The sequence below is a fragment of the Anopheles marshallii genome, chromosome 2, assembly GCF_943734725.1.
Source record: "Anopheles marshallii chromosome 2, idAnoMarsDA_429_01, whole genome shotgun sequence".
Lineage (NCBI taxonomy): Eukaryota > Metazoa > Arthropoda > Insecta > Diptera > Culicidae > Anopheles > Anopheles marshallii.
In genome coordinates this window covers 32,276,974-32,385,518 of record NC_071326.1, presented here as the reverse complement: position 1 = coordinate 32,385,518, position 108,545 = coordinate 32,276,974, and the positions used below count along the sequence as shown (strand labels likewise).

The 108,545-nt window shown below is 44.0% G+C and overlaps 6 protein-coding genes across 6 annotated transcripts; 4 read left to right on the top strand and 2 right to left on the bottom strand.

Annotated features, from left to right (window-relative positions):
• Positions 1 to 23,528: 23,528 nt before the first annotated feature.
• Positions 23,529 to 24,823, top strand: LOC128706795 (alpha-tocopherol transfer protein-like). Its single transcript, XM_053801736.1, has 7 exons — positions 23,529 to 23,619; positions 23,716 to 23,875; positions 23,954 to 24,035; positions 24,099 to 24,278; positions 24,343 to 24,453; positions 24,520 to 24,653; positions 24,724 to 24,823. Exons 1-7 carry the CDS (start codon positions 23,529 to 23,531, stop codon positions 24,821 to 24,823), a joined length of 858 nt encoding a protein of 285 aa, XP_053657711.1.
• A 1,211-nt stretch (positions 24,824 to 26,034) lies between these two features.
• Positions 26,035 to 33,669, top strand: LOC128719302 (endoribonuclease Dcr-1). Its single transcript, XM_053812927.1, has 9 exons — positions 26,035 to 26,708; positions 26,776 to 28,264; positions 28,326 to 28,634; positions 28,705 to 28,944; positions 29,017 to 30,445; positions 30,637 to 32,009; positions 32,082 to 33,245; positions 33,322 to 33,428; positions 33,495 to 33,669. The coding sequence occupies exons 1-9, from the start codon at positions 26,035 to 26,037 to the stop codon at positions 33,667 to 33,669; spliced, it is 6,960 nt and encodes a 2,319-aa protein (XP_053668902.1).
• Positions 33,670 to 36,262: 2,593 nt separating this feature from the next.
• LOC128708035 (leucine-rich melanocyte differentiation-associated protein-like) lies at positions 36,263 to 37,631 on the top strand. The gene is made up of 4 exons (XM_053802993.1): positions 36,263 to 36,400; positions 36,497 to 36,727; positions 37,037 to 37,176; positions 37,244 to 37,631. Exons 1-4 carry the CDS (start codon positions 36,263 to 36,265, stop codon positions 37,608 to 37,610), a joined length of 876 nt encoding a protein of 291 aa, XP_053658968.1. The 3' UTR covers positions 37,611 to 37,631.
• Positions 37,632 to 37,746: 115 nt separating this feature from the next.
• Positions 37,747 to 39,746, bottom strand: LOC128707314 (replication protein A 70 kDa DNA-binding subunit). Its single transcript, XM_053802265.1, has 3 exons — positions 39,711 to 39,746; positions 38,137 to 39,645; positions 37,747 to 38,055 (listed from the first exon to the last, which is right to left on the bottom strand). Exons 1-3 carry the CDS (start codon positions 39,744 to 39,746, stop codon positions 37,747 to 37,749), a joined length of 1,854 nt encoding a protein of 617 aa, XP_053658240.1.
• Positions 39,747 to 40,412: 666 nt separating this feature from the next.
• LOC128707868 (phosphoglycerate mutase 2-like) lies at positions 40,413 to 41,251 on the top strand. Its single transcript, XM_053802827.1, has 2 exons — positions 40,413 to 40,515; positions 40,587 to 41,251. Exons 1-2 carry the CDS (start codon positions 40,413 to 40,415, stop codon positions 41,249 to 41,251), a joined length of 768 nt encoding a protein of 255 aa, XP_053658802.1.
• An 18,328-nt stretch (positions 41,252 to 59,579) lies between these two features.
• LOC128707976 (heterogeneous nuclear ribonucleoprotein R) lies at positions 59,580 to 76,994 on the bottom strand. The gene is made up of 11 exons (XM_053802932.1): positions 76,875 to 76,994; positions 76,608 to 76,801; positions 76,414 to 76,541; positions 76,079 to 76,320; positions 68,577 to 68,712; positions 64,676 to 64,809; positions 64,481 to 64,609; positions 64,260 to 64,400; positions 64,048 to 64,154; positions 63,785 to 63,927; positions 59,580 to 59,977 (listed from the first exon to the last, which is right to left on the bottom strand). The coding sequence occupies exons 1-11, from the start codon at positions 76,992 to 76,994 to the stop codon at positions 59,580 to 59,582; spliced, it is 1,872 nt and encodes a 623-aa protein (XP_053658907.1).
• Positions 76,995 to 108,545: the final 31,551 nt, after the last annotated feature.

Here is a 108,545-nt window from a genome sequence, read left to right as displayed (position 1 = left end):
ACACTAGTATGTAACACCCTAGAATATCCATTCATCAATCAATATACTGTGTGTTGAAATCGTATCGATAACGGTAGTTAATTCCGTGTATGGATGATCCGCTGTTACTGCCAATGAAAGAAACGTATTGTATGTAATTTAAACTCATTTGCCGTATATTTTCGAAAATATAATGAAAATGGAAAAGCATCCATTACATGGAAGACGTATAAGTATTGCAAAATGAAAGGGTACTATAATAGTTCGCAAAACCCGTTCGAACTGTAACTGTAGCCACGTCCAATTGTTGTGCCACTACCCATTTATCAATCTGCAACAGGTAGGTTTCGCAATCCATCAATTGAGGTAGACAAATTCTATCCCTATAGTATTAAAGCAGCTGGGTGTGGGTTTTCCACGTACTGGAACAAACAGAGTGTCGATCCATACGTGTATTAGTGCTACAAACTTCAAACTAATGTGTGTTTTACGATATAATTTAAATTGCAACTAAAGTCGCTGCTGAAACTGATGTAATAGCGTTTCAATACTACGCCTAACCAAGAGTCTCAAACCACGACTAGACCATGTCCCAGATATACAAGAGAGCTAATTTATTTATTAATTGATTTATTTAGGTATCTGTTTAACTTTAAATTTCTTTATCTATTTGTAATTTTCAGTGCAATATTTAGTGCAATACGCAATACGCTGATTGATGACGCTGCGATGACGCCAACGAGCGCCTTCGTAGCTTGTTGATCGTCTGATCACTAGGAGGGAAAAGGAAGGCGATATTAAGAAAGATACAAAGGATTCGGATATGGGAGGATCAGTGATAAAAGAAGAGAGGACCGGAAGGAGCAAAGGTCGAATAGATCTGAGCAGCGATTGAAGTTGCACAGACAGACCATAAATGAGACGCTGTGGCTGGCGTTCAAGGAATCTTGAGGGAATATAGAGGTTCTGCGGCATCAAAAATGCCCAAATTAATAGGCCACTGATGAGCTATGAACAGTTTAAAGTCCTCCAAATTTGATGGACTTCTCGAACCGATAATTGTAATTGTTTTTTTTTTTCATGTTTGCCGAACAGCACGCACCATACTAATGGCAAAGTAATTTCCTGGAATAATACATTTTTCGAATAACTTCTTCCCGAATTACTGCAGCACAGCGTCAGTGTGTCAATTGTACTGTTTTAATTTCACATGAATAGCTGATAACTACCACAAACAACGTACTGCTTCTATATTTGTTTCTGCTTCTTATAAGCCTCTTTTTGAAAAGTCTTAATAGAGATATTATCTAAGCTCGATGTCAATTTAATTTCTCCCTATTGCTCGTCTTCGCTCACCGATCACTCGGCAGCAATTATCTTTATGGTTCGGAAAATTACCCGCCGCTAATGCGCACCGATAGGAGATTGTATCGTCGCAATTACATCGTTATGATAAATACCGGCGATAGTACAACGGTGGCCCTGTACGGTCACGCCATAGCTTTGGTGGTTCCATTTAAAAAGCTCCTACCACCGGCCGGTACGGGCACTTGACTTGGACTTAATTGGAAAAGCCAGCACCCATCGCTTGAAGATACTTTAAGTAGTACACTTTGAAAGACTGGTGAACATTAAACAAAATGGGACGCCCAAAAAAAAAAAAACTGTTCTTGCAGCCGAGTAAAGGTTCCGAGTGGCGGTCTACGATGGCGATAATCCTGCCAATTGTGGTGTCGTAATCTTTTCATCCTCGTAGCCAGCGTACGCTGTACTTTTGTTAAGATCAATAAACATTAAAAAAAAGCTCTGGAGCTCAGCAACGCAAAACTCCTTCCGGTGTCGCAAGGTCGGGTCGGATCCCTTACACCACCACCAACACGAAAAACGGTCACTTCGCACGTGGTTGGCTTACCTGTTCACAAATGCATGATGAGGTCCTACACTGCTGGGCGCAACTTTCATGCCGGTGCATGGTGGGTTTTTTTTTTGAAAAGTTTTAAAACACTTTAGCACCATCCATCTTTCATGACGCTTCTTATGCCCGGTGCCTGCCCGCGAGCGATGCAGTTCTAATTTCAGCGCTCGTTGATCCCCGTGGCCTGGCCCTCCCAACCGTGCGTTTGCCAGGCCGGAATGGCGGCCACGTGCCAGACGAACCGTATAAGCGAAAATAAATCCAATAAAATATTCAAAATTGTTCGCCATGATGAAGCTCGGGCTTTGGTTTCCGACTCGGTTTTTGGGGTTTTTCACCGAAAGCCCGGCCTAGCCACCCTCCCCCAGCTTGGAATAAATTTACCGTCCGTTATAACTAACACAAAGAAGTAAAAGGGAAAGAGAGAGCACAGAATGAAAAGGGGAAAAAAACGCAAATAAAACTACCAAAACTGTAACAAACACTCACACAGCGGCAATGCAACAGTGCGCACGGTGGCTTTGTTTGGTGCACAGAGTGGTGCCCTTTTTTTCTCGCTGTTGCCATATCCCTTGCGTTTCGTGGGGAATTCGTGTGTTTATTTGCAAATGCATTTCCCATGGGGTGGTCGAGCGTGGCGGTGACGGTGGTTTCAGTTTTTCCGACTCCCGTTCCGACCCCAGCTTGCATTCCACCCACCCCGCCTGCCCATACTTTATCTCATTTTCACGCTCCGGCTGCTCGCTGCTGGGTGACATTTTACTTTTATTTGTTTTTGATTCCACCGCCCCCCCCCCCCCCCCTCCTTTGGTCGTGTTTTCTTCATTTGCCAGCTGGTCGGTGCCGGTCCGTCTGCACAGCTCCGTCTCCACGGCTTCATACACCCCAGCCGGGGTTCGGGCCCAGCCCAGTGACAGCCGACCGGTGTTTGACCGAAAGGCCAAATATTGTTTTCAAATGGAAGTAACTTTCAATGTTTTTGTTATATTATTTGTTATTTTTCATTTATACTCTTCTGTGCCACCTTTTGTCGTCGGATATTGGGTCCCCGGGTGGTTGGGGCGATGCGTTATGTTTAATCATATTCATAACACACTGCACCGGCCAACATTCCAATGCGCAACACGAAGGGACGGGGAAACAGAGAGAGGAGGAGGGGACAAAATAGAGCCGTAAAACAAAAGGAAGATAAACAGAAAATAAAATTTAAAAAAAGAAACAAATACCTATTTCCACCGAAGGTATGATTGTGCAAGGTTGGCTGCAAAACTCGCGGACAGAGTGAGTGAGTTTGTTGCAGCAAAAATGTCAACTGCAAACAAACAAAAAAAACACACACACACACACAAGCATTCCATCCTCACCATCGACCGATATTTGCATGGCCGAGTTTCTACGCTCTGCCCTACGTTCGATTGTTTCGGTGCAGCTGGAGCGTTCATTAAAATGGTACCGGAGCTCTAAACGAATACACACGCCTATCACTGCCACCGGATCGATCGAGTGTGATTGAAGATACGGTACGTAATTGAATCGCAGTGAATCAATCTTGATTGCACCAGCATATTGCTTCGTTTCATTCGTAAATCTTTTATCTCGTGGTGCGTTTTTTGTCAAATTATTACCTTTCGAATTGGTGCAAAGTTACAAGTAGAACATAATTTTTCCATTCCGAGATAACTTTTTTGTTATGGTTTATCGGAAGTCTTAAGATGTCCTTATTCTCATTCTATTAATTTTTTTTGTTGAAGTTGTATTTCTTCAATAACTAACAAAACAGTTAGGTGAGTTGAACGCACTTTCGAAGTCGTCCAAAATGTCACCTATCTTGGGTCATCTTGGCTTCTACAACAACATTGATGTTGAGATAGGCGCTAGGGTGCTGGTTGCGTACCGGACTTTCTACAGTCTGTGGAAACTTCTCCACTCAAAACACCAATCGCGTCGAACGAAGCTGGAACTATTTAGAACTTATGCAGATCCAGTACTCTGAAACATGGGCTTTGTCCAAAACTGAAGAAGCCCTCTTTGCAGCGTTCGAGAGGAAGATGCTCAGAAGGATTTTTGACCTTGTATGTGTGAAAGGACAATGGAGGAGCCGTTACAAATGGAGCTATACGGAGAACTCACTATTGTACAGCGGATTAGGCTCGACAGGCTCCGGTGGGCTGGTCATGTGGACGTTCAAGCCCGTAAAGTATTTTAGGGTCGTCCACATAGACAGAGATGGAGTGATGGTGTTGATGCGTTCGTCAGTTAGGCCGTAATTATTTGATTGGCAGACGACGTGGCTCGACCGTTAGCGGTTTAGAGGACACCTTCGCCAAGACCGCTAAACGGTTGTAGCTCCTGATAAGAAAATAAGTAAAGCTTTATATCTTTTCAAGCTCTGTGCTGTTGTTCAATACAAGATATTCCGCAACAGCCTTGTAAGATATCCTCCTCGAACGCGAAATGTATGGGTAGCAACACGACAGGACCGGTCCAGAAATTCCATCCGGGCAAATCCCTCGTAGCAACGTAATAAAATTAGTCTAGTAAGCCAGAAATGGCAGGCATGACCTAGTAGTCTGTTACGCCAAGACGAAGAAGAAGGTAGGGTATTTATGATGCTGTTGTCAATCTTCCAATTATCTTTTAAATTTTGTAAAGTTGCTGAATGCTGAAGTTGTTGAATGCTATAAAAATTGTTCAGCATTACAAAAAGTCACAATAAACCCAATTTTGGAACATCCATAGTATAGCAAACCGAAAAGTTTACAACTCAAGACAGGCGCACCACACGTCGACTAGAGCACTATAAAGCCGAGGCTTCCACGCAGTTGTTAGAACACATACTGGTTTAATAGAATTTGAATTCGTTTGTATATACTAATTACACGGTAATTCTTAACCTATTTGCGCTGCGCGCTGCCCCGGTGCTAAAGTGCGATAGGAGCACCCAAATTGCCGACACAGCGGGAACCGATGAGCAAGCTTTGGGGTGCGAATTGCGTCCGATCGGCACCTGTATCGCTGATGCCGTGGGAACCGTTGCACAATACCAGAATCGCTGAACTCGCACCACAGGCAGCGTTTCTTAAATCTAACTGAACCGATAGGCTGTGGTTCTGTACGCAACACACAGTAAAATTGTACTCGTTTAAGACTATGACTAAGACTAAGCATGGTAAGTCAGACCATAGAAAGCATCATACGATTTGACAGAGGTTCTCAAAATTACTCAGAAACATATCGCATGCAAATCACTGCATCAAGATGCAATGTACTAACCGCGAAATTTCATAATTACAACAAACCCTTATGACTCATTTCCTAATTGAAGCGAAAGTAGGCGGTGAAATTCAGCTAAAATGCTCGGTTACATAACAATGTGTTCGGAAATCAAAATTTGCCAAACCAAACAGGGATGCCAGCAGCATCCCAAAACTGTGCCGCTAGCTTCAAATTCAAGCCTCAGCTGTGGCTCGATGATAGTACCGGCCCAAAGTAGATGCGGAATGGAGATATATAAGTTCCAGTACCTTCGTACCGCAAAACCCCATTGCGGCACCGGGCGTCTCCACCGTGCGCCTGGAGATCATCGTTTCGTGTCGATTCTTATGGAAGCTTTCGATTTTCTCACTCCAATAATTTCAAACACTTCTCAAACATCTCCCTTTTAGTGCCGAGTGCTCATTTTGCACCCATAACCATTCATACACACACACACATACACACCCATACATACATACATAACATTTGAATTCGAAACCGGGGCGAAGCAGTTCAAATGGAAAACGCAAAATGGCAAATGAATTTGTTGAATTTCCATGCATTAATTCATATTTATGGCGAAAAGTTTAATAGGATTTCCTTGCGCCTATGTCTTGCTGTACGCGCGCACCGTTGCCCCCCGCCCTGCCCGGATACTATCGCAACCGAACCTAAGGCGGTCGAGAATGAATTATGGACTGTTTTGCTCAAGTGCACGACGGGCACGGCACAATGCACCAGGCCACACAGCAGTGCTTCACTGTGTCTGGGCTGTGGTGTTAAAAAATGACTGCGGCGTGCAGTGCGAGGCGTGGTCTAGGGGAAAAGTGTTTTCCTACTGTGAGCTGAACTTATTAACAGCCGTTTTAATGCAAGCGTGATGAAAGGGACCAAACAATAAAATTCATCCAATAATCTACTATCAAATGTATCTTTGATCCACTAGGTTAAATGTTTCGCAAGTAACTTTGCTTTCATCCCTTTTGAAACGAACCCACACGACGCAAAATGGCACTCGGTAGCGGTAGTGGGAATAAAAGCACACTAAAAAGAGGATAACAAACACACAAAAAAACATACCCAATGTACCAGTAGTGGATGCGCTTTCCACACCGAGAGAGGATTTAGTAAAATCTGCTGGGAATTACTCGCTGTTTTTTTGTTTGTTTTTTTACTATCGTGCAGCTGCTACTTGCTTTGCGTAATAAAGCGATTATTAACAACCATCAACAGTCCCAGCAGTAGCCGCCAACAACCGTAAATTACAGCGAGCTTTAGCCGTTCACCATTTCCACTAATTGAATCGATTCCTGATGGTGTCTGACTGCTGCTGGTGCACCTTTGCCGGTGTGTCAGCTTTGTGTTAGTGTGTGTGTTGCACGGTGCGTGCTGCTGTTGCCATTCCTGATATTCCCTGCGGTGTAGTGAGCAGTGAAAATTTAATGTAATTAAATGAACGATCATTTCACTGAATTATGTAAAAAGCGCTCGTGATGAACTATTCAGTGGGGTTTGGCGTTTCGTTGATTTTTCCCATCGGTGTCTGGGATAAGTGATGGATGTGCAGAGATATGGCGATGTAAACTGATAAGTTAAATGTTAAAGTTTCTTACTCGATGACATTAACTGCTTTGATTGGAAACTTGACAGACGCGAACGGCCATTGGCAGGAATTATACTTTAAGCCAGTTTTTGTATGCGTTTTGACATTTCCAGGCTTATCCGCTTACAGCTCGCCATACAAATGGCAAGCCGTAGTTAAGCCTAGGAAAGAAGGATTAGATTGGTTTGAAAAAGATTATTTTAATAAACAAAATTTAAATATTATTTCTAATTAATTGAAATTCAAATAAAATTTCTACAACTGTCATCGATTTTTCTTCAAATAGTAGCTTCACAAAAATGATCCCTTGTGTCATTTTTTATGTCAAAATGCCACGTCCTTTACGAATCTGTACAGAATGGTACAGCCCGGTACCTGGATAATTTGGCAGATACAGGCTAAACGCTTAAGCTTTCTAACTTAGAGTATGATCTGCCCCATTATTAGAGTACCTCGGGAACTGCTTTTACTATGAATAAATTCTGTTACTTAAATTTTTTATTAGTAATAAGTAAGTTGCGTAAGTAGTAAGTAGTATACCATTCTCGTATAGCAGTAACTATACAGATCCCGCGTGCTTGATAATTTAGTATACGGTATATAAAGAACATACATATACATGTGTACATGTGTGCATGGGTACATGTACTGCAGTTTTTCCTTATACTATTTTAGTACCCGTTATTTAGTATTCCCCCATATACTAGGTTTGTGCTATTTTAGTATTTTGTCACCATCTAATTGCACGGCGAGACAATTGTCACCGTCTAATTGCACGGTAAATAATTCATAAACTAAATAACTAACTGTCAAACTGGTAAATAATAAACTAACTGTCAAACAAAATTCCCACGGCTACTTGTTATTTTACACTTTATGCATCGACCAAAAAGTATCCTATACAGGTCAAATCCTAATCTGAACTGGTAGACTAGATAGTTTATTTACTATTGAAGGTCATTGATGAATAGACTACTGGACACAGTGCACCGCTATATTATTATTAAGAATTTATTAACCATTTCAAACTACTAAACAATGGCAAACAGCACTAAAACCAATCATTAATGATAGATTAAATTGTGATCGGCATTTCCTAAGCTTCCCAGAAATAATTACGAACGAATTTTCCAAATTTTTACACGTCTCATTGTGCGGATAAAAAATCTCGCTAACACCAGCTACCTGTCGTAGTTGGAGAGCAAAGCAAACGAAAAATTTTAACTACCTTTTTAATCCTTCCATCCACTTAACCCACAGGCCACGCCGAAAATGAAACCGTTTCACCTGCCCCGATCGGTAAAGGATTTGTAAGATAAACAATAAAACTCACCCCACCCCATTCTACCGGAGTCACCGGAGAGCACTCAAACGGGGCCGTTCCAGAGGAAACCGTACGCCCCAAGTATGTCCTGGACCGGCGGCTAAGGATACAAATGTAAATAAAAACGTAATCTTCTATTCCGCTACACTTTTCGACCGGTGCGGCACTTGAAACCCTTGAAGCTTCACGTAGCTCCGATAGCTTTCTACCCTGCCTAAAGGACCGACGGTCAACGGCATTCCAGAGCGTTGAAGGCCGCGAAAGCTGCCGCACCCCTCGAGAAATCCTACCTTCCCCAAAAGCAACCGTTTGAGTATTTGCATTTCTCGAAACAGAAAGTTCCCGTAAAACGCACCGTGCTTGAGGGATAAGAAATATCGACGACCCCTTTTCATTCCACGTCGAGCGAAATCAATATTCTGATTCTGAGGTAAGTTGAGGCGAACAAAACCAAAGGAGAAGAAAAAACTTTCCCAACAAACGGTTCAGAACCGTTTAACCCCGCACACCGGCATTCAGTTGCCTGTTTCGCCCGTTCTCAAGGCTTCCCAACAAACTAACTTATGCAGCAGCAGATTTGCTTCAAATGGACCGCTTTTATCGATGCTAATTATTGACTAATGACTTTTCCCATGTTGACCAGGGTGGTGTGAGATGGGAGACGGCTATATCGATATCGCCCTTCCCGCCTGGCACAATCTGCTTAGTGCTCGCGATTTGGCTATGAATAATGAATTTGGACGCGATGCCCCTTTTTCAACACCATGAGTGAATTCTAATTCGGTCAAATTGCCTTGATGCCTATCTTCTACGATCGGCAGTAGACGTGCAGAGAGACAGAGAGAAAGAGCGATGAGAAAGTGTGCTGTGCATTGAACTTTGCTCCGGTAAAGCCTTTTGCGAAGTTTGAGAAGAGTGAAACCGGTTTGATCTTCCCCCCAATCACCGCTTGTTTGATCATCTGGCAAATTATTTTTAGCCTTCAGGAGGCACGGAAACGCTTGCCTGCGCTAATGCGTGTTGATGGAAAGGTTCTTGGTGGTTTCCCGAAGTGGCCCCAATGAGCTAGCACCTTACCCTAGTTAAGCTTGACCCTGCTGAAGTGCACTTTGAGGTTATAAACTGAAGTTTATTGGCAATCGTCTTTGGTACAGTAATTAATCCCGTGGTGTGCACTACGTTTGGGTCTAGGTTTAGAACTATCGCATAAGGAATATTTATAGCTTCCAGTAAGCTTATCCTTTTATGTTTGGATTATTTCTGCAGTACAGTTTATTTACAACAAATTCAACAGGCAGGCGGGAAATTCATTTGTCCCGTCTCGAAACAAGGATGACCGGTTGCTTCCTATCCAATTGAATTACACTGAGGTCATGGTCTATTAACGTGCACAGAATGTACTTCAAATATACCATGTCAAAGTTATACAGTGGGTTAAATAAGACTTATCATTTGTGCGTATATAAGTACATTTTTATCTATGCAACAACATATAGTGGAGCATTTTTATGCAGTAGTATATCCTTATCGTGCCCCGCTTCGTATTGTAGCCATTTTCATACCTCACCTCCACGTGTTTCGTTCGGTAATAGTAGCTCATAATACACAACACCATTCTGGTCCCACCACATACATAGCCAAATCTTTCCGCTATTATTTTTTGGCTAAGCTTTCGATGATGAGAAAAGATCAGAATATCAATACGGTGTTCGACGAGTTGGGTTATCCTAATATAGTCATTTACATCGCTAGGGTAAGCTACCCAAATTATGGCTCTGGCACCAATTATGGCAATGATTGGCTTTATGTTGCATCTGAAACAATAAGCTCATTCTTAAATTACGAAAACATTGTTATCATTACATATTAATATTTCTTACTAATTTCATTATTATAAGTTCTGAGTTGAACATGCTTACATTTGTAAAACAATTCACTTTTAATGTATGTCTTCAAAATGGCTGACAATTCTTAACGTTTTTTTTTAAATTAAAGCCAAAATTGGGCCAAAATTCGTAGAAGAACATCCTTTTTTCTAATTTTGCAGTTAGAACAGCTACTCACAAGTGAACAAATGGCGTATGACGTCTCTTGGTTTTAGTTCATACGGCTCTTCATTTTCTACTTTCAATGGCAAATGTTTTGCTGATATACTTTATGAGGTTTTTATTGCATTTGTGATAAACCAACATCTCTGGGAAGAGCTGTGAGACATTTCACACCTTTCGAAGGGATGTTTTTCGTGTTTCATAATTAAATAGCACCCTTTACCCCGGACAAGCCACTTCTGGTGGGTTGCTTTAGCTGGAACAGCTGCAATACGCCGAATTCCAGCAACTTTCTCCTTCATATTGAACTAACTGACCAACAAAAATAACTTATGCGATTCGAAAGTTGATATTTTTGAAAGTCATAGAAACTATGCAGTTGCCCCGTCATTGAAAGTAGAGAAAAATGTAAACTAAATGCCACAAACTTAGTTGTAGTCCTTAATTTTTTCATCATTCACTTATGTACATGCTTTGCCCAGACTATGCAAAGTTGCATTAATTGTTCACCAACGAACGGAAATAAAGTCATTGGCTAATTACTGTTCGTGTGAGCTAGGAGCTATCCTTAAAATGAGCCATTGCTACGAGAATGACCTCTGCTAACGTAAGTCACACACCAGCAACACACAACACAAAACGCTCACACACACACGCAAACACACACACATGTATAGAAACGATCGAGCGACTTTTCGGACCGATGTTAATCCGATCGATGGCGATCTCATCAAATGCTCATTATTGGCACTATCGACCGCAAGCGTTTAATTGCCTATTCTTACCCATTACTGTCCTGACAGATAATTACTATTGCCATAAATTAGCTTACCGTTTCGACCGGAAGCGGCCGGCCGCGTAAGCTCTTCGAAACGCAACGCCCCCATGACATTCGAGCACGCATCGGCTAGCACCGGGCGGCTTTAATCCCTTACCTTTCGCCCTCGATGGTGAACCGGGAACTACATATCGCACCATTCTCGGGAAAAGCGCATCACACCACACGAGACAGGGACGCGAACAGTCTTGCGGTGTGCAAATTAGCAGTGTCTAATACACCTACACGGGACCGTTTTCGAAACCAAACGCCCGGAGGTCAATGCCGGTGGTGTTCACCCACTTCATTTCGCGCTCCCCTCCCCGTTACCCCGCCCCACCAAGCGAAAGTCGTTAATTGAAACAGTTAATTTACAAAACAGACAGACAGACTCCACTGCATTTCGGGCTTTTGGGTTTTCCGGTGTTTGTTAGGCCACACGGACCAGACACCTGTCAGACCCGGTCTCCTAAAACAGGAACAAAAGCAACGGCGCAAAACAAAATGCCGCCAAACTTTGTCCCCCCCCCCCCCGTTGCAATGCGTTCTTTTGTTTATTTTTGTGTTGCTTTGCCGGTGTGTGGCCAGATAGAAACGGGCAGTGTGGTCAGCCCGAAAGGGAACGAGAGAGAGTGAGATTGCGTTTTTACGACTTTAACCATTGCGAAATACGCCAAATCACAGATGCTAAATAATGTTGCCGAGCGGGCGCACGAAGGTGAAACATATAAATTACTCTAGCGTAATCTGTATCACTGCGCCATCGCCATTTGCCGTGTGCCGGTGGTTTCGACTTCTTTTCACACTCCTGTCTCAGATCCGTTCGCTTTTGCTGTGTTTTAAGAAATGTTTTACATTTCCTTTTTTTCCCAGGTTTTTCGGTTCTTCCATACCGGACACACACCGGAGCAGGAGTTTCGGGGTCGGTTAAGTGTGGTCCGTCGTGGTCCAAACCGAACGGAACCGGGCTGGAGTGGTAGCATAATTTATGGTTTCTTCCCATCGTTGGCATGGCCGTGTGCACTGCACAGGACACTAGGTTGGGCATTGTGTCGGCCTCCCGGTGGACTGGCAGACAACCGGTAGCGTGCAAAGGAGCAGACACCAAAAAGAGTTCGCGATGTACGCGCTGCAGGTGTGGGAAAAATGTTTTTTTTGTTTTGTTTTAAAGCAAAATATCGTCGTGCTTCTGTGCACAGGGCACAGCACTGCACTCGGAAAACCGACACTGAAGTATGCCGGTAAGTAGGGGTTTCCGGGATGAGATTTTTTATTTCTTTGGTTTCCTATGCCTCGCCAATTGTGCATTACCTTTTGATGGAAATTTATTCCGTTTGTTTTACATTTCCACGCACATCACACTATAGGAGTGGAGGTCGTCAAAAGAAGGACAAAATCGGTTATAGTTGTATGTTAAGAGTTAGATCGAGAAAGATTTTGGCTTTTAAACAAAAAAAAAACACAAAAAGCAATCCTCCATTTTGCAAAGCGAATTTACGCATCATTAAACAGCTTGCTTTTCTTTTCATGGCATTTCCATGTGCTTTCGTCATACGTTAAAGTTACCTCGAGGCGCTTACCTGTTATCTGGAGGCGCCCAGTACTTGAAGAAATTGGACCTAATTTCGTAATTTTAAATATGAAAAGCTGATATTCATTTTTAGAAACCAGAAAAAAGATGTTCAAATTTTCAATCTTGAAATCAAGTGTCTTTCTAAACCAATTTATAGGTATTGCCTTTGTAAAATATTGCGAAACTACTCTACTTAAAACATCTGTCGCGACAAACGAAGCTGTGACTTTACAGAACTTATACAGATCCAGACACACCTCTGGTACATGGGCTGGTTATCCAAAGCTCACGAAAGCATCTAGGTCACGTACGAGAGGAAGATTCTCAGAAGGATGTTTGGTTACGATGACGAGTTCCACGAGCTGTATGGTGAACTCACTGTCGTACAGCGTATTAAACTGGCCAGGTTCCGGTGGGCTGGTCATGTCATGCGAATAACACCGGACAACACAGCCCATACAGTTCTTTTAGGTTGTCCACATGGACAGAGATGGAGTGATGACGTTGATGCACCCATCAGAAAGGCCGTAATAATTGATTGGCAGGCGACGGTGCTCGGCCGTGAGTGGTTCACAGTACTCCTGCAGCAGGGCAAGACCAAGAGGCGGTTGTATCACATAACAAGTAATAAGTAAAATACTGCGCAATTTATATATTGAATGTTGTAAAAACGACTCAATCAAAAAGACCAAAACAATCTTCTGCTCATTACCAGAACGAAGAAGGAAAAAAAAATCTTAGAAGACGGTCTGAGTGAAAATATATCTTTAATCGTCGTGACGGTCGAGTTTATAGCTTGGACTCACAAATATTAACACAAATGACAAAAGATAGTGAAAATATTTAATGAGTTTGGGCACTATTCTCAATAAACTAACCCTAAAAATATTCATTTTGACCATAGTTTGTTCCTCCTCGCCCCGTGGTGCATCAAACTTATTGTGTTTTGTGATGTTACGTTCGTATTGTTCTCCTTGTCAAGGTGAAAAAGTTCTTTTGTCCCTTCAGCAAATTCTGTGGCATTCAGATAAAGTTCTTTGGTTCAAAAGTAAATGTTATAAAATCTATTACTTTTAATAGTTAACAGAAAAATTCCGTTTTGAAATAAAGATGAAAATGTTGTCACATCCACTACAAAATGGACTATTATCAATATAGAGATTATCTAAACTAAAAGGAGAGATTAGCCAAAAGTTGAAAAAATAATTTATTTTATTTAAAGTACTTTGCACGGAATAATCCATGTTAATAACAACACTGCAAAGAAAAAAAAACAACTGTGACACATCAATGGGGAAAAGAAACCTCTCAATGCAACAGTAAAATCGCCCTTTCATTTAGAGAACAAGAACGATGGTGTGGCCGTTCGAATCACTCACCAACGACGAAGAAATCGGCTCCGTTGGATACTCTATGCAGTGCTCGGTGCCAAATGGAAGAGCATAAAATGGAATAAACTACTGACCACCGACCACCAACAGATGTGTGCTACTTCATTTGCCGACTGGCTCGTTTCAGTTCGAGCAAATCCAGCTGTTCCCAACGCTGCTTTGTTCGGTGCTGCAACACTTGATGCTGTGCGCTTTTAGCTTAGGAGTTTAGCACCAAACAAATTTCGCCATTACCGGGAGAACTCGAAGTACGCTTCCGCCCGGGTACGGCGATGGCAAAATGAGCTCGAAAGTAAACTTCACCAGTGGAGCGCATTTGAAACGATGCAATTTTCTTTGGCAGCGGCACCTATCCCACTGTGGTGCGTTTGGGAGGAAACCAACTTAACGATCTAGTTTGTTTGTTTTTATTGCATATCGTACGTTATGTGTGTGTGTGTGTGTGTGTCAATCCTCGCCGCCCCGTAACTTATCCTTACTACGTAAATGTTTCCACTTCAACAGCCATATCGTTCATGGACGTCTATTATCGACTGTGTACATTAAATTAGTACTCGATAGCAGGCAACATTTTGTCAACCCTTTAAAGACACCCACGTTTCGAACCTCTAATGCCAGCACCGATGGGATCACCGATAGCATAACGATTGTTTCGTTGCTCGAGGTCTCGTCAGCAGCTTTACCCCAACTGTCCTAATTAAGTTTATCATGCATAACCGAATAAATGTGCATAATCAATGGTTCGGCATTGTGGTTTGATTACGGTGCTGTGACTGATTTCGATCGATATCGCTTTCGCACGGTACCGGAACAATGCTCACACTTGTGCCGTGCTGCACCGCACCTTCCCCTAACGCCGACGCAGCTTAAAGATCGCAAGTTCGATTGGTTGCCACCAGAAGTACACGGTGGTGCAATAAATTGTGCGATTGTGGAGAAATTTAGAGCAATCGATAAACTCCATCAATCATGGTTAGGTAAATGGTTTCGGTATGGGTATGGGCAAACACGGTGCGGATTGCTTCCCTACCATCGACAAATATGAATTCTGCGGCGTTTCCGGCATTTGCACGCTGGTTTTAGCGGATCAAGCCGGGCCGAATCATCTTGAGATAATCGGGCCGCTTACCTTCCGAGCGTGTAACGCTTTCGTCGGTAGCTTTGTTCTTTACAGCACGGTGCATTCGAGCAACATCAATCATTTGCGCTCGGTGTAGCCGATAAGCATCGCGGGATACAATTATTCCGAACCGATAAAGCACAGGAATGTACGGGAATTACTTTAGATGGGCGTCTCACCCACTATGTTGCACGTTGTTACCAACCGATGTTGATCGATAGACTGACACTATAAAGTCAGGTATCATTAGTGTACTCAACCGAACATACAGTTTAACTTAAAAATATAACTTTACTATTACCTTATAACATTAAACAAACAAAAAATGTTACTATTTTCATATTCCGGTAAAAATGCAAGATAATAAATTTGTTCTTCGTAGTAATGTGCTTATTGAGTAAGAAAGAATGAGTGTGTTAAAGTTAACTACTGAGTGAGTCAATTTGATTCTCCATATCTCCACAATGTTTAAATTCGTTTGCGATTCAACAGATTGAAAATTAAATAACAAATGAGTTAAGTAACTCATAAATAAGTTATTTATCCGACAAGTTACAATTATTTGCCACAACAACCAACTCATTCACAGCGTCTTAGATTTTTAGGGGCAAAGGGACAACAAAAATATAAATAAGAAAAATTGAAAAAATTGCTTTTAATTGAAATTCTCGTTTTTTAATTTCTTTTTATTTTGCCATTATTTATTTTTCTAAAAGTAAATTTAATGCAATAGTAATTTTTAATAATTTGATTTTTAAAATTTGTCCGCAATTTTAATACATTCTACACTGTGTGCTACAATGATAGAGACCGTCGAGCATACCACTGTGACATTCTGCTGAGCACGGTAGCGTAACTAGCGATAAGCTGGACATATGATTATTTTGAAAAATTTGTACTTTATGATTTTCATGAACAGTTAACATATTAAATTGTAGAAAATCTAATTTTTTTAATGTCATCATTAATGTAATCATTAATGAGTCCAAAAGTTTTTTTTTTTTTTTTCGTTAGAACGGCCTGGCCGTATCGACTTATTTTACCACGTAGCCGGATAGTCAGTCCTTGCTACGGGGGATTGGCCCGGATGGGATTTTGGTCCGGTCCGTTCGTGTGAAGACCGGCTCCGCTACCATCACGCCACCGGGCCGCCTAGTCCAAAAGTTTAATATTACAAGAAATTTTAAGCTATAAACATAATTAAATACAATGGACGCTACCAGATTGAGTGCTACCAATACGTTAAAAAAGATTATTTTACAACCGTAAATAAACATCAGTTTATAATTTACATAGTTATAGTATATTTAACAAGAAAAAATATGAAAAATATTAAAAATTTTACCCCATAATTTTCCTTATAATGTACAGTTTATAAACTTGAGAAATATTCGGCGCAAAAGTTGCATATTTCTATAAAATGTTTGTTACTTAACTATCATTTAGCTATCACCATCAAAGAAATGAATGTTTGAAAACACTTAATGTTTGGAACTTTTACTAAAAAGAATATTTTTAAAATGGCATAAAAATGTTTTTATAAGTACCCTGCCAATAATGTAACCAATTTAATACATATCATTTGTTAAATGATGTTGGTCTTATAATATTAGAGCGTACACTGCAAAATGCAACGGAACGATGACACAAATGCTACACAATGCACGCGTGTTGTCGATAAAATGCGCTTCCTTCACCTTGGCATACGCGAATAGACCCGCAAAGGGCAATCGATTGTCTAGGCACCTTCCCCACACGCAAGAGCAAGCTTGGAAAGGAAGCTTACTCAATTGTTTTGCCAGATCGATCATTCCAAACGCTCTCCGATCGGCCTTTGCTGGCTGTTGCAGTTACAGGATGCAGTTACGCATCATGTCGGTCTGTAAAGCCATAAGATATTGTGTCGCCGCCAGAGATACTCGCGCTACTGGAGGTGTTTTAATTGCTGTTTGAAACCACAGTTTGAAAGAAATGTGGGTCAAACTTTCCCAATCACACAACCGATCGATATCGTACGCGAATAAATAATTTACAATGGCGGGAAAGTGATTTTATCTGCGTTTGATTTAATTCTTCCTTCATGTATGACATAATCGTTATTATGCAAAACAAAAACAAAACCTATCCTAATAACGAATAAATAAACTCATTTCCTATAGCAAAAAATATTAAATTAAGAGTGAGCAGAAGGTTCATTACATCCAATGAATGTTTCTTAATTTTGTCTAAAATTAACAAGTTTGTTATCTTGTTACTGGTATTTAAATTATGTGATATTAAAGTTGAAGAAAAATGTTATGTTTAATTGTTTGTTTAATTAAATAATTTAACTAGCAATTATCCGACCAACCAAACCAAAGCTTCTTTCAAACAGATAATTGACCTTATTAAACAAACATGACAAATAAAAATCGAAATAAGCCGGAAACGATCATGCTTATTCAAATGATCTGCATCTCTTAGTCGATAAAGCTCGGAAACGCTACCATATACCGGTTTGTCTTACGAGGTGGAATTAGTTGACTGATCATTGAATTCAAATTCACTGCCGTTCGAACCGTTTCTCTGAAGTGGGGTGAGAACGTGACACATTAAACGATTCACTGCTTCTGATTGGCGGTTTAATTCCTTCCAATAGATACGTACACACCGCCGTCCTACCTCACTGTTCAAGTTCACCGGCAATGTACAATGACACGGCCAAAAGGTGAACGTGCCCGGGGATTTTAGTTGAACAGATCCGTTAGAATCCATTCATCCTCAAGCACGATTAGCTACTTCTCACGTGTTTTTAGAGTGTTTTGGACGCTCTTGGCTGTGTGAAATTGCTTCCAGAGGTACTGTACGTATGTCCTCTCCTGTCCTCCCTTCGCACGATTTGTGCGAATGCGTGTAAAGATCATGGCTCACAAATCAATTAAAACCCTCCCGTTAACGTCATCACGAGAGCATCGAGCACCCTTGATTGTAGCCACCGAAGGACAGGTCCGTTGGGATGGAAAGCTTCTGAAGAAAGCTTAACACTCGCGGTGAAGTACAACCACTCCAACCACAATGCTCCACTGGAAGATGTTTATAACCCGCCGCAAAGTGTCGCTTGGAGCAGGTTCATGTGCGTGGCTGGTGCTGTTCAGACCAGCACACCAGCAAGCTTGAAGGTCGCGTTTCGGCTGCTTGCTGAGATACTTTCGAATAATGTTTATCTTTTTACCACTAAGCTGAAACGTATTGCATAATATAAACACATCAAAAGCGGCTCAGACATACACTAGCGGTGGTCGACATGTTTATCTAACACCGGACAGCCACCCCCAACGATACGCCCCCAGCAGCAGTGTTTGTGAGTACACCCTTTAACCTTACCGTCCACCAGGGAACTACCGGCCGCAACACTGTTGTTATGGTGACCTTCCGTCGCCAAAGCAACCAATCGTAGCAACTTCGTGGCCGTGAGCACAATGCTCGTTAATGCATTTTTTATGCAATCTCCCAGGTAAAAGCTTTGCTCTTATCACAGATACCTAGCAGGGAAGAAGCAAAAGCGAGAGAGAAAGAGAGAGAGATTAAGTGTGATATGGAGAGCAAAAGTTATAACGCTTAGCGGCAGCGCGAAATGCTCCCAACCGTAACGGGCGATCGGTGATCTCGTTGGCATCAAGCGAGAAACCTGTGTCGCCGGAATTCTGGTGTCTCACAACCCGTTCAGACGCGATCGGGCACAGACACGTTTCTACCGTGGTGTTTCGTTCGCGTGTTCACGTGTTTGTTTTAGTTCGTTCGCTGTGTTTTGTGTGGATCAACTGGTTTTTTTCTGTTCCTTACTGTTGTTGTGTCTTGTATTTCCTATTAAAGTGCAGTGTAAGTAAAGCATTATAACATTAGGACTGGTATATGCACAATAGTGTGCTGATATACACAGAAAAATCGAACAGAGTTGAACCTTTCCTACGCATTCTGTGTAAATTGTCCTTCAGTAAGTGGGTGGCATAATCCCACTACGGTCAACCGGAAGTGCATATATAATTGTAGCAAGTGATACCACTCGAATAAGACCTCGAACGCTGACGGAACGCCTGCTCCTTCTTGCCCTCCCCCCGATCAGCATGCCTAAAGTGCATAAGGAAACGGAGGCCAACAGTCCCTTGCGAGTTGTTTTTCATATTGAACGATGTAATGCATAAGCCGGAAGTGTCCAAGCGCTGCATATAACCTGTTTTTTTTTAATCGTTACCCTTTCGATACGAAACATGTTGTGCGCTACGGCGTCCATATTTCTTCCCTTTCGCCGGACACGCTTCTTTCTCGGGGGAGGGGATGAATTGCAGATTCGTTGCATTCACCGCATCCCGAGCTGCATCCAGGCATGATGGAGCGAATGAAACTGCTTTGCTTTTCCTTTTCCAACACAATGCACACCACCGGTGGCTACGACCATCGCTTCCCATTTTATGGACGATGGAAGTTTGCTCGGCCACAAAACACGATACACATGGAGGAAAACAAAACACGCTAAAACACAAAAACCTTAAAACAAGCGAGTTTTTGGATAGATTTCTCTTAAGCCGACCGGGTTTACCACTCTCGCGACGGGCGGTGAAGCTGACCGGACGGCTCGGTGCAAACATTCATAAGCGACGAACCCTTTTCCCGGCCGTTCCCGGTGCCGTGTGCCTGGCCTTTGCTTTTTAATGCCTTTGACTAGTCTCTACCACCAAAGGGAGGTACATTTGTGTGCGTGTGTGTGTCTGTATATTATAACACTGCAAATATGTGGGAAAATAGAGAAAAATGGAAACAAAAGCGACGGTGACTTGGATGGTTTCGTGCAATAGGAAAGAAAGTGGGCGACGAACCTCCACTTGATTACACCGCGGTTGGCCGCGTTTTAGCAACACTCTTTGAGCCGTAAATGTTTGGACCATGGTTTTGTATTATTTTTTTTCTGTTTGTACACAAAACGAGAGCGACGTGTGAAATAGCACGAAATCAGAGCAGGTGATAATGAGACGGTTCTACAAATGATTGCTGCACACAACGGTGGCACAAATGGTGGTACCAAAGCAGATGACACCCTGCCACGACCGGTAACGATACATTTCAAGCTCTCTTTCAAAAGAAAGACATCCTACCGTCCAATAAAGATATATTTCAACATGGCCAGTTTAGCTTTCTTCATAACCGCGCCCCGCTGCACCGCCCGGATGCATTACCTAACCGTGTCATATATATATATATATCCACAGCACGCCAGCACGAGTGTAGGTGTCGAAAGGGGGAAAAACACACACCCAAAAGGCAGATAAAAATTCCGCGATGCTTACTAAAAACGTTATAACATTTCTTGACGCGCAATCGTTAATGATGGCCGGCGACTGCAAAACGCCCGTCCCGTGCGAACGATCGTTTCATTAGCCGCACGATGCTAACACAAAAAAAAAAACGTCTTTATGTCGTGTTAGCAGTCATTTGCAACCTGGCCCCACATTAAAACATAAGCCCATTAACTATGCATCCCTCAGCACGTTCGCTTTGCTTTTTCGCTTGTTATTTTTAATTGCTAAACGGTGGCGCTCGGAGCAATGGGTGAGATTTGTGGGATGTTGCAACGACCTCAGTCACCTTTTGGGGGAAATTAATTTCTAGCGATTATTTTATATTTATTTTTGGCACTGGGCAACAATTCACTCAGCAGCGTGTGCATTAATCAAGGGGGTGTCAAACCATGATGGATTCGACTGCCAAACAGCTAATCTGTTATGGAGATCGCAGCAAAAGCAAAGCCGACCAACGGCAAAACGGATCCGAAGGCTGCGGCTAAGTTACTGTGATTAAATTTTCCAACGACATACCCCTGTTCGGTTGACCTCCAAGGTCGAGGTGACACTACAGTTCGCCTCTCGTTAGTTCCACACCACAGTGGGGCCACCGCTAAACCTTTCCCAGTTCGACGACGGAGCTGTCGTAATCAACCGAACGGTCAATCGGGCCCGATCGAACCGATCGGATTTTGTACGCGATCGGTTCGATTAGCCCGTCGACGGGAAATATTGTGCCACCGAACTATTTTCGAGTTTACTATAGTTTTTGTGTGCATTCTTTTTCTTGCGTCTTTCCCCGCTACCAGCGCTCGATAACGAACGATCGTACCGTGACGAACGTTCGAAATGGTGCAATGCCGTTTACACAATTTATCATTTTCTTGGTTCCGATTAGTGCTTTTTTATGTGAGCGTGTATGTGTGTGTGTGTGTGTTTGAATGTTGCGTGCCGTGATTGAGATTGGATTTTGGATGGTTTTTTTTTTTCTACCAATAAAACTACAAGCCACACACATGGGACCAGGGGAACACATTACGACGCTACACGCAAAATAACATGGCGTGGGTGATCTTATAATCGTTTTCGCCATTTTATGGCGAGAGATGACATGGAATGTTGGATAAATAAGTGTGTTAAAAAAAACAAAACAAACCCCTCATCCCGTGCCAGACGGTCCGACCGGCTACTCTAAAGCCAATAGACGCAATCAGTTTGCACCCGAAAATGACTATTTAAACGGTTCTGCAGGTCACCGTCATCACGATCATCGCGTCATGTCAACATAGCGTGCCGAATGCCCTGCTGAAGAATGCTGCAAGCATCTTCTGTGTGTGTGTGTATGTGTTTTTTTTTTTCATTTTGCCTCCCTTGCCAAACCACCAAACCCCATTTTGTCACCGCAGCCGACTCTGCAGAGTGATTGACAATGGGCAGGTATTCGATACGCACACAGCAAGAAAAAGGCCACCAAGTTACTAAACGGTGCCGAAGGTTACAGATGATATTAATTTTGTCTAACCCCTCGTCATTTTGGCGCTTGGGAAGATTACGTTATGTTGCTTCCACCAAGGGGCCTCGTTGGGGTTACGACGGTTGGTTCCCATCCGTACAAAAATGGTGGAAAAGATCGTTTAACTGTGAAAACCCCATTTTAAAGGTGGAAGACTGTTGAGTAAGTTATAATTGGAAGCAAAATTTAATCATCCCACTGTTCGGTGTGTACTGCAAAGTGCGCGCATTCAACAACGGCAAAAGAATGAGATCGTTTCAACGCAAATATTAGCTTGTTAATGTTTACCAAACACTAAGAATCTTCCACGTTTCGATCTTTCGCGTCCACCTGCACCCCTGTTTATACCGCTTTGGCAGGGCAGGAGAACACAGTAAAAAAAACCGGCCCCGGAGCAACTACGACGCTGTTTGATGTTTGTGTTTCAAAGCTTTGGGACAAATTTTCAAACTCGATAAGCAAGTTCGAAATTAAGCATTCGTGTGCGAAGTTTTAACGTTCGGTGTGCTAAGCCCTCCCCCTAGAACCTCGCAGTTCGTAGCGGTCAAATGGAACGACACCAACACAATGGGCAGTGAAGAAGCGATATCCACAACAACAAAAAAACAAAGAATTTGCATCCGATCGAACGCACGCAAAACAAGTCCACCCGGATCGTTAACCTTGGCCGCGCGGAATGATTTATCTGACGGTGAGAAGCGTCGATTTCACTGGCACGAATGGCGAATGGTAGCGAAGTGTGGTTATGGGGGGTTTTTTGGTATTCTCTTCTCAAGCTCATTTTCAAGCGTATTTCTTTGTTTTGATAATGCCCAAAATTGTGGTTTGTTGTGGTCCTCATAGCAGCAGCGGAGGGTTGTTTTTTTGTAATTTTAACCTTGAATAAAATTCCTTTTTTGCTATTGCTATGGAATAATTTGCTTTTGGTTTATGTCACTGGAAATTCTGAGTACACAAGTCTGATCATAAAAATTGTAGATAATTATATCTAAGACTTAAGCGAGCATGCCCGGAATAAGGCAATAGACAAGAAGGAAATGCCTTGAGGAATTTGTGGTCTCAGAAGTCATTATAGGACTGATAATACGGCTAAGAGCTGTTATAACTACATTAAATATAAATATATCTAAGTCATATCTTATCCTTGCTTAATTAAACCGGGACGGCCCGGTGGCGTATTGATAGTGGCGCCGGTCTTCACACGACAGGATCCGGTCCAAAATCCCATCCGTACCAATCCCCCCGTAGCAAGGTTTTGACTATCCGGTTACGTGGTAAAAATAAGTCTTCTTTATCGGCACAACAATCTCAAGAGGCCTGCCATTTTTGGCTTTCTGCTACTTTATTTACCCGTAACTTGCTTTATTTACGGATGGGATTTTGGTCCGGTCCGTTCATGTGAAGATCGGCATCGCTACCATCATACCTTTTTTTAATTCTAATTAATTTTCAATTCTAATTTAATACTCTATCCCTTTTTTAATTCCACCTGAGAAGTTAAAGAAGTAAAGAAGTTAAAGTAAGAAAGTTAAATGAGATGAAGAACACAGTATTCTACTAACTATCTGCGCACAATATTACGACTTTATTGCAATTGTTACATCTTCTCAATCATTAAAACCTTTTTAACACAACACACTTTTCCTCGCCAATTTTAGAAAGCCCAATTTGAAGAATGGGCATCGAGCAGCAGTTTAATCTAGAAGAGGGAGCGGAACGGTTGAAGGACTGGATTGCCACCCAACCTCATCTGCCACAGAATATACGTAAGTTACAATTACCGCACGGCGTTAACAGGTTACTTATCAGTGGCTTATTATGGAGATGTCTGCCATTTTATTTTTTTGTCAAACACCTTCTAGATCCAACACTGCTGCAAAGATACATTCACTCGACCCGCGGTGATCTGGAGTATGCGAAGAAAATATTCGTGCTCGGGTACACGATCCGGCAGAACAATCCGGCCATTTTCGATAACCGTGATCCACTCAGCACCAACGTGATGAGCATTTTACGTTCAATGTACGGTATTTGGTCCGATGATAATAGCGGTCAGATGCTTAACTTGTATTACTTATGAATTTTGCTATTCTTTCGCAGCGATATGGTACCCTTGCCGTCGGTGGAAGGATGTGAAGACAAGTTTATTTACTATCGTTTGGTGGATTGTGATCCCGATAAGGTACGCTTGCACCGACACCGAGCCGGATCTCTTCCTTTCTAAAGCTTCATACTGTCGTTTTAGTTCGATTTCAACGATGTCATTAAGACGTTTTTCATCATTGCCGATCTTCGCATGATCCAACCGGACGTCCCAATGAACGATGGGGGAGACGTGCCTATTTTTGACATGAACGGATTCACGCTTCGCCACATGACCAAGGTCGTACTGTCGACATTGCGCGTCTACATGCGCTACACTCAGGTAACTAGCAATGGTGAAATTAAGGCAGAAGGCTTATTATTGTGCCAACGTCTCTCTAACGCAGGAAGCACACCCCGTGCGTCTGAAGGCCATTCATGTCATCAACTGTACACCCTTTCTGGATCGGGTCATGTGTTTGGTGAAACCGTTCATGAAGAAGCGTGTGGCCGATATGGTACGATGAAGAGCTCCTGTTGAAGGGTATTCTTTTACTTAACTTTATTTCTCTATTCGCTTTCAGCTGCACTTTCATCTGCCCAACTCTGAAACAATCTATGCCCATCTTCCAAAAGCAGCCCTGCCGGACGAGTACGGTGGCAAACAGTCGATCATAAAGCACAAGGAAGACTGGTTCAACAGGATTAAACTACAGCGGTGTGTGTGGTGCACTGGAAAGACTGTTGTGAGAAGATGTTTTAATGTTTATGTTTCTTCCGCTCCGTAGTGATTACATTACCGACGGCAGCCGGTGGAAGATTGACGAATCTCGGCGAAATAATGGCAACGATCTCTGCGGCACGCTGCGAAAGTTGGAAATTGATTAGCCGGCCGTTGGCAAATGTCGCACACTGCGATGGAGAAATGTGTTAACATGTGTACATTATTGTATTGTTATGCTAGAACCTCGTTTGAAATAGGGGTTGTATTATCAAGGGGCAATTGTAAGGGGGCGTTATGAAATAAAATTGCGATTTTTTTGTCTAATATTTGTTCTTAAATCATGGTGTCATGATCACATTATGACAGCTTAGGGCTGTTGGTAAGTCACTGAAATCCAAAAATTTCGATTTTGTCATTGAATTCTACATGTTTTTTTCATCTGTTTAAATTGATTATCTACGGAAAAAGTATTCGTATTGAACACAACGGAAGGTGAACAATGTGCTAAAAGCATCGAATGGAGAGGACAAAACATTCAACCTGATAAGTGTAAAATTTTACATATTTAATAGCAAATCATAAAAAAATATTTTATAAGTTTTGTCTATTTTATTTCCATATCTTCGTATTTGACCATGTTTGGAAGTATATTAAGTATGTGTGTGTGTAAATAATATTTCAACAAAAATATATTTATTGATTGAAGCATCAAATCTAATTTAATTAGTGTCCTTTTTTCAATTTCATCGCTCTATGCATTTGCAATACCGCTCAAAAAAAGCTTGGCTGCGTTAGGCTGTAAAGATTTAAAAAAGTAAAGAAAAAAAAAAGTTTGTAAAGAAAGATTTTGCACTGCACACAAACACATTGATATTCCATGAGCGCGGCGTGCATACACACAACGCAAAGTGCCCCGGCTTTGGCAAAGTGCGAAAAAAGCGAGACAAGACCATGCTTGACGAACGAAAAATCATAGATGGCTTGTGTGGAAACGTAAAAGTATCAGCCCACGTGGGCTGAAAGTGGCTGAGACGCGGAGAAGTTCGCGAAAGCTTACCTGCGAGGTATCTACTGGCTGTCATTTTACATGACCTATCGACATCCAACTGTGCCCGGCATCGAGCAGCAAATCACAACAAAGCAGTAGGAAAAAAAACGGACGCTGCTTGCATGCTCCGTTGCAAGTGTTGTGAATTTAGAAAATGTTTACTTTTGCAAGTGTGCCGAATATTTGCATCATTCGGCTTCAAGTCGCATATTATGCGCGTGTGTAACTGAACGCCGAAACATCATTAACATTCCCCTGAAGCACAGAATAGCGCAATAAGTGTAGTTTAATTCAATTCCCGGATTTTAACCACACAGCCCCGTCACGATGTCTTTGTTTCACTGGACGGATGGTAACATCCACACAACGGCCCTTACGCCCCGTGATTATCAAACCGAGCTGTTGGCTATGGCTCGGGAGGAAAATCTGATCGTGTGTTTGGCTCACAATACCGCCAAAGAGTTTCTTTCGGTGAAGCTTATCCAATCGATGCGCTCCGAATGGTGGGACCAACCGGGAGCGGCACGGAAAGCTGTTTACCTGACACCACGTGTCGATCGCTCGTTACTATCGTCGATGGTATCGAATCTAACCGACTTGAAAGTGGCCAATATAGGCACGGAGGAATTCGGTGACGATTCGCTCGAGCTCGACTCGATGGGACAATCGGTAGTGTCGACGGATCTAGCATTGGCAGATGTGCTGTTCTTCGGAAGCGATTCTACGCTGCTGGAGTACATCGATCAAGGAGCGGTTCGGATTGAAAACATAAGCTTACTGATTGTGGAAGAATGCCATAAAAGCTATGGTCATAAGGAGCTGTGGGAGATCTGTTCCCGGCTCGGCTGTCAAGCAAATCAAAAGACAAGAATTCTTGGTCTGGCCGGTCCTTTGCACGGAGCAGGTTGTACACCGGAACGATTATGCTGGGAACTGCATTCGCTCGAGCGGTGCCTTCGAGCTCGTATCGAAACGGCAAGCGACATTACCAGCGTACTTCGGTGAGGATTTGTTAGTTTACCGGTTGTTACTTATGTGTGTAATAAATTGTTCCATAAATACTTCCAGATTCAGCACAAAGCCCACCGAACTTATTCTGGAATGTGTTCCAGCACAGCCATCAACACTCAGTGATAATCTGCGGAAGTTAATACAAGGCCACATCATGTTCCTGCAGGACCATCGGTACGATCCATTAGCACTGTACGACTTGGACAGTAACGAGAGTGCTAGCGATAAGGCGGGTGCTAATGGGAAATTGGATTGTGACGAGGAGGAAGACGAACTGCGCCGTGAGCTACGTTCCATTCCCGATCCAACGGTACAACCCATAAGCTACCTCAACCAATATCTCGATCTGTTGCGCGAATTTGGTCCCTGGGGCGCGGATCGCGGTGCGCTAGAGCTGCTAACGACGATTGAGAAGGAAAAGATTCGAACACCATACGAGCGGCACTTTCTACTGCTCCAAGAAGTATCGACCGCGCTGGTAATGACGCGGGCCATAGTTGCACACGTGTTTGCTCGTTACGGGACAGAGCTTGAGCGCATTAAACGTTTCTCAACACCAAAAGTTTGCCGTCTGCTCGAGGTACTGGCATGGTTCGGGGAGCAACGGAACCGGCCCAAGGAGCGTTGCCAGCAGGGCACTCTTCACCACCACCAGCATCAGTCAAAAATTCTGTACTGTTTCTGCCGTAACGTCGAGTGTAATGATTTGGAGAAGCGTTACCACTCGTTCGAAGCACAAATAGCGCACGTAGACGAACGCATTAAGCGGCTGGAAAATTTGCTCGGTGCCACACGCAAGCAAGCCGAACGGTTGTGCCAGAAGCACAAAGGCACCGAAATGTTCTCCACCGACGGTGTACAATCGCCACGCCACGGTACCGACGGACGCGGGAACAATTTTCGTAGAAAACGTTTTCCCGGCGGTGGAATCGGTGGTGGCCATTCGCATCACAAATCGAACGATGCGACGGATGCGCTGTGTGGTTTGATTTTTTGCAATAACCGATCGATGGCGCGCATACTTTATGTGCTGCTGTACGAAATATCTCGTTCGCAGCGGGAATTTGACTTCATAAGCCCACAGTACACGGTCGATAAGGTGGCGAATCCACAAACGGATGCTCAGCAGGCCGCGCTGGAGCATCGCAAGCAGGAGGAAGTGTTGAAACGCTTCCGGATGCACGAGTGCAACCTGTTGATAGGGACGTCCGTGCTAGAGGAAGGTATTGAACTGCCAAAGTGCAATCTGGTCATACGATGGAACAGTCCCTCGAACTATCGATCGTACGCTCAGTGTAAGGGCCGTGCGAAAGCACCGGGCGCTTATCATATTTTGTTCGTTACGCCGGAACAATCGACCGTTTCGGATGAACCGAAGGAAGAAACGGAACCGAGCGACGAAGAGCCACTGGATGGAGTGTTTACGGTTCAAGATTCGCCCACGGACGAATGTACGGCACAAAGGGAAGAACCGGATCAGGAGCTCATTAAACAATCTACCGATGCGATGATTGAACGGGTGGCAATTTATCGAGAAGTTGAAAAGGTTTGTCATACGAAGGATGCCTTATCATTGGTATGTTTTTAATGTTGTCTTTACCTCACAGCTGCTGCTTGCCAAATGTCGTAACGGCGAACCCGTCGAATGGGAACTGAAACATGCCGAGTGCTTTAATCACTGTCTCGAAGTTTATCGTCCAGGTAGCGTTAGTCAATCGAATGTCGGACCGATCGCTTCGCTGTGGTTAGGCAATGCTGTCCAAACACTGAACAAATACTGTGCCAAGCTGCCAAGCGATACGTTCACCAAGCTCACACCGATCTGGCGCTGTGCTACAACGGTGCGAAAAGGACGAACGCTGTACCAGTACACTATCCGTTTGCCAATAAACTCCCCATGGAAGGAAGACATATTGGTAAGAAGCTTGTCAGCAACAGTTTCGGTACAGTTTAGGAAAAATAACATTCTGTTTTTCCACACGCAAGGGTTTACCGATGCCCACGGAAACGTTGGCGCGACGGTTGGCTGCGTATACGACTTGCCGGATGTTGCACGCTGCCGGAGAGCTAGATCATTCGTTTCAACCGTACGGCAAGGAAGCGTTCCGTGCATTCGAATCCGATTGGGAAAACTTTGAGCTCGAAGAATCGGACGCAAAGATACTGTCGGAAAATAGTGACCCACGTCCGGGGACAACGAAACGACGGCAATACTACTATAAAAGGGTATTTTAATCCGGAACTCAGACACTCGCAAGCAGAGCAATAATGGCCTTTTTTACACTTTTTTTTTTACAGATTGCCTCAGTATTTAACGACTGTCGACCGGACGTTGATACGGTGGCCTATCTATACCACATACGCATGGAGCTGATCTGTCCGATTCCGGAGGAGCAAAATACGCGGGGCCGTAAGATATATGCACCGGAAGAATCACCGCAAGGGTTCGGCATTTTAACAACGAAACTCATACCAAAGATAAGTTCCTTTCCGATATTTACCCGTTCCGGTGAGGTGAAAGTATCGCTCGATCTCTGCCCGCAGCGTGTCCGACTCACCGCGCAACAGCTGGAAATGGTGAACTGTTTCGTAAAGTACACCTTCACCAAGGTGTTACGCTTGCAGAAAAGTCTCATGCTGTACGATTCCAATGCGGTGGAGAATTGTTTCTTCATCGTGCCGACCATAAAGCGACTGGCTGTGTCGAACGGTACCGGCCCATCCGGCAACGGTCCATCCTGCCAACCGGACGTTGTAACGGTGGATTGGGAGTTTGTGGAGAAGATTGCAACGAACATTCATCGGAGTGGACCAACGTTTATACCGGACGATGCGCGCCAAGGATACGTGTTCGATGTGGGTAAATTTCGCGACGCAGTTGTAATGCCCTGGTACCGCAACCGGGACCAACCGCAGTACTTCTATGTGGCGGAAATCTGTAACCATCTGTCGCCGAAAAGCGCTTTCCCTGGTTCAAACTATGCCACGTTCGAGGAATATTACCACCGCAAGTACAGCATTCACATACAAAATCTACGCCAACCGTTGCTGGACGTTGATCATACGAGTGCCAGACTTAACTTCCTCACACCGCGGTACGTGAACCGTAAGGGTGTGGCGCTTCCGACCAGCTCGGAAGAAACAAAGCGAGCCAAGCGGGAAAACTTGGAGCAGAAACAAATTCTTGTTCCCGAGCTGTGTACGATACATCCGTTTCCTGCTTCACTGTGGCGGGCGGCCGTCTGTCTACCGTGCGTACTGTATCGCATCAATGCGCTGCTGTTGGCGGATGAGATACGGCGTCAGGTTGCGCGAGACCTACGTTTGGGATGGGAAAATGTCGATGAGCTACGGGAGGGTCACTTTCAGTGGCCAATGCTAAGCTTTGGCTGGAATCTGGCGGATGTGTTGCGCAAAACAAAGGAACAGAAAACATCGCAGGCTGTGGTAACAGAAAACGATCCACTAGAAGGGTGTGCCATCATTGAACAAAAGAAAGTGGCAAATGAAGAAGAGGCGCTGGTAGAGATCGATGAGGAAGATGGTTTGAAAAAGGAAAAAGGTGCGATTGGTGATGGTGACGGTGATGATGATACCAGTGCAGATAAGGACAAGGAAGAACAGAAGACTGATGCTGACGGATCGTTGCTTGAAATTGGTACATGGTCCAATGAAATGGCGGCCGGTGTAGCGACCGGTGATGACAACGATGATATGGAAAATGGAGGTAAATGTTTCCCAGCACGGAAGAGAACGGCAAACGTTTCTTCTTTTCTTTCTTTTACCGGCACAACAACCTCAAGAGGTCCAGGCCTACTATTTCTAGGGTTCTTTGACTTTATTTACCCGTTGCTGGATCCTGCCTGCGGACGGCAAACATTTAGTTTCTATTAATGTTTTCTTCCTAATTTCCGACAGTCAGAAGAGGCCCTTCTTCGCCGTCATTCCTTCGGTACGAGTCCGATTGCAGTAGCAACAGTAGCGCAAATTACTACTCCTCCGACGACTATTACGAAGAGGAAGATCACTACCTGTTCGACGTCGTGGACGGACCGGCAAATGCTTTACCAGCCATCGAAGGTCCCGAAGGGGCCACAAACGCATCGAACGACTCAAACAGCAGGGCGTGCAAGAAGCTAGCCACAAATCAGCAGGAAACATCGATGAATCTGGATGGACGGTTGAAGATTGAGTTCAAGACTGAAAACGATGCCGAAGCGATCGATTCCGAGTGCGATCTGCAGCGGCGACGCACACAGCAAAGCATCATACAACGGTTGCGCCAAAATGATATGCTGTACCAGAGCTCAAAGAATGCAGTGGATGGATTCTGTTACTCGCCGAACGATCAGCTATGTGCCGAGGAACGCCAAGCAGCGGAGCAAAGCTTTGAGCAGCAGAAAAACCACACGAAGAATAACATCCGACAGCAGGGGACGCTTGTGCGCTGGAACGAGCGGCTTTCCGTGCACCACTGGCGTTCGAAGCTGGAGGATGAAGAACTGGCAACACTTAGCGCACTGATGAACGATCTGGGTGGGCTACCGTTCCAGGAGTTCGTACCGTACGTCGAGGCGGAAGAACTGTTCGAGCTGTTGGTACGAAACGGCAGCAATGGAGAACGATGGCTCCGGTTGGACGATCTGTACGGTTTGAATGAACCGTTCTTTCCCGAGCGTTACACGGTGCTCCGTGGTGGATCGCAGTTTGATAACTTTCTGGACGAAAACCACGATCGTTCGGATCCGTCACTAGCGAAGGTGATCGAACTCACCATTAGCAACCCTTTTCCGGCTATTGCTGCTGGACAGACGGCGTGCAACTACAAACCGAAACATTCCATGCGCAGCGGAGCGACGCAAAATAATGGTGCAGACTGCACCTCCGCGCTTAGTCCGGCCCGGATGGATAACGATGGCGAAAGCTTCAGTTTCGACTATCAACCGGACTTGAATCAACATCCCGGACCAAGCCCGGCCATCATTTTGCAAGCACTTACCATGTCAAACGCCAACGATGGTATCAATCTGGAACGGCTGGAAACGATAGGTGATTCTTTTCTAAAGTATGCCATAACGACCTATCTCTACTGCCGGTATGACAATGTGCACGAGGGCAAGCTGAGCCATCTGCGATCGAAACAGGTGTCGAATCTGAACCTTTACCGATTGGGGCGAAGGAAACGGTTAGGCGATTGTATGATCGCGGCCAAATTTGAACCCCACGACAACTGGTTACCTCCATGCTACTACGTGCCGAAAAATCTCGAACAAAAGCTGATGGATGCTAAGGTAAGTTGCGCGTGTGTTTATAAAAGCGGCCACCGACAGCTTAACGAATAGTTTGTGTGTTTTTTTTTGTAGATTCCTGCCTGCCATTGGAATTTGGCCGACCTGCCCGATATCAAGCGTCTGTCGTGTGACGAAATATGTGACATAATCCAGGAACGATCGCGTGCCAAACGAAAGAAGGACCTCAACGGCGACAGGGACAGTGATGAAGAGGACGACGAAGACGATACAACCAACGGAGAAGACAATGATGATGATGAGATGGACTACAACGTCTGCTTCATTCCGTACAATCTGGTAACGCAGCACAGCATACCGGACAAATCGGTGGCGGACTGTGTCGAGGCACTGATCGGTGCGTACCTGATCGAGTGTGGCCCGCGCGGGGCTTTACTCTTTATGGCATGGCTCGGTATACGAGTGCTTCCGATCCGGGAACCACCGGAGAAGCAGCGCGATCTATCAAACACACCGTCGGTGGTTTCCCGGTATGGAGAAATCGAACGGGACGCGCTGCAATCGACTGGCACTGCCACGATTGCGGAGTACGGGCACTGGGTCGCACCACCTTCGCCCATGGTCCGGGCCAACATAACGTTCGGTGGCATCGATACTGGGGCCGTTGCGACGGCTCGCGAGCTGACAAGACTGTTGCAAGGGTTCGACGTGTTCGAGGAAGTGCTCGGCTATCAGTTCCAGGACCGATCCTACCTGCTGCAAGCCATGACACATGCATCCTACAGCCCAAACCGTCTGACGGACTGTTACCAACGGTTAGAATTTCTTGGCGATGCCATCCTGGACTACCTCATCACGCGCCATCTGTACGAGGATCGAAGGCAGCACTCACCGGGCGCCCTTACCGATTTGCGGTCGGCGCTCGTAAATAATACGATATTTGCATCGCTTGCCGTACGCCACGGGTTCCACAAGTACTTCCTGCATCTGTCGCCCGGTTTGCAGGAGGTAATCGATCGTTTCGTGCGCATCCAGCAAGAGAATGGTCACCGTATTACGGAGGAGGAATACTACCTGCAGGACGACGACGAGGATCTGGGAGAGATCGGGATGGCAGTGCCGATTGGTGGTGTGGAAGGGAGCGGTGGTATTGCCGATGGCAGAGGCATCGGGGAAGCGGAAGACGTGGAGGTACCAAAAGCGTTGGGCGATGTGTTCGAATCAATTGCCGGTGCCATATTCTTAGATTCCGATATGTCGCTCGATACCGTGTGGAAGGTATGGACAGGTGGAAAGCGCATCGACACTGGACGAACGTAAAAGAAAATCCCCTTTCTCTCCTATTCCCCACCAGGTTTACCGCAAAATGATGGGCCCAGAAATAGAGAAATTTAGCAGTTCGGTACCGAAATCACCTATACGGGAGCTGCTGGAAATGGAACCGGAAACGGCCAAATTTGGGTATGAAGTTTTGTGCTGTTCCTTCTTCGTTGTTCATCTGGTCTATAGCTTGGTTTTATTTTCCAGCAAACCGGAGAAACTGGCGGATGGTCGACGGGTCCGGGTAACGGTGGAAGTGTTCGGGAAAGGTAAATTCCGTGGTATCGGAAGGAACTACCGTATCGCCAAATGTACGGCAGCGAAGTGTGCCCTTCGGCAACTGAAAAAGCTCAGCAATGCCAACCATCACAAACGACGCTAGAGAGAGGCGCTATAGAACAATTCTTTAGTATATGTTGTGCAATTTTACGACTCGAATATGTGTATTATAATAAATGTGCCTGTGTATTGTATGTAAAAATGTATTTTATCCGTAAATTGTAAGGATCCAACGCCATCGTCTTCGATAGACATCGGAGGGATCCGATAACCAAAGCTATTTAACGACTTTTATAGATTCTAAGCTGTTTAGAACTAAGCGAAAATCTGATGTATGTATTGCCTTTTTGCAGATTGCTTTCAACCACAAATGCTGGACCGCATGCACTTCAAAAATTGCAGCATCTATTAACTAAAAGACCTAAATACGTTACAATCTGGTCCACTCTAAAGGTGCATACTAGAGCATTGCGCTGAAATTGTTCGGAATCACTGTAGATTGGGGTCAATTTTTCGATTTTCAACATCGTCAACCTAACAACAATCGAATTCTAAGGTTTGCCGTTTGCCTCAAATCTGGGCAGTACCCGATATGAATGGCATCCCCACCCATGGAGGTAGTTGAGCAGTTCAACACTCTTACATGAGGCCAGTTTACACAAAACATGAAAACAAGTCAGATAAGCTCCAGGGGCAACCGATCAGCTGAAGGCAAATATGGCTGTGCTGTAGGCAAGAGAAGAGCGATCAGCTGGAAGCTTTGAGGGGAGCGATCACCAACGAAAGGAGTATTCAGTACTGAACGGTGATCGACGTGAGAACTCACGCCGTGATAAGATCGGAAGATGAATTGCATCTCATCTTGGCCATTAGACACTTCAAAAGCGATAGACGACGATCTACTGAACTTCAAGGACTGTTGCTGTAATAGTGCGTATCGTAAAGATTAACGGAGTGTCAATGCCCCTCTCACACATGAATACCGAATGATGATCCCGTATGTTTGTACTTTCCTACAGTTCAACCAGGGATTGTTACGAAGATTTTGCCTCCTTGTAACAAAAAAATGTGATCACTTCAAAACACCTAATCCATTCCATCAGTCGAGAGCAAGAGCCGTTAAACTTTTTCAAGTTAATTAAAAGTAATTTGCTCGGTCAGTTACCTTGAAGAAGGTTTCGATTATCCAATGCTTTAATAGTGTCTTTTAAAATATTAAAACTAAATTGCTGATTGGATTGGAACTATCGAAACAAACATGAACGTATAATCTATAACGTAGCAGGCTGGATAGTCCTAAACTTTGTCGGTATAGCGTTAGACTCTGTCGTCCACTGGTGCAAAACAACGGTGCTAGGAACCAACAGTCATTCGTGAGCCGGTCATTCTAAATGGAAGGAAGGAGCACAAAAACCCACATCCATGTATATGCCAAGAATCACTACAAGTGACGAATGAAGCGAAACGCTCGCCGCGGTTCGAACGTTCCAGGGGTTTCCTGTCGGGGGTTGTAATATGATGCATTCGTTCACCAAGCGCTTGTCGGTACGATTAACAAGGCCCAGTACAAGGCCCAGTGCGCTATAGACATTGGGCTGCTGCTGGTAGTAGTAGTACGGTGAAGATCAAGCCAGCGCTGCAAACAAATTATTTAAAACAATATAAACACGCATCCCCGGCAACTGATAAGCCACCGGCGAGGTACCGGATTGCCGGTACTATCATACCAACACACCAAAAGAAAAAGTGACAACATCGAGCCGAAATTGCCATTCGCTTGATTATGAGATGCTGAACAGTGCTGGATCGAATAATCAACGGGCAACAACAGTGTGCACCGAATCCGAGCCTGCCCAACATTGTCACGAGGGATTTAAACCGGCGTTGTCCGTTCTTGTGCAGGTGTAGAGAAAGTGTGTGCGTGAGTGTTAATATTGGGACTCTTTTGCCTTTGACGAAACACGATCAAGTCCAACCGAGCGCAGCAATCCTCAAGAAGCGACCACGATAGAGAACGTAGTGCTGGGCCACCGTTCTACTGATAACAGGCCATCGTCGACGGTGGTCATAATCGTGCATTAAGCGTGTGGGCAAATATGTGCTTGGTGCCATCAGCGCGAAGAAACAACGCTAGTGACCGTGTGCGTACAACCGGGCGGTGTGAACAGACAGTGTAATCGACCGCGCGCGCCCCGTAGCGTCACTCTCGCTACGTGATCATCGACCAGTATCAATCTGCGATCGGTTTAGCGATGCAACCGCAGTGCAAATAATAGACCGTGCCCGATGTTCGGTGATGCCATTACAATACCCCAACCGGGCAAGCAAGGATAGTGTGTGTGTGCGCTGGGAAAACCGACGTCTAGCAGCTTCTTGCAGAGAATCCTGCCGTGAAAACGTTGCGGTTCGTCAGACCCGTGATCGTTCGTGATCGTTTCGACACTGGTCGCCGGGGGGGGAACCGTTCCTAATCGGGTTTCCACCACCACACGTATTGTTTTAGGTGCGTTCCATTATTTGCCGCAGTACAGACGCGTGCGTTCACTATCTGTCCAGTCCATCATTGCCCGGGTGCAGTTTGTCAACGTCCCTGGTGGTATCGTTGCTTCCCGGTGGAAATCTTTTCACCCCTAGCGCGCGCGTGTGTGTGTGTTTGTTTGAGTGTGTTCTAGTGGGGGCCAGGTACAGTTGTGCCAATGTTACTAACGCAGCTGGAGATTGCAGTCGGAAATCCAACGCTCAAGCGGAAGTATAGTGGGGACTACGGTGCGCTGAAGAAAAAAATGGAAGCCATCAACTGGAACAAAATCATGTACATCGCACAAGAGGAAAAGGTACGTGACAGGTATCTCCGCACGACGGGGTCAGTGAGTGAACTGGGCTAATCGAGTGCATTTATATTGTGTCCTATTTCTGCCTATTTTCGCTAGCTTCTATACTTCGATCAAAAAACGTACCGACTACCGGAAGCGATCGTGACGATGTACGCCGACCGGGTACAGCATCTCGACCTTAGCCACAACAAACTGTCGTCCTTCGATGCGCTGGAACGGTTCCCATTCCTGGTGGAGCTCGTACTGGACAACAACTTCCTAACGGATGAGATTATCTTCCCCGCGCAGCTGAACAATGTGAAGCTGCTCTCGTTGAACAACAACAAGGTAACATAGCAGTGGGCTTCCGATTTTGTTGCCTCCACTTGCATCTCAAGTTCGGTGCCTGTGTATGGCCGTAGGCCTGGCAGGAAAACCGATATGATAAGACAGCATCGTACCGAATCGTATCACAAAACCTCAAGCTCAAAGGCTATCGGAATCGCCGCATAGTCTTTCGCAAGGCCCTCTCTCCCGCCGATAGCGCCGATCCTTCCAGATGCAATTCTCGCATTGCCAAGGCTTTCTTTCCACCTTGCACAAGGTGCAGTTCGTGCCAAAACTGGTTCCATTAGCAAAGATTTTATTTTGTTGCAGTTTAAAAATTTGGATCTACTGCTCACGAAGCTTTCGCTCTGCTTTCCGGAGCTGGAATATCTGAGCCTGCTGGGTAATCCCGCCTGTCCGTGCCATCTGCTGAACCTGAAGTATACGGAATACGACTATCAGAAATATAGGTACGTTACGGCGACGCTTCCCGGTGCACCCACGGATCCGGTCCCTAACGGATCTGTTTCATTGCAGACTGTACATCATCCGACACCTTCCGAAACTTCGCATTCTGGACGGCCAGAGGGTAAAGAAGATGGAACGAGATTTCGTACGCTGCCAGTTGGAGAACTACGGTGAAACGCTAGACCACGATCCGAATGCCGTTTCCGGGACGGCAAAGCAGCAGCAAACGATCCGGAAGAGCAACACGCTGAAGCATCTGTACACGACCGTCAGCAGTGGGTTGGGACTGCGCCGGAAAACGATGCCCGTGTACAGCCCGCTGCCGGAAACGTTGCGCGAGGTCGGTGATCATCGGGGCGCGTACGGGCGATGCCGTTACCGGTACGTTGGCGCACAGTCCGAGGGTAACCGGTTCATACTCAACAATGACTTATGAGTAGCGGATGAGCATTTTTATTCTTTGTGTATATGCGTGGTTTTGTTGGTTTTAAATTAATTATAAGAAAGAGAAATCATATCATATAAATGGAAAGAAAAGATGGAATTTACGAACACGAAACTGTGGCCGTCAGTTAATTCTTTCCCACGCCGGTCAGCTCCTGGATGCTCTTGATCAACAGTGCGTTGTATTCCTTGTGGTTTACCGGTGCAGCACTAACGGCCGTCGTTTTGTTCCGCGGCTGCTCACCAAAGTACTCCACCTTCGTGCGCAACTTGAATACGAACGATTTGAAGCTGATCGACGAGAACAGCTTTTCCGCTTCCTCCTTCTGGTACTCGAGGCTACTGCCGATCTCCTGCGACGATTTACCCAGCAACTCCTCGGCCAGCTCCGTAAACACCGTTATCCACCGATTCGACGTCCAGTCACCGATGAGCATCTGGGTAAAACAGTAGAGCAAAAGCGAAATGATTATTATTGTGTGAACGCAGGGACGCATCCAGGGGACGCAGGGACTTACGTTCACCAACAGACGGTACTTGAAGTTCGGGAACTCGGCATTACACTTCTCACACCGGTACTGTCCATTCTCCTGGTCGATCACCTTCTTGTTGCATTCCGCCTGCGGGCATGCCTTGTACACGGCGTTGGCCGATTTGATCGTGTGTATCATTGCCTTCACCTGGAAGTAATCGGGCTTATCGCCGGCACCAAGGTTCCGGTCCTTTGCCTCCTGGAACGATAGCCACTCGGTGCTCATACCAGCCGCACCACCGCCCGTACGTGCCGACACACTGCTGACCGACATATCGCGACCGCCGTTTTCGAACCATCCGCGCACCTTATGCGCCTGCTCCATGTCCGGGTTAAGCTTCATCACGCTGCCACCGATCAGTCCGAGCGATTTGCCACCGCCGAATTCCGACACCCGAGCCCCCCTCAGCATTACGACCGGGTTCGTGCTGGTGGGAAAACTTTGCGCATCATCACCCCACAGCGTTAGCTGGACGGAGGCGTTGCTCGCATCTACCAGCGTTACCTCGCGCTTTCGCAGCTCCCGGCCGGATGTTTTCGCGGTGAACTGTACCACATCGCCCACCTCTTTGCATATGCCGACCACGTCCACCATCGCGTTCGTTTCCATGTTGCCGATCTGGGATATCGGCACAAAGTTGTACTGTATCTCCGGCATCGTACTGTCCACATCCTTGCACTCCTGCACGATCGTGTCGTTCGTCATCGTCATCTCGTAGTCGTTCTTCAAGCTCGAGTACTGCTTGTTGGCCGGCTTCAGCTGACACTTGGAGATGAAGTACACCTTGTCGACTTCGATCATCTCAAAGTATCGGTCGCACTGTTCCTTGAACGCGGTGATCCGTATCTCACCCGACTCGTCCATCACGTCCATGCTGAACAGCTTTCCCTCGCCCTTCGCATTGCTCCACGTGCGGATGCCGGACTTGGATGTTACGCGTGCTTTTATGACCCACTTGTTTTGGTACGGGCTTAGCGACGAAATGGGATGTGTAAGCGAGTCTCCGATCGCGGCGGTCGGTGCTGTGCTCGCGGACATCGAACGGTTCGCGCTGCCATACGTCGACCCGTTACTAATGCTACCGCCGCTGCCGATTGTATCCGCCGGACGGGACGCCGACATGGACGAACCACTGTTGGTCGGCTGGGTCGGAGTGTCCGTGATTGGTTGCGGATCACCAATCTTTTCACCCACCAAACTGCCCTCCTTCAGGACAGTCAACTCCACGATGATCAACACCCGCTTTTCACCCTTCTCGTTCCGATTAACGACCGAGGTGGTGTAGCGATCGATCCGGATAATGGTGTACTGCGGCAGTTTGTCCTGCTTTTGCAGATCATTCAGCTGCGTGGCAAGCATGGCGAAGCTGTACAGAGACTTCCCGTCCGATATGAGCAACCGGAAGCGTTCGGATTGTTCCCCGCTGCCGGCAATACGCTTTGAGCCAAGGATCTGCACCACCGGATTAGGTAGCTCGTTACCCTGCATTATTTCCTACATTCAGGGAAACACAGGAATGAAAGAAGGTGGCTGGTTGTATTCTCCCAAAACGTACTTACCGCAAGGAATCCTACGGTCAGTCCGTGGGAACTCATTGTGTTAGCGTAGCGGTGTTTGTATTACTTCTCCTTCGAAAATGTGAATATACGACTTGTAAATATAATCACGATTACACTGATTGAACGATATAAGAAGAATCTGTCCGAAACACACGAAAAATTAGTAAACACGACGCAGGTTAACCGATTACAGAATATTTTAGCCACACAACAAGCTCGTTTTCATCCGCTGCGCGATACCGCGAGAAACAATGAAGAAGGCGCCAAAAAATTTCAAACCTGTCACTGACATGACGCGCCATGAAAATACATGGAAAAACACAGCACAACACGCCAATGCATACGAAGGAAAATTAAAATAAACCTATGTTAAAACACATTAGCTTTCAACTCTATTTGATAGAATGTGGTTTTGGTTATTAGAATTTATTTATAAAATAAAACGAAACGAAAGGGAAATTAATTATCCATTTGTCTTCCACGCGACCGCTCCTTACACCACAGCGTTCGAATCAAAACAAATGTCAGCCACTGACAGTTGTGCGCTAAATCTGGTGACCTTCATCCGAAGCAAAAGGTCGTCGTTTCGGATTCAAGTTTGCTCCTGTGCTCCTACAGCATTTACCGTGCTATTCGTGTCCTGGCGGGTTCCTTCAGCCACTGATTCGCGCGTACAAGTGAAAAATCTCGCTGCTTAAAAGAATGGCCGGAAAGTACCGCATCGTGATGGTTCGCCACGGTGAATCGGAGTGGAACCAGAAGAATCTCTTCTGCGGCTGGTTCGATGCGAACCTAAGCGACAAGGGTATGTGCGGGTCGATAAGGTTTCACATGTTTGTTGTGATGTAACTATGTTGTAATGTTGCTCTTTTTTAGGCAAGGAGGAAGCATTGGCCGCCGGCAAGGCTGTGAAGGAGGCCGGCCTTAAGTTCGACATTGCACACACGTCGCTGCTAACCCGTGCCCAGGTTACGCTCGATTCGATCCTGAAGGAATCGGGCCAAACGGCCATCCCGATCCAGAAGACCTGGCGCTTAAACGAGCGTCACTACGGTGGACTGACCGGACTGAACAAGTCCGAAACGGCGGCCAAGTACGGTGAGGATCAGGTACTGATATGGCGCCGTAGTTTCGATGTACCGCCGCCAAACATGGAACCGGACCATGCCTACTACAATGCGATCGTGAAGGACGAACGGTACAAGGATGACCCGAAGCCAAACGAATTCCCGATGGCCGAATCGCTAAAGCTGACCATAGCCCGTACGCTGCCGTACTGGAACGACATAATCATTCCGCAGCTGAAGGAGGGCAAGAACATCATCATTGCGGCGCACGGTAACAGCCTGCGCGGTATCGTCAAGCACTTGGACCAGATGACCGACGAGGCGATCATGGGCCTGAACCTTCCGACCGGTATCCCGTTCGTGTACGAGCTGGACGAAAACCTGAAGCCGGTCGTGTCGATGAAGTTCCTGGGCGATGAGGAGACGGTACGCAAAGCGATCGAATCCGTCGCCAACCAGGGCAAGGCGAAGTAAATGAACAGGGATGCTTGCTTTCGAATATTCTCTTTATGTTTCTTTCCGTTTTGTTTTGTGATGCGTCCCCCATCGTTAAAGTCGTTGTTGAGTGTATTGCAGTCAGTTCGTCTGCCAAGTCAGTCAAGTAATTTATTTATAGCGTAGTCGTGCTGTATAGAGTGCACCACTCTAGGAATGTACGGCATGTACGATGTGTTCGGTACCCGTATCACGCCAGACCAGATTCCACGAATCGTAATCTTAATAATGTATTGTTGAGCATAAACCACATAAATAAACCACGGAATAAAACTTCGTTTGTTGACTGTCTGTAAAGCTAATGTATTATTGTTGCATATAAGTTTAAAGAAACGAAAAAGCCAGTAGTATTACATTTCTGTAATGGTTAATCAACCATTATTTTGTCGCTTGTAACAATTCTATAGACCAAATTTGATAACGTTATCAGCTAACTTGCAACAGCTATTACGAAAACATTCAAAGAACTGCGTTCGAAGGTTTGTTCTAACTAGAGGCTCCCTTTAAGAGCTACACCATACCATTCTATCTGATACACCATTTAAAAGATCAAAGATTGATTATTCCTCGGGGTCTCGGGTCCCCTTGACGACGGTCAAGCAGTCCAATCTTGTCTGCCGTTACATCGGCTAGAATCTTTGGGTATTCTACCACTCGGGGCTGATTACCTCGGGACCCCATCTTTAGTATCCTTGGTACTCGAGGCCCCTAACTACCTCAAGCATCTGCTTGGTTTGAGTACCGCTTAACCCTCCCCTGAACATAGGTCTAGATGCTCTATGCGAAATGAGGTTCTCGAGGTATTGTGCACGGTTTTCACCCATTATATCCAATTCTTTAGATTACAACGACATCAAGGGAACTACATATGTGACGGTGTGCAAAGCGTGCACCCGACTGAAACGTGAATCTTTAAAGCATTATATTGCGGATCAATGTGGCGAAGACGAAGTATCTGCTTGCCGGAGATTCTGAGCGTAACAGGACCCTGGAACAGATTACGAATTAGAGGTAGTAGAGTAGTTTTGCTATTTGATATTCTCTCACTCTTTTCTGTGTGTAAACACCTTTTGGACCATGAAAAACATTACGAATAGATTCCAATCTGGACACCGAAAATAGCATATACCGTCAAGGACGATGCGACGATTGGACGATACGGACCAGCGAAGGTCTACACTCTTGTCTCAACGAACTGGGCGAGTGGAGAACGAGAATGAGCCACGAATGGCTGGACTAAGTGGAACTTAACCTAACGGAGATAAGATGCACCCAGGGGTGGAGGAGAGCCTCCTAGTCGTGGTCATGTCCGCCCGACGTGCTCAACTGTGAGTGGGCCAAGAGTTACCACTCCAATACAGTCCCCATTTCTTTAATACCTTACTCGAAATCAAACACAAATCAAACGGAAAGTGAAGCAAAACGCAGCTTGATTATTATAACATTTATTTTTTATTTTTAGTTTTCTTTCGTATATAGAGCAGTTACAAAGGTGGTTGATCTTTTCCTTTTATTTCTGTCCTTCCCTAACTAACCCTACGGTGCTCTCCCATGCTAATCCTGCGCCTCCTGGCCACCTACCCACCGTTTCCTTTATTACTGCCCTTACCTAAAACGCATCCATGTCTGGCTCCCTACAAACTGCTGCCCGCGACTCTCCTCTAGTTCCTGTTCCGGTTGTATAGGTGGTGTGGGTGTGTGTAATTTTACCTCGTTTACTACTTCACTACGCCTCATTCAACGCGGTGAGGAACCGCTGTTGGGTAGTGGTATCGAATTCTATCCCACAAACGTTCCCATCCATTGTGAATTGTTTTTTTTTTTTTTTTTGTAGCCAGTTTCGCAAAACGGGGAAGGGGAGCAGGTTTCGTACTCCGGGGACCAAATAAACGCTCGCGTCCCTATACTCTCCTGGGGGGGGGGTCACACAAACATTCGCGCCATTCATTTCGTGTACACGCGTGTTTTGACTGGTTGGTGGTGATTTTTCTGTTTCCGTTTTAAAAGAGTTACATTATATTTTAATGAGCCCCCTCGCTGGTCCGGGCTTGTTTCGTGGTGTATGTTGTTGGTTTTGGTTTGCTCGCAGGCTTCCGTCCTATCCTTCCATTTCAGTCAACTGTTTTTTTTTTAACAAAAGCTCAACTCAACACCATTTGCATCCAAGCAACGGACGCTTCCTGTGCATTTTGTTCTCCCTTCGCCATTATGGTGATGAATTGGATTGATTTTGAAAGTGTTTTTGGCCCCAAGGCAATTGCCGGGGACGCTTTAAAAGCTGCCCAAAATTTGAAACGCACCACACCAATATGAATTCCGTTGAGCAAAGGTGGTGGCACGGCGTTGTGTTGTTGATGTTTGCAGGCCGAAATAAAACCTCAAACTTGTCACCGAACTGAGACGATCTTGTTCCCCTCTAAGATCTGGTTGCAGCGTGTAGCCGCGAGTTTCGACTTTCCCTTCCTACAACAGTGTACAGTGCACAGTTTACATTGCGAGCTTTTCCATGGACAGTAACAGCCATATGCGGGGGTTTGAAATGGCAGATGAGATGTTTCCTAGGTGAAACGGGTTTTGTTGGTTTGCTAAATGATATTACAATAAATGATGCAAGCGTACATAAATGGCGCAGTGTTGCTCTTGCTGGGCGGGATGTAAACATCCCTATGCTTAACAACTTCGTCCTTCCTAGCCTACGATCCGGTAGCATCGCTCTGTTGCGGGTCCCGTTTTTGGGGGGGCTCGGTTGGTTGGCTTTAATCAAGGGGGCAGCACGGGCTTCATGCTTCGTATCGTATTCTGCTCACTGCACCGCACATGCAAACTACACCCCAACTACATGTGGCCTCTCTTACATTAAGGTTTTGCTGTGTTTGTGTGTGTGTGCTTCAACTTTTTACCGATTGAAAGACGAAAGGGGCTAGCTAGACTAAAGGATGTTAAGATGTTGCGAGACACCTGTTCGATCTGGGCGCGGTGCTGGATTTTTGAGAACAAACGGAAATTCAACGAACCATATCGCTAATCGCGTCTTGCCTGTATTCATCGGTGTTGTTTGTATGTGGCATGTGTTAATGCTAATTGGTTAAGAACAAACCACTTGTCTGCCAGGTTGGTTGTCCATCAGCCGAACGGCTCAAGCTTGTTACTATCGGTTTTTTTTGCTGTATTTGCTGCGTTGTGGCTCTCGAATGTGATTGTAAACTTTCCAAACACAATCAGGCGGCAATAAACAAAACTAAAGCTAAATGTTTTCTACAAGAAAGTGACAAATGAATGCGTGGAAAATGCGCCAAATCAAGCGTTATTTTGTGTTGTTTAATTAACGAAGTAAAAACAGACACAAAAACGGAATTCAAACAAAAAAGCTCCGATCGGAATTCTTTTGCGATGGGTTTTATAACTTTTTTGCGTACTGTATGTGTGTTTGAATGTGAATTTATTGTTTGTGAGTGTGTGTGTATTTTTTTTTTTGTTGGGTTTTGTTAGATTTTCCATGTTTATTTACGCACAAAAAAAAAAACACATAATTCTTAATAATAAGCCTGCTGTTTATTTTACGCTTCCTTGCTGCTATTTCCATTTCCGTGGTGGTTTTCGTACTAGTATAGAACTTTTTTTTTCTAACTAAGAGGGGGTTTTTCGCTTTAAACAGCTTCGAAAGCTATCGGCGCGCTGCTACTATCACTATTTACTTCTTCTTTGCCACACCGGAAGGCAGCTGCTGCTGAGGCTAGTTTATGCTTAATATGAAAGTGGCAAAACAAACGAACAAAATCAACGAACAATATGTGTATACATGTATATATTATGAAGGACATACATTTTATTATCTAAAAAGTAATAAATCACGACAGCCGTACATCGGTATCGTGCGGTGGAAAAAAAAGATATGAATTACAACAAAAAAGTACTTTATATGTATACGAATAAACATATGTGTAAGAATGTGTGTGTGTGTGTGTTTTTCGATGTGAATATTAAAGGGCATTTTGCAATAGTTTATCAATTATTAAGACGAGTGTTTTTCACTGCAAACATTTCAAAACTCAACCTGCATTCGATATTTCCTCTGTGAATTGTGTGATTCCATGAAGTTAAACTAACTTTCCGTACGGGAAAAGTTGTTATGCTAACCATAAACCGGCACTATTTTTGTTTGCTTTCTAGTTTTTTAACTTTGCCTTAGCGAAGATTTTCGTTTAGTACTGTTCGCGTTAGTCAATTATAGTAGTTATAGAAATGTGTAAAACGTAATAATTAGATTCTATCAGATTATACAGTAATGTACGTGTGTTTAATGGGGTTTGACAGGCAAAGAAGAAACAGTCACCTGATCCTTAGCTATTGTCGTTAGTTAGTAACTGAACTCTTTCTCCCCTGGTCAGGTTAACTAACTTTTGGTGTTGTTTTAGTTAAAGAATGGAAAAAAAACGTCCGAAAGGGAAATTTTATATTCCAAAGCAAAAAGAAAATCGTTTGCTTCATGTAAAGCAAATAAAAAAAATAAACATTTCTTTTAAAAGACATAACGCTTCCCAACCCTGTTCGTTAAATAAAACAAACCGAAACAAGTAAACATAAAATGTGTAAAGTAAAGAACAAAAACTGATGATGAAAAAAAAAACCAAAAATAATCAACTTTGAAGAAGATTTGTAAAAGTGTAACAAAATCACACACTGTGTGAAATAAGAAAAACAAAGAGAACAATAACAAAAGCGTGAAAAGGGGAAAAAACACTCTTTGTGCTTCGGGTTTGGACACGGTCAGCCTGCGAGCATGTGGAGGAAAATGAGTACAAAAAAATACACCCGAAACCATAAATTTGAAAATTTCCCTTCCGATTACAACAAAAAAAAACATAATGAACAAAAAAGATGAAAAAAAATTGATTAATCAAACTGCCAACACTTTTTATCCAAACATTTAAAACTGATGCTAAAGATGCGTGAAATATGATTTGCTTGAGACGGATAAAATCGGCATGGCCTGCTTTGCTTGTTGTGTGCGCGTGTGTAATCATTCACTGGCAGCGATAGAGTCGGGTGATCGAGATGAAATTTAACTGGCCACGCTCTTCACAAATTACTTCGACTGGTTCTTAAATGTTTTATGTTATGGTGGTTAATGTGCTCGGGAGTGAAAGGATTGCATTAAATTAGCTTACGAAGACTTTCTTCCTCCGTATGCGCTCTTTTTTCCCTGTCGGCGACACAGACTTCTTCACTATTACTATTCTGCCCTAACCCTAACCGTTCGGTGAAATTTTGCGTTAAGATTACAATAATAATAGTAATAACATAAAATATAAACTTCAAATATTGCATAATTTATCATCGCGCTTGCTTAGCGAATTTGCTCCCACATTCTCGCACAAGTTTCGTTATATCGACAGTCCACCCCGTACGATGGCGAATATGATGGCGTTTGCAGTTTGAAGAGTTTGCAGACGATCGTCAAAGGGAAATGTAATCTCGGATCGTTCTGATTTTAAATGGATGTGTATAATATTTATCTTCGTTTATATATCAACGGTGTGAATGTTTGTTTAAAAAGGTCCTGCACTACCGTAAGCTCTCAGAAAAACTCGGAAAAAGTTGACTCATTTTATGTTATTGAAATGTTTTAAAGATCGCCTAAAGTTGTATGTTTTGTATGTGTGGGGTATTGTTATCAATTTCTTCCTATAATGTTGCTTATGCTGTTTGTCGACTATTTTCCCCTTCTACGTAAGCTCTTATTGAACGATGGTTTTAGCCTAAAACGAACGGGTCTATACGTCCCTAGACCGAACTTGAATGTTTCACACCCTCACTCAAAGCATCCCTGCCCTTATCTTTCCGCTCCCACCTGTACTCCATCAAACACACTACTACAACTACTACAAAAAATGGTGAAGTGAGTGTCCTTATCTACTCTGCTGGAAGCATCATTTTGCTTCGAGCCCTTCACGCTTTCGGGTTTTGTTTTTATATTTCAATCAGTCTTTTCTCCCGCTTTGCTTGTATAAGGCAGCTCACGAATTATTGGGCACCAATATATTAGAAAACTGGGCGTTCTCAGCGTTTCTTTTTTTTGTCTCGAATCCCCCGTTGCCCTCCACCTCTTCCCCTGCTCCCCGGATTCATTTGATATCTTGACAAACTAACGACTAAGTTTAGCAAATGGAGAAAGAAAAAAAAACAACAACACATCACACGATCCCGCCCGTTAAACTTCGCCCAGAGCCAACTCCCTCGTCACTACCGGGGGGAGGTTTTCTCTTCGGAGTTGTTCCTGCTTCCTCTCTCGCTTATATCACTTTACAGACGCTTACGCTAAATAACAGTATGCTTTATTCGATTGTTATCCCTAATGTTACGGTATTTATTTTTGTTACTTTCCCGGGGATTGGTTTAAAACGTTGCAGTATTTCCTTTTTTTTTTGTTGTGTTGGTGTTGAAATTTGAGTGTGTTTCTTTTTTTTTGTAATCTGACGGTTCAAAAGGTTTTGATAAAGTTTTGATTTATTACAACGGCATATCGTCAACTATGTTTTGTTTATTCTCGTTTAGTTTTTTGTTAATTTTTACCTCATTACATGTAAAACAAAAGGAAACCCGGTAAATGGAATTGAAATTGAAAAGCGAAATTGGGATGATATATGAACGATAAAAAAGAAACACAATGTTATTCAAAACAAAAGCGGGGGAGTACCAGATTGTAAGATGAAATAGAAACAGACAGAAACATCCTAAACAACAAGCATCGGTTGCGGTGCAGGTCGTCGATGGAAACATATGAAAATGGCAAAACAAAACGTTAAAGGAACTTTAAACACGATACATCAAAATGGCGATTATTAAGGAAGTAATTAAATGAAATTAAAACAAACAAAAAAAAAACAGATAATGAATTATAACATCCTAATCCAACAAGTGGGTGCTAAAGATGGGTGTAGTGTATGTGTTTCCTATTCCTTCCTTTATATTGGTATTATTTACTGCAAATGGTTCGTTTAAGCTGAGGAGCTTTCATTTATTGTGTGTGTGTGTGTGTTACATTTAATTTCTTTATCGTTTGGTGTCACTAATGAAAGTGTTTAAGTTTTGTATGAAGTGACAAAGTTTTTGTTGTTGTGGTTGTTTAAATTACTAAGTGCAAAATACAATTGCTAATTGTCGATAAGGTTCGATAGTTTGCTTTCCGTTTGTTACTGTAATCCGTTTGTTGTTTTGTTTTTCCCCGTTCTCGAAAGCCCACGCCCGTTACGATCTGATGTATGTTTCCAAGCCAATGTTCGGCGATACTATTTAAAACTGTAGGTGAAATAATGGGGGGTAGCTCCATCCAGATAATATAGGTTTTGTTTCGCTTTAAGAGTGAAAAAAAAAACAAAACAAAACAAAACAAAAACAATTGAAACAGAGACAATTCTCATTGTTTAGATACAAGGGTTTGCGTAAAATTAACAGCAGTTTTTAGCCTTTTTTATGTTGTAGCAGCAGCAGCAGCAGCAGCATTCCCGACGCTATGGGACATCCTTTTCTCGTGATGGGAGGGGGTGGTGTTATGTATTCTCTATCCTGCTCTATCAAGCACCGCGTGCTCTCTCTCTCTCTCTCTCTCTCTCTCGTTCGTGTGTTTACATATTTCGTTATACCATTCCGTTTGTTTGCTATTAGTTGCGTGTATATATATAATAATAATCATAATTTTAATGTTCGTTTCACTTTTGCGTTATTCACTGTATGTATTGCAAAACAAAAAAAACTTTCCTTCCCACTGCGTTCCTAACAAAATAAAACAAAACAAACAGCAAGGAAAAACATAATCAAAGTTGTTCCAACTCCTTTTCCATATACTTTCAGTTTATCCATTGTTATGTTTTGTTGTTTCTTTTTACGATGTGTTTCTTCGTTTCCGCATGGTTTTTAGTCCGTTTTTAAATTACACCACTGTTTTGAGTTTTTAATATATTGTCTTCATGTTTAGTTCTTCATTTTCCTCTTACTTTCTTCATACTTTCGTTAAAGTGTTCGTTCTTTTACATAATTTGCACGTTTTTGTTTTGCACTGTTCTGCCACACGTCTTTGCAGAGTATTCATTTCATCAAAACGCTACCACTTTTCCCACTTTTGCCTTTTGCTCAGGAATTTTGATCAACTACCCCCGGAAACTGTCCCCCGTAGGTCTGTGTATGTGTGTGTATGTGTGTGTATGGGTGTGTGGTTTGCCAAAAGAGGAAAAAAACGTGATTCAACTTACAATTTTGAACAATCCTAATCATCCTAATGAACACGGGAATAATTTTCCTTGATTTTGTTTTTTCGTTCCGTTTTAATATAGTTTTGGTCGCCCCAGTACCAGGAAGAAAATATAACGAAAGTAATACATAAATTTTCGACCGCCTACACATAATGGCGTTTTTTTTTATGTTACACCAAGAATAACGTTATCCTTTGTTTTCTTTTTTGCTGTCCCGAATAATACTTGCCTTCCCAATAATGAAAGCATTTGTTACAAATTGAATCACCTTTTTTAATCGTCCGATTTCAATTCTTCCTTAATAAATTTGAACACTATTTTGCTGAACCGTTTTTTTTTTTCATTCCTGTTTGCTTGTCTAGCAGTGGTAGGACACTATGTTTTTTCCTCTCTTTTCTTTTTATTTGCCCTCGCTTCACTCATTTCGTTACCTTTTAAACTTATACAACCAAAAAATAACCCTAGATTCAACTTTATACCCTCTACTTTACGGGTTTTTAGCATATTAATTTACACATTTTTTACCGTGACTGGTTGTTTTTGTTGCCGTTTTGCTTGGTTTATCAATTTTTTGCTCTTCCCTACGGTTTCTTCCTCTTCGGGTTACTAAATTTCTTCTTTCTCTTTTTTTCTCCACCGAATATATCACACCACAGATTTTAAGGTTCAGTTTCACTTTACTTCCTTGATTTTTTTGTTGTATACCGATTGGCCTGAAATGCATATACACACACATAAATATTCCTTCCGAAAGTACCAAACAAACGAAAAAAAAACTATTTTTAAAACAAAAACTTTTCAGGTGTTATTATGTTTATCGTCAACGATATCGCACACCGGTACACACGTTTGTTTTCAATCAATCGGATAACCTTTCTATCGCGCACTCTCTATCTCTCTCCCAATCTCTTTGATTCGTTTTATTTTTCCTCTCTCAATCTTTCCTATATACACTTGTCAATATACGCACACAAAAAAAAACACATGTTTTGCACCATTTTGTTTTGTCTCAAAATTAAATTGAAGGAACAGAACAATACAAAACAATTCCAACATAACCTCAAAATAAACTTTTTTCTCTTTTTCACGATTTTTACTAACGAAAAATTATTAAAAAAAAATTCACGAATCCAATATGCTCTCGACTTTCACTTACTATCACGATAAGAGTTTTGCGGTTTTGCAGTTATTTTTTACCTTTTTTTTAGCTTGTATGTGCCTGACTGCTTTACTTTTTTTCTATCGATGTTTTCTTCTTCTTCTGATTCTTTTCCTTTTCTGTTATAGCGTTTTACTTACTTCCAGCTTCTGGATCTCGCAAATCCGAAACAACAGCTATAGGCCGAAATTAAAATTGAAATAAATCGAAGAAAATAATCTTAACCACGCCTTACTTAGAACATCCTTTACACTGGGGGGCCTACTACATTTTGTGGCCGCCACTACGCCTCCTACACGTTGCCTCCCCCTCCCTCCTACGTATCACCCTCCCTTCCTCCCTCACTTACACACAAGCAATTAGAAATTATTGGTAATATTATGCCGTTTCTGGGCGGGGGGCACGGTTGCAAGTTCACTTTTGCTATGCGCTTTTACATATCCTAACCCTTCTTGTAGATTATTGAATTTGTATAACGGTGGAGATCTCGATTTTGTGTGTAATTTTTTTGTTTCATCTTTTCTTTTCGTTTGTTTGCATTGCATCTCATACTTTCCCAATTGCTACACGTGATTTTCTGCACGAAACGTGCCGTATTGGTTGTTTACCACTCAGCGCGGAGTAAAGTAAGAGCAGAAAAACGGGCATGAGTTAGTGGATGATTACAATTAACCCCTCAAACCCCGTTCGATTTCGTCTACGTATGTATAGTGTTGTGGTGCCGATGGCGCGAGATTTGTCGGAAATCATTCGAAATAGGATCTAACCAACCGTATTGTGTGTCCCTTCTCCTTTTTTTCCTTGACTTCGTAAAAGATTTTGCTCTCTTTTCCTTTTCCGTTCACAACGTGTTTTCCCTGTCTTCGTGTTTACGTTAAATTTTAACCTTTGTTTAGCACTGGTTTTTGTTTTCCTTTTACGCGTTATTTCGTTTTTCTTTTCTCTCTTTCGCTCACAAAAAAGGCTCACTTTGCGCCGTATTTTAACTCCTCTGCTATCGACACACGAGTACGTTATTGACGTTTGACGAAATGGTACCTATTCTAATGTATGCGTTTCTAATTGCCGTAAAGAATTTTCTTTTGCTTGAGAGAAATTTCCTTTCGAATAATGCGACAAATAAAATCAGTCTGCTTCTGCTTAATTTTGTAATGTTTCCCACCTTTGCCCTACTGCCTAAATCCATTTTTGCCGCACAATAATCTTTCGCCTAAAATGTCGCACTGGCTCTATTTGCACTCTGGCTTTCTTTTTCCCGTTTCAATGTTTTGCCTTAAATTGTATGTGGGTATACTCACATGACGCTGTTCGCGTCACCGCTTTTCCCTCGTTCCAATCTTTCCCTCTGGTTTGTTTTAACAAAATTTTGCATAATGGGAGTGTTTCTGTTTTTCAACGAATACCAATGTTAAAAGAGTAGAATTTGGTGTCGAGCACATAACTATAACACTAAACGCACGGTGATGCACCTGCCTACGCCGAACAAAGGCGCACGATTACACCAAAAATTTGCCGATGTTTTTTTTTTTTTTAATTGCTGAAGCTCCACGAATTCTCCGTACCGTAGATTTATGTTGGTGGGGTTTTTGTATGAGTGTTTTGTCGACGTTGTTTTTTTTAGTTTGTTTGTGGGAAATTGGGAGTGTACCTAGCTCCACACGTAACGTTTAGCTCCACGCCGAGTAGGTATCGGTATACCATTGTTCTCCACCGTTTGCCCCTAGCGGCTGCTGGGGCAATGGTTGACTGCCCCAGTTATTACCAAAATTTGCTAATGCTCCATAGCGTCGTTTGATGTCCCCTTGATTATGAGGACCTCCTTCGAATTTGCGCTTACCGATTGCTGTTTGCGATGAACGATTTGCACGATGCACCGCAATTTGCGATGATGGTTGGGGAAAAAGATGAGGGAAGAGATAAAACAGTGAGCATTAGTACACAATATAGATATAAAACGGTTGGCACGGTCTATGTTAATGATTGCGATAGGTTAACGCTACAAAAGGTACACTGACTCTGATTACTGGTCCAATTGATCGTACTATGAACGTTCTTGCTTGTCATGGCTTGCTAGTCCTGAGTGCGCCACCAGGCGCCTCCATCGGCGTTAACGTTTTACGCCTAAAGTTAGGTAATATAATGCATAGAAGCTGCCATTTTCGATAACACACAATTGCTTCAGTTCAAAAATCACATTCCATCATTAATCATTGTATTTGTTTCTATTTCACTGATTAGTTTCGAGATTCTTTCCACTGGCTGACCGTTACGATTATAGACCATTGTGTTCCTGAGAACAAGTGGCGGTGTGTTCCCGCTTTTCTAACATCTTCTCTCTTCGTGTTGAAAACATTGATGATACAATTTTAGGACTTCTGTTTATTCAGTACAAACTATTTGAAACAACAACTGAAGGAAAAATGTAACGCAATGATAACTGAGAACAAACAAGAAAAAAAAACAGAGCAACTGATCCTATTCCGATCTTCACAATGTACAGTTTGGGGCCATATTTCGGAATTTCCGGCTCATTTTGGTACCTTCCCGGAAGGAATGCAACCACCTTAAAGGTAAGGCGCAAACAGTTCCGCTCGAATGCTTTTTTACTTCTTCATTTGCTCGTTTCTTCCAGTTGTGAGGGCCAATTTCTTGTATAAATGTCTAATAAATTGGATATGGTTGGGGAATTCGAGCGCTCACGTAAAAGCCATTATCTGCCGTTAATTTCATGAACAATATTCAGTCCAATGGGTCCAAAACGAGAAGAACGAAATGTTTCGCATTTCATTTTCATAAAACGAAACAAGAAAGAACAATATTTTGAACATTAGATAATTTATGTTACAATGGATACATTTTACCACTATGTATACAAAACTCTATACAATAACAATTATGTGTACAGCAACGGATACAGTATCTTTCTCTCTCTCGAGTGGTGTCAGAGTGATTTAAAAAAAAAAAAAAAAAAAAATTTGACAAAATGACACTGCACACAACATTTTTCTTGCTTCCTACTTACCTTGAATTGTGAAACTTAAGAATAAAAGAAAACTGTGCAAAAAGAGCTTATTACCAATCAAAACAATAAGCTACTACTGTATACTAACAACATGTTGCTCAAGATGCTGTATCCAATCATCAAGTAAATTTACGAATTTACATACATAAAAACTTTGTAAAAAATATATTAGAAAATCGTAAACGTTTGGTTGCGTTTGTCTCGCTAAGTGCCATTGTTAACGTTGTTGTTATGGCCTCCCTGGTTCCTGTAGCATGCAGTTTAACTCTCTTCGGCATTTGTATGTGTTTGCGTACGTGTGTTAGCTTGCAACTAACCAAGTGGTGACGTAAAGAAAGCAGGTCTATTTTCTTGTCACTTTATTGTTGTCGATAAGTTCCATTGTACATAATACATATTTGCATTGCTACTAAAAGGTACACATTTTTTTTTCTTGTCGCTTACGTATAAACCTGTCCTATACATCTTGGTTAACATGCGCAAAGTATCGTAGTTTGCAAATTAAAAAATAATTATAAACAAACAAACAAAAAATCATTAAATATGTCCTCTGCCACTGAATGTTTCTCCTGCGCGTCTCGCAATTCATTATTAATTGTATCGCTTCTAACCCTTATTATTAGCTATCGAATCGATTAGTATTAATAGTGCCGCCTGTCCCATTCACTTCAGCGGTCGGTTCTAGTAAATGGTCTTGCAGTGTTGTTTGCGGTTCTGTGTGTTGACTTCAATTGACAGAATCTCGAACTAGTTCTAACGGGTTTTGTAAACTATTGTTGTTTATTATATCCTTTATAGACTATTGAAAATCATGAGAAGTGTTACTCGGTTGGAAAAGTTTTGCACGCTAGTTTTATGCTGGTTGGCTATTGTCTACTTTTATTTCGCATATTCCTGTTTTATTTTTGCTAAATTAGCGCACAATCTAACATCGCATGTATGTGTGTGTGTGTGTGTGTGCCTTCCAATAACGCCTGGTTACAAGACGATCAGTTGGATGAAAGAAGATGGTGGAGCGTTCCCCCATTCCTTAATGGCCGGTTTGGTTAATATTATCGAAAATAAAAGCGTTTGTTTCTTGTGCAGCACATAACATTGGCGTGGATGACGAGGGTGAGGAGGGGAGGGGATGGGAGGGGGGGAGGTAGAGTGAGAGGGAAAAAGCATTAAAATACGCACAACTATCAATTAGGATTGTTACTAAAAGAAGAAGAGGATACAAAAGTTAGTTTTGTCCATTTCGCAAGGTATAGGTAAATCTTCGTACTATTAGTCAAATGTGCTGCAGAACGTGTTATTGGTGAAACGATTTCATGAGCAGAGACTGAACGTCAATGTTTTAAAATACCTCGGTTAATTGGCAAAATTAAACGAAAACCATAATAGACGGAAATCCATGTTTAGAAGCATCTTAGAAGAAGCAACGAATAATACAACACGAAAATTGAAACATACACTAAGAAAGAAACAAAAATGGAGTTTTAGCAGTTTGCGCATGATGCCAATGTTCGAACAAGTTCAAGTAACAAGTAACAAGTTCCGGAAGGATGCTGCAAGATTACTGTGTGTGCGTGCACATCATAATGCTTTGGCTAGACATTGAAGGTTTTACGGATGAGAGAGAGAGAGAGATTAAGAAAGCAAACGGTAAAGTCTCATCCGTTCCCGGAACAGACAAAATGACCTTCTGGCAGATGTGTCCATCGGATGTCTTAGTCAGGCAGTTTGATATATTCCCTTAATGGAGCTTATGGAACCCCTACGACTTATCGTTGCAATACGTTACACCGGGTTGATGGTCGAATATTTGAGCAGTAATAACGCCGCCGCTATCACGCTTGAGCACGTTTGCACGTGTATCAGACCTATGAATACTAATCGATTCTATTGCTGTCTCTAACGCGCCTTAATACGTCTATTAATTCTCTTGACAAAACCAAATAAAAACACACAAATTGGAAACCCTTTCCTGCTTATCGGTACGCTTAACGTATGTGTAATTTAGGACGATCGTAGCTTATCTCTTAAATGCGTTTGTTTCGCAACAGCGTGAAAATACATACTTCTGTTGCGCGATATCATCTCGATATTTCGTTACGTATCTGTTGGTTGTAATTATCTATCAAAACGACGCTAAAGCTATTTTATTTCCTATTTAGCTGTAATGTTATTGTTACAATTCTCAGTGCGCTTCACCGATACGTTCACCGAATAGGTGGAAAATTAAACAAATCCCTAACAATTGCCGAAGAGAGAGATGTATTAATAATTCACCTTACACATTGGATCTCGCGTCGAGACATTCTGCCCTTATTTTCCAACAGTTTCTATCGCTTTGTTAACTTTATCTCTTTGTTGCTTTGTTTTGTTACTAAAAGCACATATTTCTATCGGGTTGCGATTTCACGTGAAGCTATTCAATTGTATAATGAAAACGAAACATCAAACTTGTGTGTGCGTGGTGACATTCCAAAAACGAAAAACTAATAGATGTAGTAGTGTGCATACACGGAGCATGTAAACAATAAAGAAAAGCACACACACACACAATTCCATTTCTTATACCAAAACAAAAGAGTAATGCAAATATAACAGACTTAATCATCTAGTGCGAACTAATCAGAATGAAATAGAAACAAAAACATTTCGAAATATACGCGTCACAATCAACTTGTGTAAAACAGGGTGGAGAAAAAAGATATTTCAATAAGGAAAAGAAGAAAAAAAACAACAAATTTTATCAAACGATGCAAAAAATTAAAAATTTTATGCAATAGACAGTGGGGAGCAATAACAAAGAAATTATAAAAAAAAAAAACAAGAAAACAATCCTGCAACACGGATATGTTGCACGTCGATTCACACTTTTTCGCTTAAAGTTTTGAGAGGGCTCCGCCGGACAAACTTCGATCGCACCGATGATAATGGGCGATACAGAGGATATTTAGGATGTTTCTTCTTTTCTTTTTGCATCGTCCGCTAGTCGCGGTAAACAGTTTACGTTCGTTCGAAGGCATGTTTTAAAAAATCTACCTATGCGCAGCAAAAACAAAACTTAAACGCACGCTGCAGCCCTTAGAACGAATAGGAATTAGGACGACGAAGAATATTACACTGTAGTGGCAGTAATCCTTACGAGCGAAGGTTAAAGTTGTTAAAAATAGTACTAACTCTCAATGCTACACTCACATACACACACACATACAGAGGTTTTTCTTTGCAGTAGGCGATAGTTGTAGCAGTAGCTGTTCGTTGTTGCTTTCGTAGATTCAACTACACGCACTACGCGCACTGCTGTATCAGCGACACACGCATCGAACTAGCCGCATGGCGGGCGCTGTCTTGTCTCTGTCTCCGTACCACGGCCACAGTGGTTTTGTCGTTTCCTAATTTACTAGCTCAGCTCCACGTGTGTGTGTGTGTGCGCGCGTGTGTATGTAGTTTGTTTTATGTATGCTTTATTTTACCGTAATGTGTGTGTGTGTGTGTGACGGGAGGGGAGGGGTTGTCGTTTTGCTTAAGACCGCGTGGGGCCGTCCTCACCTGGTATATTTGGTTTGACGCGCAGGGTGCCATGCACGCTGGGACGAGTTTGACCCAGCCCAAGGGCCACCTCCCCCGCGATTTGTTCCTGAACCCCCGCGGTGCCCACTAGCCGATCCGGTGGGGCCGCCCGGTGGCTGTTGTTGCCATGGTGCCCAGCGATTCGGCCATGTGCCATGGTTCCACGTCCATGACCAACCTCCTGGTACGAGCGAATTGCGTACGACGAGTGGTGCGCGCGAGCGATCATCGGGGTTTTGGGAGTTTAGAGTTTGTACATTTATGAGGTAGCGCATGGTTTCATTGCGAACGAAGGATTAGTACGACACGCGCATGGGTGTGACGCGATCAGAACATTCGATCGAAAGGGTGTTTTGTGTGTACGGCAACCATTAGTATATGTGCCCGCGTATTTGGTTGATTGTGTGCGTATCCACATGAAAGGGAATTTTTGTTTCCGTTTTTGTTGTATATTATTTATACGCATGTTGTGTTTGTGCATCATTGCATTACACGTTGCCGTTTTGATGTTTTTTTTTAATGTTTTGTTTAGTTTAGTTTGCAACGGTTTCAGATGACGATGAGGACGATACGTCGATTATCGGAGGTTGTGTGGTCGCGAGGGTAAGAAGGATCGAGATGTTTGCATTGTTAGACACATCGTGATACGCGCGCGCAGTTTGTTGAACCAGGTTTGTATGTTTTGTTGTTTTTTTTTTAACAAATGGATGCCAGGTCGGTTGTTGCGGTGGTTTTTGGATCGCGAGTGCAAAATGTTAGCAGTATTGTGCGGCAGATAGGTACGGTTTATCGTTATCAAACGCATCCGTAGTTCCACACCCGGGTAGTTCCAGACATTCGTTTGCGGTAACATTTACAATAAACATGGCGTACGCACACATACGCGGTACGGCGAATACGCACGGGTGTTTGTTCGTTCGTTTGGGTTTTGGGTTGCACAGTTTACGCGTTACAACATGGCATTTCGATACCGTACCGTTGCAACAGTAATTAGGGAGCATATTTAACATAAAAGAAAAGAGAACGAAAAAGAAAAAAAGAAGCAAAAACGCGTTAGAAATATAAAAAAACAACAACAACCAAAGTGAACGTAAGAGAAATCAAATCATCACACTTAAATAATTGCCTGCCATGGCCCTACGCTTCGAACGGCGATTACGGTGTAATCAATTTCATGAGGAATCACAAAATCGTTCATGAAATTTATTTTCTCCATGTTTTTTTTTGTTTTGCAAAAAAATCAAATGACAAAATAGATTACGTTACTTAATTTTCTGCTCGGTTGTAAGAGTGAAAGAGATGCGACTTTTCCTTGCCGTTTTTTTTTTGTTTTGTTCCCGAAAAATGTCCCTAACAATTTTGTTATGTTTATTTTTTTTCATAACGAACTAAAACGAGTCCATTTTCATTAAGGTGCCGAAAAGGAGGTACATATGTTCCAAATATTGACTTAATTTTGCACAAGAAAGTTGTTAGCATTTTGTTAGCTGGGTTAGACAAGAAAATTGCCAAAAAAAACTGGAATGCCAAAAGGTTATTTCATAATTTGACTTAATTTTGATCATTTTTGACTCCCGAAGAGGAGCAAAAGACAACTACGCAAAAGATAAACTGAAATATGTTGTTATAAAACAATAGGTAAGTTATTATTTGGATTTGAAAGTGGCTCATAAGCACTGGACGGGAGGTATGAAACGTTCGATGGAAGTATGGGGAATTAATTAACAAACTAATATTTAGTGACCGTAAGGAAGCGTAATATGGTAAATATGTAGTAGTTTAAGAGAGACGAGCTAAAACAAAAGGAAAAGCCAGTTCATAAACTAAAAAGCAGGGTAATAAAAGCAGCAAACCTGTCCGCTAGGACACCATAACTAAAAAGCGTTCGAACAAAAACGGAAATATTACTCCAGCATCTACTGTAATCACAACAGCATCGTGTAACGAGCCTGGCTCTCCATTACTTCAATGTTGCTTCTATGCAACGTGCCATCATCAAAACAGTGCATCTGTTGTGTATTGCATGAACATGATTGTTTTCTCTCCTGGGCGACGAACCGGTTGGACCAGAAGGCGCGTCCTCCCATTCAATCGAATAGTTATCAGTAAGGTGATTTCGGTATTTTTTATGCTTTGTTTTTTGTGACATCCACAAAAGCGCACACCGTACGGCGCTAATAAGGCAAGTATCGGCAATGGTAATTGTGTTTTGGAATGTGATGACAACAGCGTACCCTACTATCCCGTGCCGACAGTGGCTAACCGTCGGCAGTACCGTAATGTGTTCTCCGCCGGGTTGGGGCTGCCAGATGACTAGAATAGCTTCAGCCGGCGCCCGAGCGCACCCACCGCACTGCTACTGTTGCGTGCTCCCGCGGCGGCAATGGCTGCAGCGGCAGCGGCACTATGGTGATGATGGTGATGATGATAGTTGTGGCTGTGATGATGCGATGGTGCATGATGGTGATGATGATGGTGACCGGGACCGGTGGTAAAGGCAGCGGCGGCGGCGGCGGCTGCTGCTGCTGCAGCTGCGGCCGCCGCCGTCGCACTCGAAGCGTAGTCGAGATAGTACTCGCCACCGTCGCCATAACATCCACTGCCGCCTCCACGGTAGTAATCGTCGTAGTACGACGAGGCCTCATAATACCCGGAGGATCCCATGCTCCGGTGCGTGTAATCCGCGTACCCGTACGTATCGTAGTCGTGTTCTGCCGTGGTAACGGTCCGAAAAAAAATCCATTTGGCAAATGGCCGTCCCGAAAGAGTAGTTGTGAGTTGTCCGTAAAAAGCCGAAAGTAGTACGAAGCCGTACGAGTGTAATTGTATTTTTGTTTGTTCGTGTTTGGTGTTGTGGATGTCCCGTTCCGCCCAGATGATGGTGAGATGAGGACACGCAGATGTTTAAGGTCAACACGCAAGCACCCCCGAAACACACATTGTTACAACGATGGGCCCAAGTGTTTGCAACGCCAGGGCACGCCCCGGTTGGGGAAGAGTAGTTTAAGGAAGAGTGGCAAGGAAGCGCACCACACAGTAGCATGTTTTAAACAAAAAGACGACAGAGAAATCAAGAGAACAAGGAAGATAGAAATAGAATTGAACGATAGGAAACCAACAGATGCACTTTTCGCCCAACATTCGGGACGATCGGAAGATCTTGGTGAGTGTGTGTATGTGTGTGCGGGGGCGTGTACTCAGAGCATCGCAAAGGCATGAACGTAACGATGATACGGTCCGATTGAAGTCGATTGCCACGCTGTGTCGAAACACCAGGCGCGCCAGTGTGCGGTCGCGTGCTTTTGGTCATGTTTTGGGTGCGCGGTCGCTGCCGGGCGGGCCTCAGCGTTACGTCCATTTGCGACAATACGCGTGCAAAATGCGGCCTGTACTTTTCATAGCGAGTTTGGAAATTTTGCCCACGGTATGGTCCTAAAAAGCGAAAAATTTAGAATGCATAGTTTTGTTTTTCTTTTCTTGTTTTTGCGCCTATGATTTCGGCTTGCGTTCTTAAAATTTTGATTTATGGGAAAATTTTGAAACTTCAATACAGAAAGAAACCCGGAACTAGTTTGGTTTGTTTTTTTTGTTTCACCCAAGCCACGGAGAGCTTTTGGCCACAATTTAGAAGGTATTGGGATGTGTTGTTCTCTTCTCCCACCATTCATTTTGCAGTCACTAACGGTTTTGTAACATTCACCAATAGTAAAACTAAGTGATACGTTCAAAAATGAAATTGATACCAACGAAATCGAAAATATAACAAAGAACTTAAATGCACTCATAAGTGGGAAACCCCTAAAAATGGCTCTTCGCATGAAAAGCTCGCTAATCAACTACGTTTGCTTGCCTACACATAACGTACGGGTGGAGTGTGGATCGTTTGTTCGTTTGTATTGTACATGAAAGTTTACTTACCCAAAAAAATACATGTTGGGATTTTATTTTTCGCAATCTACTTGTAAACTACTTGTGGTTCGGTTGGATGACAGTTTATCGGTTCTTGCAATATTTTACTTTGTGCACTTTAGGGGAAGGTCGCAATTGCACCACAGATCGATACGGGAATGTTGGGAGCGCAAATACGTAAAATTTAACGAGGGTAATAGAAAAAATCTACTCATGCAATACACACATTATAGCTACGTCTTGATCATGATACTCACTACCGTAGTAGTTTCGCTTGCTGGAAAATTGGCACGATTTAATGCAAACCGGTGGAAGGAAGTTTGGCAAAAATGTTTACCGAAAATTTAAAAAATAAGATATGGACCGAGAAAGAGATGAAGATAGTAGGGCCATATACTTCTTCCACAGGCGATGGTTTGCTGCCGTGTGAGAGGACAGATTTTACACTTTAGCTATTATGTACCTTAAATTAAGTGTTTGTTTGCGTACGAGCGTGTTTAGCCACCGGGTAGCATATTATACGGTTTAATTGCATAAAAGTTTTTTTTCTCAGCCAACAGTAGGCACGCGCGCTCTGTGAAATATTCTCCAGAAGGGATGCGAAAGGGATATTGTTATGGCATTTATGAAGCGAAATGGTTTGGCAAGTTGTCATCTGCTCTGTTTCATTAGATATGGTTACACTCCAGCATCGATGGCGCTATATAAGTTGATATCCTACCTAAGAGGTTCGCTAGTTTACTGCGCTACAGCGTAAGGGTAGGAAAGAGAGCATGAGCTATATTTACAAAGGTTTGTATGTTTGCTGTTCTTAACAATCTTGGCACATCATACCTACGCAACAACTACTTTTAAATATATTTGATTGCTCGTTTTGTTCTTTTGGTGTTTTTTTTTGTAGAAATTACGCTTCTCATTGCAACATAAAAGGTATAATAATAAACAACAACAGTTTCCTTTTGTTTAGATACTAGTTTTTGGTGTGAACCGGGTTGTACGTCAAATGTGATCGTCAATTGAAAGAAAAACGTCATGCAGTATGGACAATTTCAGGTTTCTTCATTCGAAATGGGAATCGTTGTAAGGGCCAGAATGGAGTTTCCCGACGTGGATTTGGACATGGAAAAGTTACAGTCTCTACTGGTCTAAGTCCTGGGCGTTTGCTACGTGGCGCCCAGAAGAGTTCAATACAACACTTTGAAATTGATAGTCTATTGTCACTCGTCATCACACACACACCCACACACTCACACAAACACGAAAGAATAAAATAACCAAAAGCCTAATTATTGCTCGTTGTGTGCGTGCGTGCGTGTGCGTGCGCCCTTTAGAAGGACATTAGAATCAAAGAAGAAACGGTTCAATGCAAAAGAACATTGGGATTTTGGCTGGTGTGAATGGTATCGGTGTTTAGTTCAGGTACATGCAGTCGGAATAGAACCTTTCGAGAGGAGCATAGTTGGAAGTGAAGAAAACAAACTATCCAAATTTCAGGTCCAAACTTGCTTGCGTTACGCTTTGTACAACTGCAACATGTATCGTTTAATTGTACAGTGTTCTCTCTCTGTACAACAGGGACGTTCACGAGTAGTATATGAAAACACAACGTAAACACATAAAAGGAAGACATAAGGCATAATAAAAGAAGGAAACTTAACAGTTAATAATAATAATAATGATTAAAAAAAAACGAAGAGCGTTACAGAAAACAATTTTTTTGTTTCGTTTTTGCTTAACTTTGCATCAAAATAGAATTTTAAATCAATTGACCTGCGCTTCAATTTTCCGCGTGTGTGAGCCATTGCTTTCAACGACTAATTTGTGGTTCAATTGTAAGAATGTTTTTCAAACGTCGTTTCTTGAGTTGTAACGGTAGCATATATGGGCAGTAGAGAGAAGATACAAGATAATTTGGAATCATTTCGTGCTAATTACAATCATATTTGTATTGTTACCACTGGGCGCTACCAAACAAGTAGCATTCATTATTGCACAGTTACTGTTTCTTTCTCGATTTTGTGTTCAAGTCAATCAGGGGGTCTCAACGATGTGATCGTGTTTTTTTTTTGTTTGGTTCCTTACTGTTGTTTGCCGATCTACTGCATTTCGGGTCCTTTTGCATCGCATTAGGACAGCATACTAAACGGCGTGTAACGCACATACACATACACACACACATACAAAAGCGCACTCATACACACTGCCGTGGACCTTGGTATGAGTGGGTGTGCGTGCGTGTGTGTGTGTGTGTGTGTGAGTATGTAACAAGTGGTTCGTATGGTAAGTACTAATTCGTTTCGCTAGCGCCAACAATTCGGTGCGATTTTGCTTTTGATTTGCTTTTCGCTAACGGTTCAACTATCAATCAGTACAACAGTTTCGCAAATATTCTAGGGTTCCAATGTATAAAACAGTCGATTTCGATCATTACTCTTATTATGCATATCACTACGATAGGATCTTTATAGGATACAATTGTATACAATACTGCCAATCGTACGGCACAAAAAAGTACAGATAGAATTGTGTGGGTTTGGTTTCGGTGTAGTATTTTTTTTTTAGAGCAGCATAAAAAAACACTAGAAATTGTGTGTATTTGTGTCACTTACCGTACTCGCCCCGGCCGCCCATCGGGCCGCCCCGCATCGGAGCACGCGGACCTCCCGGTCCGCTAGGCACTCGCATCGGTGGCATCGCACCGGGCATCATGCCGGCGTGCTGCGGCGACATGCTGGGAAACGATGGAACCGTACTATTATGGTGGAGGAGAGAGATGGTGGACAAAAGAAATGTTAATTGTTACTGCCCGGTGCCATCTGTTACCAGCCACCAGTTACTGTGCGGACAGGTGCGGTTTTGTTGCGATACTTACTTCACCAAGCCTATTCTAGTTTGCAGAAACTGAGTCATGCGCCTTTCACGAGCTCGTAGTATTTCTTCCTTCTTCTTTTTGTCGGACGGGGGTTTAGCTAGCGATACCTGCACGGAGAACAATGACAGCATCATTAGTAAACGATCGGAGTAAACGGAAACGTAAAAACTTCCAACAAAACAAACATCAACATTGAAGCAATTTTGGCTTACTTCTATGTTGGATCCACCGATCTCTTTGCCATCCAGATCCTTCATTGCTTTCACGGCATTGTCGCGATCCTCGAAGTGAACAAATGCGTAGTCTTTAATCTTCTTCACTCGCTCAACACGGCCGAACTGTTCGAAACTTTCCTGTAATGGGCAAAGCGGTGAAAATGTAGACTCCTCCAGACTCCAACTCCTTGTTACTATCCTTCTCATATTCTTCATACCTTCAGTTTTTCTTCGCTCGTGTCTTGTGTTAGGTTTCGTACGTATAATACTTTGACCTTGCTCATCGTTTGTTCGTCCGGTTCCTCCTGTGGGTCGGCCCAGTCTACTATTATATCACAATTCCATACCTGCGAAATAGAAATGGTGAGGTAGTTGCTATAAGTGTACTTCAACAAACGCTGCTAGTTTCGTACCTTTATCCGTCCGGTGCCTAGTCGCCGCTTCGCCAAAGAGGCTGCCTTGTGTGATTCGTACTCGAGGAAGCAAAAGCCCCGATTCTTTTTCTTGTCGTCTGGTGAGCTATAAATAATTACCTCCACAAGTCCCGCTGTAATAATTTCAGATAGCATAGTTTTGTTTTTTTTTCGGGGAGGTATTTTTTGTTTGTTTTACAGTCGGTAGCGACATAACACATCAATTCACCAGATCAATGTTTTTTTGTGTTTTTTTATAATGATCGCGCGAGAATGGAGGGAAAACAAATAAAGAGAAGAAACCATATTAGTATCGATACTAAGTATTTAGATAGCATAAGTATGTCTTAATGCATACAGGGCGAGAAGATTAAGACAGTTAAGACTAGAGGGTAAGAGTTGAAATTCTTCGTTTCCTAATGTTTCCTTTTTTTTATTTATTACGGTAGTCTACCGTATGTAAACTGAACTGAGTTTAAAATTTCAAGCAAATTTTTGTTTCCACTGCTTGCTTCATCGAAAATCAGTGTGTTTTTGGAAATTTGTTTTTATTTTAAATTTTATTCAGTTTCCGTTGAGCATCATTTTCATGGATTGTTGAGCAAAATGCAAATACCAATTGGTTAATGCCTGATTACGGACGAAAACACACTGATACACCTTACTAGTGCTAGCGCACATTCCCTCAGTTCCGATTCGCTCCACTCATTCGCAGGGATTTTGTATCTCCCTGTCGCTTCACTGAATAATTCGGTAATTTAAATTTTCGGTTGTTTTGGTTCGTTTTACCATAAGCAGCCAAATTCATTTGCCAAAATTTGTTTACTGATCATCAGCTGTTGGGCATACGCCTCACAAACGCGCACTTATCCTATGTTGGATATGGGGAGGGATTTTCAGTTTAAAAGAAAATAAAACATACTTATGTTTTACGCATCTTACAACAAACAACTGGTGTGGGGAATTCTGGCAATGGGAAACAATAACAGTTGGAGAGAAAATAAAACAAAACGGAAAAACGAACAATATCTGTGTGGTGGTGGCGGTGTAGTTTTGTATGGTTGGATATTGGGAAAAGAGAAGTGTACTGGTTAAGAAGAGAGAACACCGATGGAGAAAAGGAACACACAGGTACAATATTTTTTCTTTGTTATATGATAAGAAGAAAAGGAATACAAATATGTTGCATTTTCATTCAGTTTCATCTTAGAATGGTCGAACAAGAACCAAGACTTGGAAGAGACAGTTGAAGAGTAATAGAGAGTAAGATAGAAAGAGAAAATCGAGGGTAATGAGAGGTAGGGGGGTTCGGGGTTGTCAAGGATCACAATGGGTAGCTAACAAAAACAAAACAGAGAAAATGTATCATCCTGTACAACATGATCGTTACACTAGACGGGAAAAAGTAGGGCAAAGCAAGTACACAACACACCACTGTAAAATGAAAACAAAAACGGAATAAACCGAATACATCGTTTGTTTTTTTTTTTTGTGTGTCAAACTACGCGCGACTTCCAAGCAAACTGTTTCCATCTATAACACAACAACTGGTGCGATGGTGGTGGTTTTGCTGAGAAATATATGCTGTACGGGGTTGTCTCCAGTCATTACGTGTTGAGAGGGAAGAAGGTACACCAAATGAATGTCCGGATGGTCTGTACAGAGCTGTACTTGGTAAAGCTAGGCGCATTCGTACCGAATTCGGGGAGAGGTGCAAACCAAATTTCATCAGCCATATCTGTGGGGTGTACGGAAGGGGTTCGTTATTTACGTGCTGCTACATCAAGATGGCGCCAAAACCCCGTTTATGGTAGGAGTTCGAGGCAGGCAGTAGCGAAGAGGAGCTCGTTGTGGTGATCTCTACATTTTGCAGTAGTGCATCGTTGTTGGAGCCAGATTTGGAGAAACAGTTTATGAGCAACATTGAATTCAATGCACCATTACCCACACACACGCACACACGATCGAACCGACCCGTTTCAAGGGAGCGATCGCTCCGCTTTGGCACAGCATAACACTTAGGAGCAAAGGGATGGACCAGATATTCGAAGGGAGTTGTGATTCTTTTTTTTTAATTGATGTTTGGTACTGTAGCCAGACAATTCTATGATTGCCAAAAAGGTTCACCAATTGAAAGCGTCTCAATCGAACATAATTGTAAGCACAGCAATGTCCAATTCTTTAAACTCGATCTCAGATTATCCAACAATGTTCCACACTACGTACAGGCTTCGCCGAGCAAAGCCGAAAGCTACAGGGGTGTGTGTGTCTAATTCAGCTATTATGATTTTGGCAAATGAATTTGAATGTACATTTTTATATTTTTCCTTTATATTGTTTCATTTAGAGTTTTTTTTAAATTCCGTACCACTTTTAAGTCGAAATTGTGAAGCTACAGAACTGAGGGGATGGAAATTTTGAATGTTTTACGCTTTATTTTCACTTTCCATTCCGCTGCCGTCGTCGCCGAAACAATTTTCTTTTTTTTTTTGCCCTACTGTCACTTTGTATCTTTTTGTAGTAGTTGTTTGTAGTTTTGTAGTGCAACCGATTCTTTTATCCGTATTTGTTACTAACTGTTGTTGACAGCAACGTCACGTGTGCCGGGACGTACTTTCGAGATTTCGCGTACCAGTGGATCTTTGTCGTTCAGGCAGACGTGACATTACGGTTCACTCGGTTAGTACAGAGCTTTTTCTTTGTTGGAATGTTGCATATTTACAGTTTGGACAAGAAATTTCAAATTTTGCAATACAAATTTTGAGAACACACACACACGCGCACGCACTATAATTACGCATAAACAGACGAATGGTGAACGACGAAAAACCAATCGCAGATTTTCTGAACGGCTCTATATGTCTATCGCACCTTTGCCTTTATTTGCACGAAGCAGCAAAGGGCAAGCATTTATGGTAAAGGAATGATATGTATGGCAGCAAGCTTGTAACGGGGTAGTAAAAGGCAAGTATAAAATACAACTCCACTTAAAAACTCAGGCAATAGAGAATGGTTTGTTTCGGTTTGGTTTCACACTGTCAAAAATTCACGCCAAAAATGAAAACTCAATGCTAAAAAATTTAAGCGCACGCATACAACACACACACACACTCACAAACAGGGTTCGAGCTGGTTTTTCGTTTTTCATTTCGTCCTGATGCAGGTTTTTTTTTCTTGCATCCTGTTACATAATTCTATTGTTGCAATAAAACCAATATGAAGAAAAATTCAAAGTAAACCAATTGAAACGCATTCTTCCAACATAAAAATCATAAACGAAACGATAACACATGAACAATAGTGTAATAATACAAAACGGGAAATGCAATGAAACAAGAAAACAACAATCAAAATCCAATGCCAATCCGGATCGCCAATGGGGTTGGTGTAGGTTGAGAGGCTCGGCCCAAAAAATATGGCCTTGCTTTTGTTTGGTTTTTTGTTTCTGTGAGCAATCAGCAATAGCTAAATGGATGAGAAGTACAATATCAGGTTGAGGGTTACAATTTCCTGCAAGAATATAGATTTGTTGAATTGCTGTGATGGTTGTTGTTTTCTCGAACAGTAGATTTTGTTTGATATGTTCCAATTTACTGCGAGCGTATTGGAGAGCTGTGTACAAAAAGTCGTGCTGTCGTAAATATCTATGCCAATTCCAAAAACAAGTCTACCACACGCATCCAACACTATTCCAATGGGGCCAACCGAATCGTCCAATACTATCTTTTCGTACAAGTTCGATCTTTGGATGATGAGTTATCCTTTACGCATAAATCTACTGTGTTGGTCTCGTATTAAGTAATAAGCTGTTCGCAATCAAACTGCTGTCGTCCAAAGTGTACTAACTGTAGTAAGTGGATATTTTTTTGTTTTCAGTTGCGTCGAACGTTTTGAAACTTACGTGCATGTTTCGCAAATTCCTCTAACAACTCATCGCGATCTCTATTCTTAGGAATATTGCCGACAAACAGTCGGTGATTGTTAAACGATATCGTTACACCAATCTTTTTGCCATTCCGAATTTCATAATCATTCAGCTGGTAGCGGATAATCGCGGTTGAAGTTGGTTTTGGGTTTTTTTTTATTTGGAAGAAACAGAGAGAGAGAGAGACATTTCATTCACTTTCTGTGAGGTGACATCATTGTTGTAAATGCTGCTTTTGGGTTATGGGTTTGGTTTATTTTTGTATGTAAAGACCAAATATCTATATGTTGAGAAAAGGGTAAAACAGTAAAATAAAACTCTATCTAGCAGTGTAAAGTTATGGAGTACATATGAAGCAGAAAAAAATGACTGCATTTTGGGTGGAATAATATAAACAAAACAAAATAAACATGTGAACGAGTGAGGGTATGGAAAAAAAAAGCGCAATGGGAGATCCCTGAACTGTTTTGCCAAATAATGAGAATTTACGAAAATAAAATAGATGAAATCGATCAAACGCCGTAAAGGGTGAAAAAGTATGAAAAACGTTTCGTGGGATAAAACTTAAAACAAAAACGATGGAATGGCTGGAATGGAGAGGAAAACTTTGAGATGATGGTATACTATAGCTGTTCTCTGATAGCGATGAGATAAGTGATGTATATAACCGAAAAGAAATAAAAATATATCAAGCACGTATACGCATTTTGCACAACATGTACTGCTGGAATTTTGTAGATGTACAAGCGCAGAATTTTGTTTGTTAAATACCTTCTTTTTTAAGGTGTCTTTTGTTTGCATTTCTTGTAAATATATAATGACTGGAGATGTTTTGTTTTACGAAAAAAAAGCCATTTATAACGTTAATATCCAGACACCAAAAACGTTGTGTTGGAAGCAAACGAACACACGATGCGTTTCCTGACCGTGATACAACACAACGAAAACCCGTCGTTAGGAACAATATGTGTTATTCACAGAGTGCAAAAGGAACAGAACGGCACAACTAAAACAATCGCACAGCTGCTTATTAAGAAACGATGCACATAAAGTATAAATATTTAAAGAACATGTAGCGAAACAGTTCCATCACGCATGTGTCGAGAAGAACCAAACGTAAAACGAATGGCGAATGATGATCGTTTGGCTGCGGTAACTTAAAATTATGCTATTGGTGGATGGTCGATGGTCGGTGTGAAAATGTGATTCGAGCATTTATGAGGTGATAAGAGTAATGTGTGACGATTGATACGTATTGTGAGCTAGTAAAGAAACAAAGGCGCATGAAGAAAGTAACACAAAACACTGCACGTGACTATCCAGTCTGTGTTCTGCGTCAGTAGTGTTGGAAACCATTGGGCACTGGATATGAAATTTTAACCGAAGACTTCCTGGACCGTGGAGAGCCGGAGTTACCGTGGAGGTTCACTTTAACCATTGTGAATATGAAAGTTCTCTTCTGATAAGCGGATATTTGGCGATAGAAATTGATGTTTCCATTGGTATGAATTGCAATTATTATTACTGTGGGAAACAGTTGTCGACTTATTGCATTTACAAAACTTCATTCATAATGCTACAATGTTACCTCACCGGTAGCATAAATCCTTTCCAAAAAGATGATGGAGCGGTAACGAAGATTTGCAATCAAATGGTTGATGCATAAACACGACAATGATTACTTTGCTGTATGAAAAGCGCAACGGAAATTCAAATACGGGCTTGAATTAGGTTAAGAAAATGGTTTCATATTATACTGATAATGCATAAGCTCGCAATACCTAGCTAAGCATGTTTCCGGACTGTATATGCCTTGACGATGAAAAAGCTTTTCCGAAATGTGATGACATAATTCTCGCTAGTCCTTCAACAATAAGAGTGTGGAGACGAGATCACTGTACATGTTTTATTGAAGCCAGCGGTTCAAATTACAGCTCAAATATGATTCCCTAGTAGGTCGAAATGTAGTGAACAGTGAACTTGCCATATATTCTTATTTTATTGCGTGATCGGTTGTTCTCAAATTGCTGTGTGTTTGAAATTTCAATACCTTTGCCTTAGCGGCCAGTTTTTCGCGATCATCTGAGCAATTACCATAAAGTGTAACATTTCTTGTCCACAGTTGCCTTTTGGCAAACAGACAGATCTTTAATTTTTTACATTTCTAACGGCCCCTTGCCGTTTTATCAAACAGACAGATCTCTAACATAAATATCGATTCACTATGAACGGGCTTTGTCCGATTGCATAGGTAACAAAGTAAAATAATACTCAAAAATTAAAACAGAAGAAAAAAGATACTCAAAACGTAATGAAACTCAACAGTAAAACGGAGGAAACGAAGAAAGGTAAACAAAACAACGTGTTGTTTTAGTACGAATAGTAAAGATTAAAGAATTAAACTAAAGAGAATAATAAAATAATAAACAAAGAAATAAGAAAATTTTGAATCATGATTTACCTGTTAGTTTACCAAATTCATCTAAAATCTCTTCTTTTCCTTTAGATTTAGGTATGTTGCCTACAAAGAGGCGCAGATTCGGCACGCTTACATTTATTTTCAAACAATTGCCGGGCTTTATTTCATAATTATTGAGCTGTGGGGTAACAGATATGAGAAAAAAAATAATGTGATGAACAAAAGAGGTGTAACAATTTTGACCGAATTGGTGCGCCGGAATGGTGGCCAACAGCCGCCCCAGATTGTGGCAGCTGGCCTTGGTTGGTGGTTCCGGCTTGGAAAAGACGGGGAGTTGAGGAAGACACGTGAGTGCCGGTGATGGGGTCGGGAATAGAACAGAATAATATTCAGTAAACGTGTGGAAGGAGTGAGAGAGAAAGAGACGGGAAGATGTGGGTAAAATTTTGAACTGATTCAATAGACATCGGATGGGAAGGAGAAATGATAAACTAAATAATACAAATACTTGTAGTGAACAAGAACAGAGTAAACAAGAATATTGGAGAAATGTGTCTAAGGACTATTCCTAAAGCGTAACTGAACTGTGAGTTTACCATTGTGTCCGAAGAAAATTTATGTAGTACGGTGGAAGAAAAGTTACGACAAAATCGACTAGTAAAGCTATTGGAGTAGTAATTACAATATAGTTGGAAAAAAGTTCTTTTCGAAATATCTTTAAATCATGCGTGTGAGAAGAAACACAAATATACGCCCTCTATACCGCATACTTCACAAGACTACTCCGTACTACACAACGCTACACCGCTTACGTGTGAGCCGATCTAAGATTATAATGCTACCCACACTAAGCTGACGGACTCAAGAAAAAGGTGTTCCTGCATTTTGGACGTTAAACTATTTGATATATCAGGTGCATAAGTTGATGTTGCTCGGTTGTATTTGAGGTGTTGCTAGTAGTAGATGTCTTTTTTCGTTGGAGCCTTCATAATATATCGATCTCGTATACAAGAAATCGGGTTTTGTCCAAAATATAAATTGGCATTCGCTACTATCATATCTGAGGTTGGCGGTACCATTGCTCTGGAGGTAAAAGTAAAAATAATGATAACAGTAAAAAACGACTAACATGAATTTGGCAATTAAAATTGAGGAGGTTTAAACTTGAAGGGAAACATCCTTTGAAAACGAGGAATTTTGCAAGAGTTATTGGATGCAAACTCATAGCAAACGCAAACTCAGGAAAGACGTTTGGAATGCTTCAGGAAAAACTCAAAGGAATGACTTTTTGCATCGGATTGCCACTTAACTCTTAACTTACTGCAAGCGCATTCAAATCATGGAATATACTTGATCAAATTTAAATATCAATAGCAGATCCTAATCGATGTTCGGTTGAAAGCCAAAACACAGTTTTCGAAAAACCTTTTGTTTTTGGAAAGGAATCCTTGATTTGCCCAAAATATTCAGAGAAACGTGTATTGATTCGATACAACACATTTTTGAAATGTATCCTAAAACTTATGAGATTTCATTTAAAAAACCGACAATATTCATCTTGTGCACCTGATATAATCAAACTGAAATACATAAAAAAAACATCCTATTTGTACCTGAGCAAGTTCTTGCGCTTGGTAAATTATGACAACTTACGGTGTTGTTGTGTTTGAATATTTACACGTCCTGCTGTTGCTCGCGAGTTAAGATATCGATCGCACCATTACACACACCTTTTGCATCCGGTAGCACCGAAGGCAAATGGAATGGAACCAACAGCAACAAAAAAAAAACAGGATAATTCAGCTGAAGCCGGTAATCAACTGCACCCGGCTGCAGATGCAGCTGTATCATCGCAAATAAAGCATTTGGTTTGAATGTAAAATACAAAAAAAAAAACAGAACGGTACCAAAAAACCGTTCTTTAAAAAAAAAAGTTACATAAAAGAAAAAACAAACCGGTGAGCATTCATTAGCAATTCTTGATGGCACACGGCGCACACACCATGTTGCTGCGAACCGTAAAAAGAACTGCAACTAATGGCAGCCGGTGCTAAATTGATGACCCCGGCAGCAGCTGGTCAATGTGGCAAAAAATGGGAGAAAGTTTCCATCCAAAATTGCAACCTTTCTCCACAGTTCACAGAACTGCAACCGGAACCGATTACTAGCGTATGGTGACCGCATACACACACGCGTGCGCACGCGATAACTCCGTTAGGTTTTTGTCTTCATCGGAAGTGCATCAGATGGGGGTGCATTTTCCTGCGCCCTGTGCCTTGAAATACAAAAGTGCTGGTTTTGCTTTTTTTTTATTTGTTTGTTTTGTTTGCGTATGCGCGAAGGGATGGACTTATTTAGTACCGTTATTTCATCAGCACCGGGCACGGAAAACAGGATCGATGCGGAAATCGCATTTTTCGACCCCAAAAACAACACTTAATAGGGTCGGGATGGCACGGATGGGTGTGTGTATGTGTGATCGATATCTTCCGGTTGATGCCTGGATCTCCTAAAGCGATCGAACGCGTGCGTTCTGCATTGCAATACGGTTTCCACTAGACCAAAAAAGAGGTTCTGCGCTGTTCGAAGGGATTAATCATATTTTGGAGAATTCTCTTTCGTTCCCTTTTATCGAACTTTACTTTTTCTCTATCGAAGCGTACGCAAGGCACGTGCCTTTTCCCGAGAAACGCGCTGGATAGTCGATGAAAGTGTGCAACGATCGTCATCCAGATGATGTCGCTTTCTTAAAAGACTGTGTTCTTTTTATACAAACGAAAAAAAAAACCGTAACAAACGATGCAAGCGCCATGTGCAAACGATGCAACCGGACACAGATGGCGAGGTTCTGCCCATGTTTTTGTCCGAGCTGAATGCACTCTGTTCCGGCACTGACGCGGAGAAAGCAATCCGCTTGTTTCCGTTTTGCAATGTTTCATCCTTTTCATACGCGCGACGACGAACCTTGGAACGGTGGTGGCAAACAGCACCAGGTCGAAGGGTGATTGGAACACAGTGAGCTAACGGTACAAAGTGAAACATCGTTAAAAGCTAAAAGGTCACCGTTGCGGACTTGTTAACAATGGAGATAAAACCATCAACCTAACAGTAGAAGACATATCATCACATGATGAATATATCTCTAATCTAATTCTCGTTTGCAGCTCGCAACGAAGTAGAGTAGGTGACCCAATTATGGCTTTCTCGATATTGAGATTCTACTGTTCTGGGGTAATGCTGTGTGATGTTGTATGAACTCTAGAATCGTGGAAGCTTCCTAATTAATTCCATTGAATTCCAAACTAATATTCCACATACATATTCATTTCATGAATATAGTCCATAACTCGTACATCTCCATAAACAAATTTCAATTCTTGATTGAAAGTTCAAAAAACCTCTGTAAAAGCTTGTTTTTTATTGCCAAGCACTCGACATAACTCTTAAAACGCATGCTAACTTCAGGCTATGACTACAAGTGAATATTTCTCCAATAATTGGAGAAATACAATGAAGTGGAGTAGTGCCAAATATGGACACACGATAAAAATGCCTTTATTTTCAATTTAAAAATTTAAAATTTGCGCTAATAATGTTTATCTAAAAAATAAAAAAAAAGCTAATCTAGGTAAAATAATTATCATCAGCTTAAAAAGTGCATCTTTTAGGATGTTTTGCTCTAAGCAAAGCGATAAAAATTGACCACATACCGATATGATGGCATAGTTAACAATTAAGTTATTTTTTTTTACAAGAAGAGGTTCGGAAAAGAGTTAAAAATTAATATTAATGTTGTTTTGAGAATTGGTGTCATTGGTACCAATAGCCATAGTTGGTACACCTACCCCAAGAGTGCTTTCTTTATTGGTTTTCCAATTTGAGAACTTTTCCTTTTCAACTAAACACAGTTAATCACCTCCGTTCGGTAATAAGTTGATGTGTAAATATGTCATTTGCTTCGTTTTTTTTTTTCGCTATTGTTAATTATTCCAATTACAAAATCCGCAGTGCCAAATGTTGGGGAGTATGCCTATTTTGGTTTCATTATATATGAAGCAGTACACAAACAAACACGGGGGAGCCCACTAATGTTTCCTACCGGTAAAATAAACAACGACATACATGTATGGATAAATATATTTATACGTTATAGTTACCAATCACCTCTACTCAACACCATCATTGTAAAAAAAAACAGTAAAGTCCACCATTGCATAATGTTATAGGGGGATAAGTTTTTGCTTGATTTGGGTTTTTGCTGTTGTTTGTTGGAACAATTTTAGCAAGAGCAACCAGAGAAACCAGAAAACGGACTAAATTTTGCGTTTAATCAAACACATGTTTGCAAAAATTGTGATTTTTTTTCTTTGTTTTTGGTGGTTATGTAGTAAAAAACGAACTTAAACTACATACTGTTGATGTTCCGACAGATATTAGTAGGGAACTGGCTTGCTTTCTTTTGTGTGTGCAAACGTATATTTAAAACAGAGATAACTACTGTGGGAAATGGGTTGGATATGTACTACGATAGTTGTTGAAGAATAAGGACATACACTTGGGAGTTCTAAAAACAATAACCATTAAACGATACGTTTTTGGGATGGGTAAGAGTATTCTGGAAATCAACCTTCTGTTCGAAAGTTGGAAAGTTTGTAGGGTTAATAAAAAAGAAAATAAGATGTAACTAGTATTGTGCTTATTTTAAACATTGAAACTAAAATATAAAGAGACGTACTACAACAAAAAATTAACTTAAATACAAAACGATTGGGATCTGACATGGGATGGTGGAGTTGCCGAAACGGCGACAAGGGTTTCCAAGACGAACTATAGAAGTTGGATGAGGGAAAGCGAAGGGCAGAACGGGACAAAGGATTTTAGGGTGGAAAAGGTAGCACTTATACATGTAACTTTCAAATACAACACACGCTGCTGGCCCCGGTTCTATCCGGGGACCTGGATAGGGGGAGTGTTGTAGCAGGTCCCGGGTGACCGGAGGACAGTAGAGGAAAACAGAAACAAAAACAGAACAAAACAATCGCAAACCAAAACGACTTACCTCCCGTACGGCGTTCGAGGCCGCGTCCCGTGAGGTGAAGGTAACGAAGGCGTAACCCCGGTTGGTGCCGGTCATCGGGTCCATCATTAGCCGAAGGTCCCAGATTTTGCCGCACTTTTCAAACAGCGGGATCAGCTCGTCCTCGTACATATCTTTTGGTATTTTGCCACAGAAGACTTCGCAACCGTTCCCGGGCGTGTTGCCCGTCCAGTTCGGCGGTGGGCCACCATATTTGCGTTGCCCTGTCGAGGCGGGATGAGCGTGTAAAAATTCAGACCATTCGGACAGCAAGCAAACTCCGACGAAGATGCAGCCCTCCAATGTGCCGTACATACCTGTGGTGACGTCCAATGTGTATCCTGTTCGCTCTAGAATTGCTTTAATTTTCTCCTCATCGGGCCCTTTCGCTTGTACTGTGACTGCAGGTGCCGGTTGTCCTTGTTGCGTGGCCCGAACTTTTTGTCTGCGTGTAACGAACCGATACGTTAGACATCCGGATTAGACTTTCCCGTATTGCCGCCATCCTTACCTGTACGTTTTCATAACACCGCAGAGGAACGCCGATTTGTTCGACACATGTTCGAGGTTCGAGTCTAGGAACTGGTCCAGTACATCCAAGGCACCTTCCACATGGAATTCCTTCAGCGCATCCAGCGCCCTCTCGTCTAGTTCCGAATGGGCAAGTTTGCCCGTTTTGTAGATGGCATCCAACCGACCGGCAACCTGTTTGAGGCAAAGAAATGTGGATGTTTGTTTTCTTCCAGTCGGCTAAGAAATCCTTCGTCCTTCGACTCACCATGACGTGTAATCCATATTCCAGCAGCTTTGAGTAGTCTTGCGTTCGTTCGCCGTCGCCACCCTCGCCAGATTTTTGATTTGCCATCTCTTCTACAACCTCACCATTACCTTCGGCCATTTCTGTGGAGCGACAAACAAAACCAAACATTTATGATTAATAAAATATTTTTAAAAAATCTAAGCAATCAAAACTATTCTTAAAACAGTGAGCGGAAATAGTACAAGCATAGACAATCGCCTGCATCCCTAGACGATTGTATATCTAGCGCCGTGTTAATACGTGGAATCGTCGCAAATACGGCAGCCACCGCACGCATGCAAACAAAATGAGCGTAAATCCATCGCCACGCGGCCTCACGCAACACCACGCCAAACCGTTGTGCGCGTATTCGCGACAGGCACGCTCTCTCGCACGCATCGGTTCTCTTCTCTCTTGCTTTTCTTCGCTCACGCATTCGCTTCACGCAACTAGTCGCGTTGCGGTGGATCTTTTTTGCAAACTTCGATTCGCAAAGCACCCGCTCCGACCCCACCCTCACCCCCACACCCCTCTCTTTCTTCTTTTGCCCCTTCTCCTTTTACTTCTCTCCATTCCCTTCTACCCCGTAGCATTGCTCAATACCATACGCACTGTAAACGACGGTATGCGTGTTCAAAAATCGCGATACCCTTTTCTCATTCAATTCAGCTCTCTCTTTCTCTCGTGCGCTTTCGCTCTCTTTTTTAACGTACCCGACCGTATGCATACGACGTGCTGATGCTGTTCGCTTTATCGCTGCGTTGCGTAGCACACAATCGATGATGTTAGTCACCGCGAGAGTGGCGTGTGGTGGGGGTGCGAGGGCAGAAACAGAGAGAGAGAGAGTGAGAAGGGGCTGAAAAGGGGGTGACGCGTTTTGCGAACGCGCCCGGTGCCATGCCGGTGCGTAGGCCCGAAATTCGCGCGTCTGCTCGCCAAAGTAGGTCACGCCGACGGGGTACACCGCGTGCGCAACCACGTTCGCTTGTAGTGGTAGCACGGGGCCAGTGCGTATAGCGATTATCACGCATTGGCCGGTGGCCTAGATCAAAGGCAGTGGAGATGTGCAAAACTCCGTCGCTTGATGGTTAGGTGTTTGTTTTGTGATGGGGTTTCGGTTTTTTTTGCGCATGCTATTTCGACAATGGTGGTGGTGTGTGTTGCGGATTTTTTATTTGTTTTCGTTTTTTTTTCACGGAAGTTGCGCCACTGACGAACCCCTTTATGCAGGGGAGAGTGAGGTTTTTTTTACCACATCTTGCTTCTAGTTTGTGTGAGACGCAAACGCATTCACATTGGGGAAAAGGGGTGCGTAAGATTCGCACACGCATATGTGCCCGTTCTGCTAGCGGTCGCGTCCGCCTGTGTATGTGTACGGTGTATTGCGTGCGCAAATAATCATTTTTCGGCACAAACGGTCCAAAATCAGGCCAAGGTCTCTGGGGCGAGTCAAATAAAAGCGGGTTATGGTTGTGTATTTTTTTTCTGTTGCTCTCCCTTTCAGTTCGGGGGAGAGAACACACAAATAATCTAGTCGCGCACCAGAAATCGCACAGGAGACACCCCAGTGGTTGTTGTTACCCCGGGCTGGTTGGGTTTGTGTGTTTGGGTTTTTGTGCTCGTTGGGGGTTTTTTTATGCTTGCAAAATTGCCACACAAAGCCACGCACAAAGCAAAGCACAGTGACCTTCGGGGCCACTACTTTTGCACCGTCGTTTTCTTCTTCGATGATGATGTGAAGTTCAATGCAGAGTGCGAAACGTGAACCGAAAGTGAAAACAGCGACTGGTGCCACACGGTCGCAGTGTCGTACGCAGTGTGGAACCGTTTGGTTCGGCAAACGATCGGGTCGGCTGTCACAGAGAGCCGCAAAATGTACGCGTAAGGCATTATGTTATTCAAAAAACATATATAATAAAATGTTTAAAAGGAAAACACCCTTTTTGACCCATGCAACAATCATTTCTAGACGTTGTGATCTCAAGAAAAGTGCAAATACACGCGGCCATAGTGCATTGGGGTTTGTGTTTTAAATGTGAGTTAAAGATAGAAGAGTGGAGAGTGGAAATTCTTTAACCTTCATTTCCAATGTTGTGCTGCAAGCATTTGTGCGAACTGAAGACAATTTTACTTGCAGCTGATGTGCAATGTGTTAAAAATGTGTCACTCAATTTAATACCTGCATTGTACATAAAAAACCGTGTATTAAAAAATACATTAGCAGCAAGATTAGATTTTGCTTCCCTGGCGTGACAACGCGCGGAACCAGAAGTGTGTAGTGCCGTGAGTGTCCTCCGGTTTGGTGTGAGTGCGCAAAAATGTGTGAGTGGCAGGGGGATGAGAGTGCGTTTGAATCTTTTTGCACAATACTAACACACAAGCAGAACCTCCTCCCGCAACCCCCCTCCATGTCTTCTTCTGCGCAGTGGTGTTTGCGAAAAACTTGCGCAACGGGCTACTTCGAATTCCCGCCCCAAGGGGTTTTACATCCTTCCAACCCCTTTCACCCCCGCTAAACCACTTCTGTTCCCATTAGTGCGTATGGTAGTGTGCGTGAGTGAATTAGAATTTGGCCCAAGGAGGCGACGTGACTTTAGAGAGGCACGACCCACCCTGTTGGTTAAGGGAAATTCTCGAAAAGTTTCACAAGTTATGGGATGCTTTTCGCACTTTAAACTGTTGTTCGTGCAGGAACCATTGTATAACTTTAAGCTACTTTAGTTGCATATTGGAACAGCCCTCCTCGTGAGTGTCAGTTGCGTGCTTTTGAGTGCTAACCTCTTCCCAAATTAAAATGGTTCAATGGCGAATACACGCACACACACACATACGAACACGTTCTAACAACACTAAACCAAATTAACCCCCCCACCGCACGAAAGAGTGAAATACTGCTGTTTTAAAGAGTGGTTTTTGGGGAAATTTTGGCAAATTTCTGCAAACACACACACACGTACACTTGTTCACTACACGGGCCGTCATCTCTTAAGCAGAGACTGTGAGGAATGGACACGCAAATACGCAAAATTTGCAAACATTTGCGCACAACGAATTAAACACTTGCGCTGCTCCGGTTTTGCTGGTCGGTTTGAGCAATTGGCCACCACTACCAATACACAGACCAGCGAGTGAAGAAGGTGGTGTACGAGACGTTGGCCAGCACACAGGAAAACACACCACGCAACGTTACATATATCATCAAACATGTTGGGAGATGCCAGATTATACCAACCCCCCCTGATGACCATACACACACACACGCATGGATGAAAAGAGAGGTCAAAAAACTTAAGTCTAATGACCTTCAGATACGCTGTTTTCTTTGATTATTTCTCTCATCGATGGATGGGAAGATCTTTCGTTTTAGGCAATTTACTTATTCCTGTGAGAATCCTTTTCCGTCGAGCGTGTCCTGCGCACCCGGTCCCGATTGTGGAACAGATGCGTCAGATGTGCGAAAGATGTATACACTGGGGTGCAGTGCGCAAGAGGAAAAGCATTTCTTTGTTTAACACACTACTTTGCGGGCACAGTGGGGTACGGAATACAGTTCGACACAGCTGTGGCGGGGAGTTGCGGCAATTTTGCACCAAACATTCAACTCCACTCAATACACGCACTACACAACAAAACTAGGGAATTTCAACGTTCCGAGTTCCAGGAGCTATCGATTGCACGTTCTAGCGTATCGTTCCTGCTGGAGTTAGATCCTTGGTCCACCAAAGTCCAGGATGTGCTGGAGTCCACTCATCTGGTCGTAAGAGGCACGCACGCACCAGTGGAGAGCATTCTATCGTCACTGCCCCGCGCACACAGTGGACGATCTTTCGCCGCGTGTATGCTCACACTATCTTCACCACCGTGTGTCACTTTACACCATAAGCTCATCCCCACACCCCTTCGATTTGTGGGTCGCACACGAGTGCGGGTTCCTCACCCATCTTTCACGTTCCGTACTGTCAAGGGCTACTGTGTCACTAAACACCGCACACATAATGAGCAATCTCATAAAACACCTCCTTCAGCTTTCTTTCCTGCTGTTTCAAAATTCAAACTCGGCAAATTTGCAAATAATAGACCAAAAGAGGGATTAAATCCATATTAACACCAATTCCACTGTTCCCAGGCCGTAGCAAGAGCCATCGCCCACGCACAATTCGTTAAACACCAGTGTGTTGGTGTGGTAACGAGGAGATCAATATTAAACGCATTTATCAGATAACAAAAGCCCGCAAAAACGGTTGATAAAACGGGTGGTCGTGTAAATTTGCCCACGATACACCCAAGGAAACGTCCCCAAAAAGGGTTTTGGGTTGGAGTCTGAACGGAAATAGGAATGGGGGCTCTGCTACGGTAGGGATAAAAGGGTGGCTAAAAGTGAATTTCTTCTTTATGAGCACCAAACCAAGGAGCAGCAGTACCAACAAACCGTGTCTGTCCCTTACTTCATCCCGTCTTTACTGCTGCCAAATCGCAACGAGCATCGACAACGGATGCCCGAATCTGTTCCCCACCTCCACTACCACTGTTATATCGCGCGGGCGCGTTACACGACCTACTAACGTACAGGCCAGCGCACACTGCTAAGCAAAATGGCAAAGAAATTCGCGCATCGAGCCGGGCACGTTCGCACCAAAAAAAAAGCTGCCTTCCTTTCTGCCACTGGTCCGCCGTCCTACCACAGCGAAAACATCCACAAGCGAGATTCGCAAAATTTTTCGCAAACTAATTATCTTTCGCGAGCGACGCGCGTGGCCAAACACCCGTTGATTGATAGTGTATGTATGTGTGTGTGTGTGTGTGCGTGCTGTTTTTCTTGGTGTGCGCTCTTGTTTTCACGTTTCGTTGTGTTTGTTACGAGATTGGGGAGGTTTTTTATAGCTTCATTTGATTATTGCCATCCCATTCACGCGCACATAAACTCACATGAAATGGGGAATTGGGCAGAGATTGGGATGTGTGTGCTCGCTGGTTTCCACAAGATTGTCGTGGGCTGTGGGGGGGAAATGGAGAGTGTGAGATGGCAAACGAAACAACTGTCAGGGGCGGGGGAGGGTTGTAGCAAAAAGGGGATGAACGCGAAAAAGATCCTCAATTCTAACGCACACACAGCATAAACATCGAACTCTGGTGCGTGTGTGTGTGTGTGCCCGCGTGTGTTTTGAAGGTTATTCACCTTCTGGACGCCCGATTCTGTGACGCAACGCACAACGATGGACCCGTTTTAGATCGTTGCTTCCCACTCACACACCAGATGTTTTCTCGCTCTATAGCTTCATTCTTTCTCGGTAACGAATTCGACCGTTAGTGTATGACCACACCAGGGAAGCGAAAGGATGAAGTAAGGCAAGAAGGCAGGAAGGGGAGATCTTCAAAATATAAGGAGAAACATAATTGCTATCCAAGTACCCGATGCTAAACTTCGATGTTGCACCTTTCTTTGTGATCAGTTAATATGGATTAAGTTTAAGTAACCTTTGGCCGTGATTATTGCCAATATCACTGTCACAATGAACGCCGAAAGGAACTTAAGTCTCCCTGGAAAAACGCAAGCCAACCAACCCTTCACGACTGTAAACGGGTGCCACTGTTACACTATTCTTACTAGTTCTGCGCTGCCTAAGCAATCGGTTTTTCATGGTCGAGGTATAGTTCCGGATACTGCTTCTTTGTCTTCCTGTTTTTTTCCGAAATTTACACCGAATGCACACTCTTTCGGGCACAACTTTCCTACACAAACCGTTCCGTATCTTCAACTCGATTTTTCTTATGTTTTTTTTTATTATTTTCCCTGTGTTTACTTGCGTTATAGCAGTTCGGAATTGAACCCGTTTCACGCGGAGCTGACACACGCACGCTGCACGCTGTAATTTTTCTTCATCAGAACCAACCAACACCGAACCGGGCCGGATATCGGAGGTGACAATCGTCGGAAAGATTGTGGCTGATGTTTCACCGTACCAGTTGCTTTACAAACTGCCATCTACACATAACTCACCGTAAGTCAATGGTTACTGCGGTCCGGCAGAAAGGGTATCCGTCATTTGGCAGAATGCTGCCCCTGTTGCCATGGAGGCAAGGCGAGCTGTCAAAATGTGAGACGTAAGTTGTGTTGTGCAAAATTCGTACCACCTTCTGGAAACTAATTTTAACAGTTCCGGTGCTTTGCGAGATTTTTAATTACAAAAAGCTTCTTGTGTTTCTTTTAGGTTTGGAGGTGTGGAGAAAAGTCCAGACAATCATTCCATTCCTGTGCCCTGTCCTTCCGCCGCCAGACGGGACCACTACACCTTCACCCGTACATGAAAACAACCGTACATGGACGATGGTATCGGTGGAAGGAAAAGTTGCCACCCGCCAGCCGGCCTTTGAGTGCAGAAGGACGGCAAACGAGGAAAAACTTCGTCAGCTGTATATAAATCGATTTTCTCCGCAATGTACCCAAGAAATGCAAGAAAAACCCGGAAGCAAAAACCCCCACATTGGGATGCGCCTTTGCCGGGAAACGATGGGGTCGAGTACTTGTGGTGGTCCGTTATGTACGAAAACCCAGTCGTTGCAGTACTCCCGGTGAATCTCTCACCTACACACAAAAACGAGAACCACCCCTCCCCAGCACGCACACAAACACTTTTGTGCCGGTGGTTCTGGATAAAGGCGGAAGGTGGTGTTGGTAAAGCGAAGCGGTGGCAAGTCGATTTTCCTCCGTCCGAGACACACCGCCAGCCGCCGCGTTTCACCACACCAGACGATTCCTCGAGCAGACCGAGTCGACCACCGCGAAAAGTCAACCGGCAGACGAACATGTGGGAAATGGGTGCCCTTACCCAACCGGGTAAATGCGCACCACGGTCGGGAATTTTCCGACGCAAGTCTGCACAGACACAGACGTAAAACGAATTTGCACGAACGCACGTCAACGAACGAGTTCCAGCCAGCATTGCGGAAGGACATGAACGGGCAAGAACAGACCATGCACAGATAAGGAAAAAGGACAACCGTACACACACACTTGGGCAGCGATTGGATTGCGTTGGTAGTGTACTATCGCACCCGAGACCGTTCGTTTGGATTTTCCGTGTGCGATGATTACTACCACTACGGAGCAAGTGGTGTACTTAGGTGTATGTGTGTCTGATGCGTTTTGTATCTTTCTCTTCCTTGTTCACCCACACACAGGCACTAATTTTCCTTATCGTCTATTTCAGTCTCGCCCACTGCAGCTATAAACACGCGTCCTGCAACGTGCGAAGGCTATGACCAACCCCAACGGCTAGACGGCATTGAGCCCACTCAGGCAGTCGGGGTTGCCGACGCAGCCATAGCCCGCATCCTGGGAAGGGGGGTGGCTATTGTTGTTGTTGCTGTGCTTGCTGTGCCCCACCCACTCGGGCTGCACACGGGAAGGAGGAAATTCTCCGTGTATTTCCAGGCAGTGGGCTCCCGTTCCGCAACCATTTAAAAAGCGCAGACAAAATCGATATTTTTAGCCGGTGAGACGGACATGCGGTGTATATGGTGTGGATGGGTGAAGGAAGAAACGAACATGTCTGTGAATGTGTGTGGAGTTGCTATGTGGAGTTTCCGGCTCCGTCGGCAGCCTGCCAAAGCCAAAAAACCTGAGCCAAAATGGGGAAAAAGTGTGCAGGTCGAACGTTGCAGCATACAGCACAAGGTACCAACTTTCCTACCGGCAGATTTGTTCGGAAATCCCAAGGAAATACCACCCCCATCAGCGGAAATCTTCCAGGGAACTTAGGACCGGTCGGTATTCGGGGCACACCTCTTCCAACGCCACAAAACGATTTCCGGCCAAAAGGATTTATGATGTTTTTCTACACTTTTCGCCAACGTGCCATCTCACACTGCCCGACCCACCTGTCTGGGGCTGGGTGTTTGAGGTGATGGCAAGTCTGTGATGCCGCTGGCAGGTTGGAGCCATTTCTCACCACCACCGAACGATAAATTCGATTTATGTCTCTGGCGGATGAATGATCGTTTCGGGTGCGAACGGTGTTTCTAATGAGCGAAGCATTGCGCTTTGTGTTTCGGGCAAAATCTTTTACTTAAAATGTTGCACTCCGAGGGCGAAAAGATGTACAATTCGCCCGTTATGAAACACATCCGACCGGGCAGGATCGGAAACGTTTGAATGGGGAGCAGTGTTATGGTAATTATACCCGTGAAACGATGAAACTCAGATTAATACGGCCCGGAACAAAGCAGGAGTGAAATTCGTATTGCAATGCAAAGCGGATTTCCGTTTCCTTGCCGCTATTACCATTCCGAGAAGCATTGTCTGGCGTGGCATAACTCAATAATGTCCCCTCCCCATAGAGATGAGGTGTGAATCTTGGAAATCTTCACAACATAGAGGAAACAAAAGAAGGAATTCCTTTGAAAGGGAATTTTCACACAGTTTCAGAGAATTATTCTAAGGGTTAGCAAAACCTTCCTTTCCTTTTTGAATTGAAGACCGTCTTTTGTGAGGAACACCATGAAATAGACAATGATAACTATGGGCTACTCCGTATACTTGCTATGGAGACGTATATTTTGAGGACATTTTAATTTTCGTATTAAGAATAAGAATTGTTATCCTCAAGTTTTTTGGAACTGGATGGTGGTCAGCCTTGAACGGACAGAGATTAAGAAGGATAAGAAGTTAAAACCAGAAACAGATACAGAAAAATGATAAACTCTCAAGATAAGAGAATCTGATATGGTGAGTAATCCACGTTCTAACTTTATGGAATCTTTCGCTACTGCTTCTAGTAACGCCTGCCTCTGCTCTATTTGCATTCTAGCGAACCACCAATGCAATCTCACCTTTCGTGTGCTTTTGATGAGCGTATTTATGCGAGGCCCCAATATACACCACTCGCTCCGAAAGGTTGTAACACTTGGATGATCTAATCACCCGAATTGCTGTACACTCACTCGCTGACAGACGAGAACTGTCAAAGCACTAAGATCACTTGAGGGAGCCGAGAAAACCACGCGCTCACGGTCTACACATGCGAGCTTGGTAGAACTTTCCGCAGTGCGCTTTTCCGGATAGCCAAGAAAAACTATTCAACAGCAATAACAGAAATTAGCCGCTTACGGGGGAAAAAAACAACTCTCAACCAACCACACTGCGGGTGGATCACGAGCAAAACGCGTTTATTTGCACTACTCGGTGCAGGACTTCACGGTACTCTTCACCGGCACCACACTCGGGATATTCAGCAAGACGCACGTACACGCACCATGCGCGGCAAACGATGGGACTGATCGCGAACCACTACACACACACACACACAACCGACGGGGAACAGCGAAACTTTTACTGGAGTGATTCCGTTTCCGCGGCTAGCTGCTACTGCTGGTGTGTAGCGCTCGACGCACACTGCTTGCACCGAGATACTGCTCGAAAAATTGTGATCGTCGGTGAGAAAAAGATGGACGATAATCAAAGACCACACACACACACACACACTCGAATAGGTTCGCGCGCGACCACGAGAACACAACCCTGCCCTGATGAATGGTCGGGGGAGTGGGGAGGTCAAAAATGGGTGGACGATTTTTTTTTCACCACCCTGCGCCGATGATTGTACCGAGGACGAACGGAAAGGCCGGTTGAGGGGGGGGAAAGGGTGGGTTAGGGTTTTTGGGTTACCGTACTGAACCGTGTCCGTAGCGCAAAAGTCACCGACTGCACATGCAGCTGCAAGGGCGCAGAAAACCGTACTGTGCTCGGTGCGAACCACCGAAGATGACGGAACGGTTTCGCCTGCAACGAAGACGAAGCTAAAGCAGGGGGACCACCGAACGGTCGGAACGTCGGCAGAGTGGTTGTACACGGCCGCGTTCGTACACGCGCGCAGCAATTGCAATTGTATGTGCATGTGATGCACTTTCTGCATATACAGCACACGCTCGTATGTGCGCCGTATGTACAAGCGCCCGGGTGTGCGAACGCACACAGTGTAGTACGTTTACCGGCAATGTTGCCTTGCTGCAGGCACTGTAAAAAAGAAAAACACACATACACCTCCCAAATGTGTGTGTGCGAGCAGGACAGGGTGTGCGAGCGACCATTGGCATTCGCACTGGGCTCGCACACCACCGTACCTTAGATACGACGAGTGTACGGTCGGTTGGCACGGCACACGGTTGGAATGTGGCGTTAGAGCTCCCGTGCAAAAATCGTGGTGCAAAAAAAGAATCGTTTCGTCCGCTCACCACTCAGCCCGGAAGAAGGAGCGCATGTAGAAGGAACCGTTTTTATTCACCCACGACTTCCGGATCTTGTGCAAAGGTGGCACTATTGAAGCAGTGGCAGGGAACTCAGTTCGGATTGAGGAAAACCAGAACTTTATGGAGGCATTCATCACCATTAGGGAAGGTTAACGCTTTAAAGTAACGTCCCGGTTTGAAACCGAACAACTCCCGGGGCTAGCCGCCGGTTGTCCAATTAAGTGTGCGTGAATCCACCACCAGAAGGCACTCCGAAATTGAAAAAAAAAAAACGGAAAAAGGGGAGACTCCCGGCAGACCGGCGAGAAAATGAAGCGATATCAAACGAAACGGGACAGGGCGAAAATGCATAAACCCGATAGAGATAGCACGTATATGCCGGAGGAGGGGGGGGGGGGGGGGGGGGGGGGTTCGTGTGCAAAAAGCGCAAGAAAAAAAAAGGTGACGATTATGAGGCAAATGGACGCGTTGTCCCGGGTTAATTTTTTTCTGCGGAAACTGGCGCAACATTGCAAGGGGGGTGAAGAATGGAAGCACAAAAAACAGCCCCCCCCCCCTCTTAACTTCAACCGGCAAGAAGGCGAAGAAAGCTCGAAAACGCGTTGCATGAAACCCGAGCAAATATCAATACACATCATTGCGAAAAAACAAAATGGCGGCGCGCATGATGGGGGCCACCATAAAGCGTGAGAGATGTGTGCTTCTGTTCGGTTCGATTTATGTTTCATCATCGTCATTATCTTTTTCCGTCACACTGTTGTCCTTTTGGTATGCGTACGATCGCGTGTTCGACCACGTGTCGCACGTGGTTGATCACTTTTAATTCAGCCACGGGTTGGTTTTTTGTGTACGATCGTAAGGGGATTTAAGGCGACCGAATGTCACCAAGAGCACGCAGCACCTAATGCTCCCCTAATGTTTCCCTCTGTCTAAATTCGAGCAGCTCGAATCGAGCAGTTAGTAAACGCGTCGTGCGTCGGAATGAAACGTCAAAATCGGATCTTCATCGTAGAAATTATTGATCGTGAAGGACTTCTTTGTGCTTTCTCACTTCGTATGGCTTTATGTCGCAAACTTTTCCCGGCATGATCCTCCAAACCCCGCACATTTGCGTACGGTATGCAAACTTCTGGATGGGTCCACACGCCCAGACGACACTTACCGACCAGTGGAGCCGCGGAAATTTGTCGGCGTTTTCTTTGCTTGCTGATCACCGCTGCTGATTTTTCTGCTACCAATATTTTCTTTCACGCAAGCACCAACAAAAAAAAACCGCAGCGCTCACTATTGCACAATGGAAACTATTCGCACATGCGATGAACACACCCACAGCCCCGCTTCACAGGCACGCGCACACTAACGTCAACGGCACACATACACTCGCTAGCCACATCACATCACCCCAAACACCCTTCCGAACGGTTGGCTGGCCGGGATTGAATTGGCGCTGGAATTTGAGAGAAGTTAATTTATTTTCTCCACATTTTCTCCGCCCGGCACGACTCACAATGCGTTCGAAGTGACGAAACGGCAAACAATTCGCTGCTGTATCCTTGGGGCACGAAGTTAGACAAAAACGCTTCGAGATTAGCTGCTAACGCTGGCTGCTGTCGTCCACGCAGTCGGAAATGTGCCAAAAGCACACACCCTCACACGCGTGCACGCACACACCCTCTGTCGGTAAGTCACGCACAGCATGCGCACAACGTGAGCTTCCTGGTGACAAATTCGAGCACTTTCCGTTCGAAAACAAAACAAACAAAAAAAGCGAAGTTCAAAATCAATTTGGAAAACAAAATCACATTAATGTCCTATGTCTCCACCCGCCCCCCTAACCCGGTTTTTGTCCTTTACACCCACAACTTCGCGCACGATCGGCACTGAACAACCAATGTGGAGAGTGGCCCAACGCTATTCGAGCTGTTTTCGAGTAAACGATCCAACCGCACCAGTGTGACTTTCATGAACTTTCACAAAATCGCTTTTCGCTTCCGCCTGTACCACTAATTTACGCTCCCCTATTGTCCACCCCCGGCGGCATCTTGGGAGAAACGTTTCTTCTTTGTTAGATGATCACTTCCTTCCACCGTTGGGGAGGTCATAAAAGTAGAACGAATGCTAGTTTCCAATCGTGCGTCGGTCCCAAGCCGTCCCTTCGCTTCAATCGACCGAACAGGGTGAGAATATGTCTATGTGACGCAGGTCTCTTTCTAGCTAACGCGTGTGCGTGATTGCGAATGGCGAGCGGAGATCACACTGGCGATCGTTCAACAATGCGCTGGAAATCGTTGGGTAGAAGTAACATTCCGATATCAAAATGCACGAGAAGATCCCTGGACACACACGCACACACGCTTTTATCGCAAGATGTCCTTTTGATATCCACCTGGTCTCACAGGTCGTAGTTTGCACGTACAACAAAGTAGGCGCTAACTCTTCAATGTAACACGCACAGACACCCATACCAAGAGATGGTTGGGAATGCGTGTGCTTCACATCACGAAACAGCAAGTAGGCAGCAATCAAGTAAGTGGGTCACACTAGCTGCTGTCAAACAAAGGGAAATAGCAAAGTTGTGCTACGCTGTTAGTGTTGGGTGTTTCCACACCATCACTGGGAAGGACGAAAAACAGTCCGCACGGTCACCTAGTCTGGAACTACCCCTCACACACAAACACACATACCACACGATCAACCTGTCGATCAGGTGGTCCTAATGGGACCAGGAAATCCGTTCAACCCACCACGAGTTTAAGGGTGAGTAAATGATACCCCACAAACACGCGCACGCACACACTAACTCAGAGTCACCGGAAGCTTTTCACGCGCGACGATCCATGCTTTAAAACTTGATTTCAATAATAGCAAACGGGAGGGAAATGGGAAAATGGAAAACCAACATCAAAAAAACTACCCCTAATAGTGTGCGAAAACACCGGTAAGCATGGTACCCTTTCTGTCTCTCTCACACACACAAACACAAGGAACGGTGGTGCAGTTTTTCATGGTTGAACAACGAGGGCCGAGTTGTGTCGTAGGAATATAGAAGAGAGAAAAAACAAACCCCGGCACAGACGGCGAGACAGCGAGATTCCTTCGATCCCGGCGAACACGCGTGATATGTCGCAAGGCAAGTCATCCGACCAGGGCTGAGCAGTGCCGAAAACTAACCGGCCACCATCGAACTACGGGGGAACGCTGCGGCCGGCTCGGTCGCTTCACGCATACACGCACAAAGACGTGTAAAAAAAAAATACAACAATGTGACCCGCAAGGAGCACAGGCAACGCAACACGCGGGGCACAACAATCCATGTCCCGGTGGATGTTGAATGGGCAAGATGTGTAATGTATATATGTGTGCGAGAGTTTTTTTTTTGTTGTATCGAGAAAAATCGTAATCGCGCGCAATCCAACGAACGACAACGATGACGGCTATCAAAAACCAGCAGTAAGGAAAAGAAAAAAAAAACAAACAAACACACATACACAGTGCCTTCAGAAAGAAAAAGGGTTTTAATGTCTACAAGAAACACCAGGATTGGCAGGGGAAGGGGGAGAAGAAACGGAAAACGTACGGCGAGGATAAATCTCTTTAGCCTTTATCACTCGCGCACTTCCACATTCGTTGCGATTTTAATTTCTATCTCGCTTTTCTTTCTTCCTTTCCCTTTCTCTCTCTCTCTCATACACACACAAACGGGCGCACACAGCGTCACATGGTAAGTCCCTTTTCAACGTTGGGTACCATTCTTTCCGTTTTTCCAGTTTTGCGACACGTCCGTATTTCTTTGCAAACTGTGGCTTGGCTTTCTGTTGTTATATGGGGTAAGAATATAAAGGGACGTGCACGTCATCACACACCGAAACGAATCCGCCCCACACACTCACAAAAACACGCACACACAGCCACACGTAAAATGATGGACGGTAGTTTTGATTTGGCGAGCAAAGAGCAAGACGCGGCTAAAGGTTTTCGCAAGTACCTTCCGACCAGAAGGTAAGCGTGGAATTGAAATCGGTTTGCTTGGATCATGGAATAACTGCAAACAAAAAAAAAAACAACAACCTTTGCTAGAAAAACGAGTCTGTGCTGGTGGAAACAAGGCGAGCTGGGGGAGAAGGGGGAAACCCGGCGGGATGAAGGTGATGATGCAGTGTGCCAACATGACACGCAATATTATCGCGCTATCCCTTTCGCGCACTGCCCGAATCGAATGGCCGGCGGGTATCGAGTGTAACGCTCCCATTCGTATTGTGTATTGGGATGGAAACGGCATGGAAACAGTACCATTCCCAGTGTTGGGGAAATATGCTATCGGCCGAACATACACAACATAAACTGTTTGATGGCCGTACGCCGACCACCAACACACTGGCGCAGTGGCCAGTTTTCGGCAAGGCGCGTCAAACCCTTTTGTTTTGGGGACAATGTGGGGGGTGTGCTCACCCGGACGACACACTCGGCCAGTGTCGGTGGCGTGCTGTTAAAACACACAGTCCTAAACTGAGCAAATTGTGCTGCACAGCTACTGATTAAGCTTTGGATACTGTACAGCAAAGGAACAGAACGGAACGGGGAAGAATGAACGAACGAGCTCAGTTAATCAGCCGCCGACAGTCGCTCGTCCGTGTATTGGTGATCTAGTAGCATACCAGTTCACTCACTCCACCCCCTCTACACCATTTCCCCCACAACACCCTACCGCAAAAAAAAAAATCCAACCGGTGAAAGGTGGATCCATGGTGTCGCTAGCTCGGGACGCACACTAGATCGAAATCGAGTAAAAATCTCGTCTGGCTGTGGAAAACAAAGCTGTCACTTGTAGCGTTCATCACTTCAAGCTTGCAGGAATTAAAAAAAATAACACACACACATTTAAAGGGCGCATTGGCTGTGCGCAACAAAAAAACACAACCTTTTATCTAACATCAAACGGAAATAGGTCGGAAAAGCATAAAAACAACATATCACGCACAACGAACCAGTTCCGCTTAAGCCGGTAAACGTGCAATGTAAAGTTCTATATGTACCACCGTGAAAACAAACAAAAAAAAAACAACAATCACTGGACAAAAATCCGGCTTTTCTACACCCGAGAAGGCATTGGAACAAAACCGTCACAACATCGGGCCCAAGAACCTCCGTACGCGTCCGGTGCGCTGTGTAAGTGCGTTTGCCCTAACACGCCACAATTCAGCGGACAAAAAGTGCCGGCATCACTCAAATCGGAGCGATGGTGCGAATGTGAAGGAACTTGCGCCCGTACGGACCTGCACGACCACATAGCTATGGCCGTGAAGCGGCACGCATACTGGCATAGAGAATTCGCGAATGGGTCATGTTGGGGAAAGGAGGGAAGAAGCCGAAAGCGGCGAGGTGTGTTGTCCGCTGTACAGGGTGGTTGGTTGTGATGGTGGTTGTAAATCTGGTTTGTGCATTTTCTTCTGTTCAACAAAGAGAAACGAATGGTAAGTGAAAGAAAGAAAAAAAAAACGCCATTCCAAACGCATCTAACACAGGGGTACAAAACAAATAAAGTAACGCATCCGCCATGGCCAAGCGTTACGCGAAAGGGGTTGATGGGATGGGCCCCGTAGAACGGGTGTCTGCCGCTAATGGGAGGCAGGGAGCGGGTCGATGGTTCGCGAATTTCATACGCCGTGAGTTCCGCGCGGTGAGCGTCGTGTGCAAATGTGTGCGAAATTCGATGCTGTGAGTGCGTGCGATCCGATTGCGGTGGGTGAGTGACCCAGCGCGACCAGCGATGTAGCGGCGATGTACAGCGGGAAGTCGCGTAGCGTACGATTTTGTAGCAAATGCAGATGGTGGAATGTGGTTTGTGCTTGTGTTTTGAAACGTTGGAGCAAAATGTTTTGGAATAATATTTTGGAATCATTTTTGTTTAATGCTTTGCGCCATGAAATGAAAGTCACTAGGCGCCTCCATCGACGTCATGATGGTTTTTTGTACAATTTTTTCAAATCATTCTTTGCGGGATGAGCTTTTTCATTGGCGTGAAAGTATTTTGTTTCACATTTTTTATTCAAATTTTAGCTACTTTGTTAATGTGAATAATTTAAGGTCTTATTGAAATTTTTATATTTATAGAAATTTTCATTTAATATAATGTAAACCAAATAATTAAATAAGAATCCGTCGCAACATACCTATTCTGTCAACTGACAGCGCATAAAATGTCAAATCAGCTCCCCATCTAAAAAACCCACAATTATCAAACGTCAAATCCTAATGTTTTACAGTCTCGCCCTGACGCGCACGATCATTTGTTAGAAAGTTGTGCAATTTTTAAACCACAAACAAACATGTTATATACGATCAAGATCCCATTCCCTTGCAGCATCCAACCGGAACTTGCATGCGTTGTGCGTTCAATTACGCCAGCTCCCAGCTCAGGCGTATGTGTTACGCAAATCACGCCGCTAGGCGTTCGCGCACACAGACGCATTCTAATCTGGCTTAGCGCTCGTGTTGGTGCGTTTTTTGTTTCTTGTACTGCTTCGCTGAAATATCTGTAGTAAGTGCATCTTGCTCGCATCGCATGGCCAGATTGGTCAGAATTCAGGGGGGTACAATCGTGAAGGGTGAGCAAACCCAACCGAGGGTAGTTTGCTGCCGCTGTGCATTGTGCACAAACTGCATTAACACCACAACATACACGTACACGCATTCCGGCCGACAGACCATGCGCGAGTGAATGATGTGTGTTTGAATGGGGGGTTTTTTTTGTGCCTGCAAATGGTAATAGGGAATGTGCAATGTGCTAGCCACAAGTCTGAGCTGATGGAATGCGAAAAGGGAAGTCCTTGATATAACGCACACACAGCCACATGCGTGTATAAGAGAGTGTTGAATGGCTCATGTAAAGAGCCTTAAAGGATAAAACCGTGTATGCAAATTTCCATCCCTCCGCATTTGCCGGGCACGTCCAAAACCACCCTGTACACTGTGGCTTCCGATTTCGTGCAAAAATAGGGGTTTAACCAAGCTTTTTTTTTGTTGTTGCCAAAGGTATTTTACCAATACGGGTTCGTTTATTATTTTGCTTTTTTTTCTTCGATACACATTCCATCAGTCGTGGTGCTACTCTTGTTTTTTTTTTGTTTTTGCTATTCGCAGCCGTCTTAATTCTGCTGCTTTTACTGTTCGAAGCTGCTAGGGTGGTAGCTGTGTTTTTTTATTGTTAGTTTTTTCGTCTTATTCTCCTCCATGGTGCTATCATCGTCTCTATAACTAGATTTATTTCAAGCGGCAACACACACTCGATGGTAAAAAAAAATGCAACGGTGTCACATGTCGTCCGCGCGAAGCCCTACAAAGGGTGGGAATGTGTGTGTGTGTGCGTGTTAGAGTCTGTGCGCCCGCGTTGGATGTGCACGTGTGTCATCATAGCGATAGACGCAGGCGGAAGGCCTTGACACTTTTTGTTTCGTCACTCGGTTACATAAAGTGCATTTGAAGTTGCAATTCGACGATACACCCCCCTGCACATGCTGGCCGGGGGAGCAGCGTGCGGTGTATGGTTGCAGTTCGCAGTTCGTGCACGAGAACTGCATTCCAGCTATCCATCGGGGTGATGTCATCCTGGGGTTTTTTTTTAGCAACAGTTGATGGTATCGACGATAGCTGGCAGAGCTCTCGAATTGCTTGTCTAGCGAGTGGATAACCGTTACTACCTAAACTAAGCAAGCTACACACCACCGAGCGAATCGAGCGAATCGCCCTTAACGAAGTGTGTTACCTTTTACACGGAACACGGTCTATATGCACTCCCATTGCTGATAAGATGTGCAAGGCGACAGCTTAACTTTGGATGATTTCGTAGTGTGTCTGTGTGTGTCCGGGTTTGCGTGTGCAAATAAATCAACCGCATATACATCCCCTATCAAGCAGTTGGTTGCATTTCTAAGCTCCTGCAAAACTGTGGACGCATTGATAGCGCAAGTATTTACAAAAAAAAAAAAATGGCGTAAAGATAAGCCATTACCACACACGCACACGCTCACTCACAACCCAGTTGTCATTCCATTGGACAATGTTCATCTTTACACAAGCTGCCTGCTAGATTGCAATGCACATTACGTTACGTTAACACTAGAACGATCATAATTACAGAAGAGTCACTTCGATACTGGGCGCTGACTGGTCTATTTCGAACTCCATCGTACCAATTTCAGAACCTTAATGTTCTTCTCAGCGTTTAGATAATGTTTTCAAATATTTGGAGCCTTCCGAATTGAGGTACCACCAACAACCAAAAGATTTCACTTACTAACTAAAACATATTCGAAATGTTCTGAACTTTTAAAGTTTGGGTACGAAGAAGCGGCAACATCATAAGTTGTTCCCAATTCCATTTATTATTATTTCTCTTTCCAGTGAAACTAAATTCTTATCCGTCTTTTCAAGTAACATTACCGCATCGTACAAACTGTTCGTACCTCGAGAAGCTGCTGCACCGAACAAAATGGCTGATAAGTGACGGTAAAAAAAAAAGAACGGATGCAACAAAAAAAACCCACCTCAAACGATTGTTGAGGTTATGTACACAAACTGCACTTGAGCAAGCTAAACAAAAGCTGTGCAAATACGAGCTCCGTGCCGTCTCGGGTCGGTACTATCAGCCGCGCGTCCGTGCACCGTGGCCAGATACCGGGGTCTAACCTAGTTGGCATGGGTGTGCAAAAACAAAACAAAAAAGTGCAACACAAATTAACGCCCAAGAACTCAAGTAGACCAACTGAACGTGAGATGTGATAAACTGTTGCAATAGGTACCAGTGAGGTAATGCAAGTTCCGGCTTGTTGGTGGAAAAGTTTAACAGAATGGTCGGGGAACTCCTTTTAGTTATGTCCATCGATGACAGCTGTTTGCGAGCTGAATTGATTATGGAGAATTGCTCTTACGACGCTTCATTTTCCACTTCCAGCACTAAACTGTCCCCATTGCGGGGTTGGTCTACCAGCACTGACCCAAGGCCATCGGGTGCGGGTTTCTGCTAGACACCAGACCCGCCCGATCGGTCATGGCGTGCACGAATGCATTTCGCGTTGCAATTGCGTCGATGAGGCAGCTGCGTGCAGCATGGTGCAGCTCACCACCAACCAATTAACGTGCGGTGGCAGCTAATTTTTCTTTCTTCCCCTTTATTGCGCTTGCCGGATCATAAGCACACGGTGTGCGAAAGTGGTAGGCCTGAAGGGGCACCGTTTCGACACAAGCTGTACCAGCTAGCCACCTAATCCATGCTTAACAAGCGGTAAAGCGTTGATATTAAAAACCACTTTTTAATACATTTTGATTAATTTATATAACTTAAAACAAAGGTACTTGAAACATTCACTAACACCACGCTTTTACTCACCTCAAAAACAAATGTGTTTCCGTTGCAAAGATATGATCGGGAGGTGAGGAACTCGACCGTATAGAAAACTATCCTAGACGCCGTTGGATGATGTGCGTTTGCGTTTGCGGGCACTGCTTTACTTCACACACGTGTCACTATTTTTCTGCTGCTGAGTTTTACTGTTTTTCTTTTCTTGTTTTGTTTTGTTTTTTTTTGTTCGGTTCTGTTCTCCAAATGGGGTTTGATGCTTTTGCGCTTTATGCTGATGTAACGCGCCACTCACTGCTGCTGCTGCTGCTGAACGTGTGCACGATGTGTGTTTGTGTGTGGCCGGGAGGAAGGGAACGATTTTGTCGCTTGCTTCAAGGCAAAAGTGTTAGAATTCGATTAGCATTTGGGGGCGCTTGGTTTATGCTCCGATTGAAGAAGTAATTGCACAAAACTGCAGCTGCAGCTTTGCCTGTCTGTGTCTGATGGTGGATGATGAATGAGTTTTGGTGACGATGGTGAATGGCGATGGGTGATCGGGTTGCTGTTAGTGAGCCGGGTGGTTTCTGTTTTTTCTTTTCTTTTTGTTTTTTGTTTTGTTGGTTAAAGCAAACACTCGCTACAGCTCCGGTCCGGTGCCGCGGGTAGTAACGCTTAGTGGCCCCCTTTTTTTGGGCGGTGCTGCTTCCTTCACTACAACCGGTAGCTACACTGACTGATAAATATTCTCAAAACGGTAAGCAATGCCAATGCCCACGAAGCGTCCCCGGTTTAGCTGGGCCTGTTGCTTTCGGAGCGACTTTTGACGGAGATCTCGTGTGTATGTGTATGTGGGGGTTTTTTTTTTTTGGGTCGTTGTTTTTGTTGGGTTTGCTGTTGCTGCGAGTAGAAAAAAAATTGGAAGCTCCGCTCCAACTCCGTGGACGATTTGGTGCGAAGTTTATTTAATCTTTCGGTGAGACTTTTGAGTTTTTAAACCAATGCCAATCTTCCTTACGATGCACGACAACCGGCTGCACCCGAACATGGAATACATTGAAGATACGAGGATGCACACACCGTTTGCTCACACAGAGACACGCACGCACACACCCGTAACCGATGGCCTGTGATGGCGGTGGCCACGAATCACGCGGCGCCCGGCTGATCCGCGATCCCAGCGGCACTGCGGCACGCTGATGCTGATGGCTGACTGCCGGTATTACCGGCAACTGCCCACTAGATGGCGCTACGATGTTGTTTCCACCGTAGGATCTTTATGGAGCGGGAGGAGGGGATTTTTCGAAACCGCCTCTACACGTGTGTTCGTGTCCGTTTTGTCGTGTGTTAAATTGTCACCGTTTTGCTCACTGTTTTCATCGGAGTTTTAGTTAGTTTTGTTTGTATCTGTTTAACTATTTGCTGTCTAGTTTGTTTGTTTTGTGTGTTTATCTCTCTGTTTCATGTGTCATCTTCCATCACATTTGTTTTAATAAATTTTGCACGCACGGACACACACGCACACACACACATACACAGACGGGTTCACTGATAATGCCGAGCAGTTTGGTACCTTGCTTACTCTAGCACACTTTTTACACATACGCACAGCACGCACTTACACACTTGATCGTGCAATTGGGTACACATACACACACAAGCACGACAGCTAAATGATCTTCCGCCCCGATAATGATCGATAATAGCACTAGTGAAAACTGACTTCCTGGCACGCGTCACACCATAAACCGGAAGCGGGGAACTGTGGCGCGAACGAGCAGCAATTAATCACCAACCCGAAGCAACGAATCAGGTATCGTAAACGAAATCAAAGCTAAAAAGGTCTAAACCCTACAACACAAACACACGCGCACACGCGTCTTCTGTTTCGCTAAGTGCAACCGTTTGGGTTTTTTTTTTTTTTGGTTGGCACTAAGACGCCAGCTCAAGCGCCCTCTGGCGGCGAACGCGCCCCGGGTTGCTGCACGTGCGAGCTACTCGATCCTCATTTCTCTGTCCTTTCGCACACGGATGGACGCGTTGTTGAATGTGGGTTACGAGCATGGAAGGGTAAGGAGGGGTGGAAAGGGGGGCGGGTACCGGGGTCGGGGTAGTGTGCCGGGTTTACTTAGATACCGAACGCACCGTTTGTTTGGTGCAGTACCGGCCAATGCATCGTTACTGGTACTGCCGTACTGTGGATCGGGGTGACCATGCAATGGTGGCAGTTGTTCGTGCCTTGCTGCTGATGACGTTGGCGGCTTGCGATGGTATTGGTGCGGATGATGGTGCGATCGCGAACTCCGAAACTCATTTTTGTTTCGAATCAAACCGGATGCACTATTGCATATTGGTGAATATCGTTCCCCGGGAAACACCGTTCTGTCCACCGGCGAAAAGGGGGAAGGGTTTCGGGGGAGGGGGGGGGTGTGTTTGTGTGTGGGACGGGAACTAAGGAAGTGGTGCTTTTGTTATGGGTTTGCCGTTCGGTTACTAAGCCAGCTTGTTAGTAGATTAGTATTAGTTTTCTGGTAGTTCGGTTGTTTTGGTGTTTGGTGAGAGGGCCGAAACGTAATTTTTGTTCGTATCTATTGCATCGCACTGGGGGGAATGAGTTGGGAATGAATGAAGAAAGATAGAGAAAGAATGATTAGTAATGGTTTGTTTTGTTTGTTTGTTGCCAGCATAAGGAAGTTAGTGTGGTTTGTATTTTAGTGTGTTTGTGGGTACTTTTGCTATTTTTCCAGAACGAATTTTCTACGGTGTGATCATGCAAGAAACCGAGGGGATGGTTTAATTTTTCGAGGAAAAATGGAAAGGAAATAGAAGGTGGGCTGCAAATGTTCTTATTCCGTTCGTAAACTCGTCCTTTACCGGTCCTTCGGTCTATATCCCGTGAGTGTGTTAGAGGTTTTATTCACTTTCGATGTGTTGTCTTGTCAGTGATTGCACAATGATTTCACTATGCACATTATGCACTTTTAAACACATGCACACACACACACACAGGCACTCAAAAGACGCTCAGTAGCGCTTCGAAATGCACTCAAATCGGGCAGCTCATTAGTATTGTTCCCAGCGGGAGAAAAGCCGTCGGAAGTATTGGTGTACGATTTTTTAAAAATTATTTTAAAATATTTACAACTCACAAACACTGCATCCACAACACACTTCAAAGTCGAACGGGAGGAACCATGAAGCACGTAAATCACTGTTTTTTTTGTTTGCTTCCAGTTAATACATAAATATTACCGGAAAAGGTTTTAGTAAAGGCTGTTTTGTTTCTGTTTCACTTTGATCGTTTGACGCACTTTTGCATTTAAAATTGAACAGCCATAATTTGATAAATAGCTCTCAATTAGTAGTTTTAAAGCGGTCCCAACAAACTCATCCACAGTTCACTAGTTCACTTGTTCAATCCATTCAAAACCAGTCACCAGTCGCGCATCCGGAAGGAAAAATTCACCATCACCAGTATTTTTCCCCCAGGAATTAGATTCTCCAGAATTTTTAAAACACTTTGAAGATTCCTGTCCCATCCTTAACTTTCTGAACTGACCGGTTATTTTTTTCATTCCTCTATTATTATGTTTTTTTTCCCCCCGGAATCGAATTATATGTCACGGACAATACTTTGTCGTTTTTAAAACCATGCGACCTGTACACGCAGCTTTGTAAGGCACGGGTAGCAACTTCACAACGGGTTGGGATTTTTTTTCTGCTTCCTGCAAAATTTCTAACTACCCTCAATTACCCTCAAAGCATTAAGCATTAAAAAAACAACACACACCGTTGAAAAAAGTGGCAAAACACTGTCACCGTTTCGCACTGTCGTTGGCTCGCGCGCGGCTGTGTACCAAAGAACCAAGGGGTTTTTTTTGTTGTTCGTTTCTAGCCAGGATGTTTAAGAAGGGATTAGAATGCAACGCGACGGCGACGACGACCACGACACGATTTCTCGACGTTCTTGATCGTCCGCGTTTCACTTCACTAGTGCACCGGTGTATGCGAATGCGCTTCGTCAAGACCCGCGGTCGGCGTAAGGGTATTTTTTTTCCTTCGGTGCTGTTGCGTTTGGTTTCGTCGTTCTGCTATGCTGTGTGACCGTACACTCTGTGTGTGTATGTGTGTATGTGTACGGCTGCCTTTACTGGCCCCGCTGTCTCGCTTGCACCGTTCGGTTCCCTATCGCCGTTTCGCTTCCGATCGCCCCCGGGGGCAAGGTTTGGTGTGCGCGTAAATGGCGTTTTATGTGCACGGCCGGTCCCCGATTGTTGTTGCCGTTTCTTTCCCTCGTATGCATTCCCGGTCCTTCGCCAGAAGCCAGCGGTAGTGTTGGTGTTCGTGGCCGTGTACATACATACACCGATACCACCGGCGGGGGGTTTTCGGCTTTGTGCCGAAGGAAAATGTTTCGCTCGAACCGAAGGCAACCCAGCATCGGCCGTTCTCTTTCCCTTTGCACCAATGCTGGTCTGCTGGTTTTGGACCGATCCTGGCTCGATTGTGCGTATGCAGTATGCAATTTTCATCGCGCAGCAATACCAATACACACGCAAACAGGCAGCAGAAACGAGATAGCAAACGTTGTTGGGCGCATTCGATGCAGCTGCGCTTGTGTTGGGGCTTCGCGGAACCGTCTCCATTTTATGCTGACGGTGGTACCGTGGGGGGAGGGGGTGCACCGGCAAGATTGGCAAGATGCATTCACCACTACACCGGCAACCGATGCTGAACCGGCACGATCACACCTTAGCTGCACGTGTACAGCGATACGGCGAGTGCATATACAGTGAGTGCATTCGTTCGGAATAGGCCCAATCTAAGGGGCCGTTCGAGACGCTGTAGGTGATAAGCGGGTTTTGCGCTATCGGAACTTCGTACGTTCCGCTTTTCCCTTCAAGTTACCCTCTTGGTGTATGCCGAAACTAGCATCCAAGGCTAGCTTGGCTTGTGCGGGAGTTAAGAAATGCGAACGATCGCGTAATGGAGGCGCACCATCTTTCATTTCGGCCCGTGTCATTTATCAGCAAAGATCTGATGCAATCGATTATTACATTTAAAAAAACTTGTTTCCACTAGAGGATTGAACGTTTCCAGTTCCTTCTTTCCCCAGACCATCGAGATCAGGTTGAAAAATGTTGTGGCACTAAACTTCTAACCTGACCTCCTGGTTTACCCCTGGAATAAGTTATAGATGTTTAGTTTTTTTTCCTCCCCACAAAAAAAGGGGAAACAAATTAGAAAAAAAACCAAGTACGAAAAAAAGTTAACCATACTCAACTACGCTGTACGGGGCACAGCTTATAAAAAAAAACACTCTCACATACCTGGCCTAATTGAAGGGTTGATGGGCAATTGCGCAAATTTTGCTTCCCCCTTTTTTTTTTTGCTTGCCAGTGCACATGTGTGTGGTGGTATTTTTTTTTTTCGCTGTTGTTACTTCTCTCTGCCTTGTTTCCTAGTTCCACTGCACACATGTGCAACCATCCGTGGTGGAAGGTGGTTAACCAGAAGCACTCGGGGTGTCCTCGGGCGGGTTGCGTGATAGGGGAAACTCCGCTTCGCTAAACCACAAGACCACCCTAAACACCCCCGGTCTGGTCACCCCTAGATTTGGCTTTGGTCCACGTCCCCGAAAAGCGGACGTAAACAGACCCTTCGCTGGTGGACATATGCCGGGCCTTTATACGTGTGTGTGTGTGTATGCCTGGGAGTCTCAATAGTGCTGGGAGTTTCCGAAAAGCTGGAACTCGAATTTGGAAAGGGTTCATGGGTTTTTTTTTTGGTATTAGAATGGAATTGAACAAAAAATAAAGGTGAGATTTTTGCGAGTCTTGGGTCTCTAGATTGTGTGGAAATAGGGTGTGCGTTTAAGTCCTTGGAAACAAGTGCACCATTGCGGGTCTTACTTTGTGTTCGTCTAATTCGAGCTCTAGGAACCAGAAAACAGAAACAATTAGACAGTACAACTGCTAGCCTTTATTGGTGGTTTATAAACAAATTCTTAGTGCTAAAGATTTTTGTTGGAGTTTATATGCAGAAAACATAGATATGTCATTCGTTATGCGTAAACCAACAAACCAAACAATAATTTATCACTAGAACTACCAAGCGTTTTAAGCGTTTTACATCGATTGTCGCTTTAAAAACTATTTCGAAGGCCTGGAAATTTATTTATTAAAATTATAACGGCTCTGAGCCGTATTATCAGTCCCATAATGGCTGCATGGAGTACAAATTCCTCAAGGCATTTCCACCTTGTCCTACTGCCTTATCCCAGGCATGCTCCGTTGACATGGATTATGTTTTTATAATTTTTTAATTCATACTAGAGAAAAGATATGCAAATGTCATGCAACAAATAGGTTAGGATTGTTTTATCCTTAAAAGTAATCAGATGTGAATGAAGCGGTCCGGCAGTTCTAGTATTCATATGATCGAAAGAAAACGTTCCACCCGATCAGACGGGTACGGGTAGTTCTAGCGTAAAACGTATCCTACCTCCTCAACGAAGACGATCCAGCATCACGTTTCACCGGCACACCAACACACGGATGCGGATCCGCATTTGCGCAACCAATTGAAGCATCACAATTGCATCGCACATCGAATTGCATCGGCCGCCATCGTTGTGTTGGTCGTTGCCGTTTTGCGCATACGTACAACGCTCACCGACAGCACGCCCTGTTCTGCTTTGCATGGCACGACGCACAACGACCAGGGATCACGGAAAACCGCGCGCGCCTGGATGCGCGCGGCCGAGCCTTTTCGCCGTCGCCGTTTTTCGATATAGTAAATCAAAACTGTCTTCCCTTTCGGGGGTTTTGGTGCGGCCTTTTTTGTCGCCGGTGGTTTATAGTGCGCCCGGCCGCATGGTCCGCACAATCTGCGCTAACCAGTTTCCGGGCGGCCCCCCCTCCCCTTTTCCCTCCTGGCGCACCACCATGCCAACGGGCAAAATGTTCGTGAAATGTCTTACTTTTCCGTGTGCGGCCATGGTTCGGGTTGGGCAACCGGGCAGGCGGGCATGTGTGTTTCGGAGCGGATCGCGAGCAGATCGAAGGCAGATGGAAGTGGCGGGCAGCACACAACCAAACGCACACGGAAACGGGCACGAATGTGTGTTACATATATTTTTAGTACCGCGGTACGTTGGAAGACAGATTTTCTTGGAGCATTTCATGTGTGGGCAAACATAAGATGGTCGTTTTTGGACGGCACCAATACATGCACTTTTTCTAAGGCACACACACACACACGCGATCGCGCACACAAATGTACACGGACATGCGTAAGTGATCGCAACGCAAGGAGGATTGAACCTGTAAGATAATCTGCCAGCATCTTGCGTACCGAGCGAGCGTTTTGTCCGAGCATCCATTAAAGGACGCCGGGAGTGTATTAAAGTTTTGAAGCACACTCGATTAAAAGGCGCAAAGCAAAATAAGATGAAACTGGATGGTGAAACGAAGACGAAAACAAAAAAACTAACCTTCTCCACAGGGTGTACATGAGATGGGTGTAACGATCCTTACCGATGTTGTAATATAAATTATATATTATTTAAGGGATTTCATTCAACCATAGAGACACTTTGACAGCATTTAGGAAAATGAAGCTAAATTATTGAAGTTAAAGGTTTGTGAGTAGAATTTCCTTATCCGTCACCCTGTTTGATGCCCGCTCGTCCAGCAGCATTATGTCCTGTCGCTTGCCATGGTAACGAGAGCCAAGTGTGAGCCAAGTTCAAGGTGGCTTCCTTCCAACTGTCGACCCGAATGACACACGGTTCATGATTTTTACTGCCCCTTGTTCGTGCATCCGGTTGCATGATCCTCGAGAATGGATCCTGCCGTAAGATGAGGCAAAGTAGAAAAAAATCAGTGAGATAGAATAAAACGTCTCACTGGACCACAAGCATGCCATGAGATGGTGAAGTGTCATGAACTTTACTTAGAACTAAACGCACAACGACCCAGAAAGGCAAAAAAATCACACATACACAGTGTCACGCACCGAGGGGACACGGAAATGGTTGGAAATACATTTTTGGAGGTATGAAAAAAGCCTCCCATCTCCCATCGAAAGAGCAATAAGACCTGCAAATTTCGTCAACATTTACCGTCGGAAGCCAAACGCAACATTTGCTGCAGCGAGAACCGTTTATCAAATGCTTCTTGGGCTCTTGTGCCTTGAGAGACGCGATTGAGCAGAGACAGAAGGTACTCTGGATGGACTTTGCTGCAAAAAAAAAAATATTATACGAAACGCAACGAGATGGTGTCGTCTATCGCTGGTTTGTCAACGGTAGAGCCGTACGATCGGGTTCTGGTAGAAGCTGTAAGGTAAATAAGGTGCAAAAGAAATAGCACCATGTATAGCGAGTGCCGACCATCAACGTGCAGCGCACACCGATCCTGCCCATTTGCGGGCAGAAAGGAAGCGAACACATTTATTAAATCCACGCGGAACTGGTCAAGGGAGTCAGGATGGAGCGTAAACGGGGGGGGGGGCAATACGGGTGGTGTGCGCGATGGGGAGGGAAAATGGACGAAGCAGCAAGCGCAATTCCTGTTTTTATTCCCACAGATTCACACAGGAATAATGGGATGACATCGAGCGAGTTCCTGCTAGCAGCAGCAGCAGGATCACCACCATCGTCGCCGTCCCCATCTTCGCCGTTTCGGTGATCCTTTTTAACTTGCAAAAAGAAGACGCGTGATGACAACGTGTGGCGTGTGGACGGTTGTGTGCGTGCGCAAATGGATTGCAGAACCTTCGCCGCTCGGCTGTTGCCCCTTCCGGTCCGGTTTACCCGTGCGGCCAGCGATCGTAAAGCCGGCGATCATCAACCAAGCAGTACCAGAGCCACCTCGAGAAATATGAAGACGTGAAAGGGACAGTGAGAGAGAGAGAGAGAGAGAGAGAGAGAGAGAGAGAGAGAGTGAGCAAGCTCACCAGCCAGGACCAGGACGCACATACACATGTTGCCGAAGAATGGAACGGATCATCATAATCATCCTGTACGTGAGCGTATAATGTTGCACATATGTTTATTATTCCGATTACACCACCTTTCCATTTTTGCGCTCATCTTGCGCCGGCAAACGCTCGGCTCTGCACGCACAAACTGACCATCCTTTCGATGGGTTTTTTGTTTTTCTTTTCCTCCCGTGCCGAATAGGAAAACGGGTTCGAAGATTCGGGGCGCATCCATTCCTTCCTCCAGCCAGCATACCCTTGAACCCCTTGGCAATGCAAGGGGTAAAACAAAGCCCCGGGGTCGGTGGTGGGGAGGGGAGGGGGAAACGCGAGAGCCTTTGCGAGAGACTTTTCACTTTTACGGGTGCTTGGTGCGCCTTTCGGTAAATAAATAATGCGCGTTCGCCCGGTCGCCCAGCTTCAGTTCGACCCCGGGGTGTATGATTAATCGATTTGCGCTTCCCATCTGCGCGCGATCTGTCGAGGCCCCCCCGGTTTTTCCCTGCTCAGAAGAAGCTCGGGTTTTGCTCGGGGGTTTTGTACTGCGTTGCCCGTTTTGCCACCGGTGTCGTCTTTCGCCCGTACCTTGGTTAGCGCGAGGTGCGCGAGAAGAAAGTTTGGTGCGCAGTATCCGCTTTTGCTAACGGTCGTTTTTCACATAAAGCGTTTGACACGGCACGGCCAGTTGTGAAGCGGGCCGGTGCTGACAGTGCTGACCAGCAAACCGGCACCACTTCCGCTTGTAATACGAGCATCACGCGGAGCACGGCAGGCAGCATCTGATCGGATGGCATTCGGGCGAAACGCAAGAGCTGGGCGGGGTGTTGCGTAGTTGGCAACCGGAATGGTCCTGTTCACAGCAATCCATCGATTCACATACCAACTGGACAATGGTCCACTTTTCCCAGGGCATGCATACGATCCGTACCACGATCCAGACACAGGAAGAGACAGCCTCAATGGACCACGAATGGCAAGAGATCTTCAAAAGCGAAGAAAAAAAAATTAACCAAACAAATGACGATCCTTGAAAAACGTAATCAAAGCGTAGTAAAAACAAGCAAATATCTTCCAGCAATAGCCACAAAAAAGTGCTCCGTCAGAAAGGATTTTCAGTTTTCCCACTTGCTGTCCGGTCTGTCCAATACCACAGCCACAGACAATGGAACATGCCAGCCCGACAAGTACTCGGCCAAGATCGAACAGTAGATCTAAACCTTCTGATGTCCTGCCCGTACCACCGCCATTGACCATTGACCAACATTACGATAGTGTCCCTCTTCATGCTTTTCTTACGTTTTTTTTTTTTATTGTTTTGGGCATCAGGATCTATCGTCAGAAGGATGTCCCGAGCAGGATAATGGCAGTCTACCATAGTCTGGCCATTGGCTATTGTCTCGCCGCGAACAATACGCCTCTCGACCCTGACACTGGTTTTGTGCACAGGGCAGGGGAACGTTTCATCGGACCGGGTTGCTGGTCGAATCCTTTCATGATTCACCGTGATTTCGCGCAGGGAATTTGTCTTACTCTGGTGTTTTGTTTTTTCTTCATGTGCCTTGGGGTCTGGGCAACACAAGACAGAGTGTGTATTTATATTGTGACCCTAGGGTTGATATCGCTTCAAGACGGTGTGTCTCGATCGTGTGTTTTTTTTATGTTCTCATTCCGCACAATGCTCTAATCGCATCAGGCAGATTTTTTTTAAATAGCAAAACATCGCGAGTTCTGCATTTGACTTAGACCCGCGACCCTGTTAGAAGCTGTGTGACTATCACACGCTTAGTCTGGGTCAGATCAGCCGTCGCTACAGAGGACGTTTAAACGATAGTCGAGCTTAGGTGACTGGAAACGAAATAGCAACACCAGGTTGGCAAGTTGATGGCACGTGCCGGATAAACCGAGGACCGTCCGGTTGGCGATCAGCCAAAACAACCTGAGCCTTTTGTGGGTCATGGCCGACGTTAAGGTGCAAGCTAATTTGGATAAATTAGGGATTCGTTTGACCCTTAGGAGGAGATATTTCTTAGGGGTCGTTTGAAAGGTTGCTTAAGCAGAGTGGGATTTTTTTGGTACATGTTTAGTCCGACTTATGGATATTGCTGGCAGGGGTCAAGGGATGACTTTTTGATGCTTGAAAGGTTCTTTTGTTGGGCCATAGGATTCTTTCAACACTTTAACCTTCTTGCATGAAGCAATTTGTTGGTCGCAATTAACGTGAAACTCTATGCACCTCTAATATGTTTTCGTCTATGGGCCAATGATTCAATGAACTCACTGTGAACCCCTGTCCCCGAGTTGACTCTGTGTCTTTTTGGTAGGACATGATAGGACATCATTCTCCAGCACCTCACTTACGTGACATATTGTGCCCTTCCAAGCTTCAACGTCCTCAGGGTATACTTTCCGTCAGTTAGTTACGAGTCCTGAATCGGTGATGATTATTTGCAGTCCCTACCCTAGGCTGTACAGTACATTGGACTATTTCCACCAGCATAATTTAAGGCCCCGCGGGAGTAGAAGAATGCTGGACATATTAGCATGTGGGTTATTCTTCCTAGGCTTAAACCAAATTCATTGCACACAGATCTACAGATGATATCAACGCCCGCAAAGTAGGGCGATCAACCAGTAATCAAAACCAATTGCGGTACTAAAACGGCTGTTAAACGCCGTAGTTCTACCGTGTTACCGATGTTAGATATCGAAAAAAACAAATCGTTAATGTGAACTGATATTGAGTGGAGATATTGCTCGTTGGAAGATATGGCAAACTGGTGGTTCTTTCGGGGTGGGTAAAAAAAAGATAGATACACGATCAGTGCTTGTTTAAGCATGGATTTTGACCGGTAATATATAACGAGAAACAAACAAGATAACAGAACTTAAGAAATTCGGATTATTAGAGTAATTTGGCAGTGCAGGTATAACCATGAGAATAAGCAGACAATCTATTTCGCAACATACCAGTAAAACAGGTTCCTTTATTTTATTTTGAGTTCCACGTCATTCCCCAACAAGTTTTGAAAAAGACGAAACTATCTTTAAGATTCATAATTCATAGGTGAAGATTTTATTGATCTGTT

Excerpts from the sequence above, each read along its gene's own strand:
- LOC128706795 (XM_053801736.1), top strand. The coding sequence starts at position 23,529 with ATGGGCATCGAGCAGCAGTTTAATCTAGAAGAGGGAGCGGAACGGTTG. Across the intron at positions 24,279-24,342 it reads TCTACATGCGCTACACTCAG|GAAGCACACCCCGTGCGTCT; the intron begins GTAACTAGCAAT and ends TCTCTAACGCAG. Across the intron at positions 24,454-24,519 it reads AGAAGCGTGTGGCCGATATG|CTGCACTTTCATCTGCCCAA; the intron begins GTACGATGAAGA and ends ATTCGCTTTCAG.
- LOC128719302 (XM_053812927.1), top strand. The coding sequence starts at position 26,035 with ATGTCTTTGTTTCACTGGACGGATGGTAACATCCACACAACGGCCCTT. Across the intron at positions 28,635-28,704 it reads CATGGAAGGAAGACATATTG|GGTTTACCGATGCCCACGGA; the intron begins GTAAGAAGCTTG and ends TCCACACGCAAG. Across the intron at positions 28,945-29,016 it reads GGCAATACTACTATAAAAGG|ATTGCCTCAGTATTTAACGA; the intron begins GTATTTTAATCC and ends TTTTTTTTACAG.
- LOC128708035 (XM_053802993.1), top strand. The coding sequence starts at position 36,263 with ATGTTACTAACGCAGCTGGAGATTGCAGTCGGAAATCCAACGCTCAAG. Across the intron at positions 36,728-37,036 it reads TCTCGTTGAACAACAACAAG|TTTAAAAATTTGGATCTACT; the intron begins GTAACATAGCAG and ends ATTTTGTTGCAG. Across the intron at positions 37,177-37,243 it reads TACGACTATCAGAAATATAG|ACTGTACATCATCCGACACC; the intron begins GTACGTTACGGC and ends GTTTCATTGCAG.
- LOC128707314 (XM_053802265.1), bottom strand. The coding sequence starts at position 39,746 with ATGAGTTCCCACGGACTGACCGTAGGATTCCTTGCG. Across the intron at positions 39,646-39,710 it reads TGACCGTAGGATTCCTTGCG|GAAATAATGCAGGGTAACGA; the intron begins GTAAGTACGTTT and ends CCCTGAATGTAG. Across the intron at positions 38,056-38,136 it reads AGTACCGTCTGTTGGTGAAC|ATGCTCATCGGTGACTGGAC; the intron begins GTAAGTCCCTGC and ends TGTTTTACCCAG.
- LOC128707868 (XM_053802827.1), top strand. The coding sequence starts at position 40,413 with ATGGCCGGAAAGTACCGCATCGTGATGGTTCGCCACGGTGAATCGGAG. Across the intron at positions 40,516-40,586 it reads TGCGAACCTAAGCGACAAGG|GCAAGGAGGAAGCATTGGCC; the intron begins GTATGTGCGGGT and ends GCTCTTTTTTAG.
- LOC128707976 (XM_053802932.1), bottom strand. The coding sequence starts at position 76,994 with ATGGCCGAAGGTAATGGTGAGGTTGTAGAAGAGATGGCAAATCAAAAA. Across the intron at positions 76,542-76,607 it reads GGTGTTATGAAAACGTACAG|ACAAAAAGTTCGGGCCACGC; the intron begins GTAAGGATGGCG and ends CGTTACACGCAG. Across the intron at positions 64,810-68,576 it reads GGAATTTGCGAAACATGCAC|CGGGACTTGTGGAGGTAATT; the intron begins GTAAGTTTCAAA and ends AAATTATTACAG.